At 39.0% G+C, this 144,179-nt stretch overlaps 2 protein-coding genes across 3 annotated transcripts; both read left to right on the forward strand.

Annotated features, from left to right (window-relative positions):
• Positions 1 to 1,728: 1,728 nt before the first annotated feature.
• On the forward strand, positions 1,729 to 87,815 carry MAP3K2 (mitogen-activated protein kinase kinase kinase 2). Its single transcript, XM_059166563.1, has 17 exons — positions 1,729 to 2,294; positions 47,030 to 47,098; positions 48,801 to 48,919; positions 49,567 to 49,607; positions 50,909 to 51,008; positions 56,843 to 56,956; positions 57,329 to 57,416; positions 61,194 to 61,324; positions 62,127 to 62,206; positions 63,721 to 63,788; positions 64,379 to 64,471; positions 65,279 to 65,485; positions 67,445 to 67,593; positions 67,971 to 68,102; positions 71,812 to 71,941; positions 77,707 to 77,884; positions 78,716 to 87,815. The coding sequence occupies exons 2-17, from the start codon at positions 47,095 to 47,097 to the stop codon at positions 78,939 to 78,941; spliced, it is 1,860 nt and encodes a 619-aa protein (XP_059022546.1). The 5' UTR covers positions 1,729 to 2,294; positions 47,030 to 47,094; the 3' UTR covers positions 78,942 to 87,815.
• Positions 87,816 to 95,462: 7,647 nt separating this feature from the next.
• ERCC3 (ERCC excision repair 3, TFIIH core complex helicase subunit) lies at positions 95,463 to 119,219 on the forward strand. Of its 2 annotated transcripts, XM_059166564.1 has the most exons (15): positions 95,463 to 95,579; positions 95,937 to 96,142; positions 96,773 to 97,009; positions 98,727 to 98,776; positions 99,185 to 99,320; positions 99,576 to 99,740; positions 100,012 to 100,216; positions 101,937 to 102,251; positions 107,627 to 107,811; positions 109,331 to 109,533; positions 110,294 to 110,390; positions 111,628 to 111,745; positions 115,001 to 115,119; positions 117,039 to 117,191; positions 118,759 to 119,219. In XM_059166564.1, exons 1-15 carry the CDS (start codon positions 95,552 to 95,554, stop codon positions 118,888 to 118,890), a joined length of 2,349 nt encoding a protein of 782 aa, XP_059022547.1. In that variant the 5' UTR covers positions 95,463 to 95,551; the 3' UTR covers positions 118,891 to 119,219. The 2 variants fall into 2 exon arrangements, 1 of the variants encoding a protein (XP_059022547.1); XR_009351801.1 differs by lacking the exon at positions 118,759 to 119,219 and having other exon boundaries at positions 111,628 to 111,743; positions 114,998 to 115,119; positions 117,039 to 117,177.
• The last annotated feature ends 24,960 nt before the right edge of the window (positions 119,220 to 144,179 follow it).

Here is a 144,179-nt window from a genome sequence, read left to right on the forward strand (position 1 = left end):
GCTGAGGTCCTGATGATACCGAACAGAGAACACAGCCATGATGCCATGCAAACTCTGATCTAGGGAGTTATGAACTACTAAGAACTCCTTTCTGTGGCATACCAGGCTTAGAATGTTAGAATCAAAACACTTAAAAACCTTGACTTTATGTGTACTTAAGCTTTAAATTCCCCTACTTTCTAAACAAATGGGGGCAAATTGACTTTCTGTTGAGCTCTGTATTTCTGAGGTCCTTTGGTATTGGCCCTTCTTTGTGTTGGCTGCCTAATTCTCTGCAGAGCAGATGAACCATTATTAGCTCAGGCTGATAGTCATTTAGGTTGTTTTGAGGCGCTCTCTCTTACAAACACTTGTCAAATAACAACTTCGCTCCTGTGTCTTTTACATCTCTGTGAAAGGGTCTGTAATGAGAATTTGAGGAAGGGGACCCAAATATTTTGTTATTACACAACACTCTCTCCCTCAGTTCCTGCCCCACGGATGCCAGCTCCCTTGAGGAGCTAGGACTCCCTGAGTTGGAGCAGTTGCTCACCTCCAGGCCTGGCAGGTGTGGCTCCCATCTCTCACAATTCAGTTGCTGGAATAAAAATGTGGTCTGGAATACACAGGAAGGGGTGAGATCCATAATGTACCGAGAAACCAAGTAGACGCTGAGCGAGGGAAAAAATGGTACAGGAAGTTGTAAGGGGGGTACTTGAGGAAATAATAGATGGGGCAGAAAAGATGTTTTCTGGGTCAGAGTAGCGTGGGCTAAAAACAATACAGGTCACTTCGTGGTGGGCCTCCAACGCCAACACGATTGAATTGTATTTTATCCTGAGGGCGATGGAGAGTGAAGGAAGGAATTAGTGAAAAGAGATTCCGGTTTCAGATTATGCTATTAGCTCGAGGGGTGGGGTGTCAACTCCTCTCTGAGCTGTTTCCACATGTGTTAAACTGGGAAAGTAGTACTTGCTGGACTGACCTCGAATGGTGATAGGAACTAAACAGAGAACAGCTGTAAAACTTAGAAGGCTGAACCTTGTGGGGGGGGGCGTGGTTTACTGTTAGTTGACAAGCTGACAATAATTTCTAAAGTCCTTCAGTAAAAAATTCTGGGGGTGCCTGGGTGGCTCAGTGTGTTAAGCCTCTGGAATCGGCTCGGGTCATGATCTCAGGGTCCTGGGATCGAGCCCCACATCGGGCTCTCTGCTCAGCAGGGAGCCTGCTTCCTCCTCTCTCTCTGCCGGCCTCTCTGCCTACTTGTGATCTCACTCTCTGTCAAATAAATAAATAAAAACTTAAAAGAAAAAAAAATCTGCAATGAAGTCCGAAAATCAACAGGCTTGTTGCCTGCAAACAACATGCTACGGACTCAGAGTCGCTCTCAGTCTTTCATTGCTCTGCTGCTCCGCGCCGGGCTCAAAGCCCAAGCAGGAGACGCTCCCCTGGGTTTGCTTGGAAGTCTCGGGCGCCGAGGACTCCCACAGAAGGTGGGGGTTATTGGCGCGCGTACGTGTGCCCGGCGCACTGGGACCCGAGCCGCGGCTGGGAGATAGGGGCGGGGCTCGCGCCGGGGCTGACCCGGGCTGGGAATCCCCGCACTGCCCAACGCCGGGGGAAGCAGAGCTTGTGTGGGCGCAGCCGGCCACTGCGCAGGCGCGGGCACGGTCCTCTCGGCCTGCGTGCGGCGTTGCAGGCTGGGCGCGCGCGCCCGTGGCGGGTTCCGCTCCCGGCGGGCGGAGGGCTGCGCGCGCACAGGCGAGCCGGCCGTGACGTGCGCCGCGCTACGCCCAACGTCACGGGTCCGTGTGTAGTGGCGGCCCGCTGCCCTCAGCGGCGGCGCCTGACGAAAGTGGTGCGGCCGCTGGGTGCGGTGTTCAGGGGTCGTGCGGCGTGCGGCGGCTACGAGGGCGAGGACGACGACCGGCAGGCCCGGCACCTCCAACCGCGGAGTCGCCGCTCTTGCCCCTTCTCCGGCCTCTGGCGGCGCCCGGCCCACGGCTTCCTCCTTTCCTGCTCAGCTTCGCGCGGGCCTCGGGGCCGCGGCGTCTAGAAGTACCGAGGGGAGCCGAGAGGGCCCGGTCGGCCGCGACCGTCCACGCGCACTCCACCCCGCCCGGCGCGGGCTCCATGTGAAGGAGGGATCCGGCCCGCGCCAGACTCCTCGCGCGCCCCTCCGGCCCCCGGGGGCCCGCGGCCTCCCCCGACAGGGGGGCGCGGTGACAGGCCGCGCGGGGGCGGAGGGGCGGGCTCGGAGGCAGCGGCTGCCCCTCCTCGGGCCCTCGGCTCCCTACGTCCCCGCGGAACGGCCGGTACGTGCCTGTGTTTGTGTGGGGCGGGGGCCGCGGCGGGCCTGTGCGCAGCTCCCCAGGCGGGGGTTTCGCTAGGTGGTTGTCCTCCGGGTGGAGAGATTTCGGGGGTCCCCGCATCTTGTCCTGAGCTTCAAGTCTGAGCGCAGTAGACTGCTGGGCTGTGTAGCTGTCAGACACGTACTTTGCATGGATTTTAGAAGGAAGATTGCAGCTGCCCCGGGAGAAGTGTTATATGCAGTAAGCGAAAAAGTGCTTGTCTTTGCACTGTCACATTGTGATAATCTACTGATTGGGAAGGGGAGGTGGTGATTCTTCAAGCCTTAGGATTTACCATTTGGCCGGCAGTTGTCTTGCTTTGTCTGACTTTGTCTTTTCAGCACAATGAGGTCGGTACGTGTCTCCCCATTTTACAGATGAAAAATTGAGTCTCGGAGAGATTAGGGAATTTGCCCAAGGTCATGCACCTGGTAATTCGGGAAGCCCTGTTTCCCATATATGTATTTTCTGTAGGACTGTATTTTTGAGTCTTGAAAAAAATGTGAGGAAAATGAGAATAGTTGGAGAGTTTCTTCCTGGGAGTAAATTCTAAAGTAGGTAGATGTAATTTTCTTGTACTTAGGCTGTTCAGTGTGTTTTGCTGCAGCTTAGCCAAATCATTTTCTTGGCTTTTTTTTTTTTTCTTTTAAAAAATTACTTTTAGGGACACCTGGGTGGCTCAGTGGGTTAAGCTGCTGACTTCGGCTCAGGTCAAGATCCCAGGGTCTTGGGATTGAGTCCCACATTGGGCTCTCTGCTCAGCAGGGAGCCTGCTTCTCTCTCCGCCTCTGCCTGTTTGTGCCTGTGTTCGTTCTCTCTCTCTCTCTGACAAATAAATAAGTAAAATCTTAAAAAAAAAAAAATTACTTTTAAAGGGTGGCGCTGGGCACCTTTACCCGTTTGCAGTAAAAAAAAAAAATTAACAGAAAAAAGAAATTAACTTTTATTAAAAAAGAAATGTAATAAAATTTAAAAAGGATGAAACAAAAAAGAAATATAATTGGTAAAATGCATATTTCCTGAAAAGTTAACTTTACTTGTGCAGTTTGTTCTTGACAAATACAGGGAACTCGCAGTTAGGTTATTAGCTTGAGATTTCCTTATTGCAAAACTTGTTGCTGACTTGTGTGGCAATGGCTGAACATACTTAGTAATTGGTGCAGTCTTATGCAATATTTCTGAGTTGTCAAAATTAGTGTGTAGAATATCATAGAAAGTTATCTTGTAATGGTGTGCTTTTTTTTTCCCTTTCATTGGTGTGTGGTGACTGATAAGTGCTTATAAACCAAAAATTGTCATTTTAACATTGGCTCGTATTATTTCTTTGCTTATAGTTAGGAAAAAGGATATTTATTTTTATAGAAGAAAATATTAATAGATTCTTTGAATAGCGGAGGCTTAATGTATAGTTAGAAATGTTTAAGGAATGTATCCAATTACAGTACTCTGATTTTCTGCAGTATATTATCAGGTTTAAGAAAATTTGTAGTTGAATATTTTTGTGTTGTCTGTGAAGAAAAGGTTAAATTATAGAGTTGACAAGTGGTTAGTTCATAGATTGATTTGTTTGGTTAAAATGTGAACTATTTTGAGTCCTGTTGATTTATATTGAGTGTGATTCCATTATAGAATGGTTATCTTGGCGTGATTTCCATGTGTCTCTTTTGAGAAAAGTAACTGTTAAAGGCTTATTTTTAAAAATTGGATTACATTAGGGACTGAGTCTATTAATGGTTCTTTCATTTTTAGTTCACCTTGCTGCTACCAGAGTGGTAAACTGTGCTTAATAGATGCTGTGTTAAAATGAAGCCACGTTAAGGTTCTGACAGCTTTGGTTTTGGGTTCATCATTTTTTCCTTTGTAGAATTGGAGTTCTCTGACCTCCTCAGTACCCTCCTCCAACTTTTTTTAAATATGAAATAATATCAAGCATATATAATTTCAAACATACTGCTAATAGAGTGAACATCCGTACCATGATCCTCTAGATTCAGTATTGACATCTTGTATTTGCTTTATCTGTAAATATGTGTGTATTATTTTTGGTTCAGCCATTTGAAACTAAGCTGTGAACATTATGACACTTTATCCCTAAATATGTCAGCATACATTTCCAAAGGTGGACATTTCCTAACTTAGTCAAAATACCATTATTGTTATTTTTTTTTAGTTCATATTTTCTGATCAGTAATTAGTTGATAAGTTTTTTTAAAAATAATTTATTTATTAAAAAAAATTTTTTTTATAAACATGTATCCCCAGGGGTACAGGTCTGTGAATCGCCAGGTTTACACACTTCACAGCACTCACCAAAGCACATACCCTCCCCAATGTCCATAACCCCACCCCCCCTTCTCCCAACCCCCCATAGTTTCTTAATGTAACCTAACATTCATACTTAAATCTCATATTTAAATCTCTCTATGTATACTGTTTGGTCATTTATGGTTTTTTCATACCCAGTCACACCAGACCAAGATACAAGATTTATTCACTGCATTTGGTGGTTAAATCTCTTTGATCTCTTTGAATCTAGAACAGTTTCACCTCCGCCTTTTAAAATGAAGTTGCTTTTTCTTTTCTTTTTTTAAAGATCAAACCAGTGGTCTTATAAAATGAGTAACATTTTCTATTTGTCTGATTCCGTACCACCCCCCCCATAGTATCATTTAGTGTGTTCCTCTGTTCCCCTGAATTAGTTAACTGTAAGCTAGCTTTAAAGGCTTGATTAATTTCAAATTAAATATTTTGGGCAAGAATAACCCTTAAGTGATACTGTGTAGTTCACATTGCTTCCCATCAGGTCATATACTGTCAAGTCCCATTATTTGTGATGCTGAGTTTGATCACTTGGTTATGGGGGTTAAGGTAAGGTTTATTTTCCCCACTGCTGTTAGCAATCTGTGGCATGATAAATTAGCACTGTAGTGCTAGCTGTTCTCCAATAATCTGTCACTGAACAGTTGTAGCATATATTGCTGACTCTTGTTAGGCTAACTTTTGAATTTCAGTGTTACTCTTTTGTTGGTATATATATATAGAAACAAAAATCACAGGAATTATAAAATATCCTATACAACTATATTAATCAGATTCTAATTTGGGGGGTTTTAAAAATTTTTAATCATTAAAATTTATAAATTAACATTTTTAGTTGTGAATTCAAGGTATCGCCTGTTATGAATTTTAAAAAACCAAACCTGGCTTCTGAAAAATGGGAAAAACTCAATGCCTCTCTTTTCCTGGACTCTCACTGAAGGAGTGTGTTTAAGTTTTTCTTAGCCAATATTTGTTGACAGACAAAAATAACTAGATATATAGTAAAGGAAGAATGGATTTACTAAAAACATTTTGAGAAAACTCTGAATTTTCTGGTTTAATGCAAGGAGCACTGGATTGAGAGTGAGAATATCTGCATTCTAATGGTAATTCTACCACTATGAAGTTTAAGAATTAAAATTTTTTTGACTTCACTCAGTGTTCTCACTCTGTAATGACCAAGTTAGTAAACATTTATGAATTGATTTTTATTGAAATATAATTGATACACAGTATCCTATTAGTTTTAGGTATATATCATAGTTATTTAATATTTTTTACATTACAGAATGATCTCCACAATAACTACAGATACCATTTGTCACTTTACAAAGTTATTATAATTTTATTGGTTATATTCTCTATGCTATATATTACATTCCTGTGAGTTATATATTTTATGAATACTATGATTTCTGATAACGAGTATGTTGGCTACATTTAGAGGTGAACCTCATTTTAATTAAGCCAGGTAGAAATAAATGAAATATATGTAATATAAAATTGAATTTATTTCCCAACTAATTAACTGACATTTAATAGGTTATTGGTTTAAAAATTTTTTTTTTTACGTTACTGCTTTAGAGAAGTTTTGTAGTAGGATTTACTTAAGTTACACATTCTTTTATTAAAAATATGATTTAGGGGCACCTGTGTGGCTCAGTTGGTTAGATGTCCCAACTCTTGATTTCCTCTCTGGTTGTCTGCTTGGGAGTCTCATCTCTCCCCCTCTGCCTCTTCCTTTCACCTCCCCCACAGCTGATGGGTGCTTGCAGGCACAAGTGCTCTCATCTCTCTCTCTAAAATAAATAATCTCTTTTAAAAATATGATTTAATTCATTAAACAGGTTACATGAAGTTTTTTCACACCTTTTTGTAAGTCAGGATGAACTTTATATATAGAAATGAAGAATCTTTCCCCTTATTCTCGAGTGTTGTGTGAGGTATAGCTTTCTATCTGTACACGTACTTATGTTTATAAGAAATGCGTCTGTATAGTTTTTTTGTTTTTTGCCTTTTACCCAATATTTATTGGGAATATTGGTTGACTGCATTTTTTATGATACTAATCATGGATTGGCTTTGTATTTTGTATTGTTGTCAGTTTATTGTTACTTAACTCTTAGATTGTTGTTTAATTTTTTGGTTACGCTTTGTCTTCCCAATTGCCAGGATAAGGTAGAATCTTTGGAATCTTTTCTCTGACTTGCACACTGCCTTTCTTCTAAGTGCTGAAGAGTGTTTTGTTTGAGATTCATAGTACCATTAATTTTATAAGCATTATGTGGTTTATAAACTTTGGGAGGTTTTTTTTTAAAGGTAATTTTTCCCATTTGTACAGTTAGTGATTTGTGTGGACTTTAATCAATAATTACTAATTTAAAAATAGGTTAAGATATGATTTTATCAGCATTCTTTGGTAATTACCAAATTAGGTCCCCTCATCACCACTACTTCTGAATACTCCTCAGGCACACTGCACCTGCCTCTACCATGGTACTCGCCACATTGTTCTATAATTATTTCCTTGTCCTCTACTAGGAAGTTAGCTCTAGGACAGAGGCAGTGTTTTGTTGATTTTGGTGCACCTAGATGACTGGAGCCAAATGTTTATTGAATAAATACAGAATTGACAGGCAGAAGGGACCTCTTTTCATAGTGTCCTAAGATTCTTGGAAGGTGGTGCCTACCTAATCACTGATCATTTACAAAAGGTTTCTTCTTAATTTGTTGGTTGTTTTCTTTGTTCTCCTTTGTGGTATTGTTTATTTAGCAAATATAAGCACTTTCTACATTCTAGGCACTGATTTAAAATAGTCACTTATTCCCCATTAACAACCCAGTGAATTAGTTACTGTTATTATACTCCTATTACAGATTAGGGAATTGAAACACAGAGATAGTAAGTAACTGGCCCATGTTCACACTTCTTGTGCTTGGTGGAGGTGGAGCTTGAATGCAGGCAGCCTAGCTCCACAATCTGTGCTCTTAACAATCGCACCTTGTTGCCTCTCTGCTTTATTAGGGCAACCAGAAAATTAGATTTGCTCGCCAGAGTACTGCCATTACCATTCATGGAGTGCCTGCTATGTACCAGGATGGGAGAGCATTTTAGAAGACCTTGAAGAGGAGACAGTACTTGAAATGAGTTAACATTAGTAAACTCTACAGATGACTGATGGTGATTATAATGTTTATTGAAAAAAATTAAATATAGAAAACATATGAAAAAATTAGTAATCAGTAAAGAGTTTGTACTTGGGAGTAAGATCTGAATGTAAGATCTGAATGTTTATCCTTTCTATGCCTCATTTATGTGTAAGATAGAGATAATGGTACTTATAGATTTGTCATGAGGTTTAAATGAGATAATATGTTTAGTATAGGGCCTTGCATATAAAAAGTGTTCAAAAAAATCTCCCATAGCTCACTTAGGTTATGTCTGTTTTAATGTATGTAGAAATCATTTTTTTTATGTGATTAGGAATGGTGATGGTTAGTTTAATTTTTTAAAAATATAAGGGGAATTAAAAATGACACATTTTACTTTAAATATTTTATTTAAAAAAACATGGATATGTAATGAAGTCTGAGTTATGTGATCCATCTAGAATTGTATGATTATTCCTTTTAGTCTTTTACAGTTTATTCACCTATTCTCACTTTAATAATAGTTTTTTTTTTTTTAAAGATTTTATTTATTTATTAATTTGACAGAGAGAAATCACAAGTAGATGGAGAGGCAGCCAGAGAGAGAGAGAGGGAAGCAGGCTCTCTGCTGAGCAGAGAGCCCGATGCGGGACTCGATCCCAGGACTCTGAGATCATGACCTGAGCCGAAGGCAGCGGCTTAACCCACTGAGCCACCCAGGCGCCCTAATAATAGTTTTTTTGAAACTAGCCTTTGAGTTTTTCTAAACACTCAACTTCATTTTCATGGAAACAAAAACTGTCTTCACAGTCACAATTTCATTGGTTTATATAATATCTAAACTGTATAATTATAACAAATACATAAACATATTTGATTCTTGGTATGTTGATGAGTGCAGAAATGTACTGGTTTGATAAAAAATAAGCTTAATTAATATTGAATGTTCCAATATTTTATCAGAAGACATTATAGAGAGGCAGAGAGTGTTGGTTAATTTGCCAAGTTGGTTTGTTAAGGAGGTTGGATAAGAAAATGTTGGTTCATTGCCTTCTATTTCTGAGTTCATGGATGTATGTATTATACAGATATTTAAGTGAATAAGAATGTAGATTGAAAGCTAATAGTCATTTTTTATCTCCGTTCTTCCCACTTTTTTCCTCCCCCTAATCTGTGTCTTTGTTTTTTCTTTGTATTATGGTTCTTTGGCAATGTATATAGTTTTCAGGTTTCCATTCTCCATCCTTCACGTTTGTCATAATTTCTCAGTATTTTCATCTCTATTATTTTACTTAGCATTCTAGGAGAGCTGCTTGTATTTGACACAGTGTGGTTGTATAACCACATTCACAGTTCTGCTCTTTTGCCCTCCAGTGTGTACTAAAAAATATTTTTCATCTAATGAGTATTTCTGTAGTTGAATTTCTATTATCTTGGTAATCCTTGGTCTTTCCCATTTTCCCCCCACTCACATCCTTGTTTTGGTTCTCAGCCTGGTCTTTGCTTTAGTTTTTGTTTATGTTTCATAAAGGCATGTCTTTTGGCATTGAGGATATCACACAATTTTCTACAAATTTCAGACTGTATCTTGAGAGGAAGAAGTAACATTTGAATGTCTGTTACATGTCAGAAGCCTTACACACATTAATTTTACAGTAGCCATGGTAGATCATATTCTGATTTTTACAGGCAAAGAAATTGAGGCTTAGAGGTGTTAAGAATCTTGTTCATAGTTGGGGATTTTGCTTTGCTCTTCTAGTTAGAGCAAGGGTTCCTTAGCCTTTCTCAGCCTCCACATTGTTTACATGAAGCATTCTCCTTGGAAGTAGCTTCACTGCAATTTTCTGGGGGTAGGGCCAACATAATTTTTGGAAAATACACTCAACTACAGATACTGTACTTAACCTCTCATCCTTTTTTTTTTTTTTTTTTAAGATTTTATGTATTTATTTGACAGGCAGAGATCACAAGTAGGCAGAGAGGCAGGCAGAGAGAGAGGGGGAAGCAGGCTCCCTGCCAAGCAGAGAGCCCGATATGGGGCTCGATCCCAGGACCCTGGGATCATGACCTGAGCTGAAGGCAGAGGCTTTAACCCACTGAGCCACCCAGGTGCCCCTTAACCTCTCATTCTTTATAATTGTTAAATCAGAGATTTCTGATAAATATTTGGGTAAATCTGAATGATTTCTTTGTATCAAGTGCGATTTTCAGTGAAATGAGTATGAACCGGTCCATTTTAAGCAAATGGTATAGGGAGTATGTTAATATTTCTGGTATCTAGGAGAAGTAATTTGAAAGAGTTTAATGTACTTGGTCAGAGAATTGAGAAATAGAATGAACATGAAGAATTTTCAGTCTAGTTTTTAAATTAAGTTTTAGATTATCATTCTGAATAGGCTATGAATAATAACCCTCAAAATCAGGAGCTTAAAACAAAGATTTATTTTTTTTAATTTTTTTATTTTAAAGATTTTATTTATTATTTGACTGATCACAAGTAGGCAGAGAGGCAGGCAGAGAGGGGGAAGCAGGCTTTCTGCTAAGCAGAGAGCCTGATGTGGGGCTCGATCCCAGGACCCTGAGATCATGACCCGAACCGAAGGCAGAGGCTTAACCCACTGAGCCACCCAGGCGTCCCCAAAGATTTATTTTTTGCTCATGGTGTGTGTTCACTAAGGGTCAGTTGGACTGCTTCTGCTCCATAGTGTAATCCTTACTTTGAATCCGACTGTGAATCCTTATTTTGGGGCCTCACTTGCTAGCAGCTATTATCTGGAACATATATGGTTGCTATAGGTAAAGGAAAAATACACTGTAGTGTGTTTTTCCTTTATATTGTGCTTCCTGGGAAGGAAATTTGTTTTTTTGTTTTTTGTTTTTTTTAATCCTTCTAGGTTCTTTGGTAAATTGCCATAAGACTGATGAACTGAATTGAGTATGTGAGCCACATGAGAATATGAAATCTACAGGTAGTCAGGCAGTTGAGGCTTATGCTGTCTTGAGCAGAGGAGAAGGGGTAGGGGTCTGATACTTCAAAGTGGGGGAGGAAGACAACAGTTTATGGGAAGATGGTAAGAGCAGATGTTTGGTAAACATTTTGCCATGCTTTGTGCAGACAGTGGGCCAGAGGGGAGGAATTTGATCTCCAGGTCCTGCTAGTTCCCTTGCAATTACCATGGCTCCCCATATTCTTTGCAGTTATCTCTGGTGATAGTTTAGATAGACTGGACCCTCTTTCTAAATTCTTTTAGGCAGTTAAGGGGAGGTAAAAAGCTCTTCCTGAATCTTTTGGGCCTGGATTGACTTCAGTTCGAACTAATCCACATGCCAAAGTGGTATATTTGGAGGGGGCTTGTTCTGAACCTCTTCACACTCAATACTTGGAACCTCTTGTAACCAGAAATGTGTATGTGGGAGGGGTTTCCACACCTTTAACAATTCTGTAATACCAGCCAAAGATACTGTCAGATTCTACAGGTTAAGACTGCCCTCCCTTCAGACCCAGTGGCAAGGCTAGGTAGTTGCCTGTGCTTCAGACCAATGGGCTGTAAATCAGAGGTTTCCATCTTTGGGATTTTTTGGGTTCAGTAAATTTGCAAGAGCAACTCACAGAATTCTGGAAAATACTAGATTACTGGTTTATTATAAAAGGGTATAACCCAGAAGCAAGCAGTTGGAAGAGATGTATAGGGCAATGTTTGGGGAAAGAAGGAGGCCATGGAGCTTCCATCTTTTCTTCTAGTACCACTCTTCCAACATCTCTGAGTGTCTGCCAACCCAGAACTTCTCCAAATCCCATTCTCTTTGTTTTTTAACAGAGGCTTCTTACCTAGGCATTTGTAGTTGACCTTAATCTTCTGCCCCCTTTCCCTCCCTGAAAGCCACAGCAAGGAGCTCAAAGTTCCAGTCCTCTAATCACATGGTTCCTCTTGGCAACCAGCTTCCATCACTAGGAGCTTTTCAAAAGTCATCTCATTAATATAAACTGAGGTGTGGCTTAAAGGTGTTATGAACAACAAAAGACAGATACATTATTCTAGCTACACCTCTGATGAGTATATCATAAAGTACAACCTGTTGAATCAATGTATTAGTCACCTGAAATTAAGGTAACATTGCAAGTCGACCTTACTTCAAAAAAAAAAAAAAAAAAAGACTTGGTTTTTCTGAGCTCTTTGCCAGAAATGGGGACAAAGACCAGATACATGTTTTTTTTTTTTTTTTTTTTAATTATAAATTACAATCTCCTATCAGGACAGAAGAAAAATAGAATGTGTGAAAAGCATACTCTGGCTTTTAAAGCTTTTACCTGGGAGAAACATTCACCACTTCCACTCACATGTATTGGCCAGAAGTTTCATGGCTGTATCTGAATTGAACAGGGTGGAAAAGTTCAATATTTCCAAATACCCAGAAGGAGAACATCAAGTATTTGTGAACATCTCTACCACAGAAGCAGTGCTGTGGAAAACTGTTAAAAAATTATTTTGGGGAGTTATTAACAGGAGCCGATGGAAAAAGTATGAATTGATTTTGTTATTTTATAAGTTTTTGGGAACAGATCTATAGCTTAAAATGAAGTCAGTTTATAACTGCTTCTGTGCTGTTGTTTAATAATTGCTAAATGTTCTCAAATCATATTCTATTTTAGATTTGATCTGAAGGTGCTTAATTATCATTATTTGGTAAGTTTGTGATTACTATAATTAAGTTTGACTGACTTGGCTGCATTTTAATGGTATTTGTGGAGGGTTTTTTTTTTTTTAAGATTTATTAATTTATTTTAGAGAGAGCATGTGCAGGAGGGGTTGTGGAGGGGCAGAGGAAGAGAGAGAATCTCAAGCAGTCTGAGCTGAGCATGGAGCCTGACATGGGGCTTGATCCCTGGAACCTGAGATCACTACCTAAGCCTAAAATCAAGAATGGGATGCTTAATTGACTGAGCCACTCAGGTGCTGCTCCCTTTTATTAAAAGTAGGCCCCATGACCAGCATGGAGGCCCATGTGAGGCTTGAACTCATGACCCTAAGATCAAGATCTGAGCTCAAATCAAGAGTCAGAGGCTTTGGGCGCCTGGGTGGCTCAGTGGGTTAAGCCTTTGCCTTTGGCTTGGGTCATGGTCTCAGGGTCCTGGGATCGAGCCCCGCATCAGGCTCTCTGCTCAGCAGGGACCCTTCTTCCCTCTCTCTCTGCCTATCAAATAAATAAAATCTTAAAAAAAAAAAAAAAAAAGTCAGAGGCTTAATTGACTGAGCCACCCATGCACCCCTTTGGAGTTTTAATACAAAAAATGTTTTTTTTGTTGTTGTTGGTTTTTTTTTTTGTTTTAATACAGCAGGAAATGAGACTAATGTTTCTGATTTAAGGAGAGATTAACATCATGATTCATGTGATGGCTTTAATTATTTTTAAATCAATTTGGGCATTTTAAAATAGCCTGTGGACTCCTTTTTAAAATTAGTAATATTTTGTTGTATAATATGACATATTTTATATATAGTTTGATGTACCCTTCTTAATATATAAATATATCATGATATAAGATATGATATAAGATCCTTTGATCCTTTGTTATAAGATATGATATATCTTATATATTAAGAAGGGTACATCAAACTATATATAAAATTCCTGAGTTGCTTAGAACTAAAAGGAAACAAAAGATGTAGAAGGTAGCCCAGCCTTAGTGTTGATAAAAATCTGCGTTGAGAGATGGTATGATGTTAACCATCTAGTCTGTAGGCAGTACATGGCTGCATTCTAACAACTTCACCCCTAAACCCACCTTGTTCCTGTTTATATAATCTTGTCTCATGATTTGGGAAAGGGTAGATTAGTTATGCATTCTGAGACCGTGTAATGTGTATTATTAATTAGTATTACAGAGTTTGCCTGTAGTCATGGATTGTTGCATATTGCCTTACTGTTGAGAGGTTTACTTAGGGACGTGCCAGAGGGATTTCTTTTCTTTTTTTTTTTTTTTTCTAATTTTTTTTTTTTAAAGATTTTATTTATTTATTTGACAGAGATCACAAGTAGGCAGAGGCAGGCAGAGAGAGAGGAGGAAGCAGGCTCCCTGCTGAGCAGAGAGCCTGATGCGGTACTTGATTCCAGGACCCTGAGATCATGACCTGAGCCGAAGGCAGCGACTTAACCCACTGAGCCACCCAGGCGCCCCGCCAGAGGGATTTCTTGCTAGAGTTTTCCTGAAGGGAGTACCACAAACTATATTCCATACTGTTTGTTGAACACTGATGGTGAATAGGAAAGCCCAAGTTCAGTGTCAAATCTGACATTAATTAGAAATAAACTGTGACAGAGGGCTTCAACATTTCTGAATTTGAAAAAGTTGCTCTAGGTGATTTCTTAAGGACCTGACTAGCCTGTGAAACCCGTAACATAATAGAAAATAGAGAATCAAGAGATTGAAGTTCTTCTGCTTGAGGCGGTTGTTAAGATGACAATTGTCCAGGGATGATTTGTTATAGGGCAGCATCTGGAGCATAAGGAGCTCTCTTTAAGTGTGACTAATTTGTCAGAATGAGATCTCTTAAAGTTATGTTATAGCTGGATACCTTGCGTTGGACTTGACGTGTAGTAGGTTTTCAGTAAAATGCTTGTTGAAAGAGTGAATGAATCTCTTCAGAACTAATGTGATAGAAATCAGAATCATCTGTGGCAGTTTAGTGATAAAATCCAGCGTAGCCTAGAAAATAACAAAGAACTAAATTATTTTCATGTTATGAATAGGAAACCAGGACTTTGGAAATACTGTAGCTGAAAAGGGAAGGAAGATCTTTTTGGAAAGGGGGCAGAAAAGTATGGGAAAAATTGTACATTCAGTCTTTAATGCCCACTAGACATTTTTAAATGATTTATGGATATATTGGGATAAGCCCAAAATGATTACAGAAAAGAAAAAAAAAGAAGAAGAAGCTTCCCTCCTTCCCAGTGGAAAAAACATTTGGGACAAACCACACATCAACAAATATTTTTCTTCTCAGAATCCTTCCATATCCTTGTTCTTTGTTTCTCCATCTTCACATCTCTGACCAGAGCATAGACGTACCTAAGTGTTCTTAGCTTATTTTGTTCCTAGTTAATAAATTGATACTAATATGTTAATCTGATACCCACTCTAGTGTTTTTTGTCATTTAAATCTTGCTTTTTTTGTAAATGGGAGGATCAAGTAGGGAGATATGGTTTCTTTTTCTTTTTTTAAAATATTTGAGAGTGAGTGAGAGAGCATGAGCCCTTGAGCATGGGGGTGGGGGTGCAGAGGGAAAGGGAGAAGCAGGCTCCCTGCTGAAGGGGGAGTCTTGACTCAGGGCTCAATCCCAGGACCCTGGGATCATGACCTGAGCTGAAGGCAGACACTTAACTAACTGGGCCACTCATGTGCCTTGTGATTTCTTTAGAATAAGGGACACTTCAGCTTGTTTGGAAGCAAGGATGGGCAGTGTAGAACTATAAAAATTTTGGTGCCTGGGCAGCTTAGTCTTTAGGCATCTGCCTTCTGCTTGGGTCATAATCCCAGGGTCCTGGGATTGAGCTCCGCTTTGGGCTCCCTGCTTAGTGGGAAGCCTGCTTCTCCTACCTCCTCTTGTGTTCCCTCTCTTCCTGTGTCTCTATCAAATAAATAAAATCTTAAAAAAAAAATAAGGCTTGATTAGAAGCTGTGAAAAGACCAAGTGACCTAGATTTGGTTATGCAGGAAGATTTCAAAAGGAAAGTTTGCAGAGATTTCTTGGTCATTGAATTGGGAGGAGGCTTGGGGCAGCTGATTGGCTCAGTTGGTAGAACATGTGATTCTTCTTTTAATTTAAATTCAATTAACATAGTGTATTATTAGTTTCAAAGGTAGAATTCAGTGATTCATCAGTCTTACATAATACATAGTGCTCATTACATCAAGCATGTGATTCATGATCTTAGGGTTGTGAGTTTGAGCCCCATGTTGGGTATAGATATTACTTAAAAATATCTAAATGGGAGGCGGTTCAAGTGCTTGCATTAGTTAGGGTTCAGTCAGGGAAGGAGAACTATTATTAGGGAATAAGAGATTTGTGAAAGGAGTAAAACCTTACACAGTTGTGGGAGAAACTCAGAAAGCAGAGTTTTTAAGGGGGAATTGGCAGATCAAAATCAGTCATCAGCTTTCTTAAGCAGTGGTACAATGGGTAAGTGAGAGTGTAGATAAATCTGAGGAGTCTGGTATGCCAGGTGATGGAGTAGAACCATATAGTAGAGCTGGTGGAAAGTCTGTGGAAAGCTGTTGCCTCTGTATAGCTACCTCTTCTGTGGTTTCCAGTCAGGTTTTTGGTGGTGGACCTGCGGGTGCTGTTTGGTCACAAGGTGCAATCAGGAAGAGCTGTATGCAGATCAGGGGAGAGCAAACATATGGTGAAATCTGCTGGCAACTCTGTACCTGTTTATCTAACCCTGATCTTCAGAGTAATTTCCTCCTCTGGCCAACTCTAACCTGGAGCCATATGGGAAGAGGATTCTGGGAAATGTAGTTTAAACTTAACCAGGTTGGCATAATACAAAGTGAGATACATACAAAGTGAGATACCTGCCACAGCAGGTGATTGTGGGGTGGGTGGGGAACTACAGTGAAGGCTGTGATATTTTATAGATCTAGGTTCATGCTGCTATAAGAGAGCAAGTTCTTTAAATTCTCCAAGCCTTTTTCCATCTCTCTGAAGTGGGGAGATAATATCTCTCTGAAGTGGGATGTTCTGAAGATTAAGTAAAATGTTTGAAAACATTTAGCAGAGTGTAGGCACAGTGCAAGCTACTATAACAGTAGCTTTTATTAAAGTAGTAATTAGTAGTGAGAAGGGAAGAGTATATTTTGAAAGGGGAGGGGAGAAGTACAGGGAAGAGAGATGGATGGTGAGAAGAATAAAGTAGAAGACATGGTTCCTGTATTTCAGCATGTTGTATGTAGTCTGGCTGCAGGGACACATGTACACACAGAGACGAGTTAGGAAGCTATAATAGGAAATAATATCCTTTAAGGAGGATGGTTCTTTGTCGTGGTGAGTGGAATGATAGCAAGTGCCATCATGCTAGTGTATTTAGGCTAAGTGGTAATGTATGTGAAATGCCTAACATACTTTAAAACAAAAAAAAAAAAAGAAGAAGAAGAAGAAATGCCTAGCATACTGTCAGTGCAGAGAGGATAATTATTTTCCACTTCTGTCATTTATAGAGGGAAGGATGACCAGGTGAGGGCGATAGGGAAGGCTTAAACTGAGTCTAAAAGATGGTTTGGACAGGTAGAAAAAAGGGAGGAAGCATTTCTGAAGATATAAAAAGCATCAATAAGACATGTAGCCCTTCATTAGCACAACTCAGTACCTGTTGATTCCTACTGTTTGCTTTTGGTAGTCTGTTAGTAATTTCTAGAGATTGTCTCTGCTTCTGCTTGAGTCAGTTCCTTACCTCTAGGCCATCAGTTCAGTGAGGGCTGTGGGACCACACTGTGCTAGTTTGCTGACACTTAGTAATTCAGTGGGTTATTGGAGGCAGGGATGGTCAAGGGGCAAATTTCCAAAAAAAGACTACTATGATGGGTGAATAACTTTAATCAGTCTCTTTGTTGTATTTCCTATTTCCCTGTTATAATTCTACTGGTTTTTTTTTTCTTTTCTTTTTTTTTTTTAAGAAAGACAACATGGGCAGGATGGGGTGGTTGTGGTGGGCAGGGAGGGGGAGAGAGAACCTTTTTTTTTTTTTAAATTTTTATTTATTTATTTGACAGACAGAGATCACAAGTAGGCAGAGAGGCAGGCAGAGAGAGAGGAAGGGAAACAGGCTCCCCACTGAGCAGAGAGCCCGATGCGGGATTTGATCCCAGAACCCTGGGATCATGACCTGAGCCGAAGGCAGAGGCTCTAACCCACTGAGCCACCCAGGTACCCCTGGGGGGGAGAGAGAATCTTAACACAGAGCTCATAGTGGGTCTTGAGCTCAGGACCCTGAGATCATGACCTGAGCCAAAACCAAGAGTCTGGACTCTTAACTGAGTTACCCAGGCGCCCAGTAATTCTACCTTGTCCTCTTCAGTTCCTCGAACTAAGCATTTTAATCTTGTTTCATACAATTAATATTTGTTTAGGTTTACCACATTTGCCAGGTTTTTAGTTTTTTTTGGTTTGTTTTTGCTAGCATTTGTTCTCTTGGAATCACTTTCTTTTTTCTTGAACTATATCCTTAAAAAGGATCTTTTGGTGGTAAATTATAATTGTTTGTTAGAAATCTTTAGCTCTTGTTCTTGAATGCTATTTTAGTTGTGCATGAAAATCAGAATTGGCAGTTATTTTTCCCTCAGCATTTTGAAGATACCATTCCATTTAGTTTCTGTCCTATATCAGACATAGAAGGCTGTATGGAGGTTTTATTAATGATAATGTATTTTATTGTGTCATTAGTATATACTTGACTTTTGAATGGAAATATTTGTGTTGGTTTTCTTTTTCTTACTGTTTTAATTTAAAAATTCATTGGGTAGTGGGGTGCCTGGATGGCTCAGTTTGTTGGGTGTCCAGGTCGTGGTTTTGGCTGAGGTCATGATCTTAGGGTCAGGGAATTGAGCCTGGTAATGGGCTCTAGGCTTGGTGGTGAGTTGGCTTGGGAGTCTTTTCCTCTGCTTCTCCCTTTGCCCCTTTCCTGCATGCATACTCTCTCAAATAAGTAAATACTTTTTTAAAAAAGATTTACTTATTTATTTGAGAGAGTGAATATGAGCATGAGAGCGAGGGTGGTGCAGAGAGAGAGGAGAGACAATCCCTAGCATACTCTGGCTAAGTGTGCAGCTTGACCCAGGGCTTGATTCTGCAGCTCACAAAATCACAACCTGAACGGACACCAGAGGAGGTTGCCCAGCTGACTGAACCACCCAGGTGCCCCTAAATAAATCTTTAAAAAAATAATTCACTGGGGCACCTGGGTGGCTTAATTGTTTGGGCGATTCCCTTCAGCTCAGGTCATGATCCTGGAGTCTGGGGATCAAGTGCTGCATCGGGCACCTTGTCCAGCGGGGAGTCTACTTCTCCCTCTGACTTTCCCTCTCTCATGCTCTCCTTCTCCCATTCTCTCTCAGATGAATAAATAAAATCTTTTTTTTTTTTTAAAGATTTTATTTATTTATTTGAGAGAGAGAGATCACACTAGACAGAGAGGCAGGCAGAGAGAGAGAGAGGGAAGTAGGCTCCCTGCTGAGCAGAGAGCCCGATGCAGGACTCGATCCCAGGACCCTGAGATCATGACCTGAGCCGAAGGCAGTGGCTTAACCCACTGAGCCACCCAGGTGCCCCGAATAAATAAAATCTTAAAAAAAAAAAATTCACTGAATATTTATTGAAAATCTTAGGAATGTCAAAGGGATGAGTATAATAAGCCTTTAAGCAATTTTTGTAAAAAAGATTTTATTTATTTGTTTGACAGACGCAGGAAAGGGAACACAAGTAGCTGGTGTGGGAAAGGGAGAAGCAGGCTTCCCACTGAGCAGGGAGCCTGTTCTGGGGCTTGATTCTAGGACCCTGAGATCATGACCTGAGCCAAAGGTAGAGGCTTAGGGAGCCACCCAGGTGCCCCACCTTTAAGCAATAATACAGTTTTAGTTGTTTACATGCACAATTTCTAAAATGTTTGCCTACCTTCTCTGTTTTAGCACTGAATATATATATATATAAACTGGTCATTATTTCTATAATTATGGAGCTTCATTTCAGTGAAAGTAAGGCAGACACTATAGGGTGACTATACAATTTATTATCCATACTGTGTGACTTTTGAGAGTGAAAGGAGACTGTTGTTAATTATCCTGGGGTGGGGCGCCTGGGTGGCTCAGTCATTAGGTGTCTGCCTTGGGCTGGGGTCATGGTCCTGGGGTCCTGGGATTGAGCCCTGCATCAGATTCCCTTGCTCAGCAGGCAGCCTGCTTCTCCCTCTGCTCATGCTCTGTCTGTCAAATAAATAAATAAATAAAATACTTAAAAAAAATATCCTGGGGCAACAAGTAAACTGGGATTTTCCTTAGCAAACTGGGATGTATGGTTTACCCTACCTATATGCAGATGAGTACATTATAGGCAATATGTACAAAATATCATGAGAATGTTATAAATAATAAAATAAAGAAAATTGAATACAAAAACATAAGTAGTAGTATATAAATATCCAAATACTGAAGTTATATTTAATTAATGATAGCAGTAACACTGTGTTCCTAGTAATGAAGCCTACCTTGATGTCAGCTTAGCCCAACTGAAAATATGACAAAAGCCACATTTGGCAAAAAATTTTAAGAAATCTCAAAATTGGATACATAGGAGACCATGCCCAGAAATGGAGGAAAATGGGGTGCAAATGCTCATAGTGGCAGTTAAGTTAACTAGAGAAGGTCTTCTGAATAAATTGTTCTGAGATGCATATTAGTAGGAACTCCTAAAGAGGAGGGAGAGATGGGCGTTCAGGGAACAGGCAGAAGCCAGGCACCAGGAGGTGGGATCTGTCAAGTCATTTGGGAAAGGCAGGTATTTGGATTGACTAAGGTGTGTGCTGTGTCATGTTGTAGTTTTAAGTAGAGTAAGATTTGAGGTTCGTTTATTTAAGGTCTTGTTAGTGGGCTTGCCATAAACAAAGTGCTTTTAGGTCCTGTGGGAGATAGGAAGATATGTGTGTAATGTTTCTTGTCCTCAAGGAGCTTATTGTAATGAAGACACAGCCAGGTGCCCACATACAGCCTTTTTACAAAGCATGAAACAAAAGGGATTATGGGAATTAATTTGATTTAAATATCTAGCCTTGGGGTTTTATGTAGGAGTTTGAGAGGTACTATGTTTGATATTATTTGGGAGTTTTGATTTATATGATAAGCAACAAAGTGTTTAGCTCCTATTAGCAGAACGAGAATGTTTGATATAATCCTATTTTGACCATAACCCTGGTCGTGATTTTATTGTACCATTGTTAAAGTATTTGCCTTTCTAAGCTTTGGAAAAATTTTAGAATTTTAAAAAGACATTTCATCATTTCCATAATTCAGGTGATCAGTGAAGGGAGCATACGCAGTAGGCATGTATTAAATGTTGGTTGAACAAATGAACAAATGAGAGACAATATAAGGTAGCATGTAAGAGTGAGTGCCTTCTGAACAAGATTGTCTGGGTTCCAGTGTTGAACTTTATGTTTTATTATTTTTGGGGTGTTTATTGTGCTTTGGTATTTTTCTGTTAAGTGCTTTACAAAAACTTGATTCAAAACTTAGAGTAATCATATGAAGTGGGTACAGTTACTTTCCCCATTTTACATTTAAGGAAATGGGCACCAAGAGCCATTATTATTATTATTATTATTATTATTTTGTCAGTGAACCATTGAGTAATGTTTTTGGAAAATCAGTTATCAGTCTTTTCTTTCTAGTGCCTGATAGAAATATCAGGGAATGACAGCCAGAATGCAAATTACCTTATCTACATCAGCCTGTAGTGATTTGAGAAAAGCTTGAATTCATTAGAGTATTGATTTAAGAGTTACCCTCTTCAAGATAATCTAATGCAGGAAAGAAATTAAGATTTGTATGTATTTAAAATAAACTTCCAGGTATTCTCAGTACGGTTTAGGAAGTAAGAGAAAAAAATTTAAGTATATCAAATTATTTTTAACAAGTGTTTATATAATTATTACCTTATGCCAGTCCCCTCTAAGCACTATATAAACATTAACTTGTTTAATTCCTATGGCAATCCAGTGATGGTATTATACCCAATATACCAATAAAAGTCTTTGTATTATAAATGAGGAAAGTAAGAGAGTATGAGTCATTTGCCTAATGTCACACAGCTAGTGAGTGGCAGATGCAGATTTCAAACCCAGGGAATTTGGGCTCTGCAGTTTGAGGTCTTAACCACTGTGCTTGCTGTCCCCCCCCCCCCTTCTTTCCTTTTTGTAGTTTTGTTTTTATTTATATTATAGTTAGTTAACATATAGTGTAGTATTAGTTTCAGGAGTAGAGTTTAAATGATGCAACACTCACTTACATACAACACCCAGTGCTAATCAAAACAAGCGTCCTTAGGGCACCTGGATGGTTCAGTCAGTTAAGCGTCTGCCTTGGGCTCAGGTCATGATCCCAGGGTTCTGGGGTCCTGGGATCCAGCCCCCCACGTAGGGCTCTCTGCTCAGGGTGGAGCCTGCTTCTTCTACCCCCCCACTCTGGTCTCTCTCAGCCTGCAAATAAATAAATGAAATCTTAAAAAAAAAAAAGTGTCCATAATTCCCATCAAACATTTAACCCATCCTCCTGTCTACCTTCCCTCCAGCATCTCTTAGTTTGTTTTCTGTAGTTAAGAGTCTCTTTTATGGTTTGCCTCTCTCTCCTTTTTTTTCTGTGTTCATCTGTTTTGTTTCTTAAATTCCACAGGAGTGAAATCATATGGTATTTGTCTTTCTTGTAGTTTGCTTAATGTAATACTCTCTAGCTCCATCCACATGATTTCATATGGCAAGTTCTTTTTATGGCTGAGTAATATTCCATTGTGTGTGTAATATATATATATATATATATATATATATATATATATATATATATATTATCACATCTTCTTTATTCATTGCCGAGTGGACATTTGGGGTCTTTCTATAATTTGGCTATTGTTGATAATGCTGTTTTAAGCATTGGGTTGCATATACCCCTTCTAATCTGTATTTTTGTATCCTTTGGGTAAATACCTAATAGTGCAGTTGCTGGATCCTAAGGCAGTTCTATTTTTAATTTTTTTGAGGAACCTCTGTAGTGTTTCCTAGGATGGCTGCATCAGTTTGCATTCCCACCAGCAGTGTAAGAGGGTTCCCCTTTCTCCGCATCCTTGCCAATACCTATTGTAACTGTGTTAATTTTAGCCATAGGTGTGAGGAGATACCTCATTGTAGTTTTGATTTGTATTTCCTGGATGATGAGTGATACTATGTATCTTCATGTGTCTGTTAGCCACCTGTATGTCTTCTTTGGCAGAATGTTCTTGGGGTGCCTGGGTGGCGCAATGGGTTAAGCCTCTGCCTTCAGCTCAGGTCATGATTTCAGGGTCCTGGGATCAAGCCCCACATCAGACTCTCTGCTCAGCAGGGAGCCTGCTTCCCTCCTCTCTCTGCCTGCCACTCTGCCTACTTGTGATCTTTCTCTCTGTTAAATAAATAGGTAAAATTAAAAAAAAAAAAAAGAAAAATATCCTTCTGCTCATTTTTAAATTGGATTATTTGCTTTTTGGGTGTTGACTTAGATCCATCTTTATAGATTTTGAATGCTAACCCTTTATCAGACATGTCATTCGCAAATATTTTCTCCCATTCCATAGTTGGCCTTTTAGTTTTGTTGCTTTATTCCCTGTGCTTTTTATGTTGATGTAGTCCCAATAGTTTATTTTTGCTTTTGTTTCCCTTGACTCAGGAGACATACCTAGTCAGAAGTTGCTACGGCTGATGGCAAAAAGGTTATTGCCTGTGCTCTCTAGGATTTTGATTGTTTCCTGTCTCACATTTAGGTCTTTAACCCATTTTGAATTTATTTTTGTGTATAGTATTTTTGTGTAGGACATAAGCATGCGGTCCAGTTTCATTCTTTTGTGTGTTGCCATCCAGTTTTCCCAACACCATTTGTTGAAAAGACTTTTTCCGTTGGGTATTCTTTCCTGCTTTGTTGAAGATTAGTGACGATAGGGTTGTGGGTCCACTTCTGGGTTTTCTATTCTGTTCCATTGATCTCTTCTGTTCTTATTTTTATAGGGAGCATGACCCACTGAGAGATAATATGTGTGTGAAGTAATGTTAGAGATAACAGATATATTCAGTTTTTGTATAACACTTTAAAAAGAAAAATCAGGGGTGCCTAGGTGACTAAGTCATTTAAACGTTTGACTTCAGCTGAGGTCATGTCTCAGGGTCCTGGGATTGAGCCCCATGAAAGGCTCTCCACTCAGCAGGGAATCTACTTGTTCCTCTCCCTCTGCCCCTCCTTCTACTTGTATATGTATTCTCTCTCTTTCAAATAAATAAAATCTTTTTAAAAATTTTTAAAAGGAGGGCGCCTGGGTGGCTCAGTGGGTTAAGCCGCTGCCTTCGGCTCAGGTCATGATCTCAGGGTCCTGGGATCGAGTCCCGCATCGGGCTCTCTGCTCAGCAGGGAGCCTGCTTTCTCCTCTCTCTCTCTCTGCCTGCCTCTCTGCCTACTTGTGATCTCTCTCTGTCAAATAAATAAATAAAATCTTTAAAAAAAATTTTTAAAAGGAGAAAAATCAGAATTACACATAAAGTTACTGCAAACATTTGTGTACTAGTATTGTGTAGACATATGCTTTCAGTTTTTCTTTTGAGTAAATACCATTTCTTGAATGGGTGGATTGTAGCATATTGCCAAACTCTTTTCTGAAGTGGCTGTACCATTTGACATTCTTACACCAAAGTGAACATTTTAGTTGCACAGCATCCTCATCAGCACTTTAGATTGCCTATTTCTTTGAATCTCACCATGGTTTTTCTCCCTGCCTTCTTTCCAAAGATGGAAAGGTGGGAATTTTTTTTTTTTTTTTTTTTTGGAGCAGTTTAGGTTTACAGTAAAATTGAGGGTAAAGTACAGGGTTCCCGTATACTCTCTCACCCCCTCCTAGTTCTCCTATTTATTAACATGTTGCATTAGTTATGTTATAATCAGTGGGCCTATATTGATAAAATTATTATTAACTAAAGTATAGTTTACATTAGGGTTTATTCCCTGTGTTGAATACTGTGTGGGTCTTCACAAATGTATCATGACACATACCTACCATTATTACAATATCATGCTGTAATGTGAACAGTTTCACTGCCCTATAAATCTGTGGTTCACCTATTCATTCCTGCCTCTTGTCTCCTGAACTCTGGTAGCCACTGACCCTTTTATTGTCTCTGTAGTTTTGCCTTTTCCAGGATGTAATATTCTTGGAATCAGTCATACAGTAGCCTTTTCACATTGGCTTCTTTCACTTAGCAGTACGCCTTTGAGGTTCCTCTATGTCTTTTTGTAGCTTGATAGCTCTTCTTTTTAAAAAATCACTAAATATTCCATCTTTTGGACATCCCATAGTTGGTTTCTCCATTCACCTATTGGGGAACATCTTATTGCTTGAAAGTTTTGGCTATGAATCAAGTTGCTGTAAATGTCCATGTGCAGGTTTTTGTGTGAACCTAGTTTTCATCTCCTTTGGGAAAATACCAGGAAGCATGCTCACTGGGTTGTAAGGTAAGAGTATGTTTACTTTCATAAGAAATTGCCAGACTGGGCGCCAGGGTGGCTCAGTTGCTTAAGCGTCTGCCTTTGGCTCTGGTCATGGTCCCAGGGTCCTGGTCCCTGAGTTGGGCTCCCTCCTTACTGTGGAGCCTGCTTCTCCCTCTTCCTCTGCTCCTCCCACCCTGCTGGTGCCCATGGTCTCTCTCTCAATTTAAATAAATAAAATCTAAATTAAACCTGTCAAACTGTATTTTAAAGGGACTTTACCATTTAACATGCCCAGTTTTTTTGAATCTCATTGTGGTTTTGATTTGCATTTCCATAATGACTAATGATGTTGAGCATCTTTCATGTGTTTATTTGCCATCTCTGTCTTTTTTGGTGAACTATGTGGCTGAATTTCCTATCCTTTTCTTCATTTGGTTGTTTGTATTTTTTAGTGGGTTTTAATAGTATTTTAATATTCTACTTACAAGTCCCTTGTTGGATACAGTTTTATACATACATTCTCTTTCTGGGGCTTGCATTTTCATTTTCTTCATAGCGTCTTTTGAAGAACAAAAGTTTCTAATTTTGATAAAAGTTCAATGCATTTTTTCCTTTAAAATTTATATTGTTGCTCTTCAAAGAAAATGAAATCTTGGGGCATCTGGGTGGCTTAGTTGGTTAAGCATCTGCCTTTAGCTTAGGTCATGATCCCAGAGTCCTGGGATCAAGCCCTACAAGGGGCTCTGTGCTAAGTGGGGACCCTGCTTTTCCCTCTCTGCCTGCCTGCCACTGCACTGCCTGTTCTCTCTCTTTGTCACTCTCTCTGTCAAATAAATAAAAAATATATATATAAAAAAAGAAATCCTTGCCAAACTCAAGGTTGCAAAATTTTTTTCTAGTGGTTTTGTAGTTTTAGTTCTTATATTCAGATGTATGATCTTTTCTGAATTAATTTTTATATATGTGAAAGGGCCGAGTTATCCAGTTGTTCTGCCACCATTTATTGCAAAGATTTTTCTTTCCCCATTGAATAGCTCTCTAGCACCTTGTCATTCAGCTATAATTCACATATACAGTTCACTCATTTGAAGTGTATAAAGTTCATTGTTTCTTTTTTTTGTTTTTTTAAAGATTTTATTTATTTGACAGACAGAGATCCCAGTAGGCAGAGTGAGAGAGGGGGAAGCAGGCTCCCTGCTGAGCAGAGAGCCCAGTGCAGGACTCGATCCCAGGACCCTGGGATCATGACCTGAGCCAAAGGCAGAGAGGCTTTAACCCACTGAGCCACCCAGGCGCCCAATTCATTGTTTTTTTAGTAATATTTACAGAGCTGTGCAACCAGAATTGCAATCAATTTTAGAGCATTTTCATCATAACAGAAAAATACTTTGTACTCTTTCACTGTTAACCCCAGTTCTCTCATCTTCCTAGCCCCGGGCAACTACTTTCTGTCTCTCTAGCTATGCATATTCTGGGCATTTCATTATAAGTGAAATTTTATGATTTGTGATCTTTCATGATTGTTTTTTTTTGACTTAGCATAATGTTTTCAGGGTTCATCTGTGTTGTCTGATGTATCAGTACTTCCATTTCTTTTTATGGCTGAATAATACTCCATTTTGTGGATGTAACACATGTTTATTCATTCATCAGTTGAGGGACATTTGGGTTGGAACATTTACTTACAAATTCTTGTATGGACATATGTTTTCAGTTCTCTGAGGTAGTAATTGCTGAACCCTATGTTTAATCTTTCTAGGAACTGTTGGGCTATTTTCCAAAGTAACTGCACCAATTTAAATTTCTGCCAGAAGTGTGTGAATGTTCCAGTTTTTGTACATCCTTGTCAACACTTATTGTTTTTTATTATAACCATCCTGGGATATGTGAAGTGGCATCTGATTGTATTTTGGTTTGCTCTGCCCTGATAGCTGGTGATGTAGAGCATATTTTCATATATTTATTGGCCATATCTGTAACGTCTTTGGGATTCTTTGAGCTTTAAAAAAGTGGGTCTTTTTTTCTTAGTGAATTATAAGTGTTCTTTATATATTCTAGATATAAGTCCTTTATTATGTATATGCTCTTTGCAATTTTTTTCCCCTTTCTGTGGATTTTCTTTTCACTAAAACAAAACAAAACACAAAAAACCTGTTTATTTTGGGTGTTTTGGAGGAAAGTTGTTTCCTAGTCTACATTTTCAGTAAGAGAAGTTTATTTAGAATATTAAGCTAGTTTTAATCAAATACATTTTAATTTTAATTATTTTAATTAATTTTAAGTATTTTAATCAAATACTCTACTGTAAAAGTTAAAATTTTATCAATATGTTAGATAAGCATTTTAAAAAGAGATGGTATAGCATTGTAATAAAGAATAAGCATATAGAGTCAAAACAAATGGGGTTTGATTTGAGCTTCCTTACTGATAGTTTCAGGACCCTGGGTACACACTATAAGTATTAAACATCTCTATTTTCTTTTTCTTTGTTTCTTTCTTGTTTTTTTATTGAGATATAATGGACATAAAACATTACATTTCAGGTGTACAACTTAAAGTTTTGATATTTGTATATATTGTGAAATGACAATAAATTTAGTTAACATCCATCAACACAATTTTTTTTTCTGGTGATAGGCACTTTTAAGATCTAGTCTCAGCAACTTTCAAATGTACAATGCAGTATTAGTAAATATGGTTGCCATGCTGTACATTATATCCCCAGGGTTTGTTTATTTTATAACAAATTTTGTATTTTTTGGCCACTCTTACTCATTTCACTCACCCTTTAACTTTCTAGCCTCCAGCATCCACCAGTCTGTTTTCTGTACCTGTGAGCTTGGTTTTTTTGTTTTTTCTTCCTTTGGATTTTGTAGATTCCACATATAGTTGAGATCATATGTATTTGTCTTTCTCTGACCTCAAGATAATGCCCTCAGGGTCTATCTGTGTTGTTGCAAATGGCAAGATTTGATTCTTTGAAATGACTGAGTAATAGTCCTGTGTGTGTATGTGTGTGTGTGTGTGATCTTCTTTACTCATTCAGCTATCAAGGGACACTTAGGTTGCTTCCGTATCTTGGCTATTACAAGTAAATAATGCTGTGATAGACACAGGGATGTATGTATCTTTTCAAGTTAATGTTTTTATTTTCTTCAGGTAAATCCCCAGAAGTAGAATTATTGGATCATATGGTATTTCTGTTTTTACATTTTTTTGAAGAACTTATATATTGTTTCCCATAGTGACTATACCAGTTTACATGTTTACATTCCCATCAAAAGTACACCAGGGTTCCCTTTTCTCCACATCCTTGCCAACACTTGTTATATTTTGTCTGTTTGATGATAGGTGTGAGTTGATATCTCATTGTGGTTTTGATTTGCATTTTCCTGCTGATTAGTAATGTTGAGGATCTTTCCCCGTGTCTGTTGGCCATCTGTATTTCTTCTTTGGAGCAATATTCATCTACATTTATGAGTTCCTTAGTCCTTTATCAATACATGATTTGTAAATCTTTTTCTCTTTTGGTAGGTTGCCTTTTCATTTTGTTGGTTTCCTTTGCTGTGCATCTTTTCATTTACTTGATGGTATCCATTGGAACACAAAAGTCTTTACTTTTTTGTTTTTTTTAAAGTCTTCTGATGAAATCTTATGTATTATTTTTTCATTTGTTGCTTGTACTTTTGGTGTCATGTCTAAGAAACTATTACTTAGCTCAAGGACATAGATTTACTGTTCTTTTTTTTCTGAGAATTATCCAGGTGTAGCTCTCACTACATTTATGTCTTTGATCCATTTTGAGTTAATTTTTGTACACGTCAAGGCAAGGGCTTAACTTCATTCTTTTGTAAGTGGCTATCTAGTTCTCCCAGTACCATTTGTTGAAAAGCCTAATCTTTTCTCATTGAGTCATTTAGACCCCTTTTTCATTTGTCTTGTTTTTGATCTTGAGGAAAACATTCAGTCTTCCATCAGTGAAACAGATGTTGGCTGTTTTTTTGGATGCCTTTATCAGGTTGAGGAAGGTTCTTTTTATTCATTGCTAGGAGGAATCTTTTTTTTTTTTTTTTTAAATCGGGAATGAGTGATCAGTTTTGTCAAATGCATTTTTTTTGTGTGTCTGTTGAGATGATGGTTTTTCTTTTCTTAGTTTGCTAATATAGTGAATTACATTGATTTATTTTCTGGTGTAAACCAACTCTGCATTCCTGGAATACTGTTTGTCTTGATATGTTATTATTTCAAATGTGCATGGATCCAGTTTGCTAAAACTTATATATTTTTGCATCTATGATAGTGAGGTATATTGGTGTCCCAGTTTTTTTTTTTTCATCTTTTATTTTATTTTTTAAAGATTTTATTTACTTATTGGAGAGAGAAAATGAGAGAGGGATCCAGGGGTAAGGGGAGGAGCAGAGGGAGAAGGACAAGCAGTCTCCACGCTGAGCACAGAGCCCAATGTGGGGCTTGATTCCATGACCTGGAGACCATGACCTGAGCTGAAATCAAGAGTTGGACACTCAACCAACTGAGCCATCCAGGCACCCCACATTTACCTTTTTAAAGAGACTTTTAAAATAGGAGAAACAGGGGGCGCCTGGGTGGCTCAGTGGGTTAAGCCGCTGCCTTCGGCTCAGGTCGTGATCTCAGGGTCCTGGGATCGAGTCCCACATCGGGCTCTCTGCTCGGCAGGGAGCCTGCTTCCCTCCCTCTCTCTCTCTCTGCCTGCCTCTCCATCTACTTGTGATTTCTCTCTGTCAAATAAATAAATAAAATCTTTAAAAAAATAAAATAAAATAGGAGAAACATTTCCACCCCCCCCATAGATTTTATTTATTCGAGAGGGAGAGAGTACAAGTAGGTAGAGCAGCAGGCAGAGGGAGAGGGAAAAGTAGGCTCTCTGCCAAGCGGGAAGCCCCCCGTGGATCTCGATCCCAGTATCTGGGATCATGACCTGAGCTGAAGGCAGCCACTTAATTGACTGAGCCTCCCAGGTGCCCATTTTTTTTTTTTTTTTTATCATGTTATGTTAGTCACCATATAGTACGTCATTAGTTTTTGATGTAGTGTTCCAAGATGCGCTATTTACATATAACACCCAGTACTCCATGGAGTATGTGCCTTCCTTAATACCCATCATTGGGCCAACCCATCCCCTCACATTTCTCCCCTCTAAAACCCTCAGTTTGTTTCTCAGAGTCCATAGTCTCTCATGGTTCATCTTCCCCTCCAATTTACCCCCCTTCGGTTTTACCTTCCTTTTTGTAATGTCCTTCATGCTATTCCTTATGTTCCACAAGTAAGTGAAACTACATGATAATTGACTTTCTCTGCTTGACTTATTTCACTCAGCATAATCTCCTCCAGTACCATCCCTGTTGATGCAAAAGTTGGGTATTCATCCTTTCTGATGGCTAAGTAATATTCCATTGTATATATGGACCACATCTTCTCTGTTGAAGGGTATCTTGGCTCTTTCCACAGTAGTGTAATTGCTGGGTCATAGGGTAGCTAGCTTTCTATTTTTTGAGGAACCTCCAAGGAAAAACTTTTTTTAAGACTTTATTTATTGATTTGTTTGACAGAGAGAGAGAGAGCACAAGTAGGCAGAGTGGCAGGCAGAGCTAGAGGGAGAAGCAGGCTCTCCGCTGAGCAGGGAGCCCAGTGTGGGACTCGATCCCAGGACCCTGGGATCATGACCTGAGCTGAAGGCAGAGGCCCTAAACCACTGAGCCACCCAGGCGCTGCTCCTTGTGTGTACTTAACATCTTTTCTCTCTTTAAACATGTGGTATGTAGCTATAACAATTATTTTAATGACTTTATCATCTCTGTTATTTCTGGATCTGTTTGTTTTGATTGGTTGAATCATGTTTTTCTCCTTTCCATACTTAATACTTTTTGATTTGATATTGCAAATTATGAATTTTACCTTCATGGGCCCTGCAGTTTTGTGTTCTTATAAATATTCTTTGTTCTGGGATTTAGGTAAGTTACTTAGAAACAGGTCCTTTTGTGGGTTTATTTTATTTTTTTTTTTTGGTTATTTATTTATTTATTTGACAGAGAGATCAGAAGTAGGCAGAGAGGCAGGCAGAGAGAGCAGGGGAAGCAGACTCCCCGCCAAGCAGAGACCCCAATGTGGGGCTCAATCCCAGAACCCTGGGATCATGACCTGAGCTGAAGGCAGAGGCTTAAGCCACTGAGCCACCCAGACACCCCTTGTTTTTAACTTCTAAGCTTGTTAGGTGGAACCAGAGCAGCAATTAGTTAGTTCATCACAAAATTTTTCCATTGTTGAGGCCAAACCCTTTAGAATACTTTGTCCAGTACCCTGTGAATTATAAGGTTTTTCAATGTGACGGTCTGACAGTTTTATGAGGGAATTCCTCATGTAAATGGTAAAATCAGGGAGTGATTGCCCAGAGCCCCCTCTTCTCAATATTTCAGTATATCAGGGAATATATTTGGCTTTGTGTAATAAATACAAAGCGTTACCAAATTAATTTTTTGATATGATCAGCCTGGGGACTGGGGGAAGTAATCAAAGCCCCTTTTAGCTTATTGCTTGCCATCCTTAGCATACGGCCCTGGGTTGAAATTTCAGATTATTTTCTGTAATTTTAAATGTGAAGGTGAGCTATAGATTGGAGATAAAGATTTGAGGGTTATTGATTAGCTTATAGGTAGTGGTTGTTGTAATCAAAGGAAAAGATGATGTTGCTCCAGTAGAGCCAATAGAATGAAAAGACCAATAGTGTGAGAATGGAACCTCAAATAACACTGATATTTAACATCCAGATATTTAACATGGAGGAAGGGATTCTAAAGAAGACAGGTGAAATATGGGGGATGGGGGATAGGAGATGGAGAATCAGAGTGTATTGCTGTGGATATATATGTTTTTAGCTACCAGCCTTTTTTTTTTTTTTTTTAAGATTTTATTTATTTATTTGACAGAGATCACAAGTAGGCAGAGAGGCAGGCAGAGAGAGAGGGAGAAGCAGGCTCCTTGCTGAGCAGAGAGCCCGATATGGGACTCAATCCCTGGACCCTGAGATCATGACCTGAGTCGAAGGCAGAGGCTTAACCCACTGAGCCACCCAGGCGCCTAAGATTTTTATTTTCTTATTTTGAGAGCAAGAGAGCGTGAGCAGAGGGGAGGAGCAGAGGAGCAGCAGACTCCCCACTGAGCAGGGAACCTGATGCAGGACTCCATCCCAGGATCCTGGGATCATGACCTGAGCCTAAGGCAGATGTTTAACCAACTGAGCCACACAGGCACCCTAGCCTTCTTCTTCTTCTTCTTTTTTAATTTATTTAAATGTATCTTTTTTTTTTTTTTAAGATTTTATTTATTTATTTGACAGAGAGAGATCACAAGTAGGCGGGGGGGGGGGGAGCAGGCTCCTTGCTGAGCAGAGAGCCCGATGTGGGGCTTGATCCCAGGGCCCTGGGATCATGACCTGAGCCAAAGGCAGAGGCTTAACCCACTGAGCCACCCAGGCGCCCCAAGCCTTCTTTTTTGAGAGGAATCATCCAGTAGTGTCATTTAATGTAACTTTTATTGTAGTAGAACATAATGACAAGAAGTAGGGAGTCAGTTACATCTCCATAAAACCAGGGTAGAGGTGGTACAGATTGGAAAGACAAGATTATGTATGGGCATGTAACCTCTGGCAAGGACTGTTGAGTTTATTAAAGATTTGATGAGAAACTACTGAAAAGTTCTGAGCAGAGAGAGAATTAACATGCTCTGATTTATTTTTTCCTTTGTTTCTTAGTTAAGACCTTTTGTTAGAGCAGTTTTAGTTCCACAGCCAAATTAAAGGGAAACTACAGAGATTTCACACATTCTTTCTGTCCCTGACCCTCTTATGCATAGTCTCTTCCATTATCAACATCTTCCACCAGTTTGGTACATTTGTTAAAATTGATGAACCTAGATTGATACCTCATAATCACTCAAGTTCGTAGTTTATATTAGGGATTGCTCCTAGTATTATACATTCTCTGGATTTGGACAAGTACATAATAACTTGTATCCATTTTTATGGTGGTTCTTACACATCTCTCTCGCTGCCCCTCTTCTTCCAACTCTGGGAATCACTAAAATTTTAGGTGTCCTACTGATTTTTTTTTTTTAAGATTTTATTTATTTATTTGACAGAGAAAGAGAGATCACAAGTAGGCAGAGAGTCAGGCAGAGAGAGAGGAGGAAGCAGGCTCCCTGCTGAGCAGAGAGCCCCATGCGGGGCTCAATCTCAGGACCCTGAGATCATGACCTGAGCCCAAGGCAGCAGCTTAATCCACTGACCCACCCAGGCGCCCCTACAATCACGTTTCTGAAGGAGCGTAAGAGAATTAAAAAACATTTTAGGGACGCCTGGGTGGCTCATTCGTTTAAGTGTCTGCCTTTGGTGCATGTCACGATTCCAGGATCCTGAGATTGAATTCGGCATCAGGCTCCCTTCTCAGTGGGGATCCTGCTTCTCCCTCTGGTTGCTGCTTCCCCTGCTTGTGTGCACTCTCTCTCTCTTTCCCTGACAAATAAATAAAATTTTAAAACAAAACAAAAAAATACAACCTGTAAACTTATCCTTGTATTTACCGTTTCTAGTGTTTTTCATTTTGTTTACTGGATTTGATATTAGGTGTGGGCTTTTCTTACATATATGATCTTTATTAAATTTAGGAAGTTTCCTCTTACTGCTTCTTTCTTGAGTGTTTTTTATCGTGAAAAGGTGTTGAATTTTGTCAGATGCTTTTACTGTATGACATGAGGATATCTTATGTTTTCTCCCCTGTATTATGTTAGTGACATATAAAATAGATTTTTTGTATGTTGAACTGTCCTTGCCTTTCAGTAATCAATCCCACTGGTTATGGTATATAATCCTCTTAATATGCTGCTAAATTTGGTCTGCTAGTATTTTGTTGAGGAATTTTTCATCAGTATTCATAAGGAGTAATTGGTCTGTAGTTTTCTTGTAATGTCTGTTTCGCTTTGGTATTAGGGTAATGTTGGCCTCATCCAGTGAGTAAGGAAGTGCTCCTTACTCTTCAGTTTTTTGGAAGAATGTTTCAGAATTTGGAAGAATTGTTTCAGAAGAAACAGTCTGTCAGTGTTTGATAAAATGCATTAGTGGAATCTGGTCCTTGGCTTTTCTTGTTGGGGGCTTTGTGATTACTGGTTTAATAGCTTTATTGATCATAGGTCTGTTCAGATTTTCTATTCATTATTCAGCCTTGGTAGATTTTATGTTTTTAGAAATTTGTCCATTTCACCTAGGTTATACAGTTTTCCATGTACAGTTCATACTGCTCCCACATGTTTTTTATTTCTGTTATGTTACCTTTTTCATTTCTGATTTTAGTTTATTTGAATCTTTTGTATTTTTCTTGGTCTTAGCTAAAGGTTTATCTTTTAAAGAGCTAACTCTTGGTTTTACTGATTTTTCTTTATTGTTTTTCTTTTCTCTAGTTTTATCTCTTGTCTAACCTTTATTATTTCTTTGCTTCTATAAGGTTTACATTTAGTTTGTTTTTATTTTACTAATTAAGATATACAATTAGGGTTTTTTTTAATTCAACTAGCCAACATATAGCACATCATTAGTTTCACATGTAGAGTTCAGTAGTCAATTGCATGTAACACCCAGTGCTCATCACATCATGCATCCTGCTTAATGCCTGTCACCCAGTTACTCCATCCGCTCATCCACCTCTCCTTCAGCAATCCTCAGTTTGTTTCCTGTAGCTACGAGACTCTCATGGTTTGTTTCCCTCTCTGATTTCTTCCCATTGAGGGGAACTATGATCCTCTGTGCTATTTCTTATATTCCACATATGAGTGAAACCATATAATTGTCTTTTGCTGGTTGACTTACTTGGCTTGGCATCATACCCTTCAGTTCTATCTACATCATACCCTTCAGTTCCATCTACGTTGGTAAGATTTCAGCCTTTTGATAGCTGAGTAATGCTCCTCTGTGTGTGTGTGTGTGTGTGTGTGTGTATGTGTGTGTTGTGTATACTATATCTTCTTTATCCATTCATCTGTCACTGGACATCTGGGAGAATTCATGCAGGAGTTCAGCAATGTTGGCAGGATTATAAAGTTAATGCACAGAAATCAGTTGCATTTGTATATACTAATGATGAGACAGAAGAAAGAAAAATTAAGGAATCAATGCCATTTAGAATTGCACCAGAAATCATAAGATACCTAGGAATAAACCTGATCAAAGAGGTGAAGGATTCATATTCTAAAAACTACAGAACACTTATGGAAGAAATTGAGGAATATACAAAGAAATGGAAAAACATTCCATGCTAATGGATTGGAAGAATATTGTTAAATGTTAAATATTGTTAAAATGTCTATGCTACCCAGAGCAATCTATACATTCAGTGCAACCCCTATTAAAATACCATCAACATTTTTCACAGAGCTGGAACAAATAATCCTAAAATTTGTGTGGAATCACAAAAGACCCCAATAGCCAGGGGAATGTTGAAAAAGAAAACCAAAGCTGGTGACATCACAATTCTGGACTTCAAGCACTATTACAAAGCTGTAATCATCAAGACAGTGTGGTACTGGCACAAAAACAGACACATAGATAGTGGAACAGAATAAAAAACCCAGAAATGGACCTTCAGCTCTGTGGGCAAACTAAGCTTTGACAAATCAGGGAAGAATATCCAATGGAAAAAAGACAGTCTCTACAACAAATAGTGTTGGGAAAATTGGACAGCCAGTGTGGAAGAATGGAACTGGACCATTTCTGTACACCATATACACAGATAAACTCAAAATGGGTGAAAGACCTAAATGTGAGACAGAAATCCATCAAAATCCTGGAGAACACAGGCAGCAACCTCTTTGACCTCAGCCATAGCAACTTCTTGTTGGACTTGTCTCCAAAGGCAAGGGAAACAAAAGCAAAAATGAACTGTTGGGACTTCATCAAGATAAAAAATTTGCACAGCCAAAGAAGCAGTCAACAAAACTAGTTAGGTTTTGAATTTCTTTTTTTTTTACTTCAGTATTTATAGCTCTAAGTTTCTCTTTTAGTATTGCTTTTGCTGCATCCTGTTAAGTTTTGGTATGGTATTTTCATTTTCATCTTTTTCAAGATATTTTCTAATTTCCCTGTTATTTCCTCTTTGAAACATTGGTTAAGAATTTGCTGTACAATTTCCACATCTTTGTGAATTTTCCAGTTTTCCTTTTGCTATTTGAAGTTTCATTCCACTATGATTGGAAAAGGTACTTTGATTTCAGTCTTACTAAGTTATTGACTTTTTTTGTGGTCTAACATATGGTCTATCCAGAAAAATGTTCCCTGTGGACTTGAGAAGAATATATATTCTGCTGTTTTTGAATGGAGTGTTCTGCATAGGTGTGTTAGGTCCAGTTGGTCTATAGTGTTGTTCGTGTCCTCTGTTTCCTTGTTGATCTGTGTGGTTGCTCTTATTATTGAAAGTGGAATATTGAGCTTTCAATTGTTAATGTGTAGGTATGTATTTCTCTTTAATTCTGTCCATGCTTGCTTAATATATTTTGGAGTTCTGCTGTTTGATGCATACATGTTTATAATTGTTACATTTTCATCATGAATTGACCATTTTATCAATATTTAATGCCCTTCTTTGTGTCTTGTAACAGTTTTGACTTATAGTTTATTTTGTCTGATATTAGTGTAGCCACTCCAGCTCTCCTGGCTACTGTTTGCATGGTATACCTTTTTCTGTCCTTTCACTTTCAACCTATTGTGTCATTTGATCTTATAGACAGCATATAATAGGATCATGCTTTTTCAATTCTTTATGCCATTTTGAAATGGTATTCAATATCATTAATTATCAGGTGATTGTAAATTAAAATGGTAGTGAGATACTATATAATCACCTGAATGACTAATAGGATCAGTGAGGACTGGGAAAAACTGGAGCTCTTTTACATTGCTAGTGGGAGTATATAGATTAACAGCTACTTTGAAAAAGCACTTGGCCAGATCTGTTAAAGTTAACTATATATGTCTTAGTGACCTAGCAATTTCTTCTGGGTGTATATCCAACAGAAATATGTGTTTGTGTTCACCAAAAGATATGTTCAAGGAGGTCTGTAGTATTTGTAATAGCCAAAAACTGAAAGCAATATTTATGTCCATCAGTAATAGAATGGGTAAAATTAATTGAGATATAGTCAAATAGTGGAATATTACACAGCAATGAAAATGAACAAAATACTCATCTGGGTAATGGGGAAGAATCTCAGAGCCATAACAGATATGGAGTGAAAATAAATACAAAAGAGTATGTCTTATGTGAATTAATTAATATGAAATTTATGAACAGACAAAACTAATCTATGGTAATAAATGTCAAAATTACAAACAGAAAAATAAGTTGTGGATAAGAACTTTCAGGTACAGATGTAATTCACCTTTGTTTAGTTTTTTTCTATTAACTTGCTGTGTACTTAATTTAGTTATTTTCATGGTTTTGCCAGTTTTAGCCTCAGAATATTGGTCAAAGTATCATAGTTGTTTAAAAGTGCAGCCTTGAGCTGATTTCTAGTAGATTTATGCCTCTTTGACTTAACTGTTGTGATTTGGGGAATTTTATTTTTTTTTCCTGAAAGGGATGTTTTGGAAAAAATTTTGTGTTCACAATACTTTATTTTTGAGGTTACTCAAAATTTGATTTAAACATTTTAAGTGAAAAACTAAAAAATTCATTTGAGAATTTGAGTTTTTAGAAAGACAATGTACCGAATAAACCCTCCTCAACCATTTTGTGACATTCTCTATGTACATATATGGGGTAGGAGAATTTCCCATGCTAGCGTTTTTGAAAGGTGAATTTGAGTTACATACACAATGTTATAGAAAGTTTATTTTAAAAGATTTTACTTATTTATTTGACAGAGATCACAAATAGGCAGAGGGGCAGGCAGGGGGGAGGTGATGATGGCGGTGGAAGCAAGCTCCCCCCACTGAGCAGAGAGCCTGACATAGAGCTCGATCCCAGGATCCTGAGATCATGACCTGAGCCGAAGGCAGAGGCTTGATAGACTGAGCCACCCAGGCGCCCCATGTAGAAAGTTTGAGTGAGAAATAAGAAATGAGCATTCAGGTCCTAACTTTGTGCAGCTTTATGACTTTGGGTAAATTATATTACCTTTTTGATCCTCAGATTTCTTATTTATTAAATAGGGGGTTTAGCCTATATCTTTGTTTCTCAGCTATTTAAAATTTAGCCTTCTACTTGCCTTAATTAAAATACCATAAAAACTGAGGTTGCATAGTAGTTGCCCTTAAGTATAGTATTGCCAAGGTGACATAAAGGGCATTTTTATGTTTTTTGTTATATTCCATGTGTTAATATATATTTAAAATTTTCTTTGACAATTCTTTACTGTTATTTGCATTTCAAAATAATATTAAAACTAAGAAGAAATTAAAGCAGTTGTAATGTTTAATTTTTTTCAAACTGTATGTTTGTATGCCACCCCCAATAGAGAATTACTAAAATAATGTCAGTGGTTGCAAAGTGGCAGCATAAAACACAAAAATACACACAATTTTAAAAAAAAATTTGAATTAGCTGCTAATACTTGAAAATGAGGATATCTCACTTTAAAATTTGGAGCTTTTTGAAAAATCAGCATATTTGATGATGACTGAGCATGAATTCGTGTAGACATCTGTTGACTGGAGCTGAGTACCTGTTGCTCTTCTAGGTGGGCAAATGATCTCTAGTTATTAACAGAATCTCCCACTTCTGTTATGGTTTCTTCCTCTCCCTTTCTGCCTCCCTCTCTCCCTTTCCTCTGTTCTGTTCTTCCAGGATATAATTCATATACCATGAAATACACTTTTTAAAAAGTATACATATAACTCCGTATTTTTAAATATATTCACAAAGTTGTATAACCATTACTACTAACTCCAGAACACATTATGACTTACGGTCATTTCCTATTTCCTATAACCCCATCCTGGGAAACCATTAATCTTTCTGTGTCTGTAGATTTGCCTATTCTGGACATTTCATATAAATGCAGTCATATATATGTGACATTTTATATTTGGCTTATTTAATTTAGCATGTTTTAGGATTCATCAATGTTGGAATAGGTATCAGTCCTTCTTTCCTTTCAATGACTTAATACTCTGTTGTATGGATATATATTACTTGTTTATTCATCCATCAATTGATGAACTTTTGAGTTTCTGCTTTTGGACTCTTTAATGCTTCATTGAATATTAGCGTACATGTTTTTATGTGGTTATATGTTTTTAGTATTCTTGGGTATATACCTGGGTATACTAGTCCCTTATCAAATATATGATTTGCAAATATTTTCTTTCAGTCTGTGGATAGTCTTTTTTTTTTTTTTTTTTTTAAGATTTTATTTGTTTGTTTGTTTTTTTTTTTTTGACAGAGAGAGAGCACAAGTAAGCAGAGCAGTAGGCAGAGGGAGAGAGAGAAGCAGGCTCTCCGCTGAGCGGGGAGCCAGCCTTATGTGGGGTTCGATCCCAGGACCCTGGAATCATGACCTGAGCCGAAGGCAGTTGCTTAACCAACTAAGCCACCCAGGTGCCCCTGGATAGTCTTTTTACTGTGTTGATATAGTGTCCTTTGATGCACAAAAATGTTTATCATTGATGAAAACCAGTTTATTCATTTGTTGCTTCTGCTTTTGGTGTCACATTTAAGAAACTGTTGCATAATCCAAGGTCATGAAGATTTATACCTCTATTCCCTTCTAAGAGTTTTATGAATTTAGTTTTTACATTTATGTCTTTGATCCATTTTTTTTTTTTTTTGCATTTTATATGAGGTAGGAGTCCATTTTCATGCTTTCGTATGTGAATATCCAGGTCAGTGACATTACTGAAGACTGTTCATGCACTGTTGTCTGGACAACTGTGTCAGAAATCATTTGACCATAGATGTTCGGGTTTATTTAGGACTCAGTTCTTTTCCATCACTCTCGATCCTTATGTCAGTACTCCCACTGTTTTGATTTTGTAGCTTTTTAATAAACTTTGAAATCTGGATATGTGAATCTTCCAACCTTTTCAATATTGTTTTGGCTCTTCACGGCCTCTGGTAGTTCCATATGAATTTAAGAATCAGCTTTCCCATTTCTGCCAAAAAAAAAAAAAAAAAAAAGCCAATGGGATTTTGATAGAGATTACATTGAATCTATAGATCACTTTGGAAATATTCCCATCTTAAAAATATTGTCTTCCATCCATGAATGTGGGATGCCTTTTTGTACATTTAGATCTTCAATTTTATTCAATAATGTTTTATAAACAGTGTATATAAGACTTGTGTTTCTAAAAGCATATTCCTAAGTAATTTATTCTTTTTGGTAAGTAGAACTTCACTTTTTATGTGATTTTAAAAAAATTCTTATTTCACTTTTATCATAGTTAACATACAGTGTTAAATTGGTTTCAGGTGTACGATGTAGTGATTTAGCAGTTCTGTATATTACTCAGTGGCCATCAGGATAATCCTCTTCACCTGTTTCACTCATCCCTCGGGCCCACCCACAACCTTTCCTCTGGTAACCATCTGTTTGTTCTCTGTAGTTAAGAATCTGTTTTTTGGGTTGTCTTTCTTTTTTTCCTTTGTTCCTTTGTCTTGTTTCTTAAATTCCACATATGAGTGAAATCATGTGGTATTTGTCTTTCTCTGACTGAGTTATTTCAGTTAGCATTATACTCTCTAGCTGCGTCCACATTGTTGCATATGGAAAAATTTCATCCTTTTAATGGCTGAATAATATTCAAATGGAAATTATTTTTAATTTCATTTTCATAAAGTCATTACTAGTATGTAAAAATACTAATGATTTTTAAAAAATCTGTTCCGTCTGCAGCTGTGCGGAACTTGTTCATTAGCTCCAATAATGTTTTTGTGAATTTATTATAATTTTTTTTATACAACATCATCGCCTGCAAATAGGAATGCTTTCACTTCTTATCGAGTCTGGATTCCACTTATTTCATTGTCTTGCCTCATCTTCTGAATAGAACCTGCAGTTCAGTATTAAAAAGGAGTGGCAAGACTAGCCATGCTTGTCTTGTTTCTAATCTCAGGGTCATGCCTCTAGTCTTTGACCATTAAGTATGATGTTAGCTGTGGCTTTTTCATAGGTGTTATTAATCAACTTGAGGAAAATTCCCTTCTGTTCTTAATCTTTTGAGTATTTAAGGCAGTTGGATTTTGGCAGATGCATTTTCTTTGTTGAGATGATCATTTGGTTTTTGTCCTATATTCTATTAATATTATTTGTTACATTGATATTTGTATGCTGAACCTGCTTTGCTTTTGTGGGATATATCCCACATATTCATAGTGTATAATCTCTTTTTTTTTCACCTTCTAGATTTGGTTTTTCTAGGTTTTGTTGAGGACTTTTATATTTATATTCACTTGAGTATCTAGTTTTCTTGTAATGTTTTTGTCTGGTTTAGTTATCAGAGTAATACTTGGTTTCGCTACTCTTTCTCTCTCATTTAATAACTAGTAGTAATTTTTCCTTAAATGTTTTAAGGCATCTGGTTTTGACTTCTATTTGCAGAAAGTTTTTCATTTCTAAATCAATCTCATTAGTTTTTATATTGAATTCTGATTTCTAAATTTCTTCTTGAGTTAATTTTGGTAGTTTCTAATAATTTGTCTATTTCATCCAGGTGATCTAATTCATTGGAAATATAGTTCATAGTATTTCCTTATTTTTATTTCTGTAAGGTTGATAGTAATGCTGTCTTTAATTCCTGAGCTTAGTTATTTGTATCTTTTCTCTTTTTTCCTTGCTTAATGTAGCTAAAAGTTTGTTAATTTTCTCTTTGTAGAAAACCAATGCTTTGTCTCATTGATTTTAAAAATTTATATTGTGTTTTTATTTCCTAGTTTATTTCCACTCTAATCCTTATTGTTTCCTTCCTTCTGCTTACTTTGGGTTTACAGTGCTCTTCTTTTTCCAGGGTCTTAAGGTAGGTGTTTAGATTACTGATTTAAGGTCCTTGATTGAAGGCTCCTGCTTGCATGGTATCTTTTTTCATCCTTTTACTTTCATTCTGTTTTGCCTTTGAATCTGAAGTGTGTGTCTGTTGTAGACAGCATATGGTTGGATCAGTGCTTTTTAGTCTGTTGTGCTAATCTCTATTCTTTAAGTGGTTTGTTCATTCCACTTATGTAATTATACATGGGTAGAATTACATCTACTTTATATTTGTGTTTTATGTGTGTTAGGTCTTTGTTTCTCATTTTTCTGTTATTGCTTTCTTTTGTGTTAGATATTTTCTTGTATGCTAATTTATTTCTTCTGTTCCTTTTGCATCTTTTTTCTAGAATTGACTTGGGATTAAAATTAATAACTTAAAACAGTGTAGTTTGGGTTGATACCAACTTAATTATAGTGGTATACATACACTTTTTAATGTAATTCCATTCTCCTTTTTGCTGTCGTTATACAAATTATATTATTACATATTATGTGCACAGCAAAACACTTTATATTATTGCTCTATGCAGTTTAAAAAAAAACCTGTGTATATCTTATTGTTGCTTGTGTAGAAGAGAATTAACATAGTGGGCCTCACTGTGTATCCTTAGAATGAACTGCTCTAAGAGGTCCACCCTTGGTTAGCATCTGAGAATTTACCAGGGTCCACAACTGCCTAAATGATAATAATGATTCACCGTGCCTAAGCTCCTTCTACAAACAATATAGTTTTTGCTGAACACCTGCTTTTCTTCTGGGAGTTAGGGATTTTGGTATGTGCTAGGCAGAGGATACCTATTGATCAGCTCCTAATAAGACCCTTGGTGCTGAGTCTCTAATCTTTCCTGATTGGTGATGTTTTACATGTGTTGTCATAACTCACGGCTGGGTGGAGGGCAAGAGGAATTGTGTCCTATGTGACTATTAAAAAAAGATCCTTAAGAGCTAGCCCTAACCTTCCCTGGACTTTGTCCCATGTGCTTTTTCCCTTTGCTGATTTTGCCCTCTATCTTTTTGGCATAATAAATTACAGCTTGTTAGTGTGAACTGTATTGCTGAGTCAGTTGAGTTCTCTGGCAAGTCATAGAAACTGGGTGTGGTCTTAAGTACTCGCTCCATACTCCTGTAACAGATTACCACAAATTTGGTGGCTTAAAACAACCTAAGTTTATTGTCTTAAATTTTTGGAAGTCAGAAGTCTGAAATGAGTCTCACTGGGCTAAAAATCAAGGTGTCAGCATTGCCAGACTCTGCCAGACTCCTTCTGGAGGCTAAAGGGGAAAAATCCATTTTTCTTGCCTTTCTCACTTTCTAGCAGTTGCCTGTATTCTTTAGCTCATGGCTATCCTGGTCCATCTTCAAAGCCAACAGTGACAGGTCAAGCCTTTACTATGCAGCATCACTCTGACATTCACTTTCCTGCTTATTCCTTTATTTATAAGGATCCTTGTGATTATGTTAGGTCTGACCCCAGTAATCCAGGATAATTCTCTCATCTTAAATTTGTTAAGGTATCATATTTTCAAAGATCCTTTTGCCATGTAAGGTAATATATTTGCAAAGGTTCTAGGAAATGGGATATGGACATCTTTGGGGTGGACCATTTTTGTACCTATTACATTCACATATAGAAGAAATGAAAAGAAACAAAAAACATTTTTGTGTTTTTGTTTTTTTTTAAGATTTTATTTATTTATTTGACAGAGATTACAAGTAGGCAGAGAGGCAGGCAGAGAGAGAGAGACAGCAGGCTCCCGGCTGAGCAGAGAGCCTGATGCGGGGCTCGATACCAGGACCCTGGGATCATGACGTGAGCCAAAGGCAGAGGCTTTAACCCACTGAGCCACCCAGGAGCCCCTTTGCGGTCTTTTTTTATCTTTAGATATATAATTAATTACCATTACTTTCTGCATGTGGATTGGATTTGCCATCCAGTGTCCTTTATATTTTAGCCTGACGAACTCTTTTTGTATTTCTTATAGTGCAGGTCTAGTTGTAATGAATTATCTGTGTTTGTTTGTGTAGGAATGTCTTAATTTTTTTTCTGTTTTGCAGGATGGTTTTGTTGGATATAGAATTTTTGATTGGTAGTTTTTTTTTTTTTCTTTCAGTACTCTGAATGTTACCCAGTGCTCTCTGCCTTCTTATGTTATCAACAAAAATCATTTAAGCATCCCTGGTAAATGATGAGTTCCTACTTTATTGCTGCTCTTAGATTCCTTATCTTTTAACGGTTTGAGTGTGATGCATCTAGGTGTAGATCACTTTGATTTTTATCCTTTTTATAGTTTGTTGGACTTCTTGGATGTGTAAGTTGTTTTTTATCATATTTAGAAAGTTTTTCACTTTTATAAAAATATTCTTTCTGCACCTTTCTCTTTCTCCTCTTTTGGGACTCCCATTATGCATAAGTTGGTGTGCGTAATGGTTTCAGATATTATGTTTTCCAACTGAAATTTCTGTCTGGTTTCTTTTTAAAGTTTTTAGGTTTTTATTGATATTCTTTGTGATGAGTCATCATTCTCATACATTCCTTAGTTCTTTGAACATATTTAAAATAGTTGATTTATTTATTTAATTAAAATTTTTAAAAAAAATTTTATTTATTTTTTAAATTTCTTTTCAGTGTTCCAGAATTCATTGTTTATGCACCACACCCAGTGCTCCATGCAATATGTGCCCTCCATAACACCCACCACCAGGTTCACCCAACCTCCCCTCCAAAACCCTCAGTTCCTCAGAGTCCACAGTCTCTCATGGTTTGTTTCCCCCTCCAATTTCCCCCAGCTCCCTTCTCCTCTTTCTCTCTGTGTTAAAATTTTTAAAACATTTTTAAAGATTTTATTTATTTATTTGACACAGAGAGAAAGATCACACAAGTAGGCAGAGAAGGGGAAGCAGGCTCCCTGCTGAGCAGAGAGCCCAATGCGGGGCTTAATCCCAGAATCCTGAGACCATGACCTGAGCGGAAGGCAGAGGCTTAACCCACTGAGCCACCCAGGCCCCCATAAAATATCTGATTTAATCTCTCTGTCTAGGTAGTTCAACATTTGGGCTCCCCTTACAGTCAATTTCTGCTCATCCCTCCCCCACTCCAGTGTATGGGTCATATTATATTTATATATCTCAGAATTTTTTCTGAAGAAAAAAAAAAGTATGCCACCTCTGGAAATCAGATTCTTCTCCAACTCCAGTATGTTTTAATTGTTCTTACTTTTTAGTGACTTTTGGGCACTAATTGTTTAACGTTTGTATTTTGTGTTGTATGTGGTCACTGAAGTTAGTTTAGTTGTTAGGTGGAAGCCTAGGGCCGTCTTTGGCCTTTCTTTATTTTGCAACAGTTCTGGGCATATATGTGACTTTGAGTCCCAGGAATCTGTTGGAGCTATTCAGAGCTCCTTTCTGAAATCTCATTCCTCAACTTGGCTAAAACCTATTGTTTGCCCCAACAGTTCTCCCCTCTCTCAGACCGTTTAGATATGCAGCAATTCTTTTTACATTTCATCAAAACCTCCAAGCTCTTTGCACTGGAAGAACTTTAGTCAAGTTAAATAAATTCTGCCTTTCAAGTTGGGTCTATTGAACAACCACTCGATAGGTTATATGGCATTTATTTTTGGAATCAGACTTTGAAGAAGTTCCAATTCCATTCTGCCCTCTCCAGTGGTAGTCAGGCTGCTTATTTTCACAATTACTGTAGACTGTTGGTTTACATTGCTATTTTTTTTTTAAAGATTTTATTTGTTTATTTGACAGAAATCACAAGTAGATGGAGAGGCAGGCAGAGAGAGAGAGAGAGGGAAGCAGGCTCCCTGCTGAGCAGAGAGCCCGATGGGGGACTCGATCCCAGGACCCTGAGATCATGACCTGAGCCGAAGGCAGCGGCTTAACCCACTGAGCCACCCAGGCGTCCCTACATTGCTATTTTTGAGCCAGGGGTAAGGGTGGGAGATACAAATAGGGACGGTTAGAGGCTCTCTTTTTACTAAGATTGTTAAATGCTGCTCAGATTGCTACAAGCCTTTTGGGTAGTTCCAGAGTTCTGAAAAAGTTGATTCTGACATTTTTTTTCTTTCTTGGAAGAGAATTTTTGTAGATATTTACTATATTTTTAATGTTCTCCTTTTTTGTCTTTAAAGGTAATGACCTTTTCTACTCATTTTATATCTGCCCTGTAGGAATTTATGGGGCTATTACTAAGATTTTTGACCTTGCTGGGATGCCTGAGTGGTTTAGTTGAGCGTCCAACTCTTGGTTTTGGCCCAGGTTGTCATCTCATGGGTTATGAGAGCAAGTCTCAAGTCGGGCTTTGCACTCAGCGCAGAGTCTGCCTGAGATTCTTTCCACCTCTTCCTCTTCTCCTCCCCTGCTCTTTCTCTCTCCCAAATAAATAAATAAAACCTTTTAATAAAAAATAAAAGATTTTCGACTTTGGGCAAGTGGAAGAAAAAAAGATTTTTGACTTTGAAAAATTCTGTTGTTTTTTCTAGCTTAGACAGGAGCCTGAAAAATATTGAGTTAAATTTAATATGGACTATGATAATGATCCTTAGTTCATTCTCAATAATTATCTTGCAAAAATAAAGCACCTTTCCCCAGTAAAATATATAAAGTATTAATACTGTATTTTTCTCGTTAGTGTTATTTATTCTGACTTTTTAAAAAAAAGATTTTTATCTACTTATTTGACAGACAGAGATCACAAGTAGGCAGAGAGGCAGGCAGAGAGAAGGGAAGGGAAGGAGGCTCCCTGCCAAGCAGAGAGCCGATGCGGGGCTCAATCCCAGGGCCCTGGGATCATGACCGGAGCTGAAGGCAGAGGCTTTAACCCACTGAGCCACCCAGGCACACCTTATTCTGATTATTTTGTGTGTGGCTGCCTCTTCTATTTCTATTACTAATGTGTTCATCCTTTTTCCTCCTCAGGAAGTAAAGAATGCTGATGGAAGAACCATTTTCTTAATTTTCAAATTGTTGAGCTGGTTGCCGTGATGGGTGAGTTCAAACCAAAAGCAACTTTTGTCTGTAATTAAGGGATAAAATGGGGAAGAAAAATTTTTCTCTGTGTGCATGAAGAACACTTTTATAAAGAAGTTTTATGATGTAGACTTGTATAATGTTTTGTATTTATTTACTTAATAGATTTTTGATTAAAACACTTTTTGAGTTAACTTACAAATTTGGAATGACCATGTCATGCAGGATATCCTAATAGGGACATTCAAAATAAACTGCTAAAATAGATTGGGACTTACTTAGATTCTGATGTCCAGAGAGAATACTAGATGAAGAAACCTGACTTTTTTTTTTTTTTTTAAGATTTATTTATTTATTTATTTGACAGATCACAAGTAGGCAGAGAGGCAGGCAGAGAGAGAGAGAGAGGAGGAGGAGGAAGCAGGCTCCCTGCTGAGCAGAGAGCCTGATATAGGGCTTGATCCCAGGACTCTGGGATCATGATCTGAGCTGAAGGCAGAGGCTTTAACCCACTGAGCCACCCAGGTGCCCCAGAAACCTGACTTTTAAATTGCCCTTCATTTGTATGTCATCTCACTAAGAAATTACTTTTATTCAAATGGTCCTCTTTACTCTTTTATTAACATCTATAATAGAAAAAATGTACTCATTTTTTTTTAAATAAGGAAATTAGCATATATAAATGTGATAAGAGATTTAAGCCAGGCATGAACTTTTCCAGAGTGCATGTAATTATTATTACTTGGAGATTCATGCTTAAGAAATTTATATATTTGGAAGAAATTTAAAGTTCATGGTTCATAATCCTTTCACTCAGTTTTAGGGGTTCACCACTTAAGGATTCACCACATTTTTTCTAAGGAATACATTTTTCTTACATTATTACCATTTATGTTGTTAATGGCTGAGATCATTAAATAATCTGTTAAATGTTTGTAGTCTTGTTGAACTTCATGGTGAGGAAATTCAGGAAAACACTTCCAAATATCATTAGGTCATTATCCACAGATAAAGCTTTTTGTTTCTCCCTTGAAGTACTGATGAAAAACTCTAAAAGGAATTTGTACTTTGAACATAAATGCCAAATAATGATGAAAGTCTTATTTTTCCCCCACCCAACTTGCTTTAATTAAAATTTTAGGTGTTCTACTTATTTGTTTTTTTTAAAGATTTTATTTATTTATTTGACAGACAGAGATCACAAGTAGGCAGAGAGGCAGGCAGAGAGAGAGGAGGAAGCAGGCTCCCTGCTGAGCAGAGCGCCTGATATGTGGCTCGATCCCAGGACCCTGGGATCATGACCCAAGCCGAAGGCAGCGGCCTTAACCCACTGAGCCACCCAGGCGACCCTCTACTGATGTTTTATTTAGGAGTCATAGAAAGTAATTTGTTATGATGGGACTGTTTTGACACTATACTCGGATGTTACATTGTTAGAAGAATCAGAATGGCTTTATCTTGCCTGTAAATGTCACACCTAGTGTGAAACTAGTACTTGAGTCTAGGGCAGTTTTAATGTTATTTGTCTTCAGTTTTTAAATTAAAATTTTATTTCACCAAAATATCAGTGTAGGCATTCAAAATGTCCTCGATGCATTTTTTTTTGTGTTAAATTAATGCATTTTGCATTAAATTTCATGATCAATTTTGTGTTTGATATCTATGATAAATAAATATTGAAATTACAATCCTGTGTATATATTACTTTTAAAATACTCAGATGATCAGCAAGCTTTGAACTCAATCATGCAAGATTTGGCTGTTCTTCATAAAGCCAGTCGACCAGCATTATCTTTACAGGAAACCAGAAAAACAAAAGCTTCATCACCAAAAAAGCAGGTATTTGTTTTAATATTTTAATAAATACATATTGTTGTTAAATGAGTTATTTGTCATGAATATCCCGGTCTTAGAGAGGGTTTGTTAAAGTGTCTTCTCGTTTACACTTTTAAGTCAAATATTTTGTTGTTTGTCATACATTTTTTTTTTCCAAATGGGTGTACTAGAGTATCATTTAACGTGGTAATTGCTCTCTAATGATGATATTTCATCCATTCTTAAAGCATTTAAGATAAGCAAATTGTTTTTATTTTAAAATAGTGTATTGTATTTATAAATGAGCATTATTTTGATTTTTATAAATAAAATTTGTTTGGGATGTTCAACACAAAAAGTGAGAGTATAGTATTCTATATTTCCCTTTAACAGACTAGCAAGTGTCTCATACCCTTGGTGCTAACACCAAGAGATTGTGGTATTCTTTGCTTTCAGCCCAGATTCAACAGCACCGTTCTCAGGTCGGCTCTTTTGTGGACACAATCAGTTAATTGGAGTTCACACTGAAAATGAAACATCCTTTCCCCCTCCTCTATTTTAAATGAGTGACAAAGGTGGGGGGCAGGAAAGGGGTGACTAAGAAAAAAAAATGACCTAGAAATTCTAGAAATATTATCTGATCTCAGAAATGACTTATCGTTTCATTATAGAATGATGTTCGAGTCAAATTTGAACATAGAGGGGAAAAAAGGTAAGGAAAGAAACATTACATCTTAGTTTATTGATTTAATCAAATGAGTCATAATTAAAGCCATTAAGGGTTTTTTTCTGGACTTTAGTGGAGGTTCATGGCTTACAAATTGAGAGTGGAATAGTCCTTGGTAATGTATAACATGCACTTAGACTTCAAATAGAATCTCTCAGAATTTAGGTTAAACATTAGAAATGATTAATGTTTTTATTTTAAGAAATAAAAAAGGTCATTGTATAATGCAGCCTTTAAATATTAGCATTCCTTTTATTTTTACTTGGAGGAAATTAAATATATTTCTCCTCATTGTAATTGTATAATTCCTTCAGATATATAGAATTTATGTACATGGAGTTAACATTCATAATTTTGTTTGAGAGACCTCAATCATATGATATGTATTTAATTAGTAACTTTGAGAAAGAGAGTTGGAATGATGGCTATAAATTAATCAGCAAAGGTATAAGCCTAGCCTTCTACTGGGTATCTCTATCTCAGTGTAGTGGTGGTGGGCGGTGGTGGTAATTGACAACAAAATTGCTAACAAAGTTTAATAGGAGTTAAAGAAGATGGGATTTCATTTCTGTTATTAGTGTCTCATTAAATTCATTTAATGAAAGAGCTATCCATTTTAAGGACTTTAAAAAGGCTCATAAGTCCTATAACCTGAAGAAGTAAATGTGCTTTACACAGAATTGTCTACAAAAATGGGTTATACCAGATATTCCATCCTGTTTCCCCCTATTTATTGTTCTTTTATGGATATTTCCTCAGTTCTTTTCCATTTACTGAGCACTGTTTATTAAGTATTCTAAGTACTGGTCCGTGAAGGAATAAAGACTAAAACAGACATGGTCCTTCCCCCTTACAGAGTTTACAGTCTGGTATAGAAATCTCTGAGCTTAGCTGCATGCCTCCTATGGGCAGTACAGGCCAGTCCTTTACTACATAGGAAGGAAATATTAGAATTTAAAATTTTTAAATACTTATTTGGGGGATATACTTACATGATATATAGGTGATCAAAAATGTTGAGTTGATAAGGATACAGAAATCAAAATTAAAATCCCTAAGGATAAACTTCATTCTTTTTAACCATTTCATTGCATTCCATTATGTAGAAGTCACATAGTTTAATTTTAATCATTTTCTTCATTGAACATTTTACAATTGCTTTTTTAATATTCATAAAGCAGTTTCAGACTTTATTTTGTATTTCTCTACCAAAGAGATAACTGTTTTAAATATGTTACTTAACTATGCCTAAGAAAATTAATTATCTTAAAATTCTGTCTGTATAGAATCCTTCAATTCCCCAGACCAGTTAAACTGGAAGATCTGAGATCTAAGGCTAAAATTGCCTTTGGACAGTCTATGGATCTCCATTATACCAATAATGAGGTAAACTTGTACAGTTTAACTTTCAGTTGCTCTTATTTTGGGAAGTAGTATGTTCATTTAAGAGACTTTTTTTTTTTTTAAGATTTTTTATGTATTTATTTGACAGAGATCACAAGTAGGCAGAGAGATGAGAGAGAGGAGGAAGCAGGCTCCCCACCGAGCAGTGAGCCTGATGCGGGGCTTGATCCCAGGACCCTGGGATCATGACCTGAGCTGAAGGCAGAGGCTTTAACCCACTGAGCCACCCAGGTGACCCTAAGAGACTGTGTTAGGAATATTTATTTAGGGACTGATAAGATTATGGGATGTTAGAGAAATAAAATATTATAAGTAAATTTGTGCATTTTAACTAATTGAATTTTTTTTTTTACATTGTGTAAGGCATTTAAAGATGCTACTCTGCAAGTAATTGAATGAGAATATATTGAAGCAGGAAACATATTTATTATTTAGAAGTTTGCTGCTGGGGCATCTGGGTGGCTCAGTTAGTTAAGTGCCCAACACTTGATTTTGGCTCAGGTTGTGATTTCAGGATTGTGAGATCAAGCCCCAAGTCTGGCTCTCTGTTTGGTGCGGAGTCTGCTAGAGATTCTCTCACTCTCTCTGCTCCTCCCCAGGTTTCTCTCTCAATAAATAATTAAAATCTTAAAAAAAAAAAGTTTACTGCTTATCTATGTTTTATTATCACTGTGTATACTTTTTGGTGAATTGTCTTTTTTTCTTATACTCTCCACTCGGCTATAGAGACAATAGAGCTTTAGTAGTCAGATAAGTTAAAACTTTAAAAGTATTATTTTTGTGTTAGTTAGGACATGATTAGATCATTATGTTTATGTTTGTGAGTCAATACATGTGATCTTAAGGGCTTGCTCTGGCATTGAGGAGCTCTGTGTTCTGGAAAATCCACTTTTGTACTTTCTATGAAACTCAGATTGGATTAGGTAATCTCTGAGGTTTCTTTCAGATTCTATGAGATCTCAAGATCTTGAATCTTAAAATTTTCAGGGACCCAATTTGGTTGATCGGTTAATTTGTTGTTTTCCTCAGAAAATATTTGTTGAATTTGACAGGCATAATACTATGATTTATGAATTGCAGCTCTTCATGGAGTTTATAGACTTGTGGTAGAAGCAGACAAATAATGAGTTATTCAAATACATGATATTCTTTGAAGGCCATTATAAAATACTGTGAACGTGAAAAAGAATAAAGGCAAGGCAAGTAGGTGTTCTGTTTAGATAGTACTAAGAACTGAGGTGGTAATATTTAATTACTGAGACTTGAGGTATGAAATGCCAAACTTGGAAATAGTTTGAGGGGAAGAACATTCCTGGTAGAAAGAGCAGCTGAGAAAATTGCCAACAGAGATCCCAAGATAGAAAAAACTACTATGTTTTAGGAATAGAAAAAGTGCCAATGGGAATGGAGTAATGGTAGAGAGCTTAGTAAAAATTAACTTGAGGAAACATGTGAAAGTGCTTTGCAAATGTTCAAGAATTGTGCAAATAAAATATTTTCTAATATTAGCTTTTTTTTTTTTTTAAAGATTTTTATTTATTTATTTGACAGACAGAGATCACAAGTAGGCAGAGAGGCAGGCAGAGAGAGAGGAAGGGAAGCAAGCTCCCTGCCGAGCAGAGAGCCCAATGTGGGGCTCGATCCCAGGACCCTGGGATCATGACCTGAGATGAAGGCAGAGGTTTTAACCCACTGAGCCACCCAGGTGCCCCTAATATTAGCTTTTCAAATGAGTTATTATTTAAAGCAAAAGTATGCTAATTGGTTTTCTAAAGAAACCACTTACAGATGAAAGCAGAAAATATATATTTTTTTAAGATTTTATTTATTTATTTGACAGACAGAGATCACAAGTAGGCAGAGAGGCAGGCAGAGAGAGAGGAGGAAGCATGCTCCCTGCAGAGCAGAGAGCCCGATGCGGGGCTCGATCCCAGGACCCTGGGATCATGACCTGAGCTGAAGGCAGAGGCTTCAACCCACTGAGCTACCCAGGCACCCCCAGAAAATATTTTGATAAAGTAAAAATCTATATTCAAACAAACAATATCCTTGAACAAAGTGATGAGTATCATATTACAGTAATACCTTAAAATTTCAATTTTCAAATACTTTTTGTGTTTTCAGTTAGCCATGAATACCTCTTGTTGCCTGGCCCTATGTTGGCACTTACTATTTCTGTGTGCTGGCCTTATTTCCAACTGCCAGCCCCTGAGACTGAAGGCTATTTAGAGATATAGCTGTAGGGTCTACGCAAAAGTACATGTTGGGGTGTTGGGGAGGTGATGGGAGAATGACACTCAAGAATGGGGTGAGGGGTGGGGATGGATGGGTTCCACTTAACCACAGTGGTAACTTGCTGGATAACACACCCTATATGGGCCTCCTTCCCTGACTTCCCCATTCCCCTATCAGTGTTTCCTAGAATATTTTACTGTGTAAACAGGCTTGAATTTGATTTCTTTATTTCATGGTATGATTTTAGGGGAACCAGATTATATTTTTCTTTTTGTTTGGTCTAAAATTATATCATGGGAAACTTTAAAATGTCAAGATATATTAAGACTATAATATTGTATTGATCTACCAGTCTAATAGGTTTATCAAGAAAAATGTGATTGGTTTGACATAATTTGTTCATATTGTATCTGTTCTAGCTCCTAGAATTGTTGTTTCTTTTTTTTCCTTCCAGTTTGTTTCAAATAATTTTTTCTTGAGTTTTATTGAGGATTGACATCAAGCTAATTAATCTGTAGTTTGAGGAGCCTTCTTCTATTTTCTAAAAAATTGGAAAATTTCTCCATTTTCAGTTTTTTTTTCTCATGCTTTCTGAAGAATTTCTGGTCAGTGGTTCTGCCATTCTGTATGAGTGGCCTCTTGGCAGAAATGTATTAGTAGAGACATTAGGGTAAGATTACGTTGTTTAAAAATTTCTTTCAATTAAGAGATTCTGTGAGACTGACTTCTGTAAGTTAACCATGACAAACTCCATGTATGTCTTTCAACGCTGAGGGACTTATAAAGTCTTGGTTTTGTGGACCTGTGAACAAGCAAAAAGCTCATTTATACTGCTTGTTATCCCAGTTCTGTAGCTGTTTTTTTCTAGTATAGCATAAATCCCTGTGTTCTGAAATAACTATTATTCTGTAAACTTGTAGCTTGCCAGAATTGAAACAGTGTGAAAATGTAAGCTGGGATTCGTTGGATTTGTTAGTTGGGCTTCTCTTTATTTAGTAGTGTCGAGGGAGAGAGAGAGAGAAAGAGTGAGTGTGAGTGTGTGTGTGGTGTTCGGGCAAGGTAATTGGATTTTCTAAGATCATTCCCATTTTATTTTATTTTTTAAAGATTTATTTATTTGACAGAGAGAAATCACAAGTAGACGGAGAGGCAGGCAGAGAGAGAGAGAGAGAGAGGGGGAACAGGCTCCCTGGGGAGCAGAGAGCCCGATGTGGGACTCAATCCCAGGACCCTGAGATCATGACTCGAGCCGAAGGCAGCAGCTTAACCCACTGAGCCACCCAGGCGTCCCGATCATTCCCATTTTAGATGGTTAGAGTTGAGGGAAACCTCTTTATGGGCTATTACCATGTTTCACTATGTAAAATCACATAAACAAATCTCTTCTTTCAAATTTAGGTTCTATTTAGTGGCTTTTGGGACTCAATTTTTAGTTTCCAGAAAGGGTTTATATTAACAGACAATATATCAATGTTAAGGTAGAGGGAAATAGATTTCAAGAATGGGGCTGGAATGAATTCACTAAGCAAGAAAACATGTGACTTATTTAATGTAATTTAGAGAAGCTGGGACTTGTTCGTAACTCTTAGTCCTCATTGTAAAATTGATAATAGGTGACCTTAGAACGTCTAAGGGATCACATCAGAACCATAGGTGGTAGTCCAAGAAACCAATCCGCATACTCCTCCAGATTGCCAAGATATCACATTAACAAACTGAAGAAGAACAGAATCGTTTATGTTACTGTGATTTAAACTAGTGTCTTTCCCGTAAGTAAAGTATCTTGGAAAAGTAAACAATCCAATTATTAATGAATATGTAGTTAAAGTAAATAGTCGGGTTTTCCCCTTAAATGAAAAACTGGGAAAAAAATCTTCATTGCTTTAAAATGTTTTCTAGTGCTTAAAATATAATTAAAAAGAATACTAAAGATGGGAACAGGGTATATTATTATGGTTCATAATTGATAGGAAAATGAAAGGATATTCTTTTTCCTTTTATGTTTACTCTGTGAACCAGTTATTATTTTTCTATTATTAATTATACATTATTATATTTTTATTATTATCTCTATTATTTTCTATTTGAGAAAAATTCTCAAAGAGGAAAAAAAGGCCTGGTTAGTGGGTAAATTGGAATAGTACAAAATGACTAAAGTAGCTAAAAAAAGAAATTGGGAATATAATTTCATGTACACATTAAGTAAATTTAAGTGGATTGCATAATAGAACTCACATTAGTCCAGAATTCACATTATTTGTATTTGACAGCCTTTATTAAAATAAGAGTTATTTTCCATAAAGAAATCAGCAGAGAATGCATACCGTGTCAGCTAATAGGTTTGATTACAGATGAAGCTTTTACCTTATGACATCCATTAAACAGAACAGTATTCACCAAGTGTTTGCTCTTTGCCATGTTCTGTGTCACTTATTAGTGTCCTTGTCCTAAAGGAATTTATACTGTTAAGGCCCCAAACTAACTAGGCCTTTACATTTGTGAAAGGCTTCTATACTGTACTTAAATAGAGCTGGGCAGCAGGTATGGTATATGTTCATTTTTATTCTGTCCATCCTTCAATGAGATGGAATATACAGTTGAAGATTATTGATAGTTGTCTTTAGGAACTAAGTTTACATTTTTAAAAAAAAAGTTTTAATTCTTAAGTTGTGTAAGCATGCTTTTTCATAGACTTCTCAGGTGCTTTTGTCCTTTATTTTAAAGATTTATTTATTTTAGTGAGAAAGTGAATATGTGTGCATGTGAGTGGGGGAAGGGGGGCAAAATGGGGAGAGGGAAAGAGAATCCCCAAGCAGATTCCCTGCTGAGTGTGGAACCTGACATGGGACTTGATCCCAGGACCCTGAGATCATTACCTGAGCTGAAATCAGGAGTCTGGTGCTTAACCCACTGAGCCACCTAGGCACCTTGCTTTTGTCCTTTATAACATCTGACCCATTAGAGAACTAGTGAAAGCACATACCCATATTTAGGGTTTACTTTGGATGGCTGACCCATTTAGCTTATCTGTTTAGAGTTTAATGGTCAAGTCACCAGGGTCAGATATGAGAGCCCCAAGTGGACTGTAGATTGCAGATACATTGATAGTGGCCCCCTCCATGGCAACCCTATAGATTCATTGTATTTGTGATGTTGATAAGTACTGTAATTGAGAATGCAAATTCATAGTTGCTATAGGGAGAAATGTGAGATTAATCAGTGCAGATGAAAGATAGTTCTTTTATTTTATATAGTTTTTCCTGCGTGTTCTTTAATGCTGTTTTGGAATGCAGCCTTATGGGAATATCATTAAAAATTAATCTTTAAATGTGTTTTCTAGAATTTAATTAATAAAGCAAAAAAAGTTTTTTTTGTCCTTATTCGGTCTATAATTTTAGTGGGATTTAGGATGGGAAGAGTGAAATAATCTAAATACCTTTATTCATTCAGAATTTCATTACACTGACAATTCACAGAGCCAGGGTATTTTGAAATTTGTAATTCCATGGTAACAGAGATGCTCCTGAAAGGACTTGACCTGGTGGGGTAGTTGTATGATAAATTATGTTCCTTTTGTTTAGTTGGTAATTCCATTAACTACCCAAGATGACTTGGACAAAGCTGTGGAACTGCTGGATCGTAGTATTCATATGAAGAGCCTCAAGATATTACTTGTAATAAACGGAAGTGCACAGGTATGAATTGATATTTCTTTCAGTAAGGATTATAGCATTAATGCCTGTGAAAGTCAGTTTATGAAACATAGTTACATTCTATAATCATTGATTCTTTTTAAGTATAATGAAATACTGAATTGCTATAGCTTATCCTTGCTCCTCAAAACCAAGTAGGCAGAATTATAAATACGTATAATATACGTCACATCTGGAACTAATAGAAATACTAAAAATTTAGGAAGGATTATGCTGGAATTAAAATTTCAGAGAATAGATTTGGTAAGACCTATAAATAATACAGAATATCTGGGTTGTATTTGGTAGGGGAAAGGATTCTGTTTGAAGCCCCAAAGGGGAAGAATAGCATTAATCATCCTTTTTCCTTTGTAGGCTACTAATTTAGAACCATTGCCATCACTAGAAGATTTAGATAACACAGTATTTGGAGCAGAGAGGAAAAAGCGACTTTCTATAATAGGTAAGAATGCTACTGTCTGAACCATAAAATGGGCAGTTTCTCAATTTCTTCTCCATCCTTTAATGTACGTAACACCTAAACATAACCATGATAAATAGCAGCTTACCTCTGTATTCTAATTTTTCTAAACTGTGTTCTAGTTTCTGATGTTCCTTGAAAAGTTATATCAAGTGTTACAAGATTAGCAGTCTCCAACTTAAATATTTGTTTTCTTTATGTACTTAGGGTATTTTAATATTTAAAAATCCAAGTAAAACCTCAAAGAGGTTTTATTTTTTTATTATTTTTTTTAAAGATTTTATCCATTCATTTGATAGAGAGAGATCACAAGTAGACGGAGAGGCAGGCAGAGAGAGAAAGAGAGAGAGGGAAGCAGGCTCCCTGCCGAGAGAGAGCCCGATGCGGGACTCGATCCCAGGACCCTGAGATCATGACCTTAGCCGAAGGCAGTGGCCTAACCCACTGAGCCACCCAGGCGCCCCTCAAAGAAGTTTTAATTACACAAATAAACTGGAGGGAAGAAATTAAAAGAAGTAATTCTAATATACTGAAATTAATGGATGGACCAAGTTCATAAGTCTTTCTCTAAGTTTTAGTCATTGCAGTCCTATCAGAATGAATTGCTGAGAATTTCCAGATTATTGCTTTATTAGTATTCAGTATTCATCATTAATAATAGATCGTTAAGATTAAGCATGTAGTATACAAAGAAACAATGGATTTTCTGTATTGTCAGTTTTGAAGGAGGTCTAGTAGAGAGGTGTGGTCAAGGCAGAGGAGCTCTAAACTCCCTAGTTCTGTGTATCTTCTTCAGTTAGTATAAAACCTTAATTATCTGCATTTTTTATGTTAAAAGTATTACATTGCTCAAAAACCACTGGTGTAAATGTTTTTTTAACAGATAGGGCAGTGAGTGTGATCATTTAAGACAGCATGAAAACAAATGTGTGGGATGGATTTGAAAGGGAAAAGTAGAAGAGGAGGTGAAACAGGTAAGAGGGAGAAAGCAGAAGAGGGGGCAGAATAAGAGATGTGGTTGGGAATCCAAGACTAGTAACAGAAGAGGATTGTTAATAACAAAAGAAAAGATTAAATTGGTGTGTGGGACCCTCCAAAATCCGTTATTCATCTTCTGTTCCTTTCTAATAGGTGTGAGGTGATATCTCATTGTGGCTTGATTTGCATTTCCCTGATGATGAGTGATGTTGAGCATCTTTTCTTGTGTCTTTTGGTAAAGAAAATGAAATGCGATGAAATTGGAAGAAAAGCTAATTTGAAAAGATATATGCATCCCTGTATTTATTTTAGCATTATATATAAGCCAAGATATGGATACAACCTAAGTGTCCATTGATAAATGAATAAAGATGTGGTGTGTGTATATATATATATACATATATATATATATGTATATATATATATACATGCTATATTACTGGGTCATAAAAAAATGAGACCATCCCATTTGTGGCAAAACAGATGGACCTAGCGGGTATTATGCCAAGTGAAATAAGTCAGAGAAACACATATACCATTTGATTTCACTTACATGTTGAGTCTAAAAAACAAAACAAATGAATTAACAAGCGAAAAACCAGACTATTAGACAGAGAGAACAAATGAGCATTTATCAGGGGAATGGAGAGTTGGGCAAAATAGGTGAAGGGGATTAAGAGGTACAAACTTCCAGTTATAAAATGAGTCACGGAGGTGAAAAGCACAATGTAGGAAATATAGTCAATACTATTGTAATAACATATGGTGATAGATGCCAACTACACTTAACCAGTGGCGAGCATTAAAATTGTCAGATCACTATGTTGTATACCTTAAAGCTGTTTTAACATTGTATATCAACTAGACTTGGGTAAAAATAAAATAAATAAATGAAAAGAAAGATGGGTTATCAAGTAAGGAGATGAAGAAACTTTCTTCACAGTTTTTCTTCCCTTTCTCCTTTTAGGAATGAGTATATTGATCTTCTTTTATAACCAAGGGTATATGGAAGGAATAAAAATACTAGGGACAGTGTGATCATAGGTGTTACAAGGCTTAAGTTAACCTCTGGCTCAGAGTTGAGTTCCTAATTTCAGAATCAAGTAGAAAGTTATGTTTTCTGTGCACATTCCTTGGCAATCATTTTGTTCTCCTTCTCCCTATCTCCTCCTCACTAACAAATCCTGACATATACTTACAGTGACCACTTTTTATAAGGCAAAGCCTTTTTGCTTTAAACCTGACCAAAACTTAAATGCTCATATAACTTTCTTGTATCTTTAGTAGTTTAATTTCAAAATATTCAGAGAAAAGGGGAGAGTTGTTAATAAACATAGTGTTATTTCTATAAAATCAGGTAAAAATAAAGTGGATTATTGTCTCATAAGAAATTATATGATTTGTTAGATGAATACATTAGATTTTCTCATGTTCAGAACTGTGAAGAAATTTAAATGCCAGGAATATGGCTTATCATAAAACTCAATTTTAAAGTATCCCAGAATAAAAGCCAGAATTCCAATTTGAAAATACTCTAACAGGGCCTAAGGAATTTAAGAGTAATCTCACTTTAGGTTTCTGTGGGTTTTTATTTTTTATTTTTTATTTTTTTTTTTTAAAGATTTTATTTATTTACTTGACAGAAATCACAAGTAGATGGAGAGGCAGGCAGAGAGAGAGAGAGAGAGAGAGGGAAGCAGGCTCCCTGCTGAGCAGAGAGCCCGATGTGGGACTCGATCCCAGGACCCTGAGATCATGACCTGAGCCGAAGGCAGCAGCTTAACCCACTGAGCCACCCAGGCGCCCTCTGTGGGTTTTTAAAAAAAAAATTTTTTTATTCTGTTCAGCTAACCAACATACAATACATCTTTAGTTTTTGATGTAGTGTTTAGTGATTCGTTAGTTGTTTATACACTTTAGATTTCTAAAGATTAAGGAAAGGGAACAGGAAGAGCATCATGGGCCAAATATGCAGAGCATATGTTCAGTATGAGTGATTTTACCACCATAATACCCTTGCAAAGGAGGATTTAGTCTTTTTTGTTTGTTTAACCGAAGTGCTGGCTTTATGTATTTTTTAATCTATTTTTTAAATTAAAGTATGATTAACATAAAGTGTTATGTTAGTTTCAGGTGTACAATTTAGTGATTCAACAGTTCTGTACATTTCTCAGTGCTCATCAAGATGAGCATACTCTTAATTCCCCTCACCTGTTTCACCTATCCCTACATCCACCTTCCCTTTGGCAACCACCAGTTTGTTCTGTAAGAGAACTTGTGTCTTTAGTCTTGTGTTGACAGCTGAGGAAATGGGTTGGTGGGGATTGGGCAACTTTACCAAAGACATACAGTTGGTGAATAACTAGAACTGAGATTTAAACAGGTCTAAAGCCCACATTTTTTCTACTACATTATGATGCTTTCCATAAATCCCGTTAAAGGGTAACATATATCTTGATACAAATGACCCTTGGAAGTTCAGAAGCAGTGGCATCTTTAAAATCTTTATTATAATATCAGCCCCGTTAGAGGAATATACCATCTAATAAGTATAAATAAATATTACAGTGAGGTTAATTATTATAGTAGGGTGGAAATTTTAAAAGGTATAAATACATTTGCAGATTTATAGAAATGTTTGGATAAGTTTTAATAAAAACTGAATTTTAGTGGCTAAAATTATTGGTACTGCAGTCCAGAAATCTTGTGTGCATATTTAATTGAAACAAAAATTAGTTCCCAGTTGATATTTATAAAACTGTATAATTTTTTTCCTTTGAGGTCCCACTAGTAGAGATAGAAGCTCCCCACCCCCAGGATACATTCCAGATGAATTACACCAGGTTGCCCGGAATGGGTCATTCACCAGTATCAACAGTGAAGGAGAGTTCATTCCAGAGAGTATGGACCAAGTAAGCAAAAGTTGGATGACATTTTTCATTTCACTTAAAGGGATGTTGTCAGGATTTGTGTGATTTGGTTGGTATTTTGTATGTGTGTGAGTGTGTGATCTTTTCTCCCATCCCATATCTTCCCTCTTAAGTGAACAAAATAGTAAAACACATAGGAAAATGCCAACTAAGTTACATGAGCCTGTGAGCATTCATGTATAAAAAAAGCTAGAATAAGGCTGGTTTTCTTACTCTACTCATCTATAAATAAATGAAAGCATTTGTTTGTAATTGTGGGGTTAACATTCAGATTTTTGACATTTGAAAGATCCAGTAAACTGCAGATATTTAATTTTGTGAAGCTTAGGTTTGTCAACTTTGTAAAACATTTTTAAGTATTATGTAGTAGTCATGGTGTCATTATTCTCAGTTTGAGTGGGGCTGTTCAGTGTTCAGTGAGTAAAGTTATGTGAAATCTTTTAGCTTTTAATTATTTAGCTAATAGTCTATAGAAAAAATATTTTTCTCTTAGGAAATTTTGCAGTTACCTACCTATAAGGGATCACTTTTTAAAACATTAAAAAATTAGTAACTCAGGGGGAGGTGACTGCTATTGGATAGGGGGTCTTTTGGGTACTGAAAGTGTTTTCAGATACTGGTGAGAGTTGCACAGCTCGCAGTATACTAAAAACCACTAAATTGTGCACTTTAAATGGGTGAATTTTATGTTATATGAATTATATCACAATAAAGCTGTTTAAAAGAAACTGGTAACTTCTGGTTATATCACTTTGAATCATGGAGGAACTCTTTATTTTTTTAGATGCTGGACCCATTGTCTTTAAGCAGTCCTGAAAATTCTGGCTCAGGAAGTTGTCCATCACTTGATAGTCCTTTGGATGGGTAATATTGATTGTAGTTTTTATTTTTTACTGTATACGGGTAAACGTGTATATATAATATGTGAGGAATGTTAATTGATACTTGTTCTATACTTAGGGCAAATGAATTTTTTCACAGTTTGGACAAATCCCTTAACCTTCTGGGACTCAGTATCTTTATTAGGTAAAATGAAAACTTGATTATAATGAGTATTTCTGCTTACCATAATTCTATGTTTGAAGCTAAATGCAAACTTAGAATTTATGGAGTTTACTTTTAAAAATCCGTTGGTGGGATGCCTGGGTGGTGCAGTTGGTTGAGCTTCCAATTCTTGATTTGGCTCAGGTTATCTGTTACCCACCCCCACCTTTTCCATGTGTGCATGTGCACATGTGCATACTCTCTCTCAAATAAATTAAAAAAAAATACTTTGAGTTTTGGAGGTTTCTTGAGTTGTTTCACCTGTTCATAATTTCATTCATTCTGGGACCAAATTAGTAGCTTACTTTCTTGGTAGTTGTGGCCCAGTATGTTGGCTGTCATTTAAAACTTAAGTACTTTGTGAAATAGCTGTTCAGAATTATAACCTGGGTGAAGTTACAACTATGAATTTTTTGTTACAGGTGTTCCTCCTCTCCTGGTATCAATAAACAGTGTTTACATGCAGCACACAGAGTCCATAAAAATCTTTACTTATTTGCTCTCCTCTGGGATTTCTTTTTGGAGCAAATTCTGAAAATATAACTAATATTTTATGGGAATACACATGTAATTTTCTTTCACCTGTGCATGTGAAACCTTTGTCTGTGCCCCTGTCTACCTCAAGATAGATACTGAAACATTTAAGAAATTCAGGAAAATAATGTAAAGCTGTATATTGAGCACTTAATATTTTAAAGACACTGTCCTTAGCACCATGCATCATACATACCCACTTGATGAGTTGGAAATTATTATCTTGTTTTTATAGATATGGTAAGTCTTAGTAAGTTGATAGGTATTCCAAGGCTGCAACTGCTAGTTAAGTGGTAGAACTAGTTTTGAAACACAGGTGTTTGCCAGCAACCATAATTCCAAAACTTATATTTTTACTGCTGTGCCCTATGGGTTAATTTTAAAAGCCAGGCTTTTGCCTCCATGCACCAAATAAGTGTTAAAAAAGAAGTCTCTTGGGACGCCTGGGTGGCTCAGTTGGTTAAGCAGCTGCCTTTGGCTCAGGTCATGATCCCAGCGTCCTGGGATCGAGTCCCACATCGGGCTCCTTGCTCAGCAGGGAGCCTGCTTCTCCCTCTGCCTCTGTCTGCCATTCTGTCTGCCTGTGCTCGCTCTCTCCCCCTCTCTCCCTCTGATAAATAAATAAAAAATCTTTAAAAAAAAAAAGTCTCTTTTTCTCAGTTAACATTTCAAACTGAGCTCCTTTATTCTTATGTGTATGTTTATAGGTATAATTTCCACACATACATACAGATACTGATATTTTAAATGTCTTATTTACATACTTTCTGTTCATTTAATGTGACATTTTTTATTTTTAGAGAGAGCTATCCAAAATCACGAATGCCTAGGGCACAGAGCTACCCAGATAATCATCAGGAATTTTCAGGTTAGACTATCCATATTCTGTGTGTTTAAATATTTATGTCATTAGGGGCGCCTGGGTGGCTCAGTGGGTTGGGCCTCTGCCTTGGGCTCAGGTCATGATCAAAGGTGCTGGGATCAAGCCCCGTGTCGGGCTCTCTGCTCAGTGGGGAGCCTGCTTCCTCCTCTCTCTCTGCCTGCCTCTCTGCCTCCTTGTGATCTCTCTCTGTCCAATAACAAATAAAATCTTTAAAAAATATATATGTTTATGTCATTAAACAATGCTTTGGCTGGGAGGAAGAGGGGAATTAAAAAAAAAAAATTAAAAATGTGTAAATGTGTTTTTTATTTAAAACTAGAGATACTGGGGGCACCTGGGTGGCTAAGTGGTGAAGCCTCTGCCTTTGGCTTGGGTCATGATCCCAGGGTCCTGGGATTGAGCCCCGAATTGGGCTCTCTCTCTGCTTGGGGGGGAGCCTGCTTCCCTTCTCTCTCTCTGCCTTCCTCTCTGCCTACTTGTGATCTCTGTCTGTCAAATAAATAAATAAAATCTTTAAAAAAATTAGAGATATTGGACTTTTTAAATTAACATATAACTTTCTTATGTTTCAATAGACTATGATAACCCTATCTTTGAGAAATTTGGAAAAGGAGGAACATACCCAAGAAGGTATCATGTTTCATATCACCATCAAGATTATAATGATGGTAAGTTTCTGGCAATTAGACCACAAGACTAATTGTGACTCAAAATAAAATTAAAGACTCAAAAATAATATTGAAATTTTAAAATACCATAAACCATTAGAAATAAATTTGTTCCTAAATCATTTAGTTTTCTGTTGAAAACAGTTTTTTAAAGGAATTAGGTAACTAAAACTATAATAACGTCTTAGGTTTAGGCCACCTTATCTCATAATACTTACCTTTCCCTTAAAAGAAAAGGTATAATTAAAAATGATATTAACTAGAAAATTACTCCTTGATGATGAAATTCATACTTGCTTTGTCCTTTCAAGGAAAAAAAATGCTACCTATAAATTTTCTCATTTTCTTACAATTGGAAATAAGAATAAAGTAGATTTTTTTCTTCTTTTTGTACAGAAGTAAGGGAGAGCAATGATTTTATGAATGCATGTGTATGTTTTAACAAAAGAGATTGTTTGAATTTATATTCAGATCCTGTTTTTCCCCACTTTTCATTTCTGCTTTTTTTTTGTTGTTGTTCCTTACCTTTTCTCTTCCTTATACCTTGTATTTTCATTTTTGACTTCATGATTCAGTGTTAAGGATATTTTCCTTGACCTTTAAAAGAAAAATACTACTCTTTCTCTTTTTTTTTTAATACTGTTCTTAAGTTTAAAACATGTAATCAAATAAGCATTGCTAGTTCTATTTCTTAGCCTTGTCAAGTCTAGTCACAAGACAGACATTTGTACCTTATTGTACAAATTTTAAATACATTCAGTTAGAACATGAGTAAAATTGTAAAATAATTATATTTTGATTTTGTAGGTCGTAAAACTTTTCCAAGAGCTAGAAGGACCCAGGGGACCAGCTTCCGGTCTCCTGTGAGTTTCAGTCCTACTGATCACTCTTTAAGTACTAGCAGTGGAAGCAGTATCTTTACCCCAGAGTATGATGATAGTCGAATAAGAAGAAGGGGAAGTGACATAGACAATCCTACTTTGACTGTAATGGACATCAGCCCACCCAGCCGCTGTAAGTAATAGAAATTGGCACAGTGAATGTTTAGTAGAACCTCCGCAGAACTTTATAGTATTAAAAACAATAAATACCAAATCAGTGTCAGGGTGAGGCACACTTCTCAAAAAAGATAAAAAGCATGTTTCTAAAGTTGGTTGGAATATCAGGTATAAAAGCACAGTATTACTGCTAATTACTTTAGCTGATTCTTTTCTCTTTTGTTAGTAAAATTGTTACCAACTTGTCATTTATTTAAATATGACCATTAAGATGTAATCTACTGGGGAGAATGGTGTGTAGAGAAATGATTATAGTACAGTATTTAATCTAGATCTTAAATGTGAGTAGGATTCACCAGTTCAGGAGGTAATATCTGCAGGAAGACATGCCATGTTCTGAGAATGGGGAATAGTTCATTTTTGGCTAAAGTGGAGAATATCTTACTTGAAACAATAGGAAAAGGACTACGATGGTAATTAAGGCCAGATTATGGAGTATTTGGACTTTATCATGTAAGTAGTGCATACCAAGATTTGTGCTCAAAGGTATTTATTGCAGCAATATTTGCATACTTCACATTCATCCCTTTTGTGCTAGTCTTGTCATATTTGACTTTTACATTTGTGACCTTGCTTTAGACAGCTATTTTTTGAAGTAATTAAAAATAAGAGGGGCGCCTGGGTGGCTCAGTAGGTTAAAGCCTCTGCCTTCAGCTCAGGTCATGATCTCAGGTTCCTGGAATTGAGCCCCGCATCGGGCTCTCTGCTCAGCAGGAAGCCTGCTTTCTCCTCTCTCTCTGTCTGCCTCTCTGTCTACTTGTGATTTCTGTCTGTCAAATATATAAATAAAATCTTTTAAATTAAAAAAAAAAATTAAGAGAAGAACATTATTTCTGTAAAGATGTGATGTAAAGATGTGATGTAAAGAACATCACTTTATTTCTGTAGACCCAGGAGTTTATAGATAATAAATTATGTAGATCCGGGATTTTACCAGGTATCAAATTCTTAAAAGAATTGCCTTTAACCTTTCTTGTGATTTGTGAATTGCCTTTAACCTTTCTCTGCTGGTAATGAATTCTTTCAGCTTTCATTTGTTTGAAAAAGGTCTTTTTCTCCTTTATTCCTGAAAGATTTTTTTTTTTTTTTCTGGGTATAGAATGCTGGGCAGGTTTTTTTTTTTCCTGTTAGCACTTTAAAGCTATTTCTCCATTTTCTTCTGGCTTGTATGCTTTTTGAGGAAAGGTCTGCTGTAATTCTTATCTTTATTCTTCTGTATTTATTTATAATTTATGTACGTATATTTATGTGTGTATGTATTTTTCTTTATTCTCCCCTCTGGCTGCTTTCAAGATTTTCTCTTGTTAGAATGAGAATGATACTTTTTCCAGCTTTCTGCATTGTAAGCAGATGGAAAAATAACTACAAACATTGCTGCAGTAAAGATTAGAAATAGTGCATCTGACAATCAGTGGTATTCTGGATTGAGTGAAAGATGCTATTACATTTTTTTTTTAAAGATTTTATTTATTTATTTGACAGAGATCACAAGTAGGCAGAGAGGCAGCCAGAGAAAGAGAGGAGGAAGCAGGCTCCCCGCGGAGCAGAGAGCCCAATGTGGGGCTGGATCCCAGGACCCTGGGATCCTGACCTGAGCCGAAGGCAGAGGCTTCAACCCACTGAGCCACCCAGGCACCCCTGCTATTACATTTTTAATTGTGGGAGGAATATAATCTCATTGGAAAAAATAAGACATGGGGATATATGAACTTGTTGGTGCTTCAAACTCTCAGAAAATTGACTAAGGCAAAAAATTTTCAAAGTGATGATCATTGTGAATTAGAATGATCATGATTTTCCCTTATTATGTCTAAGCTTATTCAGTTAAGGATATCAGTAATGCAGTTATTCATTTAGTCCTTAACCATTTGTGTGTCGTCTGGCTGTTTCATTTTAAGATGATGTTCTTTTTTAGCGCCTCGTGCTCCAACCAACTGGAGATTGGGCAAACTGCTTGGCCAGGGAGCCTTTGGCAGGGTCTACCTCTGTTATGATGTTGATACAGGGAGAGAATTGGCAGTTAAACAAGTTCAGTTTGACCCTGATAGCCCTGAGACCAGCAAGGTAAGAATCACTGCACAAGCTGCTTTGTCACATTTACAAGAAGCATTTTTACTAAATAAATATAACACAGTAGAATTTTTTATTTTTCTTCATACAGATTATTTGCAAAATAAATCAGTCTGTAATTAGATATATTTATTTACTTTGTACTGTGAATTGTTTTTCTCATTAAGTGCTCATATTCCTAATCTGATTTATTTTTGCTTTAATATACCATCAAGGACTGTTAAAAAAGTTACTGTTTAGAGACTTTAAAATGTTTATTCCTTGGGAAGTAAAAATTTCAGAATGAGATCACCTTGATGGTCCATGAAGTTCAAATGTTTTGCTTTTACTAGCAGTGCTTTAAAGACTTAACAGTGAGTTCTGTCTTTCAGGAAGTAAATGCACTTGAGTGTGAAATTCAGTTGTTGAAAAATTTGCTGCATGAGCGAATTGTTCAGTATTATGGCTGTTTGCGGGATCCCCAGGAAAAAACACTTTCCATATTTATGGAATATATGCCAGGGGTAAGTTAGTACATCATTTGAAAATAGACATCTTCTCTTTAAAGTCTTAGATGAGGAAAGAAAAACAAGAACTTTGATTATAAAATGTAAAACTGTAAGGACATTTTGGAAGTTTTGAATTACAGCTGGGTAATATAATTTTGTTCAGTATCTTCATTTATCTTTGTATTTTTAAACTCATTTTTATTTTTATGTATTTTTTTAATTCATTTAAAAAAATGCTGAGGTGTACTAAAATAGGTTACATCCTCAGATTTCTCTAAATGCTCTTAAAATAACCATAGTAGCTGTTTTAATGAAACCAGGATCCAGTCCAGGATCACACATTACCTTTAACTGTTATGTCCCTTACTTCTTTTTTAATCTAGAACATTTTTACATGACATATATTTGACAGACACTAGGCTAATTCTATTGACAATCTCATCTCATAGATTTCTCTGATTGCATCCTCATGGTGGTGTTTAATTTGTTCCTTTATCCTCTTATTTCCTATTAACTCCAAGTTAGATCTGATATCTAAATTAGATTAGGAGACATACAATTTCTGGTGGTTCACTATTAGTGATGCGAAGAATGAATGTTGTATTAGGATGATTGACATCTGGATTTCTCCAGTGTAAAGTTTTGTATTTTTCTGAAGACCAGAAAGTAATCTGAGCTATTAGTAATGGCATATAAGAATATCTAGTTCCTGGGGTTCCTTGGTGGCTCAGTTAAGTGTCCAACTCGTGGTTTCAGCTCAGGTCATGATCTCATGGGGTTGAGATTGAGCCTTGTGCCCCACATCCAGCTCCACTCTCAGTGGGCAGTGAGTCTGCTTGAAGATTCTCTCCCTCTGCCCCCCCCCCACTTGTGTGCTCATGTTTTCTCTCTCACCCCCATCTGTCTCCCTCTGTCGCTCAAATAAATAAATCTTTTTAAAAAAGAGTATCCAGTTCCATTTCAACCATTTATCTAAGGTTTTTTAATACAGATTGGTAATCATTGCCCGAGTCAGTAGTTTCAGTAGGAGTTGCAAAATGTGACTTGTCAACTGTCATTCCTTCTATGTTATTTTTAGTATTTGTAGGGTACATTTTAATAATTGATTTTCAAGATGGTGTTATACTTACCCCTTTAAAAATACATGTATTCATATAATTTAACAGGTAATATATTAGGAAAAGATTTGATTTATGGGTCTTTAAGTGGATTGTTTATTAGAATTATATGTTTCGGGGCACCTGGATGGCTCAGTGGGTTAAGCCTCTGCTTTTGGCTCAGGTCATGATCTCAGGGTCCTGGGATGGAGCCCCCACCTCAGGTTCTGTGCTCAGCTGGGAGCCTGCCTCTTCCCTCTCTGCCTGCCTCTCTGCCTACTTGTGACCTCTCTCTCTGTGTCAAATAAATAAATAAAGTCTTTAAAAAAAAAAAGAATTATATGTTTCCTGTATCAGGTTGCAGTTTAAGCTTATGGGTCAGTAAAAACTGTGGATCAGTATCTGGTAGTGGTGGTCATAATCATCCTGTTTCACAAGATCAGCAGTTAATTTCTTTCTTATCATCATGAATAATTAATTGTTTATTTCAAAGATCCTGTTGACAAAGTAAATTTGTTTTTTTAAATTCCTTTGGAAAACTGATGGGTGGGATGTATTAAATGCCATAGAAATTTTGAAGATTTTTGACCAATATATATTTAAATTAGAAACAAAAGGATAATTCTGAATAGGTGTGAATAGGGATCCAGATTGTTGAAGATAAGATTAAATGGTTAATTGGCTAGAACTGATTTACATCACAAATGGAGATGAGTAATCTTATAGATTTAGCAATCTTAAAACTAAGCTAGGACTATTCAGGAAGAGTTATTAGATCATGTTTCTCATTAGCTCTGCTTGGTTTTATAAGAGCAACTATCTCTTCAAAGTATAGGCTGTCACTGAAATAATTTTACTGAAATAATAGTTCATCAACAATCTTAAAATGAATTATACATATGCCAAGTTTCATATATGGGCCAGACCTACATGATCTTAGCCTTACTGAATTTCCAAGTTTGTGAATGATGCTACATATTTTCTCTCATTAAATTTAGTATGATGGATCTCTTTGTGCCCTAGATTTCATGCTTTGCTCAGATTGTTGTTCTATTTTTCAGTTTTCCCAAATGTAGCATTCTCTTCCTTAGTTTATCTAGAACTACTTTCAGAACAGAACCATAACTTTATTTTCTGTCCCTGGACTATCAGTTGATTTCTCGGATACGAGAGTTTTTTGCTGGCACAGTACTTGCAACGCATTCTGCTTGTCACACTGAAGAAGAGAACTCTTTTTTTGGTACATGGGAGTAAATAGCACCAGTGGAGCTGTTAGCAGCCAGAAGCCACTGCAACTGCCCAAGGCCCAGAAGAGCCTTAAGTCTGTCACTCATTTTGCAGCCTACAAGTATTTAGGGGCTTATTATTTGGACAACTCAGTTCTAGGCGTGTTATTTTTGTGTATTACTACAAGTAGAGACACAGTAAATAGACTGAACAAACAAGCCACATTGACTTACAGGTGCTTGGCTGCTTAAGGCTTTCCACACATGTGTTTGCAGGTGTGAGTCAGCAGAATTGCATCTTGCTGTCCCGTCCCTTCAGGGATTGCTCATGAATATTGGAAACAGCAAATGGTTAAACCTATAAAGTCTAGGGGATCTACTTTCATATAATATAGTACACCGCAGTCTAGAACTCAAGGAAAGGCAGAAACATTTGGATATATTCTCTGTTTAAAAGAAAAGATTCTGTCCTTCAGGAAGAATTTTATTCCCATCTTTTAAAATGGTGATTAGTCATCAGATTCTCACATTGGAATCTAGAGTAGGGAAGGTTTTTCAAAATTCAAGTGCCAGGGGCGCCTGGGTGGCTCAGTGGGTTGGGCTGCTGCCTTCGGCTCGGGTCATGATCTCGGGGTCCTGGGATCGAGTCCCGCATCGGGCTCCCTGCTGAGCGGAGAGCCTGCTTCCTCCTCTCTCTCTCTGCCTGCCTCTCTGCCTACTTGTGATCTCTCTCTGTCGAATAAATAAATAAAATCTTTAAAAAAAAAAAAAAAAAAAAAATTCAAGTGCCAGGGTCTCACCTCAGAGTGATTCAGCATTCTCAGAGATGGCACCTCATCCTGCCTTAAAAAACATGTAAGAAAATTTGAAGTTCTTCTTTAATACATTTTCACATGTTTTAAACTAGAATGTTGAGTATAAAAGAAAAACTTTAAAAATCTCATATGTGTTTTGACTATTTAATCATATCCATTCTTTCTCTTAAGAAGTAAAGTAGCAGATAGCAAACAAAATAAATAAGATTCAAGTAGGGAATATGGAAAAGAGCAAGCAGGAAAAACAAAAATACATTCGGGGCAAAAAAAGCAAGAATTTAAAAAACATGATTTCAAGGAACAAGAGATAGAACCAACATAATCATGGAAACAAGGTCATCAATCAAAAAAATAGTTTAAAAGGCTTCTTTCAACTATGACCATATTCTTCCACAGTTCTAGTCAGGGAATATAGTAGAGTTTTTATGTTGCATTAGGTGGCATATAATGTCCTTACTGAGAATTCCTGTACTCTTCAGCTAAAGCCTCCCACTCACAAACTGCGGATCCTTTAAAAAATAAAGATTTAATAGTAGTTTTTATTTCAAACCATACTATAGTTTTCTTTTGTTTTCTTTTATCTTAGGGTTCAATTAAGGACCAATTAAAAGCATATGGAGCTCTTACTGAGAATGTGACTAGGAAATATACCCGTCAGATTCTGGAGGGCGTACATTATTTGCACAGTAATATGATTGTTCATAGAGATATCAAAGGTAAGTAATGAGGTATTTTTTTATTTTACTTACACAGTTTTTTTGGTGACTCTGAATGAAACAAGTGATATGAGTGAGAAATTTAGCATTTAGATTACTACGTCTGCCTTTAAAACATCTTAGGAAGCAATTCTGCTTTCTCACTGACACAGTCAATGTTCCTACTTGTCCTGATGTTCACATCTCCACAAGTGGGTAGATCATCTCTGGGGGGTCCACAACATCAGTAAAGTTTAGATGATCATGAAAATGAGACTATGTTTTCATACATAGGACATAGCATTAGAATATAGTGGTTAAGAGTAGGGGCTCTGACATCAGCTGGCCTGATGCAGATTTGGACTTGATCCATCATTGTATAACCTTGGACAAGACACATAATCTCTCTATGCCTCAGTTCCTCATTTTTAAGGAAGATAATAATAGTGTCTAACTCCAGGTTTTGTATGAATTAAATGATTTAATGTATATAATATGCTTAAAACATTGTATTTAGAAAACACTCAAAAGTTAGCTATGCTGATGACATACTTTATGTTGAGATCATATTTTTAAAGCCATGGGAATGGACGTCATTACCTAGGGAGAGAATAAGAAGAGGGAAGGAGAGAGGCCAAGACTTGAGCTTTGATGAACTCAAGCTCAGTTAAACTCACTTTTTAAGACTCTAAAAACTCAACAGTTTTCAGGGAGCAGGTATGTAAGGAAGTGCATGATGTGAAAAAAAAGCAATTGGCTGAGGTGTTTCAAATTTGAGAGTGCTTAAAACTTTGTACCGCAGAGCATACCCAGAGGTCTGATTCTGTAAATATTGGGTTGTGACTCACATTTAAAGATCACTTTATGGGGCACCTGGGTGGCTCAGTGGGTTAAAGCCTCTGCCTTCGGCTCAAGTCATGATCCAGGGTCCTGGGGATCAAGCCCCAGATTGGGCTCTCTGCTCAGCAGGGAGCCTGCTTCCTCCTCTCTCTCTCTGCCTGCTTGTGATCTCTGTCTGTCAAATAAATAAATAAAATCTTAAAAAAAAATAAAGATCACTTTATTTAATCAGTCAGTAAGAATAAATACGCACACACATGCAGCTGACCCTTGAACAACACAGGTTTGAACTATGTGGGTCCTCCTATTTGTGGATTTTTTTTTCATATAAACTGTAGTACCATAAACATATTACTTCTTTATGACTTTAACATTTTCTTCTCTCTAACTTACTTTACTATAAGAATATAGTAGATAATACATACAATATACAAAATACATGTTAAATGTATGTTATCAGTAAGGTTTCCAGTCAGCAGTAGGCTGTTAGTAGTGTCACATCATAAATATGGTCATATTCAGACCAAAGAGACATTTCTACCCAGTTTCTGGTGACAAAGTAAAATCTGCTGCAGAATGCCTGAGCCAAATTGCTTGTATGGGATGGAGCTTGCTAGTGAGTCTGAGAGAACAAGGACATGGCTCATGTTCTAAAAGAAATAGGAACCTTTCACCTCAAGTTCTGTCCAGCATAGACCTTACGAGTCAAGTGATAGTTTAAAGAACCACAAAGGGAAATTGTTTGAGTGAATTATTCTATTAGGAATAGGCTCTATTCAAGCCAGTTTCTCTTGCTTTCATAATGAGAAAAGGTACAGGAACTGAGGACAGCAACCCCTCAGGGGATCCTCATCTAACCTTGCCAGAAAGAGTGATAAACTATTCTGGTAAATGAGGTTGGAAGCAAGCAGATTTATAAGAGAAAAACTAGATATAAAATTGGATACGCAATATGATCTCAAGCTTGCAAAATTAAAGTATGACCTAGGAAAAGAATTTCCATATAATTAAGTGATTATTTCGAAATAGCAGGATGAGTGATGATTGTTTTCATTTGTGTGCTTTTTACTTTTTCTGTATTTCCCAAATTTTTATAATGTGCAACTTTTTTTTAGTAATTTTTAAAAAAAATTTATTTGACAGATCACAAGTAGGCAGAGAGGCAGGCAGAGAGAGGAGGAAGCAGGCTCCCTGCTGAGCAGAGAACCTGATGTGATGTGGGGCTCAAAGTGATGCAGGGCTCAATCCCAGAACCTGGGGTCATTACCTGAGCTGAAGGCAGAGGCTTTAACCCACTGAGCCACCCAGGTGCCCCATAATGTGCAATTTTTATTTATTTTTAGTTTTGATTTTTTTTTCTCATTGCACAATTTTTTTTTTTTTTTAGATTTTTAAAAAATAATTTATTTGACAGAAATCACAAGTAGGCACAGAGGCAGGCAGAGGGAGAGAAGGGGAAACAGGCTCTCTGCTGAGCAGTGAGCCTGATGCGGGGCTCCATCCGAGGACCCTGGGATCATGACCTGAGCTGAAGGCAGAGGCTTTAACCCACTGAGCCACCCAGCTGCCCCTCATTGCACAATTTTTATATGGTGAGGGAAAGGGAAAGATAGTTGGTTTCTTTTAAAGTTTAAACCCACAGGGGCGCCTGGTCTTGGAATCAAGTGCTCCATCAGGCTCCCTGCTGGGCAGGAAGCTTGCTTCTCCCTCTCACACTCCCCCTGCTTGTGTTTCCTCTCTTGCGGTGTCTCTCTGTCAAATAAATAAATACATAAAATCTTTAAAATAAATAAACCCATGAATTCATAATGAAACTTAAAAACTATTGATTATTGTTGCTAGAGAACCAATTTGTTATTCCATAATAAGGTTCCTTTACTTTGCTTTTGTGTTACAGACTACTACAGAGGACTAAATCCTAGGTGAAAGGAAACTTACCTTTATAGAAGCATATTGGCTAACAAATGAAAAAGGAATAATAGCGTAGTGCCATTTTGCAACCACTAAGGAATTACTAGATATAAGTACTAAATATGAACAATTGTTGACATCACTAAAATGTTGCTGGAGATAGTCCAGCATTATGTACTTCTTATTTGTAGAATAATAACATCATGTACGTAAACATTTTTGCCAAAGAAATTGGACCTGAATCTGATCAAGCGTGTAGATTCAGCTACTGAGTTTTAGAACATATATAGGACAGAGGAACATGTTAAATGACTCCTTAGGATGGAGTCAGCAAGATCTAGACCATAAGAAAGCTGTAGGAAATAACTTAGATTCATCATAAATTATGAAGAAAAAAGACATTAGAGGGAACGTTAGATTAGGAAAGACTTAAAAGGTAATTCAGTGAGTCTCAGTGTATGGACTTTATTTGGATTCTGATTTTTTTTAAATGTTAAAAATAGTATATGCTTAATAATATTAAGTTATTTTCCATTCTTTTAGGTGTGATAAGTTTATATTTTAAAGACCTACAGTAAACTATTTGTTGATTGTAATGTGTTGAATTTGCTTCTGATAATGAGAAGGAGGAGGGAGTGGCTAGCAGTATGTGTGGTGGGGGAAGATTGCCCTGGTGGTTGTTGGGGCTGGATCATGGGTACATATACTATCTTGTCTGCTTTTATATGTTTGAAAAGTCTCCTTAAAAGCTTACTTTTTTTTTTTTTAAGATTTTTATTTATTTATTTGACAGAGAGAGATCACAAGTAGACAGAGAGGCAGGCAGAGAGAGACAGAGAGGAGGGAAGCAGGCTCCCTGCTGAGCAGAAAGCCCGATGTGGGGCTCGATCCCAGGACCCTGGGATCATGACCTGAGCTGAAAGCAGAGGCTTTAACCCACTGAGCCACCCAGGCGCCCTAAAAGCTTACTTTTAATGTAGTTAAAATGAGCTTTAAAAAATTAGTAAGTTATTTTGGGAGCTTGGCTACACACTTTCTCTTCAGCCCTTCATATGAGTTTACTCATTGGTTTACTACTGCTGATTATTTCATGGCTCTCCCAGTCTGTGACCTGCTCAGGACTGCTCCTTCCCAGCTCACAGACTGAAAAAACTGGTTTGTTTGTTGCCCTTCCTTTGGCTAAATACTTTATAGGCAGTGGCTTTTTTTTTGGCAGTGGCTTTTTTTGACAGAATCTTTCTGTAAGTTTTAGATGATAGGAGATACTAAATAGGCAGTACTTTTGTTGAAGGTCTGGTACCATGGCATGCTTAGGCTTATGGTATGCAGAGAATGGATCCAGCATTCTCTCTGGGAGAGAGGCTTTGGGGAGCCATGTTAACTAGCCGTGTTAACTAGCCTGTTAACTAGGCTGGGGAATTTTCTGGGAGAACAGAAAGACAAGTACAGAAGTCCATGGTGGGGATGAACAGTCTGTATTCTCTCTGTTTTATAATGCAGATTTTTCTCTACTATTCACTCTGTGTTTTAGAGGCCATTAAAAAAGGATAAAGGGACAAATAAGGAGTTCTTTTAAAAAAACATGGTTAAGCTTATATAAGACTTAAAATAAGAATAAAAATAATTTATGTAAGATGGAAACCAGCTTTATAATCCTAGAAGATTGAGTTCAAAAAATGATAGAAGGGAAAAAAAATAATGATAGAAGGGAGAAACAAGAATAAAAAGTAAATGAATCCAGCATCCAGATCTTGATTTCTGATACCATTCGCCACTAAAAGGAACCAGGGCTTCTTGGAGGAATGACAGATTCTAGGACGGGTGGAGGAAATACACAGGTTGAAGCCAGAGCATCCTTAAGCACCAAAAAGTAAGAAAATGCTTAAAAACAACAAAAAACCCAAACCAAATAAGAATGCAATGATTCAGGGTATGGCAGAGGGACACAGAATCCAATTCAAAGAGCTCCCAATGGCCAAAGCTGGAACAACTTGAGCCAAAAAATAAAGTCATATTTGATTATGACTCAGAGTATAAAATATCTATGTGGTCATACTGATATAAATGAAAGGTTGAATGAATAAATGCAAGAAAGGAGACAAATATACCATACAGAGTAATTACAAATAATTTATGTAGCCACTCAGCCTGGAGCATAAATCCTCACACCTTGATTGTGGGCTGTGCGTTGTGAACTTCTTCCAAAGAGTGCTGTATGGAAAGAGGGGAAGGGTAAATCACCGTGGGGAGTTCAGCAAACTCTATCTCACACCCTGTGATCAAGGTCCATTTATAGTAAATAGATAAAATATTTATAGTAAATAAAAGTAAATAAAATTAAAATAAAATTTCATAAAACTAAACAAAATTTTAAAACAGAAAGGTCAAAGCTTACTTAGAAGAGAGATTAAATATAGAGACATTGAGAAACAAAATTAGTATAAAACAAAATCCAATACTAAGAAAAACTGGAATGTAAGATAAGTAACATTAAATTACAGTAGAGGGCCCTGGGGCTAATAATAAATTATATGTTTATTAAAAAAAGATATAAAAAAATTACAGTAGAGGGGAAGGTGCTAGAAGTTGTTGATTATGAAGGTTCCATAGGAAGTTCCTGAGGAGAGCTAGCTTCTCAGGGAAATGAGCTGCAAAATGGGCTTTGTCACAGAGAAACTGGGGCTGAGAGCCTTTGTTGCTTTCTGTATCCTCCTCTGAGCTTCACATTCTTAGCCCTTTTCTCCTTTTTCTTCTTTGTCATCCTTACCTCCTACTGGCCCCAGCCCTTATCACTTATGAGCCTTCTTAGGTGCTAAAGCATACACAGCTGACTCTAAAAATTTAGTTTGTGCAGTAAATTCTTAATGAGCCCTGGTTGTATGACTGGCATTATACCAGGTACTGTTGGGAAGACAAAAAGCAGCCTAATTTTGGAGACAGACTGATGAGTCTACTAAGTAATTATTTGCCATTTTTTTTTTAAATTGCAAACGGCCAAAAAAAGTAATGAATTGAGGATGTTTTCATATTTTTAGGTGCAAATATTCTGCGAGATTCAACAGGCAACGTCAAACTAGGAGATTTTGGGGCCAGCAAACGGCTTCAAACCATCTGTCTTTCAGGGACAGGGATGAAGTCTGTCACAGGCACACCATACTGGATGAGCCCTGAAGTAATTAGTGGAGAAGGCTATGGCAGAAAAGCAGACATCTGGTAGGTTTTGATGTTAGGTTTGCCTATGTGCTATGGTGAGTGCTGTGAATTGGGTAAGACGGATGAATCACAGACCTGTACCCCTGAAACAAATAACACATTATATGTTAATTAAAAAAACAAAAACCAAAAACACTTGCCTTCGCACATAATTTCACCCAAAATGGAAGTTACTGAGCCAGATTTAAATGATCTTTGGTAGTTTTGAAGTAGGATGCCAGGAATACTTTTGTTTTAATTTTTTTCTCTTTTTGGCTTAATAATTAGCTAAGTAAATGGAGTTCTTGAGCCTGTCTTCCTTTCTTTGGGGAGGGTTTCATCTAAAGCAGATTCCAGCATTAGAAAACTGTCTTTGTTTTCTATCCCTGAGGAACTTTAAGAGTTACTAATCTTTTTTGTTAGTATCATGTAATTCAGTTATCTTTAATTAATAATTTTAAGTTAAAAAATAAAGCGGCTGTTTCCTGCTTCCCACCCAGAATTGTGTTTAATAGATATTCATTTTAGGCACCTAATGGCTGAAAGAATTTCTAGTGTTTGTGTTCTTTGTAATAAGATAAACACAAAAAACTATGTTTAATGTCAATTTAGAAAATTATATAAGGCAAAAATTATAAAATGAATAATGTTCTTTGCCTAACCATTTGAGTTAGTCTCCCATTGATTTTATGTTTAAATTATAGTTTTATATAATTACAACCTTTTAATGAAACTTTAAACTTGAAATGAAGTTGTATTTAAATGTAAATGGATGTTAGTTGTGTTTCTCATGTTGTAGTTAAGTGACTTTCCTTCATGATGATACTATCTGTGTAATTTTTCCCTCCCTAGGAGTGTGGGCTGTACTGTGGTGGAGATGCTAACTGAAAAGCCTCCTTGGGCAGAATTTGAAGCTATGGCTGCCATCTTTAAAATTGCCACTCAGCCAACCAACCCAAAGCTGCCACCTCATGTCTCAGACTATACTCGAGATTTCCTCAAACGGATCTTTATAGAGGCCAAACTGAGACCTTCAGCTGATGAACTGTTAAGGCACATGTTCGTGCATTATCACTAGCAGCCAGTAACCTCTCCTGTGCCTCTACCCAGCTCCCATCAATTCATTCACCTTCTCTCTGACTGCACTTTTCTTTTTTATAAAAAAAGAGAGATGGGGAGAAAAAAGACAAGAGGGAAAGTATTTCTCTTGATTCTTGGTTTAAATTGTTTAATAATAATAGTAATCTAAATTTTTTATATTTAATCTTTTTTTCCCTTACAAGAACTTGAAACTCCTTTTTTTTAAAAATTTTTTTATAATGTACTGATGTGGTTCAGAGAGATAAAGCACTTTAGTACATAGTTGCTCTTTTTAGTACAAACAAATCATTTAGAATACCTAAGGATTAGAGAGTCTTTCCCCATGTCACTGACAGATTGGTGTTGATGGGGAGACATGGAAAACAAGGAGAAGAAAATGATGTATGATTTGTAGTTTTTAGTGATTAGTATTTAAAATAGATCCTCATTTATGGGGTTGAGCCCTAAACTTGAGTTTAGGGTAGGTACTCAACTTAAAGAATATAGGTTCCTTCTTATATCTGTATTCTTTAGATCCTAACCTCTGTCTACCAGGCTTTTTGCTCAGTAGGAGTCTTGATAGAAAATATGAATCTCTAAGAGGTATGTTTATTTGTTAATCCTAACCAGTATAATAAGCAAATACACTATAATAGATCTATGTTACTGGAATCTGTATACCTTGAGGGATAGCTTTCAGCTTTAAAAAAAAAAAAAGAGAGAGAGAGAGAGAGAGAGAGAGAGAGAGAGAAAGATACTATATTAGAGTAAAGCAGATATGAGAAGTCAGCAAATCCAAATTAAAAGGCAAAAAGAGATTGGTGTGATTCAGTGTGTGGGCAGAAGAATCCACATTTAACAGTTAATAGAAATAATGAAAAGAAGAACTAAATGTTTAGTGTATTTTAAACTATGGTCTTTACTGGAGGGAGAAAGTCCCAAGATTAAGGGAAAAGAGAAATAACCAAATCATGTATCTTCCTATTTCTAGCTCCAGATTCCCCATAGATAACATTCTTTGGGAACTAAGAATTTAACTTGGGGCATCCACATGTTAAAGCTAGTCTCATGAGATAAAAATCCTTGTTCTTGGGATCACAGAATACTAAAGCACCTCACAAAATAAGCTACCGTGTAAAACAGTGGTTCTCAAATGTTGGGTGGGAATAATTTTGCCTTGCATTTGGCAGTGCCTGGAGAGTTTTTCATGTCACAACTAGAAGGATCATAGTGGCATTGGGTGGTCTGAGGCCAGGGATGCTGCCAAAAAAAACTACACTATACAATACAGCATCCCCATCTGCTAACAAAGAATTATCCTGACCAAAATGTCAAAAAGTGCTGAAGTTGAGAACCTGATGTAAAGACCAGCCCCAGTTATAAACTAAAAATAGCCATTTACAGAGTAGGTTCCTTGCAAAAAGTATATTTCAGAGAGAAAGAGATGCAATGCAGAAAAAGGGTTTTATAAGAGCCGATACCACTTCTTCCAAGTCAAGGGTGAACAATTTCAACAAACATCAAATAGCAGTCCTTTCCTTTACCAGCTGTGTATTAAAACCAGATCAGTAACTTCCATTGTAGAAACAAAATGAATTTAAACATGGAACCTATTAAACCCAGCCATCTGTATATATTCTTTCCTCAAAAGTCAGTTCATAATTGTGGGAAAAGAAAAGCATATCAAAACAAAGTATTAACTACTTTATAAGAATGTTTAAAACTGCCAGGTATTACTAGTATAACATACCCACCAAGAGCAACGACATCCAGTGGAAAGAAGCATCTGGGAAACTCCCACTATCTCTGATGGACTTGTGCTACTGAAAAATATGAGTAATAGCGGTAATTTAGATACTTGCAGTTTGTTTCAGCATATTAAAGCAAGTGCTAAGTACTTTATTTTTAAAGGTTAGGAAATAGTAGTCTTTCTGGAGGCCCTAAATGTGAAGCCTTTCGTGGGATTCATAAGGGACTCGAGTATTTTATTTTCTGCTAAAAGATATGTTCTTCTAGGGGCTGTTTTAAAATACTTTGTTTATGAAGTTGGGTAGATCTTGGTTTCCTGGATCAAGGTCCTATCTGGCATTATCTCTAGGAATATTTGAAATTCTACTAGCTAGTCTGAGAAAAAGTCAAAGCACAAATGCAGTTGTCAAGGCTTCTCCCATACATTTATAATTAAAGGAAGCAGCTTGCAAGGAAGAATATGAATTAGTGGCCTCTTCCCCCTTGAAAATCAACTGCCAAATCTTGTGCTATAAACGTAGTCCCCAAGGATGTGGATCTATTATAATTTCTTTAGCTTTTATGAGTGAAGGCATCTCTTCTGCTTGAGCAAGATTGTGGTATCTGGACCAGTGGGCTTTTCCTTCATTCCTTCGTCTTGTGTGGTTTTGATTTCCTTGTAGCTCATTTTTGGTTTGCCAGGGTAACTAGCAGTGCAGAATATGAGAGAAATGCTCTTTAGAGAGAAATCTTGGGGGGCTGTGAAGCCCAAGGCAAAATTGTTTGCTTTTTCCTTCTCTAAATGCTATGGAAGATAAAATCACCTGAAAAGAAACTACTACTTTAACACTGCTGCAGAAGACCTTTGTTTTATAAGAAAAATATGGAAAAGTATTGTTCTTTATGTAAAGACTTAAAAATAGACTAATAGTTTACAGAATTATTATATAAAATGTGATGTGAATTTATTTCAAACAAGTTATAAAGGTACCAAAAATGACAATAAAAGTTAATATATATAAAAACTACCAGAACAAAAAAGCTTAAGGTGGGATGAGGTATGAAAGACTAAAGGTAAATTTTAGAAAAAATTTTGAAAGGAAACCCATTAGGGGCAGTTAAATATGACACTCCAGTTTTTTTTTTTTTTCTAATAATGGTATGGATCAGAAATGAAATTTGAACTTTTAAATATGACTCTAAATATACTTGTTTTTTAAATGCAGAACTGATTCTTCTATACTGTAATGTTTCTTTGCTGAGGTTGGAAAATGGCCAGACTGCTGACCTTGTGCCTTTAAAATGCATTCTGCTTTGATAGTGGCAGACTTTTTGGTGCTGGAGAAGATTCACTAGCAGTCTTATATGTGCTTTTCAGGAAATATCTTTCTACTTAGGCCTTGAGAGATTCAAAATGGCATGAGTTAGGCTTGGACCAAATATAAGATCTTTTACATTGCAAACAAACTGTATTGAATAAAAGGGTTGAAAAATAACATAATGACTAATGGAAATTTTGATGGTTGGTAATTCTTTAAAATGTACTTAAAAGTATACAGACTTTGAAGTTTTCAGTATGCCTATCTTGAAAATTTTTCAATTTTTCTCTTTTACAAAACATGTTTCTAACTTGAAAATGATTAAAGATGATTGCCTTAGAAAGTTCTCAAAGGCAGTCAACCTTACATAATTTATATGAGATTGAAATGTTAATGCACAGTCTGAAATGTAAAAGAAAAATTAAAACTTATTTCCGAGTAAGTTGAATTGGCTTTCAGTTGAGAGAGCCTTTATCTTATTTCCAATAGAAAGTACAGTAAAAAGGTGGATTTTTTTTTTTTACAAGAGTTTTCTGCTACTAGAGCTCTTATATATATCAGGTCTGGTCTGTAGTACTTCTGAGATGGTGTTGTAAGATATGTGAAGTCACTAAGAAAAGTAAAATCTGGATAGTTTATAGGGACGACCAAGCTTGGGTGCAAAAGCCAAGATACTTGTCAGATGCAGACTCTGAACCACAGCAGAGCTCTGTGCCAGTGGTTTTGAGGTCTAGAGACCAGTAACTTGATCCAGAATACCTGGTGTCAGTTGAGTATAGAAATCTATCAATTTCTTTTAAAGAGAGTGAATCTTTTTTACTTGCTTATTCAATAATTGTGGCTTATTATGTCAGGTACTAGATTAACTTATCCTTAAGTAGGTCACGGTCTAGGAGGAAATTAGGCAAACAAATACACTTATTTCATGGTATACCCTAACTCTGAAAGTTTAGCAGTGATGTTTTTAAACATCACTGTTTTTTATGAAGTGAGAGGAAAGCAATTTTGGGCAATCATTGGCTGTTGTAAACTAAAATGCCATTAACAGGGAAAAAGTATCCCCAAATTGGAGGGACCACATAGGTCAGGTGGCCTCTGTCTCAGGACTTCCTCTATATAAAAAAGTCCATCCCCTACTCAATTCTAATGGTGAGGGGCATATATCCCAAAACATGGGTTTTTTTCCTGCTTTTTCTTTTAAAGGGAAAACAGTTTTTAAAGTCTAAATTTTTAAATGTCCAAACCATTTGATAGAAGTTGTATTCTGTCAACAGTGTTACATATGCTAGGATCAGGACAATTTCTTGAGCCCTTATTGTTGTATTAAGTTTGGTCTTTTTACAAATGTAATGCTCATATTTATTTGAATTTTAAGATTGATTAAGTGTTAATGAAAAGCAATTTAATTGTTCATTTTTGGTAGTGCCTTTTTCTCTGTATGCCTTAATTTTATTTTATATCAATAATATTTCAAGTTACCCACCACAGGAAGGTTTTTCCAAAATCAGTAGGCTTCAAGAGTTCATTTGGCCTTAGGACTGTGTGTTGGCCCATAAACCTTTCTTAATGCCTGCTTCCTCCTCCTACCTTTTTCTACCTCTTTTATTTTACATATATATATTCTCCATATTTTACATATATATGTTCAAAGAGAAACATTAGCATTAGTCTGTAATAGACACACTGCAGTCTCCACTAGACGTGAATGCCTACAATAAGGATAGAAAGAGGTATTCTAATTCTAAGAGACGTAGAGAATTGTTTTCCAGCTTGGTGACTTGACTTTCAATCACATTGGCACTGTCCAAATTCTTTGTATATCATGGTTCAGTTATGATTTTCATAGCAGAGCTAGAATGGTTAATTTTGCCCTAAAGAGGTCATTTAAATGGTTTATAGTGTTAAGGCAATGAAACTTAGGGCCATGTGCAAGGAATCCAGGGATAGCAGTTCTGATCCTTACTTTTAACTAACATTTTGACTAAAGCTCTAGCTTACTTTTCTGTGAAAAGAGAAAGTGAGTGTGTGTGTGTGTGTGTGTGTGTGTGTGTGTGCGTGTGCGTGCACGTGCGTGTGGGTGTGAGAGAGGGAGAGAGAGTGATTTGGGGCAGAGGTGGGAAGGAAGGAAAAGTATGAGTGTTCAATTAGATTAGTCTCTGTACTAGAAGAACAACTGAAATGTGTATGACCTACTGATGATGGATGAGTGTAATCGTCTTCAGATAGGAACGCCAGCACATTTTCCACAAGTAGCTAGTACAAGTGATTGTTTAATAAAGGTATTTATTGTAAATTGCCAAGCTCTTGGTTGGTAAAAGTAGATTAAAATTGAATTTGTATGTGTGTATAATAGTGAGCTTATATATAATTCTGAAATAGAAAATAATTGATTTTGCATAGTTCTTCATGAGCTCTTTGAAATAGAAATTCTTCCAGACATTATGAAAACAAGCTTCCTTAGCTTACCAAGTGTTCAAAAGGAAATTGTCTTATACCTCTTTTTGGTTGGCTAGGGAAGGCGTGCTGTGAAGCCACTGTTCCTACTTCATAGTTGTCTGTAGCTTTGCTTTGACTTCTGCCACAGTCTGGACAGGATGCCATAATAGGTATGGGAAGTGTCAGGGGCAGCCATCTCTCCATACTCACCTTTCAGAGCTGTAGATGATGATGAGCTTTTAGGGGAGTCTAGAGAATCTTCTCAGTGATAGAGCAGACCTGGTTCAGTTTCAGAGAGTTGAGGGTGGAGTCCTAGTTAAAGAGAATGAATTTTTATTTGTTGCCTGTATACAGCCTCATGTAATTCTTCATATTTTTCATAATTATGCATTTTCATTGTAATATATTTTTGTTAATAACAGCAAAGGTATTGAGTCAGTGAGTACTGTTCTTCCCTATGCCTGATGACTCCTTGTTTGTATTTGCAATCTGTATTATCAGAATCACTTTAAACCAAAGCTTTTATATTCCCTGCACACATAGCCAAAATGATTATCACTGTTACTTCTGCCCATCTGTAAGCTAACAGTAAAAGCATGTTAAAGCAGGTACTTATAGAATTTGTATCTCAACCTATCCTTCAAGTAAAAAGACAGGTGCTCAGTGTTTGCATTTAGACATACAGAACTACATAAACATTACAAATTTGAGCTTGTACATGTGCCAATTTTACTATCATTTGACCATAGATGCATATACATATACGTTGACATATGATGCCTCAGGTTGGTGGCATAGTTTCTTCCTAGTGTCTTAACATTTATGAACTTGCGTTTTACTTGAGAGGCATTTTAGGAAAGCTGTGAAGAAAAATAGGTTTTGGGCTGATGTCTGCTCTGTGCCATAGACATTTTGGAACATAGGGGAGAGCCTGCTGTCTAGTATACATGCAGAATTTGTTCCCAGATAAGGATTTCTGAGTCCCCCTCATGCCAGTTGAGAACGGTAAAGTTTGTGACTATACTAAAAAGCACTTTTGTGTTCATTTATTTACATATTTTTATAATTAAAGAAACCCAACATGTAACTAGTGGTGATTTTAGCATAAGCATTACTTGGAGGGGAGAGGTAGGTCACATTTTAAACTCTGTTAGCTACTTGGGCTCCAAAATGGATTTGACATATTCTCATTTTTCCAAAGACTTTTTTCCACCTGGGAAAAGAAGAATGACTAGTGGAAACATTTGAGTTGGGAAGGCTTATGGGCAAAGGAAAGTAGGCCAGACCCTTGCAGTACACCCTGTTCAAGTGCAAGTACAGTGTCTATGGATAAGAATACTTCTTTAAAAACAAACGATTGTTTGTAATACAATCTTAATTAGTAAATAAAAAGTTTACATTTTTTCTATTGGTTTTAAAATTTGCTACCCTGCATTCTGAAATATTATAAGAGTTAATACCAAAAATACTTTTAATGTCTGACATCTCTTACATTTCACATGGTTCTTTTTATTCAAATATCATTGTAAATAAAAGTAAACTTGGATAAATTTGAAAATAAACTTGTAATTGTTGCAAACTATGATTATCAATTTGTAAATTTACCCTTTGACCTAATGTATATTTTTTAATGTAGCCATTAAATTGTCTGTATTTAATCTATTAGTTTCTCTCTGTAAACGTTTTTAATCTCAGTTGAATGCTGGGCAGTTTATAATTATGTACAAAGGTATTTTTTTCATATCAAAGTTGACTTTTGCACATTTCTGGAAATGTTTAATTTGTACACTGATTTACTACTCTGACTAATAATTGTTGATGGGTGTATGAGTATCATGAATGCGTGCATTGAACTACTGTCTGTGTCTTTATATTTTAACTTCTTTCAAGATGTAGCCATCAGTAACTGCACTGCTATTACTGACTTAAATGGACCTTCTTGCTTTTACAAAGTATACTTATCTATGGTTCTATCTTTGTTGAAGAACTCAGGAGTTCAGCATCACTTTCTGATTTTATATGTATTCTAAAATCCACGACTAAGTTGAAAGTATGCTTGTAACTCTGGGTATCAGGGGATGTGTGTGTGGAGATGTCTTTGTCTGTAGGCACATGTATATATCCCAATAATTTCTTATTTTCATTTCATTTCTACATTTTTATGAACTTGTTTTATAAGGGTACTGTTTAGTTAGAATAATTAAATATATATAAAAGCTTTCTGAGAGATTATTTACTATATGAATATATTTTCAGCTGGCTGATCAAAAATATTTTTTTAATTTTGTTTTTAACCATTTGAAATGTATTTGTATCTCCAGAATTGGATGCAAATTTACTTAGATATCAACTAAAATATTCTTGCAAGGAAGGGCATTGAATTCTCTTTTGAGAATTCTGTGAAATGCGAATTAAGAGGAAAAATGGGTTTTAAAGCAGTAGCAAAAACATACTGCCCATTAAAATGGCCTTTGAATTCTCAAAGCTATGAAAAAATGTGAGAAACTAAATTGTCTTGAAGAGATGTCAAGATTTTTTTATATCTCCAGTTGCTGTTGGCCTGTCCTGTTGTTTTTGAACATTTCCTATATCCGACCCTAAAGATTTCAACTTTTAGTTTTTCTCTTTCTGGGCAAAGTCAAACCGCATTATAAAACAGTACATTGACATATTGTGATCCTCTGTAATTGACTATAAATTGGTTTAGGAATATTTGAACATACATTGTTGTGTCTTTAGACTGTACTGTGTATTTTAAGTACTGGCAGAGAAAGAATTGGAAATTAAATTTCCAATCTGACAATGTTATTGTACTAAAGGAAAACCTTGTTTTTAATATGCGGTACCACATAAAAATTATTTGTATTAGGAATAAAGTCCACTGTTGAAGTTGAATGTCACTAAGTGTATTATGTTACAAGGAGCCGGTATGATTAGAAAAACCTACCAGAAGCCAGATACAGTGTGGTATGTGCCACATTTCATGCACATTTTGACTTTGTGTTGTTCATTCAAAATTGTGCTTGTAAAAATGTATAAAATTTCTGAGTTTTACAATATTTTGTACTTATTTTTTCTTGTTGGTAAATAGCTTTTTTTTTTTTTAAAATCTAATGTGAAAGAAACCATGTTTATATTTTGTTAGTGATCAATGACTTTGTTTATATGGAAATTTGTATATTGTTGGCTCACATCTTTGTTTAGATTTATCGTGCATGAAGGCCTGCAATAATTAGCACAATGAAATTGCTTTTTCTTACATGTTAGTTCATCTTTTTTGAAAGACTGTGGTGCAAAGGCTTACTCTGAGTAACCTTCTGGACTTTGGAATGAATATAAATGAATGGCACTTTGAGTGTTAATAAAGCTGATATTTATTTCCACTGTGATTGATTTGTTACAATCTGTTCTTGGACACAGTGTGTTCTCCTGTTCCCTACTTTGCCTGAGTTGATCACCTTCTAGGAGACCAAGCACAGACTGACCTGGGAAACATTGCAACCGAATCTTCCTAGGGTATGTCTGTAATAATCCTACCCAACATGCTCTGCATATGGGCATGCAGAGCATAAAAGATATGCTCATGCATATCTTTTAATGGACACTTCAATTATCCAGATCAGAAATGAACAGTGATTAAAAACAGAAACAAAGCCTACTATAAGAGTATAAGCAATGGATGCTCCCACAGTATTATAGATCGTTTAAATTAATACCTTCATATAGATGGCATTTTAGTGGTGCAAGTCAAAAACCTCAAACTCTTATATATCCTCTAAGAATTAATCCTGTAGAAATGATTGGAGATGTGCTAAGGTTTATCTATAAAAGCCCCAAATTGAGGCTCTGTATGTCCCAACAATAAATGCTATTATAACAAAGTATTACAAAGTGGCCGGCTTATAACAAATTTACTGTCTCTGCTCTGGAGGCTAGAAGTCTGGCATCAGGGTGTTAGTAGGACTAGGTTCCTTCTGAAACCTGTAAGGGAATCCTTCCTTGCCTCTTCTAGCTTCTGGTAGCCCCAAGCATTCCTTGGCTTATGGCAGCATCAGTAGTATCTCCATGTGGTGGTGTCCCTCTGTGTGTGTTTCCCTTTTTTATAAGGACACCAGTCAATGGATTAGGGCCTACCCTAATGCCCTTATTTTAACTTGTAAAGACCCTATTTCCATCAAGGTCACATTCTGAAGTTCTGGAGATTAGGACCTCAAAATACTTTTTTGGGGGAAACCCATTACAGTCTCACCTGTGGCCCCTGAAAATTTATATCCTTCCCACATGGAAAATACATCCAGCCAATCCCAACATCCCCAGTCTTCCATAATTCTAGCATCACCTTTGAAGCCAGTATTTCATCTACACCTCACCAACTCATTTAAATGTCATCTGTATCTGTTACGGGGAAGACCCAGGGTGAGTTTCATGCTGGAGCAAGATTCCTTTCCCTCTGGGAACCTCTGAAACCAGACTAGTGATCTGCTTCCAGAACACAATGGTGGGATGGCAGAGGATGAACATTTCCATTCCAGAAGGGAGAGGTCAGAAGGAAAAAGGGAGAATGGGTCCCAAGCAAGTATAAAACATAGCAGGGCAAGTTCCACTAGATTTTAAGACTTGAGAATAATCTTCACGATCTCCATGTGTTCTGAGGAGCCTGCTGGCATGGTGACATTGCCCCTCACAACCAAGGAGTGGCCCAAAGACTTAGTCACTTATGTCCAGGGCTTGTCCCCTCTGGGGGGTCTCAGGGCTGCCCTCAAATCATTCTTCCCTCTTCTTGAAGGACAACATGTCCACAGCCAAATAGTTCTATCAGTTCTTCTCCTGCCTACAGAATCACAAATCACAGCCAGCCTTTCATTTCATTTCTGTCCCCTTGCAAACCATCAGCATTTCTGCTGAGATAATTTACTGGGTCCATGGATCACAAACCTAATACCTTCAGCAAATGGTTGTCCAGCCACAGCCTTTGTTGTTTTCTCCAGAGCATACTTTCTCATTATTTGTGATATTGATAAGCTGAGGCTTTTCCAAATCTTCAAATTCTAGTTCCTTTTTGCTTCATAATTCCTTCTTCAATTTATCTTTTTCCTCTCACATTTTACTATTATCAGGTCACACCTTCCACCTTTGCTAAATATCCAACTTCATTGCTTTCAAGTTCTACCTTCTACCCAAAAGAACACAATGCAGCCAACTTCTCTGCCACTTTATAACAAGGATCATCTTTTCTAGTAGTTTCCAATTCATCTTCCTCATTTCCCTCTGAACCCCACCAGAATCACATTGAATGTTTGTGTTTCTATCAAATCTAGGCTTTTTCTTATCCTGCATCTCAAAATTCCCCCATCCTCTACCCATTACCCAATTCTAAAGCCACTCCCACATTTTAAAAAGATTTTATTTTTATTTATCTGACACAGAGAGATCACAAGTAGGCAGAGAGGCAGGTAGAGAGAGAGAGAGGAGGAAGCAGGCTCCCCACTGAGAAGAGAGCCCGACTCGGGACTCGATCCAAGGACCCTGTGATCATGACCTGAGCTGATGGCAGAGGCCCAACTCACTGAGCCACCCAGGAGGCCCCACTCCCACATTTTTATTTAAAAATATTTAAAATCGAAATGTAGTTGACAGAAAATAATATGTTTCATGTGTGCAACATAGTGATTCAACAATTCTATACATTATGTTTACCATGATAAGTATAGTTACCATCTGTCAACATACAGAATTATTACAATGTTATTGACTATATTCCCTATTGACCTTGCATTCTTGGGACTTATTTTATAGCTGAAAATTTGTACATCTTAATCCCCTTCACCTATGTTGCCCCCCACATCCTCTGCTCTGCCAATCACTAGTTTTCTGTATTTGTGGGTTTGTTTCTGTTTTTGTTGGTTTATTTGTTTTTTTAGATTCTGCATATAAGTAAAATCATAAGGGGTTTGTCTTTTCCTGTCTGACTTATTTTACTTAACATAACACCCTCTAGGTCCCATATTTAGGTATGGGCAGCACCCCACTTCCCTTTACCAAAATCAGTATTAGAGTTCTCCAGAGAGGCAAAATTTCTGTGTTGCAGAATTCCTTTTCCCTTGGGAAACGCGTCTTTGCTCTTGGGGTCTTCAGCTGAATGTATGTATACAGCCCACCCACATTATTGAAGATATTTTGCTTTACTTAAAGTCTACTGCTTATAAATGTTAATTTTATCTAAAAACTAAATAGGAGCATCTAAGCTGTTGTTTGACAAAAAAAAAAAAAAAAACCCAAAACTGGACACCATAATCTAGCCAGGTTGACACCAAAATGAATCATCACAGGGATTGAGCAAATAAACTAATATGTCCATACAATGGAACTCTTCACCATGTATTAATGACTAAAAGAAAGCAAGTTACATGAGATGTATAGTATAATCCCACTTTTTGCTTAAAAATAGAAAAAATATCGGGAGAATATATATGTCACTCAAGTGGTGGAGTTATGAGTGGTTATTATTTTTGCTTATATGTAATATTTAAACTTTTATGATAAATGTGGTGTTTTTGCCTATAACAAAATATCTCCCTGCCAGCTTTATTGAGATATAATGAACATATAACATTGTGTGAGCTTGAGATACACAATCTGTTGACCTGATACACTTATATATTGCAATATGATTACCACCATAGCATTATCCATTATATCATATGACTTCCATTTCTTTATTTTGATAAAAACAATAAGATCGACTCTTTTAGAAACTTTCAAGCCTATAATACAGTATTATCACCTATAATCACTATCCTATAGATTAGCTCCCTAGAACTTATTTATTTTCTAACTGGAAATATTATTCCTTGGCCAGCAACTCCCTATTTCCTCCACCCCCCTCAGCCCCTGGTAACCACCACTACCCTATTTCTATGAGTCCAGATATTTTTTAGATTTCACTTGTGATATATTATTTGTCTTTCTTCATCCGACTTCCCTTAGCACAATGTCCTCAGTCCATCCATTTTGTTGCAAATGTCAGGATTTTACTCTTTCTCATTGCTATTTCATTGTGTATATATATGCACCACATCTTCTTTATCTATTCATACATTGACAAACACTTAGGTTGTTTTCATATCTTGGCTATAGTGAATAATGCTGCAATAAACATGGGAATGCAGATATTTGAGATCCTGTTTTCATTTCCTTAGAATGATACCCAGAAATGAGATAGCTGGATCATATGGTAGTTCTATTTTTATTTTTTTGAGGAACCTCCATACTGTTTTCCACAGTGTCTCCATCAATTCATGTTCTCACCAACAGTGCACCAAGGTTCCCTTTTCTCCACATCCATACCAAAATCTGGTATATCTTATACCCATTCTAACAGGTGTGGGGTGATAGCTCATCAGGGTTTTAATTTGCATTTCCTTGATGCTTAGTGATTTTGAGCATCTTTTTATGTGTTAGTTGACCATTTGTATGTCTTCTTTGAAAAATATTGAGGTCTTCTGCCCATTTTTTAATTGGATTGTTTATTTTTATGCTATAGAGTTGAGTTAATGCTATCAAATTTTTAAAATCTACTTTGGGATATTAACCATTTATCAGATATATAGTTTGAAATATTTCCTCCCATTTCATAGATTGCCTTTTCATTTTGTGATTGTTTCTTTTGCTATGGAGAAACTTTTTAGTTTATTGTAGTCCCATGTATTTATTTTTGCCTTTGTTGCATGTGCTTTTGGTATCACATCCGAAAATTGTTGCCAAGAGCAACGTCAAGGAGTTTTTCCACTATGTTTTCTTTTAGGAGTTGTATATGGTCTCAGATCTTACATTTAAGTCTTTAATCCATTTACAGTTGATTTTTGTGAGTAGTAAGGGGTCCAATTTCATTCTTCTGCATGTGATTATCCAGTTTCTCTAACACCATTTATTGAAGAGATTACACTCTCCCCATTGAGTATTCTTATCAAATATTAGTTCACAAAATATTTTCTTAATTATGAAAACATTATATTAGTCATTTTTCTTCATCACCTCCTTCACTAAATTAAGCAGGCTTGGCAGTAAGAACTTTTAAAAAGGCCATATGTTTAACCTAGTATTTTTATTTCTCAGAACTTACTTGGGAAAATAATTCAAGATACATTTAAAGATTTATACACGATGTTAGTCATCACAGAACTACTTCTATAACAGGACAAATTGTAACTATGCCAGTCCCCCCCAAATTTGGGTTTGGCTAAATGAATCATGATACTATGATACCATGAAAAATTAAAGTCATTAAATACTCATTCTAACAAAGGGTGAAAAAAGCTTAAGTTAGGGGGATTATAAAATCATATGTCCAAGTAACATCTTGGTGTAAAAACAGCTACTTACAGAAGAAAAAGCCTGGAAGAAAATAGACCAAAATGTAAATACCTAAGGGTGGTATATGTATGATTTAAATAGCCTTCACAGTGCTTTTCTGTTTTCCAAGACTTTTACATAGCATGTAGTATTTAATCAGATGGAAGATAGAAAAGTGGAAAATCGAGTTTTAAAGCTATGGTTCCTCCACTTCTTGCGTGAAATTCATTTAGAACAGGGACCAAAAAACCTTCAATTTACTGAAAGTCATTTAGCTGAGAACTGATCTCCGCGTTGCAAATTCTGTGGCTGAATTTCAGCTGTTCAAGTGATCAGCAGTGTTTAACACAGAGGATCACTTCCTCTACCTTGAAATGCCATCATATGAAAGCAGTACTTCTAGGTCTCCTTATTTCCCTACCTCTCTAACTGCTCCTTGACTGGTGTTGCCCCAATTCTCCACCTTCGAGCCTCCTCATTGTAAAACGTATCCCAAACTTATCTTTACCTACATTCATTCCCTAGGTACCCTCCAACAGTTCTATAGCTTCAGTACGATACATAGGTTGACAATTCCCAAACTTACATTTCTAGGTCCCTGTAATTCAGGCTTACACCCAACTGCCTTCTTGACATTCATTTTATTTAATTGTCTATTAGCACACTCCTATGTTTTCCCCAAAACCCATATGTTTGAAGCCCTAACCGAAATTGTGAACTGTATTTGGAGACAGAACCTGTAAGGAAGTGATAAAATTTAAACGGAGTCATAAGGGTGGGACCCTATTCTGGAAGGGCTGGTGTCCTTAGGTGAAAAGGAAGAGACACAGTTCTTGCCCTTCTCTCAACCCCACAATGAGGACACAGCAAGAAAGCAAGAAGGTGGTAATCTGTAAGCCAGGAAGAGAGCAGGACTTGATCTTCAACTTCCAACCTCCAGAGCTGTAGGGAGATAAATTTCTGTTGGTTAAGTCACACATAACAACATGTGGCATGTTATTATTGCACTCAAGTGGACTAAGATAGCCACTCACATTCAGTGTGTATAGAACCCACCCTTGAAACCTGTACCTTCTTTAAGGTACATCATTTTTACAGTTGCAGAAGCCAAAAATCTTGGAGTTATTCCTCTCTCTCTTTCCATAACCACTCAGTCAGCAACTCCCACTCTACCTTCGAAATACATTCAGACTGGAACCACTGTTCATCACCTTTACCCCACCACGCTGATAAAGCCAGCATTTCTCAACTGGAGTGCTGCAATGGCTGCCCTTGACCTTTTAAAGGTTATCTTTAACACAGCAGCTAGTGTAGAGTGACATTTTAATATTGAATCAGATTGTCATTTCTCTGCTCAAATATCTCCAGCAGTTTTCTATTTCATAATAAAATTCAAAGTTTTTGCAATAGCTTACAAGGCTCTACATCAGTGGTTCTCAAACCTGACCATCAGCATCTTGCGGAGGACAAGACTGTTGTGTCCCTAAGTTTTGATTCAGGTCTGCGGTGGAGCCTCATACTTCCCATTTGTGCCTCTCTAATCAGTTTGAACGTTTCCGTCTGATGTTGATGCAGGCAGGGGACCCTATTTGAGAACCACTAATCTACATGTATAGTAGTAGGTACCGGGTCTTCTCCCCCACTTCTTGCAGCCACATGGCTCCCCTCTCAGCTTCCTGTTAGAGACCAAATCTGTGTGGTCGAGTCCTAGGCTCACACTGCTTCTCCTTTGGGATTTACATAGGACACTGCTTCACTTTTTCAGAACTTTTGCTCCAATAACACCGGCTGAGAGAGACATTCTTTTTTTTCCTGTAAACTCTCCCGATTTTTTTTATTTTTTAAAAATTTAAAGTCGGGTCGCCTGGGTGGCTCACTGGGTTAAGCCGCTGCCTTCGGCTCAGGTCGTTATCTCAGGGTCCTGGGATCGAGTCCCGCATGGGCCTCTCTGCTCAGCAGGGAGCCTGCTTCCTCCTCTCTCTCTCTTTCTCTGCCTGCCTCTCCATCTACTTGTGATCTTGGTCTGGCAAATAAATAAAATCTTTTTAAAAATTTTAAATTCAGGGGCGCCTGGGTGGCTCAGTGGGTTAAGCCACTGCCTTCGGCTCAGGTCATGATCTCAGGGTCCTGGGATCGAGCCCCGCATCGGGCTCTCTGCTCAGCAGGGAGCCTGCTTCCTTCTCTCTCTCTCTGCCTGCCTCTCTGCCTACTTGTGATCTCTCTCTGTCAAATAAATAAATAAAATCTTTTAAAAAAAAAATTTTAAATTCAATTAACATATCATGTTTCATCGGTCTTCTATAATTCCCAGTGCTCATTACAACACATATGCTCCCCAATGTCCACCACGAAGTTACCCCAGAGAGAGGCAGGCGTTCTGAGGTCACTCTGTTTTATTTCTTCTCGGAGCTCTTAACGCCATTAACTCTTCACGCCCACATCTCTTTCAGAATTTACGTTCCAGCCGCCAGGGCCTTACTTTGTTCACTGTCCTACCCCGGCGGCTAAAAACAGTGCCTGGACTCTCATAAACATGCCCAATAAATATTTCACTAACTACAGGAAGGAATGGAAGGGGGAAAGGGCCTGCGGCAGAAGAACCCAACGGAGAAAACGCAGTCGCGAAGTTCTCCCGAACACTCCGCGACCCGCAGCTCAGAGGCGGGACTTCCTGTGCGTTTGCCGAAGGAGCTTCCGGTGTGGAGGGGAAGCTCCCTTGAGAACATCCGCCGCAGGGACCCGGAGGCACCGGCTGTTAGGTGCTGTCGTTGCCATGGGCAAAAGAGACCGGGGGGATCGCGGTGAGACGTGGCGCGGGCGCCCGGGCCTGCTTGCGTTCGCTGTCCACATTGTCTTGTGTCGTAGCTGCTCTGGGCTTCGCAGCGGCTGCCGACCCCCCAGTGTCTCGGACTGTACATGCGGTCGGGACAGGCCGCTGGGGCTGGGGAGATCCTTGACCTTTGGGCGCCTTGTGTCGTGGCCTGGGTGGGAGGCGTTTGAGGGAGAGGACGCCAGCAACACGCAGGTGGCTCTTGGGTAGGAGTGTGTGGCGTTTGTGAAATATGGCAGCTACCAGGCTTCCTCGAAATGCCTCTAGGCAGTGCGGAGAGATCCCTCGCTTCCTCCTGCTGGGCTCACTTCTGTGTCCGTACCTGCAGATAAGAAGAAATCCAAGAAGCGGCACTACGAGGATGAGGAAGAAGATGAAGACGACGTCCCTGGGAACGACTCCCAGGAAGCGGTCCCCTCGGCGGCCGGGAAGCAGGTGGATGAGTCCGGCACCAAAGTGGATGAATATGGAGCCAAGGACTACAGACTGCAGATGCCGCTGAAGGACGACCACACCTCGAGGCCTCTCTGGGTGGTAAGCATACCCTCACCTAGGGCAGGACCGAGAGTTTGTAAACCCAAAATAGAAATGCAGAGTACTACTCTCCAGAGCTGGCCGGGAGAGAGCTTTCATACGTAATGTTGGAGTATATAGGAATGCGCAGGTGTGGCACACATGTGCTGGCTACGCTTGGGCTCCCTTCATCTCCAGCCCTCCTCTGACTCACCTTCCCTCTATTTCTACCGCATGCGTCGAAATACTTTTTTATTACCAAATAAATGCCATGTACTGTGTAATATGTTAGTTCCTCATTTAAAAAAATTAATGGAAATTATATACATGCTAGGCAGCTCTTTTGCTTAACTTGAAGTAATTAATACTCTACATTCATTCAGAACCTGGCCAAAAGTTACCTTGAGGATAGCCAATGAGGTGGGCTTTCCCTGTGAAGAACACTGGGAAGCAGCTACTGACTTTGGAAACCTGTTCTAGTCCCTTCATTCCTTGTATCTGATTAAAGTAGGTCTTTACAAAAACATCCCGGGAGTTAAAGATCACTTTGTGGGCAGCTTCTCTTTTCTGGATAATGATCTGGGAAGGAGTCTGATACTCTCTGCAACTCATTAATTTCTGTGTCTGTTGTGTCCATTTGGTGTTTCTTAGGCTCCTGATGGCCACATCTTCTTAGAAGCCTTCTCTCCAGTTTACAGATATGCTCAAGACTTCCTGGTGGCCATTGCAGAGCCAGTGTGCCGACCAACCCACGTGCATGAGTACAAATTAACTGCCTACTCCCTGTATGCAGCTGTCAGTGTTGGGTTACAAACTAGTGACATCACCGAGTACCTCAGGAAGCTCAGCAAGACGGGAGTCCCTGATGGAATTATTCAATTTATTAAGGCAAGTGGAGGCTAAGGCTGGCTCTTTTGCCTTCCTTGCTAATGTAATAATAGTGGGGACAGATACTACACATTGTGAGCCTGTGGCAGTCATGAAAATGCCATTCAGATCTCATGTGGGGAGCACGCATAACTGATTACCCCAGCTTCTACTCTTCTGGATCCAGTGTGGTGGTAATGCTGAGGCCACACTCTCCATGAACTTTTCTGATACAATGGGTACTAATACACTGGGGATACTAATTCAGCCCTTTTGGCCAGGGTTATTTGGGAATGAAGCCTAAAGTGAATGGTGTTTTCGGCTGAAAACTTCAAAACTCCTTCAAAACTCATATGCTGAAGTCGTAACTCCTATAATGTGGATTATATTTGGAATAAGGAAGTAATTAAGGTTGCATGAGGTCACAGAAGTGGGGCCCTGATCCAATAAGATTAGCATCCTTTTAAGAAGAGTCAACCAGAAAGTTTATGTGCTCTCTTTCTCTTTGTATGTGCACAAGGAAAAGGTCAAACAAGCACATACCTGAAAAGGTAGTCAGGAAGCCTTAACTAGAAACTAATCACTGGCAACTTGATTGTCGACTTCTGGAAATGTTTCTTTTGGTAAATCACCCAGTCTGTAGTGTTCTGTAATGCAGCTGAGTAGACTAGTTATAACTGGTAAACTTTCTAGGCTGAATACTGCATGGGACCAGTGGTCAACAAATTCTGTTTGGGAACATCAAAAAGAACTTCCAAGTGTTGAAGTGGCTAGGGTTCCATATGAAGAACAGTTGAACATGCTTGGGTTTGTCCTAAGAGATAGATGAATGCCATTCAGTAGAGATGGACAGTGACGTTTGTTGTCCTTGGCTGTTCTAAAGGGAGTTGGATTTAGACCCCCAAATCTGGAGTGGCAGGTGAGTGCCACAGGCATCCAGTACAGTAAAGCATCCAATCTCAGAGAAGCCGACAGGGGCTCTGGTGAGAGTTTTCTCTTCTCCTAATGTGGAAAGGTGTGTAGGGAGAAGGGCTTGCACCTTGCTGGAATGAACCCTGTATCAGCGCACTGTCTCTGCTCAGTCTTGGTTGGGAGCTGCCTGCAGGAATGTAGGTGTTGGTACAACACAGTGGTAGATCCAGAAGGGCAGCAACAGGGGCAGGTCACAGCCTGAGTGTCAAATTTCCATGGCCACCACACAACCTCTCCTGCGTTCCATTCTGAAGATGGTTGGGAACCTGGAAGATTTTTTAGCTATATTCTCTTCCGTCAAAAAGCTTACATTCTAGTTGGGGAAATAGGAACATTGGTGAGGAAGTTGGGAGGCTTTGCATTTAATTTATGCAGCCATTACTGAACCCTCACTCTGCCAGCTTTGTGCTGGCTGCTGTAATAATGCTGGTGTGGCTGGATGAACTGTTGGGTTAGGGTGGGGCCTGTGGGAATGGAGAAGAAAGGGGAAAAGAAAATAAAAGAAAGATTTTGTATAGCATTTTATAAATCAAGGGATGTGTATCAGAAAGAGCCAGGCAAGAGCAAGGTTTTACTCTCAAAAGTAGAGGTTAATAAGAAAAAGCTCAGTTTAGGTAGGACTAACATCTTTAGTATTGCACATTGGGCTTTCCTAAAGTAAAATGAATTCTTTGCTTGGTAAAGTAGTAAGACATGCCCATTAGTGAATGTGTCCTGAATGAGTTTCGTGTTGCTAATTGTGCCTGTTTGATGTCACTCCTTGCAGTTGTGTACTGTCAGCTATGGAAAAGTCAAGCTGGTCCTGAAGCACAACAGGTAAAGGATTCTGTGAGAGGCCCACCCGTGGCACATTCACTCTGCTCATAGAAGGGGGCAAGGAGCACATGTCTGTGAACCGTCTGTCTTCACTAGCACCTACTCTCATGAGCAAGGGGATAAAAGGAATAAGCAAAGTGAAGTGACTATTTACTGGCTACTTTGTTCCCCCTGGCAGTGGAGCTGGAACTCAGACCCCTCCTTATTTGACTTTAAAGCAGGGTTTTGCTTCTTATTTGCTATATCTTGGCCAGTAGCTCATAGCTCAGATTTGGCCAAGGCTGTGGGAGAGTAAGAGCAGAGAAAGGCACACAGCCACTATTTCCAGACCATCTGATCAAATAAGCAACAGAACGTTCTGGAAATGGTGTACTGGTCACTAGTTACCTCCTTTATCGCTTCTTGCAGGTATTTTGTTGAAAGTTCCCACCCTGATGTCATCCAGCATCTTCTCCAGGATCCAGTGATCCGGGAATGCCGTCTACGGAACTCTGAGGGGGAGGCTACAGAGCTCATCACAGAGACCTTCACCAGCAAGTCTGCCGTATGTGGCCTCCTGGGTCACCCTCTGGGGTGGGAGCATTTGGGATGTCAGCTCTCTCAAGGATGGTTAGTGTAGCATTTGCAACCTTGGGACCCTATAGTCTTCTTACAGCTACGGTTCCCCTTGCAACTTTGGCTCTTGCCTGGTAGCAGGAGGGCTTATTGTCATACAGAGGTCTGGATCCCGCCTTGCTCTTAGAGACGAGATCGGACGTGTTCAGGGTGGTATGGCCGTAGACCCGCCTTGCTCTTACAGATTGCCAAGACTGCTGAAGGCAGTGGTGGGCCTTCCACTTCCCGGTTGACAGATCCACAGAGTAAATCCGACATCCCCACGGACCTGTTTGATTTTTATGAACAAATGGACAAGGATGAGGAAGAAGAAGAAGAGACCCAGACAGTGTCTTTTGAAGTTAAGCAGGTTAGTGAATGTATCCCTGCCTAAGCTGACCCAGCCCTGCATGGTCTCTGCAGTGTGTAGGAGACCAGGTCCCCATCTCTTCTTGTATTGCTTTCTCCTTTTTGACATCTGTGGGTTGTAGCCTCCTAATTGACTTAGTCCTGAGTGTCCTTTCCTCAGGCTGGTGTGGCAGTCATAGAGAGATGTAGGAAATGGCCCCTTGGATTATGTACAGTTTATCAGCTTGGTTTGGATTTAAGATTATAAAACCTCTTTCATGCTCACTCCCCAGGAAATGATTGAGGAACTCCAGAAACGTTGCATCCATCTGGAGTACCCTTTGTTGGCAGAATATGACTTCCGGAATGATTCTGTTAACCCTGACATCAACATTGACCTGAAACCCACAGCTGTCCTTAGACCTTATCAGGAGAAGAGCCTGCGGAAGATGTTTGGGAATGGACGTGCCCGTTCTGGGGTCATTGTGCTTCCTTGTGGTGAGTGGCACCTGCGTGAAGAAGGAGGTCAGGCTCTTCTGTCTTGGTCTGCCAGCTTCCCTTCACTCTCCTGTGTGTGCCTTTCTCTAAATCACACCTGGACAGGGAGCAGTGAAGGTCAGATGGCTCCCTGATTCATTACTTAACAAAAGTTTGAGTGCCTGTGGTATGCAGAGTGCTGACCTCAGCGGTGAAGATATATTGGTGGATAGAATAGCACTTCTGATCTCATGGAGCTTGTTTTGGTGGTAGAGAGAGACGGAGGATAAACAAATCAATTAAGCCAAGTGTCAGACCTTGGGCACTGGAGAAGAGGGAAGGATCAGCAGTTAGTGAGGTGGAGAAGGTGCTGTTTTAAACACTGGGGCTAGGGTCTTGTTCCTTGTAATCAGTCTTGTGAGTCGTGTGTATATAGAGACCTCCTAGCACAGAAACTTTGCTTGCCTGTTCCTGGATGGCTTATTACAGTGGACATGTCTAAGAAGGGGCAGTACAGTCCCCTTGTTATCTGTCTGATATCATTTGTCCTAAGTCATGTCAGGTCCTGACCAGTGTTCTTGGCCAGAGGTCACAACAGATTCACCTGGGGGCCCTTCTTCAGACTTAAGGAGGTTAGAATTTCCAGGGGAGAGGCCGGTGCGTTTAGGTTCTTCTTTTTTTTTGTTGTTTAAATCAGCCTGGGAGATTTTGATGGACATACCTGGTAAGAAAAGAATTTCTGTTTAAAGGAAGAGCTTGATTTTTATCTTGATCTTCAAATGGTGGGTGATAGTAAACTTGGAAGCCCTGGAATTTCACTTCTGTCTGTGTCAGTAATGTCCGCCTTTCCTGTATTCCTGAGCTTTCAGTCCAGCATGCCCTCTGGTCGCAGCTGCCTTTTACAGAGCCCTCAAATGTGTAGTCCGTGTGCCCCAGCAGCGCCACCTCCCCATGGCTTGGGCACATTATCCTCAGCTTTCCTTTTCTCACGTTCAAAATGGCAACAATAAGAGTGTCACTCACCTCTGGTTTGTTTTGAGATTTCAACATTTGAACTGAATTCATGGAAAATGTTAGAGTAGGGCCTAGGGCTTGTCTCTTTTAATTCTCATGTTCGGCATGAGCTGGGCATATCTCCTTTTTATAAGAAATAAAACAGGTGGGACGCCTGGGTGGCTCAGTTGGTTAAGCAGCTGCCTTCGGCTCAGGTCATGATCCCAGCGTCCTGGGATCGAGTCCCACATCGGGCTACTTGCTCTGCAGGGAGCCTGCTTCTCCCTCTGACTCTGCCTTCCACTCTGTCTGCCTGTGCTCGCTCTCACTCTCTCTCTCTCTTACAAATAAATAAATAAAATCTTAAAAAAAAAAAAAAAAAGAAAGAAAGAAAACAGGTTTGGGGCGCCTGGGTGGCTCAGTGGGTTAAAGCCTCTGCCTTCGGCTCAGGTCGTGATTCCAGGGTCCTGGGATCAAGCCCCGCATCGGGCTCTCTGTTCAGCAGGGAGCCCGCTTCCTCCTCTCTCTCTGCCTGCTTCTCTGCCTGCTTGTGATCTCTGTCTGTCAAATAAATAAACAAAATCTTTAAAAAAAAAAAAAAGAAAGAAAGAAAACAGGCTCTGGAGCAGTAAGTTCCCCCAGAATATCAGCTGTGAGGATTATTACAGGTAATTCGCCCAGATTCATGTGTTGATGGGTCATTCTGTCTGTCTGTATCCATTGCTACCTGGCCTTTGGTTTCTCATAGGTGCTGGGAAGTCCCTGGTTGGCGTGACAGCTGCATGCACTGTGAGAAAGCGCTGTCTGGTGCTGGGCAACTCCGCTGTGTCTGTGGAGCAGTGGAAAGCCCAATTCAAAATGTGGTCCACCATTGACGACAGCCAGATCTGCCGCTTCACCTCCGACGCCAAGGACAAGCCCATAGGCTGCTCCATTGCCATTAGCACCTACTCCATGCTGGGCCATACCACCAAAAGGTCCTGGGAGGCTGAGCGAGTCATGGAGTGGCTCAAAACTCAGGAATGGGGCCTCATGATCCTGGATGAAGTCCATACCATACCAGGTAAGGAGACTGAGAGCTGAGCTGCCTGCTCATTGCAGGGACAGAAATTGATTTCCACTTGTTGGGTTGAGGGAAGGACTGCTGTGTAGTATAACTGTCTTGCTAGAAAGCTTTGCTGCTTCGAGTTTTAAAATAAATCATAAGCTTATGGGGATGGGCGTGAGGGTGGGAGGTGGATGGGTGTATCCCTTCATGGCTTCCTCAGTCATGGGCCCAGAGTAATCATTCAGAAAATGGTATTTCCCTCTTTCCTCCATCTTACTGTTGCAGCTCAGTTTACCCTAAACCCACTGGTTTGTGGTGCCATGAAAACTGCACCAGGAGCACTGAAGTCCTTGCTGTAATGGTGTTCGTTTTATTTGAAGCCTGAAGTATTGATTCTTAATATATTATAGAAGCTTTACTTCTCCAAGTGTTGCAGGCAATCTTTTTTTTTTTTTTTTTAAGATTTTTATTTATTTATTTGACAGAGAGAGATCACAAGTAGGCAGAGAGACAGGCAGAGCGAGAGAGAGGAGGAAGCAGGCTCCCTGCTGAGCAGAGAGCCCGATGTGGGACTCGATCTCGGGACCCCGAGATCATGACCCGAGCCGAAGGCAGCGGCTTTTTTTTTTTTTTTTAAAGAATAGCTATATTGATACTGATCCACTGATAAAATCCACCCTTTATAAGCATACAATTCGATTCTTAGTTAATTTGTGGACTTGTGCAGCTGTCACCGTGATCCAGATTTAGAACCTCTGTCTCATACTCAGTTTGGTCAGTGCTTTCACCCCCAGCCCCAAGGACCATTGAGGTACTTCCTGTCTCTGTGGATTTGCCTTTTCTGGAAATACCCTATTAATAGAATCATATAGTACGTATTTTCTTATGTGTACCTGGTCTTACTTTGCATGATGATTTATCCCTATTACATGTATTGATAGTGTCTTCCCTTTTATTGCTGAGTAGTAATCAAGACAAATAATTTTTGATGAAACAAGTGAAGGGGGAAAGCCCTGATAAGTTAAGAAGTATAAATTAGAGATTTCTCTTAATAAATGAAATCAGAGGCATTTTCACATAGAATATTCAAAATATGGCCAAAGTGGCCCTAGCATCCATTCTTTTCAGTGCAGTGAGAGCCTCTCCGGTGCTCTTGGATGTCTGAACATAACTAGAGGTGTTCACAGCAAGCCGGGTAGGGATCAGAGGTCTTTTGGGTTGAAGGAACAGGGCATTAGTCCTGAGGTGGGAGAGTACTTGGCATGGTCCAATCCATGGTCCACCATGGCAAGGTGACCATGTGGTGGGAGGGATATAGACAAGAAGAGTCCAAGCTAAGGTTAGAGAGAGGCAGACAGGATGGAGTGAGGGCCAAATGCCATAGGACCACATAGGTCACTCTAGGGTCTTTGGCTTGTACTATGGTGGGAAGCCATTTGAGGGATTTGAGCAGAGGATGACATGATCTCATTTATGTCTATAAAAATACTGTTCTGGCTGCTCTACTGAAAATAGACTTAAAGAGGCATGGTCTAGTAGAAGCAGCTAGATGGATCCCCACAAGAGTAAGAATAAAGGTAATCTACTTCTGGATGTGTTGTGAGGGTGAAGCTGACAGGCTGGATGTGGGATCTGAGAGAAAGAAAAATCAAGGACAATAGTAAGGTTTTGGGCTTGAGTAATTGGAAGGAAGGAGTGGCCATTAATTGAGATGTTGAAAGCCATAGAAGGAACAGGTTTGAAGAGTGCTGAGTGGGAGTTAGGCTTTAGACATAATCATTTGATTGCCAGTTAGACATTCTGACAGCAGCAAAGATGTTAGAAAATGGACAAGGGAGAAGAATAGACATTTTACTAGACAGAGTGTACAGATGCCAGGAAGCATTGGAAGAGATGTTCCACATCATTAGCCCTGAGGGAAATGCAGATTAATACCATGAGATGAGATGCCACTTCACACACATAACAGTGGCTACAGTGAAAAAATACTGACAATAATGAATACCGATGAGAGACCAGAGCAGCTGGCATGTATCACTAGAGGAATCTCAGAATGTAGTCACTGGGAAAGTTGGGCATTTTCTTAGAAAATTGGCATATGACTCAGCAGGCCCACCCCTGGGCATACATCCTAGAGAGTGAAAGCTTAGGTTCACACAAAAACTTGCTCCTGAATGTTTATAGTGGCTCTAGTCAGAGTCTCCAAAACCTGGAGTTTTGAAGAATGCCCAGCAGTGGGTGACCAGACAGACAAACGGGTCCATCCCTCCCTTGGAACGCTACCTCAGCCATGAAACAGGACACATGGTTGCTGCGTGCAACAGCTTAGATAAATCTCCAGAGGTATGTGCTGAGTGAAATTAACCCATCTCAGGAGGTTATATAGTGTATGGTGCCTTTAGAAAGCCTAAAGGATAGTGATGGAGAGCAGATCAGTGGGTGCCAGGGGTTGAGGAGGGTGTGACAGTAAAGGGAGAGCACAAGGGAATGTTGGGGTAATGTGTTGGCCCATATCCTGATTATAGTGGTGGTCACACAAATCCGTATGTGTGTTAAAATTTATAGAACCAATCCTACCCACCCACTTACCAGTTTTACTGTGTGCTAATTAAAAAACTAAAAAAGTTTGGAAACAGGGGACATTGGGTCTGATTCGATTGGAATTTGGTGACCTAGAGAATTACATCCTACAGATGAATTTGAAATTGCCATGTAGCGGTTTAGGTGGAGGCTATGTTTGAAGTTTGGGAAAACTTGAAGCTTTCTGCTTGAGTGTGTATTTAGTTTATGTTTATGTTCCTCTTCAGCCTGTGTCTCAGGTCCCAGAGGGTGGCTATCAGGCCACAAAATTTCACTCTTGCCGTGGGTGTCTATGTGTGTCTCTTTCTTCCCTGGTTCAATGGGTCAGTTTGTCTCTGGCTGGGTAGGAGAGTAAAACCAATAGCTGTAAAGAATTCTGACTTCAATCTTGTGAGCCCCTTGGCTTGGCCACACTTGCTGGACCAGAGAGCCGATGTTAAATAAGGGAATTCTAGTAAATCACAGTAAGTTTTGTGATTGTTAAACGTCTATCACATTGGATTAGGTAGAAAGATAAATCTTTGAGATCTATCTCAAAAGGTAGTTTGCTGGGATGCCTGGGTGGCTCAGTTGGTTAAGCAGCTGCCTTCGGCTCTGGTCGTGAGCCCAGCGTCCTGGGATCAAGTACCGCATCAGGCTCTTTGCTTAGCAGGGAGCCTGCTTCTCCCTCTGCCTCTACCTGCCACTCTGTCTGCCTGTGCTCACTCTCTCTGACAAATAAATAAATAAAATCTTAAAAAAAAAAAAGTTAGTTTGCTGTGTTGTTTTATACATCTTCCAAAAAGAGTCCTCTTGGGTCACTGTATTAATATGAAATTTACAACTGCAGGATTTACATATATTAAGTGCTTACTGCATGCAAGACACCGTGCCAATTTCATTATTTTAGCAAGTAATTATTAAGAACCCACTAAGTGTCAGGCACTGTGCTTGGACTGGAGATGAAGTGGGAGGGACAAAAATACTACACAAATAATGTTAAATAACAACTGTGACATAACATACAGTGAAATAAGTCATACCTACAAAGTGTGTATTGTGATTCTGTTTATACAAAGTTTGGGTGACTGAAGTTGGATCGTGGTTGCATTGAGGGAGAGTGCTGGTATTGACAGGAGGGGTCAGAGGAGAGACTTATCTTGACCTGGGTGATTTCACAGGCACGTACCTGTGTAAAGATTTGTCAAGCCATGCACTATATCATATGTGAGTTCTTCTTCCTGATAGCCATATGACTGTTAGAGAATGTGGTAGTGGGACATGACCTGTTTGCAGGGCAGATTCCACAGGAAAGCCTTCTTTCTGGCTGCAGAGTGTCCAGGCAGGGTCAAGACTCGTGCTTCCTTTGGGCTGATAGAATCTCTGGGCTGTCTGGTGCTGCCTCCCTGGCTCTAGCATTAGGTCGGTGTCTCCATTGCCTTGGCTGCCATGCCCTTATGACATGAGAAACCTGGTCTGGGGTCCTAGGCTACCCTTTTCTGGACAGCACAGTCCTCAGACATAACTGCGCATCTGGTCTTCATCTTCCAAGTGTATGTGCAAACTATGTTAGGCTTGGAAGACCTGGTACTTGGGGGTTAGGCAATCGTCTGCTGTTTTGCTATTAGGACATTTTTGGCTTGTGTTCTGGTGCAGTCTGAACCCTCTTTCCTCAAATAGTTAACATCTGTTTCTGTGGTATCACTAACCTCACCTTTAATTGCATTAGAAGATAAGCATGACTCAGGTATTTTAACATTCTTTCAGAGTATTAGAATTTCAATTAATTAATTAATTAATTTTTGATAGTTGTCAATCTTTCTTCTATTTTATTCAGCATGAATAAACAATTCCCTCCTAGATTATATAATGTGGAAGGATTTGGGGGAGTTTGGAGTAGAGTCACAGACAAAACACACAAAAAGGGTGGGAACAATGGGTAGAGTAAATAGTCAAGCAGGCTTTCCTTCCTTTGTAACCACACTAGAGGGAGACGCAGAATGGTTTCCTTGGGTGACAAACTCATTTCCCAAATACGAACTTACTGTGCTATATTGGTAATGATTTTGAATCACTGGCTCTAGTTTTTCTGATTCTTGCCTTAAATAAGAGGAAATATCTAGCTAGTAATGACTACCCCATTTATAAGGATTTTTAAAAGATGAGCTCATGGAAACCCACGGTCGGGTTTTTTGAAATTAATGTCTCATACCCACTTTTGTGTGAAGAATTATAACATTCCAAAGAGAGAAAGACAGGATTGCTGGTTGGGATTAATCTAATTGGAAAAGTATGAAGGGGGTTTCCAAGGCAGGTCAGGGTGCCTGGGGTTTCATGTCTCCCTGTTTTCTCCTTGGTCTCTGGGAAGGTGGTGGGAAGCCAAGCAGATCCAGCTCCTACATTCCTTTGATCCCCCATTTCCCCAGCCATCTTCCTGTAATCTGGGTACAAGTTTTAGGATGAGCAAATTCCTTGCATCCTTTAGATCTCAGTGGTGTTTTAAGTGTTGTAGGTCATGTTTCAAATTGCCATTTGTGCTCCTGCTGGTAGCTTAACTGCTTCAAGGAAGGATCCTGGGGTTCCCTAACTTGGAGCTTCCCTAAAGCTATTTCTCCCTTATGTTCTCTTTTTCTTCCTTCTTTTGAACAGGTCTGAAAGTGATGATTAAGCGTTCTTGACTAGTCAGTCTTGTCTAGAGCCAGATTCCTGTGATTCAGAAACCTGGGGGTTAGCCCTTGTAGTGTCCCAAGCCAGTGTGAAGTTGCAAGGCTGGGTATGGTCCTTGAGCATTTAAAAAAATGACAGTGTGAATGCACGGATTGTCTTCCTAGCCAAGATGTTCCGACGGGTGCTCACCATCGTACAGGCCCACTGCAAGCTGGGTTTGACCGCAACCCTTGTCCGGGAAGATGACAAAATCGTCGATTTGAATTTTCTGATTGGGCCCAAACTCTATGAAGCCAACTGGATGGAGCTGCAGAACAACGGCTACATCGCCAAAGTCCAGTGCGCTGAGGTAGCTGGCTCCTTCCCAGGACTGTCTCCAAGGGAGGGACTCCCCCAGGGTTCAGGAAAAGGGATCAGGTCCGCTCCCCATGGGCAGATACACAGGTCAGGACTTGTGGAAAAGTGCTGCCACCTCATCCTCTTGCCTTATCCCCACTGTGTGGTGGGCAGTGTTCTTCCCACTCTGCAGACTCGGGAAGCAGAATCACATTGATGCAGGCTCAAGTCGGGGTGGTAATTCAGACTGGTTTGACTCCAGACTCCATGGTTGTCCTCTTCTCTGGGAGTGAGCACCTCAGACTGTTCCCACCCATCCCCCCTTGAGGGATTTTTGGGTGGTGCTGTATGGGCAACTGTCCAGACCCACCCTAGTGTCTAAGCCTCTTGGTTTTGATGCCCCTAGAAGGCACCTGTGACTTAGATCATTTATTTCTGAACACACTGGGAAATTCACTGTCCCAGTCTTATTCTGTAGTGAATACCTGCACAGGTGAAATGCCTGAAGTAAATGTTCAGAGGTAAGTCTTCTCACAGGAACAACAGCACTCTGAAGTGACTGTCACTCACTGGCTAGGGTAGGGTGGCCTCTGTCCTGAAAGGGCAGAAGGGGTCCCCTTAGGTAGTGGTAAGTGTGAAGAACCTGTGCAGGTGGACTTGCTCTGCTGAAAACTTCCCTACCCTGTAGTTTCATCTTCATAATCGGCACCCATTTTATGACGCAGAGCATTGCTGATATGTGTGAGCCCCCCTGTTCCTCTCCAGTTGCTTCTCTCCTCCCCCTGCTTGTGGAACTTGGGTTTGTCACTCTTTCGCTTCCCTTTATTATTTTATTTCCTGTGTAAATTTCTCTCATCTTTTTGTTTAGCTTTGCCTTAAAAATAAGTCTTTAGGGATGCTTGGGTGGCTCAATTAGTTAAGTGTCTGCCTTCAGCTCATGTCACTTGAGATGGAGCCCTGCTAGGTTGACTCAATAGATGGAGTTGGGCAGTATGAGTGCGTTTCTCCATAGCAGTGCTGTGCATAGACTTGTGTGTGAAGGGGTGGTCTACACAGGAGGGATTACTTGGACCCCTAGTTAAGAACCTGATTTCCCTTGCTTGGAGCTGTTGTAAAAGTAATTCCCTGGATATCAATGCATTTAAAAATCTATGTGTTAAGAGATAAATATGAGAGTGTCCTGGTTCACCATTAGGTATTTGATTTGTGTGTGTGTGTTTACATATATATAGATGGATGGATGGATGGATGAGAGAGGGAGGGAGGAAGGAAGGAAGTGGGGAGGGGCAGAGGGAAAGGGAGGGAGAGGGAATCTTAAGCAGGCTCCAAGCCCAGCTTAGAGCCTGATGTGAGGCTTGATCTCACAACCTGAGCCGAAATAAAGAGTCTAATGCTTAACCGACTAGAGCCACCCAGGTATCCTTTTTTAATTTATTTTAAAGCTAGTGCTGCTAAATGAATGGTCTTCAAAAGTTTCTAGTCATGTGATGTTTCAGCGTGGAAACTGACCCTTGGTTCTTACTGTGCCACAGGTTTGGTGCCCAATGTCTCCTGAATTTTACCGGGAGTATGTGGCAATCAAAACCAAGAAACGAATCTTGCTGTACACCATGAACCCCAACAAATTCAGAGCTTGCCAGTTTCTGATCAAGTTTCATGAAAGGAGGAATGACAAGATTATTGTCTTTGCTGACAATGTGTTTGCCCTGAAGGAATATGCCATTAGGCTGAACAAGTAAGAATTGAAAAGTTGGAGTTATTGCCAGGCAGCTTATTTTTCTCAAGCCAGAGAACAGAAGTGCTCCGTTTTTGTTGTTTGTTTGTTTCCTCTTCCTCTCCTGAAGCTCTCAGGAACTTCTTAGGATCTAAAGGTCTGGTTCTGTGGCCCCAGTCCTAGGAACCAGGTAAGCCAGTCAGACTTAGTGGTCATACTCAGAGGTCAGAACATATAGAAAGGGAGCCCGGTCACCCTCAGCCCAGGGATTAGGGGCTAGATTTGTACTGCTTTGGTGGGACACCATCTTTGAGCTGGGCTCCAAAGGTGGGCAGAAGTTGGCATCTGGAGTGGCAGGACAAGTAAGCATCCTGGTAGAGCTAAGGTCAGACTGTATGGGCCAGGGGCCAGGAAAGCCAAGCTGACTCGGCCAGCATCCCAACTATGGCCCTGCATCTAGAAAGAGCTTCTCAGGAATCACCAGCAGTGTCTTCACTGGCCACAGTCCCTCTGGATTCTGTGTTAGCACTACTTGTGTAGACATGAAACTTAGATCGAGGGATGCTGACTCAGGAGAAAGCATAAACAAAGAAAAAAGGAAAAAGTAAGGGAGGGAATCCTAAAGAGAATGATGACCAGAATGTTGGCTGAGGGTCTGTGGCCACTCATTTTTATGGGCCTCCTCTTGATATTCTTGAGGCTTCCTATCCCCTGATGTGCTTTCAGGATAATTGAGGGGGTGATTCTGTGGCCTTCCTAATACAGCTTCATTCTTCTCTAGACCCTATATCTATGGTCCTACATCCCAAGGAGAGAGGATGCAGATACTCCAGAATTTCAAGCACAACCCCAAAATCAACACCATCTTCATATCCAAGGTCTGTGTGGCATGCAGGGTGTCCCCCAGGCTAGGGGGACACTGGGGGATTTCTAGACATTGAATTCATGTTTATTGAAGGGACATTATGGGTCAGTTTTCATTCCCATGTTTCTGTGTCTGGGGACAGAGGAATGCTTCCTGATGGGTAGGAGGAGCTGATGCAGGCCTCAGTATACTGTGGATAATCTGTAAAGTCTCTTTGCTTGACTGACATTTTTCCTGCTTCTTTTGGGGATATGGGGATTTAAAATTATATTTTATTTATCTAAGGGGGGAAACTTTCATTACCTATTCTGGCCAAAGTAGGCATTTAGATGAGGTTCTCTTTGTGGCTCCTAGTGTGTCCTGATGGTGGGTGATGAATATAAGCATGATAGAAACTCATGATACAAACTCATCACCCAGCTTGGTGATGCTCTTAGAAGCTGTGGCCCAACAGTGGAGAGTGGTCATTCAGATTAGAACAGAACCAAAGCTCAAAATAAATGAGATTTACTAATAAGGTGACCATGGCTGGGTCAGTAATGCCAAACTGTGATATGTCCTTGGGAATCTTGGTGGTAGGAACCCTCAAGTGGAACCTGTTACCTGGAGCCAGACCCATCCCTGTGTGGACAGTGACCCCTACCAGGTCATGTGTCCTGCACATGCCAGTGGTTTCATTGACCTCCAGCTGATAGCGTGGATGGTTTTTTTTTTCCCCCTAAAGATTTTATTTATTTATTTGACAGAGATCACAAGTAGGCAGAGAGGCAGGCAAGTAGGCTCCCTGCTGAGCAGAGTGCCCGATGTGGGGTTCGATCCCAGGACCCTGAGATCATGACCTGAGTCGAAGACAGAGGCTTTAACCCACTGAGCCACCGAGGTGCCCCGGAGAGTATGGATGGCTTTGTGCAGACATATTTCTGTAGCAAAAAAGGAGAGGGGTCATTTATAGATAATGTTGATAGGGCCTTCTTATCTCCGGGCCCCAGGGGCCCATACTGGCAATGTTGCTGAGACAGCTCATGGGGTCTGTGGGTCTTGACAGCTTCTTTAGGAAAGCTCTCGGGAGAATTCACACTAGGTCCTAGAGGACCGCCTGCATCTGCAGGACTCTGGTACTGTGAGAAGAGGATGGTGATTATCTTTCTTAATTACTGGAAAGTTTAAATTCAGAGCCAGTTGATTTTTTTTTTTATCTTTGTCCCAAATAAAAAACCTTCCCAGACTTACAGCTGTTTTCATTTCTGTAGGTGGGTGACACATCGTTTGATCTGCCAGAAGCAAATGTTCTCATTCAGATCTCATCTCATGGTGGCTCCCGGCGGCAGGAGGCCCAGAGGTTGGGGCGAGTGCTCCGAGCCAAAAAAGGTAAAGGTGGTCCTACCTCTTCTGCTCCAGGAAGTCTTTCCTTTTGAACCACTTTGGTTAGGAAGAGGGTAGGGCTAAGCTGCCTATGTGTTCATGGTGGCAAGGTTGTGCCCCTGGGCCTAGTAGATTCTGCAGGGAGGGATCCCAGAGTAAGGACCAAGATCTGCTTGGTTCTTATTATTTCTTGTGCCTTGGGGTTGCTATGTGGATATTTTCCCTGGAAGCTGCTTGGTTCACATGGATATCCTCTCAGCTGGATGCTTGCTTTGGTAGATAGTAAGAGGAGCCAGGAGCAAAGTGTATAATGGTGTAGACATAGAGGGAGAAAGTAGAGCTGGGCCACCAGTGTGGTCTAGGAGCTGGAGCTGTACCCTGGACCTTGAGTCAGGAGTAAGGGGAAGGCTTGGGCACCCACGGATGGCTTCTTTACACACCACCTGGGAAGAGCCCCACCCTGGGCGGCAGCTTGCAGCAGGGCTGGTACATGTTCAGCACTTGAGGACTCTGGAGGTTGGAGTCTGTGCCTGATTATTGTGGTAGAAGGACCCAGACCCTAACAGTGGGCATGGCAGGCACTGAAGATGCTGCTTAGAGATGGCCACGGCTCTCCTTAGGCAGGCCCTGAGACAGGGACACAGGCCTTGTCCTCAGGCCTTGCTTTCCTTTTCTAGGAGACAGCCGGACTGCTAGGGTGTTAGTGGAAACAAGGTTAGTGGGTGTATGTTGGAATTGTACTGTATTAGAATATGTGTAAGAGGGGCTAACTGTATTTAATATGGAGGCAGGGCACGTTAGTAGAAAGAACATGCATGTGGACACCAGGCCAACCTTGTAACCTTGGGCAGGTAGTTTGCCCCTCTGAGCCTTGCATTTATATCCAGAGTGGGAGTGACATCCTGTCTTACCCAGCATTTGAGGAGTGAGCCTTATGTAACAGAATATAGGAAGCTGTTGGGTAAATTGCAGCTTTTATAAGCTGAAAGGAATATAATCTGAAAGGAATATAATTCCTGACTTATGCCTTACTCACCACCTCCCAAAAAAGAAACAAATCTAACCTGAAAACCACTTTGAATTTGAGTAGAATTTTTTTTTTTTTAAATACTCGTTGAGAAAAGGTATTTGGCTGCTTTCTTTGCATCTCTGAGCTCTTGTAAGACTAAGAAACAGTTGAATTCAGAGGCAGTACATAGATACAGAATGTGCTGACAGTTGAACTGTGAAGCAAAAATCTGCAGATAGTCCAGAGGCATCAGCTTTTATAGGGTACAGTATTCTCTGTCCTAATTTCTGTGATAATTCTGTCCTAGGTTTTCTCTTTGAGCTGTTTTTTTTTCTTAATAACTTTATTGAGATAGAGTTCACATACCATACAATTGATCCATTGGAAGGGTCTAATTCAGTGGTTTTTCCCTTCGCTTTCCTTTTCTGTTCCCTTCCCTTTTCTTTCTTTCTTTCTTTCTTTCTTTCTTCCTTTCTTCCTTTCTTCCTTTCTTTCTTTCTTTACTTTCTTTCTTTACTTTCTTTCTAGCATGAGTGTGCAGTCGGGTCCGGAGGGGCAGAGGGAGAGGGAGGAATTGTAAGGAGGCTCTACACCCAGTGTGGAGCCTGACTTGGGGCTCCATCTCAAGATGCCGACTGAGATCATGACCTGAGCCAAATTGAACCCTTAACCAACTGAGCCACCCAGGTGCCGCCAGTGGTTTTTAATATAATTGCAAAGTGTGTAACCATTACCATAGGTTGTGTTTAGAATATTCTCATCACTGCAGAGAAGAAGCCCTTTCCCACTGCCAGTCACGCCTTTCTCCTTGTCTCCTAGCCCCAACTGCAGGCAATCATGACTCTGTTTTTACCTTGATAAACGTGCCCATTATAGACATGGCATACATGCAGAATCATGCAGTCCGGGTCCTCTGCGACTGACTTCTTTCACTACCGTGATGTTTTCAAAAGGGTCCTCTATAGTAGCATGTAGTTTTTAAGATTTTTTTTATTTATATGAGAGAGAGAGAGAGTGCGCACACACAAATGGGGAGAGGGGTCAGAGGGAGAGGAAGATGCAGACTCTCCTTTGAGCAGGGAACCCAATCCTGGAACCCCAGGATTGACCTGAGCTGAAGGCAGCTGCTTAACTGGCTGAGCCACCCAGGTGCCCCAGTACTTCCCTCTTTTTATTGCTGAATAATCCTCCATTGAGCAGACATACCACACATCTTGTTTGTTTGTTCTTCTTTTGATGGACACTTGTGTTGTTTCTACTTTTCAGTTCTTAGGAATACTGCTGCTGTGAAATTCATATGCAAATTTTTGTGAATATATGTTTTTAGTTCTGTTGGGTATATATCCAGGAGTAGATTATTGGGTCAGCTGTGGTAGCTCTCTGTTTAACATTTTAATTATCTGCCAGACTATCTTCCAAAACAGCTGTACCATTTTACACTCTATCAGCAGTGTATGAGGAATCCAGTTTCTCTACATCCTTGACAATTGGTGTAATTATCTCTTTTGTTTCAGGCCATCTGAGGGAGGGCTAGGGTGTACCTCACTGTGATTATGGTTTGCATTTCCCAAATGATGACTGATGATGTTGGGCACTTTCCATGGGCTTATTGGCCATTTGTAGATTTTCTTTGGAGAAATGTCTGTTCAGATCCTTTGCCCTTTTTATAATTAGGTCATTTGCTTTTTCATTGTTGATTTGTAATGTGATTTATATATAGTCCAAATACAAATCCCCTATCAGGTACATGCTTTGTAAATATCTTCTCCCATTCTGTGGGTTGTCTTTTTACTTTCATGGTGGTGTCCTTTAAGCACAAATGTTTTTAATTTTGATGAAGTGCCCAAACAAAGTCAGGGCTGTTTGCCCCTTGCCTGCAAAGCTTTCCCACTACATTACAGTTGGCCCTTGAATAACATGGGTTTGGACTGTGAGGGATTTTTTTGATAACTGTAGTGCAGTAAGTGTATTTTCTTTTCTTTACAGTTTTCTTAATAATGTTTTCTCTAGCTTATTTTATACTAAAAATAGTATGTAACACATACAAGTCAATCAACTGTTTATGTTATTGGTAAGCAGGCCTGTCAGCAGTAGGCTCTGAGTAGTTAAGTTTTGGGGGAGTCAGAAGTTACATGTGGTGCCCCTAACTCTCATGTTGTTCAGAGGTTGGCTGTACTTACTTTCGAGCCCTGGACCCTTGGTTCCTGGCACTGTAACAGCTAATGTTGTCCTTTCTCCTTTCTTCTCTTAAGGGATGGTTGCTGAGGAGTACAATGCCTTCTTCTACTCATTGGTGTCCCAGGACACACAGGAAATGGCTTATTCAACCAAGAGGCAGAGGTTTTTGGTAGATCAGGGTTATAGCTTTAAGGTATGTATTCAATTGATCTCTGGTCAGAATAGAACTAAGGCTCTTTAGTACCCATGCCTCCAGGAGAAGTAGGAACTGCTATTGGCACCGGTGTGGGACAAAGCTCAGACAGACACAGAACATTAGGGCATTGGAAGCCCTGCCTCAGGTTCCCTTTATCTCGGCATGAGTTGCCAGGGACTTTGAGGGAAAATATTGTTCGGGGTCCCTTCCTGCACCCAGCTTCCCACAGTGAATGGTCAAAGAGTGGCGCCTCGGAAGCAAGGGGCTTGGATTGTGTACTTGTTAACATTTAGAGTTGTCTTACAAAAAGAATGTTAGTTGTCAGTGGGAAAAGTGCTAGCCTCGCAGGACTAGAGATGCCATGGAGCTATGGCCATCACTGTGCCGCCATGAGCCCCTTGGGGTTACTTTCCTGTACTGGCAATGGTTGTCAGCCAAAGCTTTAGGATATCCTGTTGTTCACAGACCTGATTTGTAGTATGAGGAAGGCTGCGATGGGGTTCCCCTCCAGGTACCTCGGAGAGCCCTTCCTTTAGTCAGCTGGTGAGCTAGGGCCTCAGTGGGCCTCACGCTGGAGCTGTCCGCATGCGACGAACTGGTGGTTATACAGCTTCAGAGATGCTGAAGCTTTGGCTGACCTCCATCAGCAGAGGTGTTTGCTCTCCTTCCTGTTTATGTCAGGACTTAGTGTCCCTAAAGATTTTTATTTGTGGGAGTGAATGGGGGTACTGGAGGCAGGTAACTAAAGGACGCCCCTAGAACATGCAGGTTCCCAGGTTCTTGGTTTACAAAAGACTACAGGCTGCCTTTTCAGATGCTTTTGATTATGTGTTTTTATATGTGTTGGTAAGTTCCCATTATTAGCCATAGACCAGAGGTCAGGGCTGACTAGCCCCTCCTTTCTTAGCCAGAAGCAGTGACAGTTTCAGACCTCTCCTGCTGAGCTGGAGAATAGGATATTTGGCCATATTTTAAAGGATTTGCATGATGCCTTTTTATGTACCTATAAAAAATATGCGATGGTGGCAGCATTCATATCTCCTTATCCCTTGAGAGTTAAGGATGACACAAGCACCAAATCCAGGAGTGTTCTAGGTTGTTTGAAAGGTGAGCTGGACAGAAAGGCACCTTGGGCATGTGATTGTCTGTGTTTTTTTGGGCTGCCCTTGCCTTCCTTGCCTTCAACACTGCTTACCGAGAGCTGCCAGGTTAGAGTTCCTAGAATCAGTACCCTGCAGTTCCCAGAGTGACTGGGCCAGGGTAGACATGGCAGGTATCTGTACTCCAGGTCTGTGGCAACTTGAAGGGCTCAGCCACATCCCTACTTCTGGGACTTTTCTTTTAATTAAAATGACGAGAAGAACTTAAGGGAGGAAAATAATTCCTCTACACCAATCAGTCCAGGCTTTCTTCAGGGATATGTAGGCAGTGTAGTAAGTAACCCCCAAGAAAGGTAAACCAAATCTCCACCATGCTGTTCTCTTGCTCTCTTAGAAAAAATTTTGTAAATCCACCTCAACAGGCTCCCATTTCTAAGTGTTCCCTCCCACTGGAAGCCCTGGCTGCCAAGCCCAGGAGGCGGAAGACCCCTGACAGGCTGTGCCTGTCAGTCTTTGGTCCCTTCCTTTATCTGGTGCAAGATGGAAAACTGCCAGAAGGGACATTTTAGAGTTGCTGAGGCTCCTGTTGATCTGTTGTAAGTGATCATGTATCTGCTGTTTGAAGAGTAGTTTTCTCTGGAATTTCCTTCCCTCTTCTGCCCTACAGTTAGTAGTTAAGCTCATTGTCTCAGATGGCTCCGAAGCTGGTCTCTGGAGTGCCAGGGAGGAGCTCTCCGTTGTTAGTCACCTGCTCAGCTGGGCCTAACAGAGGGAAAACAAAAGGGGACATGGGGCCTGTGGCTTTCGGCTCTACAGGTGATCACAAAGCTTGCTGGCATGGAGGACGAGGAGCTGGCATTTTCCACGAGAGAAGAGCAGCAGCAGCTCTTACAGAAAGTCCTGGCAGCCACTGACCTGGATGCTGAGGAAGAGGTGGTGGCAGGAGAATTTGGCTCCAGATCCAGCCAGGTGAGTGAATGGGTGAGGTTGCAGGTGTCAGTACTCCCAAAGGACAGGAGTCTTATGTACACGCATGTACTTAGTTGTGTGTGAGTGCACGTGCACCTGTGTGACCTTTGTAAAAACTTGGAAAACCCAGGAAGCTGCAGAGAAGAGAGTAACAGAAACAGCCCCCATTAGCGTTTTGGTGCGAATCCTTCCTTCCTTAACATATTGTTTAACATGGCCAAGTCCACGGTGGCTGTAGCTGGCCTCCTGCTCCGTTCCCCTCACAGTCTGGTCTGAGTTTTGTTAATTCCTTGAGGTTGCAACCCAGAATATCACAGGTGGCCCCAGGCTTACACCAGGGTGGCTGTGGGAGGAGGTGTTGCAGCCTGGGCCCGTCATCTGGGGCCTTGGGCAGGTCACTTCAGCTCTAGCTCCCAGTTATAGAGCTGAGCCTTCCAGCCTGTAAGGTGGGTCTGAGGATGAGCTCACATTGTAGTTTGTTTATCTTGAAACCTTTAGAGTTCTCTGAAGATAGTGAATTATCCATTTATTCTGCAAATACTGACTGAATGCCTGCCATGTGCCAGGCCAATATAATGTGGTATAATTAATGAAAGTACCATTATGGCAGTTCCGATTAGCCCTTCCAAGAGAAAAGTACAGTTTAGTCAGTTCTTTGGAAACAAATTAAATTGATATTAGATCCAAAAGGTGAGCAATGGTTGGGACAAAGAAAGAAAATCAGCGTCCCCCGGGGAAGTGCTGCTCTTCTTCCAGCCAGAGGCCATTCTCCCAAATGTGGGGGCTGGACCCCGCTCTGGGCACTTTCCGTGGATGGATGCTTCAGGGAAATTTCTTGCCTCTATGTGCTAAAGCCATTCCTACCAACCAGTGAGTCACCTAATGTCAGGCTGTTGAAGGAATTAATCAGTGCCTGTCAGCATACTTGGCTTGTAATCTGGTACAAGTAGTGTGCCAGGCTCTGGGTCAGACCATTGCCTGTGTGATATCTGTTCACACCACTTATATCAAGATGGGTGAGGCTATCTCCATCTTATAGATGAGTTCACTGAGGCTCAGACACTCAGTGTTTGTCCAAAGTCATCCAGCAAGAGATAGAGCCAAGATTCATGCCCAGGGCTTTCTGGATTTCCACATGATTCAGAGCCTAATGGTAGAGCCTTAAGGTGTTGGGGGACTGATGCCCTCGTTGAAAAATTCTTTTTATAAATTGGCATTAAGAGAGGCAGAGTAGCATTGTGGTTAAGAATAGGGAATCTGAAGCCAGCTGCCTGGGTTCAAGTCGCATCTCTTAAAGAGCTGTGTGAGCTTGGACAAGTTACTTCATCTCTTAGTGCCTCAGTTTCCTCATCTGTAAGATGGGGATTACAATAATTGTGAGGATTGGATGAATTAACACATGTAAATATGTATACAATGCCTGAGACACAATAGGGGTCAATAAATGTTCTTAAAAAATTAGTATTTATTAGACTTAAAAACATTACAGAACTTATTAGGATTATAAATGTTATAAAAGGAGTGTCTTTTCCCTTGGAAGCTAACTGTGGGCTGGGTTCCCCTGCAGGTATCTCGGCGCTTTGGCACCATGAGCTCCATGTCTGGGGCTGACGACACCGTGTACATGGAGTACCATTCGGCTCGGAGCAAGGCTTCCACGAAACACGTGCACCCGCTTTTCAAGCGCTTCAGGAAATGACATCCGTAGGGTCACATGGATGAGGGCTGGGTCCTTGGTACCAACATCAGATAGGGATTTTCCACATCCTTATTCTTTGCTCTAGCATTGGCCATAGTGATCTAGAGGCAATGTTTGTTAACTGTGTTGAGGAAAATGGATCAAGACCTTGGTTCTGTCTTCATGGGTCATCCAGGGCTTAAAGAAAGTTGGGAAACTCTATTTTTGTTTTTTTTTTCCCCCAGACCTCTTTTCAATCATGGGCAGTGGTCATTCCTGTATATAAGTATTTGTAATATTTAAGATGTATTTATCTTAATATTCTAAATAAATAGAAGTGGAGAATTTGACCACTCTTGCTTACAGGTGTTCTGCCTTGTCACAGGCCCTTTTGGTAGCAGGGATTGAGGTATAAGATGGGGCCCATCTCTGAGGAGCTCTACTGGGGAGACACACCCCAAGATAAAGAAGATTTGCTTCTTGGTGTTGAGGCATGGACAGGGCCAAGGCTCAGAGAGAGGGAAGAGCTAGAGCTTCCTATTCACTGTTTAGCCTCTGTGCCTTCCATGCTAGGCACCTCTGTGTGCAGGTCCTCTCGGTCACCTGAAAGCCATCCACGCCTAGGAAGCTACCGTGCACATAGGTCCTACAGTTGGGCTTCTCCGAGAGAGTGACCTCTTACTTCTTCCCCAGATTCATTTTTGATATTGTTGGGAGGCTGGGTTCCTTTTCGAATAGCAGTGTGATGTTCTTGGGTCTTTAATAGCTAGTTCCTTTATTCTGAGAAACATCTTTTTCTCTCTTGTTCTGGGCATGAAAGAAAAGAGGGAAAGAAAAGGCAGGAATGTTTCATAAAAGAGAGACACACAGGCATATATAGGTCACAAAGAATAACTTGTTATTTTGAGGAGGAGGCTTATCCTAATAGGCCATGGTACTTGCACCTGGGGAGTGTTGAAAGCCTGTGCTAAGTAAATAAGGCCTCTAAATTTGGAGTCCCTGCCCACCTTCCCACCACCCCCATGGGGCTTCGCAGCAGCAGCAGCATTCTGTTTCCTGTCATCAGACACACCTCGACGGCTGTTCTGTGAAGCAGCTGCAGACCAGGCATGGGAAGACAGTACCTATTTGATCAGGAGTGCTTTGCAGCAAGAGCCACCTTACCCAAATTCTACTTCTCTGAGCTGACTTTTGGGGCCAAACACTCATAGTCTGGCCAGCAGCTAGCTGCTCTTTGCAAACCCCAGAAATGGCCCGGAGCAGCCAGATCTGAGGTCTGCGCTCAGGCACGTATGCACTAAGGCCTGTAGGGCTGCTCATTACTCACCCTAATGAGCTGGTACCCAAATGTCTGAGCCTTGATCACAACCAGTATTATTTCCAGATTCTTATCTCCTGTTACACCTTTCTGCTTGAGATACTCAATACCAAATACTTCTTGTATCTTCACATTTCTGCCCTTGGTTCTCACTGTTTTCTTGTTCTGTAATCTGTCTACTGATAATGTGGACTTTTACCCAAGCCCTGTGATCTAGAAAATGGACTGTAAAAGAAATCCTCCATTTTTTTGTGTTCTGGAAAAGTGCTTACTATAGAGAGCAGCCTTCTCACATATGACTTGGACAAGACTTGAAGATGCCCCCTTTGTTTGCCTGTGACAAGGCCAGACACAGATCTTCCACGTTCCCATTTTTTGCCTCTGCTGTGCTATGTCCTTTATGGTGTTGGTTTTCTTCATTTTTTATATTTGTACCTATTAGTCTGAGTTCTGTCTGTACCTTAGGAGCTGGTGTATAGTAGGTGCCTAGTGACTATTGAATTGGATTCTTAAAAGAGTTTATGGACTTAAGAAAAATTAAAGAAAAATCTTTAAACACTTCTTAAAAACGTAAAGTTTGCGGACTTAAAAGGAGCACTATGACCCCTGTCTGCTTATTGAGTGAAACCCCTACTGGTAACCATCCACCCCACTAACCCTTCCTCCTGCTTTGGCCCTGAGCCAGCCCTCACACACATGGCAAACAGCATCAGCAGGATAAAGTACCAAAGAGGAGAGTTACACGAAGAACTACAGAGATTTCCTTATGGTCCCCTGAGTCTCACACCAAGCACTGGTCAGCACGGGCATATAAGAAGCCACGTGAGGGGCACCTGGGTGGCTCAGTGGGTGAAAGTCTCTGCCTTTGGCTCAGGTCATGATCCCGGGGTCCAGGGATCGAGCCCGGCATCGGGCTCGCTGCTCAGCAGGAAGCCTTCTTCATCCTCTCTCTCTGCCTGCCTCTCCGCGTACTTGTAATCTCTTGTCAAATAAATAAATGAAATCTTAAAAAAAAAAAAAAAAAAGCCACGTGGAAGGATTGGGGGAGCTTATGCGGGGCCTGGTTGGTTCTGTTCCTGTCAGCCAGAGTGAGAAACCTCATCATTCACAGGGCATCTAGTAGAACGTGCAGCAAGGCTCTGTGTCAGCAGTGTGTGAAGTGAGAACTAAAGTAAGGCTGCCTCAGTTCTAAGAAAGTTTAAAAGCCAGACCCAAAAGGACCAAACTGTTCGCACGTAACTTACTGTGTCCCAGAACAAAGCTAACTGCTGCAATAAGAAAATATCCCGCAACCAATAAGGTAAAATTCCTGATGCCTAATATCCAATCAGAAATCACCAGGCAGTTGGGGAGCCTGTTGGCTCAATCGATGAAGCATCCAACTCTTGATTTCAGCTCAGGTCATGGTCTCAGGGTGGTGAGATGTAGACTGTATCAGGCTCTGTGCTGCTTCGTGCTGGGTGTGGAGTCTACTTAAGAATCTTTCCCTCTCTCTGCCCCTCCCTTTCCCCTCCCCTCTCTGCTGGCTCATGTATGCTTGCTCTCTCTTTAAAAAAAGAAAGAAAGAAAGAAAGAAATTACCAGGCAAATAAGGAGCCAGTAAAACAACACATAAAGAAAAGGGAAATAAAATGGATCCAGAAATAACCCAGTTGATACAATTAGTACACAGGCTATTAAAAGTTGTAACCATGTTTCAGATGCTTACAAAGCCAGAAAAATTTAACATGTTGACACAGAAGATAAGAAAACCCATGTCAGACTTCTAGAGATTAAAACTACAATGTCTAAAATGAAAAATCTACTTTATGGGTATCTTGGGCAGCTTCTGAAATGGCTCCCAAATATCCTACCTCTGGCATTCAGGTTCTGGTATAATCTCGTCCCTTAAAGGTGATCTAGAAGTACAGACTTGCTTCTAATGGATAAAATCTATCAAAAGAGATGGCTATCCCTTCCAGGATCAGGTTACAAAAGTCTTTGACTTCTGTCTTGTTTCTGTAATCTCTCTGACACCTCTCCTTTGCTTGCTTTGATCAAGCACACTGCCCTGTGGAGAGTCCCACACAACAAGGAACGGAGTGGGTGTGGTGGGGGGGCCAGCTTGACAGCCCAGGAGGGACTGAATCCTGCCAATGGCCCCATGAGGAAGCTTGGAAACGGATCATCCTCAGTTGAGCCTTAAGATGGCTGTACCCCTAACCTAGCCCTGATTCCAGCCTGTGAAAAACCCTGAGGCAGAGGATCCCGGTGAGGCCCTAGACTCCTGGATTCCTGAGGCACAGAAACTATGAGATAGTAAATGTCATTTTAAGCCACTGAATTTTAAATTTAAAAACTTTCCTATTATTTATGTCTTTTTTTTTTTTTTAAGCAGAATTAATTGCTAGGTTCTGGGGATGGATAGTGGTCCTGGCTGCGTATAGTTAACAGGTCAACATGGCAATGGAATGGTTACCAAGGGTGGTACACAGGGTGAGATGCTGCTGTAGCAGATACCCAGGAGTGGTGGATGTAGCTTTGAAACTAGGAAGTGGGCAGAGGCTGCTGGGCTTTGGAGGTACATGTTAGAGCACACCTAAATTGCCTTCAACAGACTATTAGTAAAAATCTGGACTATACCAGTGAGTGCTCAAAAGAAAGTGAGGGGGATGCCTGGGTGGTTCAGTTGGTTAAGCGGCTGCCTTTGGCTCAGGTCACAATTCTAGCATCCTGGGATCGAGTCCCACATTGGGCTCCTCGCTCGGTGGGGAGCCTGCTTCTCCCTCTGCCTCTGCCTGCCACTCTGCCTGTGCTCACTCTCTCTGACAAATAAATAAAATCTTCCAAAAAAAAAAAAAAAAAGTGAGGGACATGGTATTGGAAACAACAGGGATCTCTTATACAGTAGCAAAAAACTTACTGGCTATTGTCTGTGGTTCTGTGGAGAGCAGAACATTTTAATGAACTTTGTGATCTAGGTTTGCAAGATTTGCAAACAGTGTTCAAGGTGCCTCCTGATTTGCTCTTGCTCCTTAAGTAGTAAGATGCATAGGGAGGACAGAACTGTTTTAAAGAGGAGCCATTTCTTGATGGTTTAAAAAATTCTCAGCTGGGGCGCCTGGGTGGCTCAGTGGGTTAAAGCCTCTGCCTTCAGCTCAGGTCATGATCCCGGGGTCCTGGAATCAAGCCCCGTATCGGGCTCTTTGCTCAGCGGGGAGCCTGCTTCCTCCTCTCTCTCTATGCTTGCCTCTCTGCCTTCTTGTGATCTCTGTCTGTCAAATAAATAAAATCTTAAAAAAAAAAAAATTCTCAGCCTCTCCCAACAGCAACTGATAGCTGAAACAGTGTGATTATTGGAGATCAGATATTGTGAAGGAAAGATTTGTGAACTTGAAAATACACCAACTTAAGTGCCCAAAATGAAACAGGAAAAAGACTAAAACAAATGAGCAGAGCATCTGTGAGCCATGAGGCAACTTCAGGTACATCTATTCAGAATCCTGGCAGCAGAAGAGGGAGAAGAGAAGACAGAATAAAGGGTTCTTGAATATACATAATGGCTGAAGTTTTTCTAAACTTGAGGCAAAATGTAAGCCCCTAGTAACAAGAAACAAAATGAACTCCAAGCACCCAGGATACAAAAGGAAACAACACCCAGAATACATCAAAATCAAATTGCTTAAAACCAGTAATAAAAAAAATCTTAGAAAGAAGCCAGAAAGAGGATATGTTATTATTTACGGGGAACACAGATAAAGATGACTGCAGAAAGAATTCATCACTAGCAAACCTACACTACAAGTTGTGTTTAAGGAAGTTCTTCCAAAGAAAGGAAAATAATATTAGTTGGAAATCTGTGTCTGTGCAAAAGAAGGAAGAGCACTGCAAACATTAGTGAATATGAAAGATTTTCTTACTCTTTACATCTCTAAAGAATTTATTGCAGAGTTCTGGAGACATAGATAGTGGTCATTGTTGTGCAACAATATGACTATAATTAATGCCACTGAACTATGCACTTAAAAGTGGTTCAAGGGGCACCTGCGTGGCTCAGTTGGTTAAGCATCTACCTTCAGGTCAGGTCTTGATCTCAGGGTCCTGAGATAGAGCCCGGCATTGGGCTCTCTGCTCAGCAGGAAGTCTACTTCTCTCTCTCCTCTGCCCCTCCCCACCACTCATTCTTGCTCCCAAATAAATAAGTAAAATCTAAAAAAAAAAAAGAAAAAAAAAGCAGTTAAAATGGCAAGTTTTATGTTACATATATTTCATTGCAATAAAAATAACTTAAAAAGCAACAATAATGTGGAGTTTATAAAAATAAAATATATAACCATAGCACAGAAGCCAAGGGGATGGAAATGGAAGTATACTATTGTAAAGTTCTTGTATTATATATAAAGCAGCACAATATTACTTGGAAGTAGTCTGTGATAAGTTAAAGCAACCTCTGAAGTAGCCACTAAAATAGCACAGCAAAGAATTATGGCTGATAAGCCAACATAGGAGCTACAATGGATTCATGAAAAATACTGAACCCTAAGAAAGGTGAACAATAAGAGGCAGATGCGAATAATCGAGAATAAATAGGAAATGGTCTGAACAGCCTCAATTAAAAGGTAGTGAGTATCCGATTCTGAGAACGAGAACCAAATTATGCTGCCTAGAGGATGAAATATTAGGATGCAAATAGGTTTGAAGTAAAAGAATGGAAAAACAGGGGCACCTGGGTGGCTCAGTGGGTTAAGCTGCTGCCTTCGGCTCAGGTCATGATCTCACCCGTATCGGGCTCTCTGCTCAGCAGGGAGCCTGCTTCTCTCTCTCTCTCTCTCTGCCTGCCTCTCCGACTACTTGTGATTTCTCTCTGTCAAATAAATAAATAAAATCTTTAAAAAAAAAAAAAAAGAATGGAAAAACATATACTGCCTTAACACTAAGCAAAAGCAAGCTGGGGTACTATACTAATACTGGGTGAAGTAGACTTCAGAGCATAGACTATTACCCAGATAAAAAGCATCATTTTATAATGATAAATAATTCAATTCATAAAGAGGGAATAACTCTAAATATTTTTGTCCTCAGTAACAGTTCAAAAATACATGAAGCAAAAGTTGGTAGTCCTGCAAGAAGGAATAGGACAAGTTTACATTTATATTCAGAGATTTTAATACCTTTCTTTCAATAATTGGTAGAGTAAGTAGACCAAAAATCAGTTGAGACACAGAAGACAACACTATTCACCAACTTGACCTAATTGACACTTCCAGAATATCACCCACCAACAGCAGAATATATATTCTTTTCAAGTTAAGACAGATCATTTGCTAAGACAGATTTCATCTGGGCCATACAGCAGTTCTCAATAAACTCAAAAGGATTCAAGTCATACTGACTATGTTCTGTGATCACATTGGAATTAAATTAAAAATCAATAAAAGAAAGATCTCTGGGAAACACCCCAAATATTTGGAAACCAATAGTGCGATTATAAATTAAAAACCTCAAAAGGGAGATTAGTATTTTTGAACTGAGTGAAAATGAAAACCATGTTGTTCATATTTTTGTATTTCTGTATATTACAATGTTTGGTATCTTAACCTTTCTGGCTGGGAATTGACTGGTCCTCCTGGGGACGAGCCAGTTCTGGGGACAGCAAAGGGTCCAGCCAGGAGCATGTCTTTGATCTGCTGACTAACAAATCCAGAGCCATCCCTCCTCTATCTGGCCCAGACACCTGAAGAGGTAATATTAATCATACCAGAGCCAGATGTGGACAACTAGGGACTATCTCTCTAATTTAGAGCCCACTGAGATTATTCAAATTAGCCAGCCCTGAAGTGTTTATCCTGCCTTGCCTTACCTGTTTCACAGAAACTCTAGAAAAGATTCTAGCCCCAGCCCCACCCCCCAATTCCTGCTATCTGTCTCGTGACCACCCTGAGGCTTCCCCAGGGGGTCCTGTGTGGCATGGTGTACCATGCCTTGCGTTTCTATGACCTGTGAGTATAATAAACCTGTCCTGTGTCTTCTCTTGTAGCTATACCTGGCTGACCATGACATAACTGAACCCAGGATATCAAAAGTTGGGACATACAGCCAATCCAGTTCTTAGAGGGAAATGTATAGCATCATTGAACTATAATAGAAATGAAGAAAGATCTTAAATCAATGAACTCAGCTTCCATTTTAAGAAACTGGAAAAGAAAGAGCAAACAAAACACAAAGGAAACAAAAGAATTTTTTTTTTTTTTTTCAAAGCAGAGGGGTACCTGGGTGGCTTGGTCGTTAGGCATCTGCCTTTGGCTCAGGTCATGATCCCCGGGTCCTGGGATCCATCCCACATTGGGCTCCCTGCTCAGCAGGAGGCCTGCTTCTCCCCCTCCTTCCCTTCCTTGTGTTCCCTCTCTCGCTGTGTCTCTCTCAGTCAAATACATAAATAAAATCTTAAAGAAAAAAGGCAGAAATTCAATGAGATGAGAAACAATGCAGAAAAACAACAAAACTAAAAACTTGTTCTTAATCAGGACTTCCATGGAAGTTTACAGACTAATTGTAAAATGTCAAAAAATAAAGAAACAAAATATTAAAGATAATTTGCAAGAAGAATGCTGTAGGCACAGGAATGGAAAAATACACCAATGGAATGGAACAGACAACCTAGTTAAAACTAAACTCATCATGGAGAACCTGATTCATGATAAAATAGCATTATATGAGTGGATATACACTCTTATACATCTATATCCATTTCAGTGGTGTCTAATATCTATCTCTCCCCTTTCCTTCCCCCTCCGTCTTCCCCTCCTCCTCCTATCCTTTCTTTCCTTCCTTCCTTCCACCTACCTACTTATCTCCCTATGAATTCACATTGATACCTATATAAAATTCCAGTTCAACACACAGAGTTTATTTTAGCTTTCTTATTTACAACTCCCTTCTCTGACGGTGAGAAAACAGATTCCCATCTTACATAATTTATTTTCCTATTTTCTCAGTCCTAGAATGTACATAAGTTAGTTTCAGAGATGTTAATTTTTACCTCTGTAGAAGAGAACCCTATTATTATTATTATTATTATTATTCATTGTCTGTTCAGGGATATTTGAAGGCTTTGACCTGAGAGTATACATCTTAATACTGTGTTTAAGCATAATTTGGGTTCTTTCCCTAATCTCCCTTCAGTGTGGTTATATTATTCATTGGATATGCCGTTTGGCTCATTTGGAGTTTTTTTTTATTAGTGCTGTTAAGTTTTAATTTGTATTAAATTTTCCCCCTCTTTGTAGATTTTACTTATTTTCTTTTTTTGATATGTGAAACACTAACATAATTCCCAAAGTCTGGGCTTTGTAAAAAATTACATTCTGAAAAGTGTCTTTCTCACTCCCCTGCCCCCTTAATTTCCTTTGGCTTTTCCATCCATTTCCTGACATGCCCACTAGCCATCCATCTAAACTTAAAGTTTATCTAGCATGTGCTTCCTTCTCAAATGAGTAAATACATGTATATTTTCTTTTTATCCTTTTTTTCTTATTATTTCTTCTTTATTACACAATAGTAGATCTACACTGTAGATCATCCTTTGCATTTTGCTTTTTAAAATTTTTATTTAAGTAACTCTACACCCAATGTGAGGCTTGAAGTTACAACCCTGAGATCAAGAATCATATGCTCTAAAAAAAAAAAGAATCATATGATCTCTTGACTGAGCCAGCCAGGCACCCCTGATTTTTTTCTTTTTTTAACTTAATAAATTCTGGACAATCATATCAATTCATGGAGATCGTCCTCTGTCGTCATCGTCTTCTTCTTCTTCTTCTTTTAACAACTGACAGTAGGTCCACCCCGGACTTCGGGTCGGCTTGGCCCTCCCTTCTTTCAGAACTGAGCCACTGTCTATGGTATTTCATTATAATAGCCAGAGCAGATGAAGACAACTGTCTCTTATTTGGCATTTAGATTACTGAAAATATTCTGAAATTTCAAGTAATGCTTCAATAATAAACATTGGGCAATATATTTTCTTATTGTTGGAAGCATATCTTCAGGAAAAATTCTTAGAAATGGGATGGCTAATTCAAAAGGTAAAGGCAAAGTAGTTTTGTTGGATACTCCCAAATTACCCTTTGTGATGGATGTACGAATTCACATTCCCTCCAGCAAAGTATGAGATGCTTGTTTATCCACTGCCTTATCATCAGGATGAATTATAATTTTAAAATTTCGCCACTGTGGTAGGTGAGATATGGAATTTTAATGAACCTTTAATTTGTTTTTCTCTTATGAGTGTGGTTGAAAATCTTTTCACGTATAAATTTTCCAATAAAAAATTTATTTATTTATTTATTTATTTATTTTTTATTTGACAGAGAGAGAGAGAGAGATCTCAAGTAAGCAAAGAGGCAGGCAGAGAGAGAGTGGGAAGCAGGCTTTCCACTGAGCAGAGAGCCCGATGCAGGGCTTGATCCCAGGACCCTGAGATCATGACCTGAGCCGAAGGCAGAGGCCCAACCCACTGAGCCACCCAGGCGTCCCCACATAAAAATTTTAAATTGCCAGTTCCCATCTTCTGCCAGTTTTTCCTTATTTTTTCCCCCTCCTTCTTTTCCCTCAATTTTAAGTTACTTACACATTGGCATATTGGTCCTTGCTCTGTAATAATATATGTTGCAAATATTTTCTCCCAGGGTGCTGATGGTCTTATGACTTTGTTTATGGTGATGTTTGCCATGCAAAACCACAGTTTTTGCTTTAATAAAATATATCAATCATTTAGTGCATTTAGTGAATCTGGATTTTGAATCCTAGTTAGAAAGACTTTTTTTTATATGCAGGCTATTCATCTAGTTTTCTCCTAATACTTATATGGATTCAGTTTATATTTAGATCTTGATCATTTGGAGTTTATTCTTTTTTAAAACTTTATTGTGCTCGCTTCAGCAGCACATACTAAAATTGGAGTTTATTCTTTTTAAAATTTTATTTAATTAATATATAATGTATTATTTGCTTCAGGGATACAGGTCTGTGAATCAATTTTATACAGTTCACAATACTCACCATAGCACATATCCTACCCAATGTCCAACCCCCAGCAAACCTCAGTTTGTTTCCTGAAATTGAGTCTTTTATGGTTTGTCTCCCTCCCGATCCCATCTTGTTTCATTTTTTCCCTCCCTACCCCCCACGACCCCCTGCCCTGCTTCTCAAATTCCTCATATCAGAGACATCATATGATAATTGTCCTTCTCTGACTTGTTTTGCTTAGCATAATACTCTCTAGTTCCATTCATGTTGTTGCAAATGGCAAGATTTCATTGTTGTTATTTTTTTTTTGAGGGCTGCAATGTATTTATATATAGAGAGATCTATCTATCTATCTATATCACATCTTCATATATATATATATATATATATATATATATATATATATCACATCTTCTTTATCCATTCATCTGTTGATGGACATCTAGGTTCTTTCCATTGTTTGGCTATTGTGGACATTGCTACTATAAACATTAGGGTGTGAAGTTTATTCTTGAATAGTTTGGGGTAAGGCTCAATATTATTTTTTCCCAAATGGCTAACCATTTATTACAACATCATTTATTAAAAAGTCAATTTTTGTCCCAATGATTTGAGTTGCTACCTATATCATATACTAAAGCTTAATATGTACTTGAAATTATTTCTGGTTATTCCGTGCTAGACTTGATAAGCAATGATAGACTTGCTTGTCTATTCCTGTGTTAGCACCACACTTACTAATTATAGAAATTTTATCGCATGCTTTAATGATTTATAGGGCTAGTCTCCTTATATCACTTTCTATTAGTGTTTTCCTTGGTATTCTTGATTTACATGTTTATTTTTCCATATGAAATTCAGCATCAACTTGTATATTCCATTTAAAAAAACTTGTTAGTGTCTTTCTTGGGCTTTTATTAAATTTATAAACTAATTTAGGGAGACCTGATGTTTTTATAATACTGAGTCATTATACTCAAGAACAATAAATGTTTCTCCATTTGTTCAAGTCTACTCTTATATTTTTAAAAATTTCCTCATGTAGTTTTTAAATATTTATTATGTTTACTCCTAAGTCATTTATTTTCTTGTCATATAAGTGGGATTTTCTATATTATATGTTCTTATTGCTTATTGTTTGTATAGGTTGGAAGCTATTGATTTCTTTTTTTTTTTTAAGATTTTAATTTATTTATTTGACAGAGAGAGAGAGAGACAGAGAGCAAGCATATAAGCAGGGGGAGCACAGACAGAGGGAGAGGGAGAAGCAAGCTCTCTACTGAGCAGGGAGCTGGATGCAGGGCTTGATCCCAGGACCTTGAGATCATGACCAGAGCAAAAGACAGACACTTAAGGAATGAGCCAGCCAGGTGCCCCACTGGCTGAAGATTTCTATATGCTAATTTGATAGCCTGCTAATTTTTGAAGTGGTAGTTTTATCGCTAATACCCTGGGGGTTTCTAGATACATTCCTATTATCTACAAAGTAGAGATAGTTCTACTTTTCTTTAACAAATTTCATGTCTATAATTGAGTCTCTTGTCTTTACTGGCAAGTGTTGCCAGTATAATGTTGAAAAGCAGTGGAGATGGTGGGCAAACTTGCCTTGTTCCTGATCTTAGTGGAAAGTTCCTAGTGTTTCCCCATTAAATCAGATGCTGGTTGTAGCACAAAAGTTTGTGTGTGTGTGTGTTTGCCATGCACATGTGTCTATTTACATATTAAGAAAGTATCCACCAGTTTCTATTTTCTTGGGTGTTTTTAATGAGTTTTGGGTGATAAATTTTGTCAAAAGCTTTTCCAGCATTTGTGGAAATAAATTTAATTCTTCTTCTTAAATCTATAAATACATTGTATTCATTTATTAATATTTAATCAACCTTGTATTCCTGGAATAAATCCCACCTGGTTATGTTGTATCATTTTTATAATGTCATGTTGGATTCTATTCACTAGTATTTTATTTAGAATGTTTTCATCAATATTCATAAATGATATTTATAATCTTTTTTTTTACTGTCTTAATCAGGTTTTGGTAGTATTCCTCTTTTATAAAAAGAGTTTAAAAAAAAGTTAAGAAATTTTCCTTCATTTTCAATGTTCTGAAAAATGTGTAAAGCACTGTGACTCTCTAGTCTTTAAAGATTTGGTAGAATAATCCTGTGAAAACTTGAAGACTTGGTTCTTTTTTAATGTGGAAGTTCCTTGATAATTTTTTCTACTTCTAGGAAATTAGTCTGTTTGAACTTTCTACATCTCTAATGGGATCAGTTTTGACAAACTGTATTTTCATAAGAAGTTATCCACTTCATATAGGTTTTCAGTATTTTCATAGAGGCCTGAGAAAATATCCTTTAGGATTTTAAAAATATCTTCTGTTTCAATGGTTATTTCCCCACTTAGTATTTCCTATTTTGCACATTTATACTTTCTCCCTTTTTTTCTTGAGTAAATGTAAGTAGCAGTTTGTCTGTTTTGTTCATTTTCCCCCCAAGAAACCTGGATTTCAATTTACTAATGAATCTATTGTTTCTTGATTCTTTGCTGTATTAATTTCTCTTTGAGCTGAGAACTGAAGTTCTTTCATTTGTTCAAGTTTCTTCTGATCACTACTTTAAATGAATTTGATATATTATACTATTAGTTTTCATTATTATTTTTTCTTAAAAATTCATAATTTTGGCTTGAATTTTCCTGTTTGCACAAGGAGGTTTTTTTTTTGTTTTTGTTTTTGTTTTTTTTTAAGATTTTATTTCACGGAAAGAGAGAGAGAACACAAGTAGGCAGAGCAGCAGGCAGAGGGAGAGGGAGAACCAGACTCTCTGCTGAGCAGGGGGCCCAACACAGGGCTCAATCCCATCAGGACCTGAGCTGAAGGCAGATTTTAGCCTACTGAGCCAGGCAGATACCATGCTCAAGGAATTTGATAGAAGGTTATTTAATTTCCAGATGGAGAGGCCTTTTTAAAAATTGTTATTAATAATTTCTTATTCTTATGTTCTAGCACTATTTGTTGAAAGACTTTCTCCATCATATTCCCTTTGCTCCTTTTGTCAAAGGTCAGTGGATATTGTGAGGATCTATCTCTGGGTTCTCTATTCTGTTTCATCAAAATGCTTTTTTATTCTTTCACCAATATCACATTGTCTTTATTATTGTAGCTTTATGTAGGTCTTGAAGTTGGGTAGTGTCAGTCCTCCAACTTTGTTCTTTTCTGTTATATTGGCTATTATGGGTCTTTTTGCATCTCCATATACACGTTAGAATCAGTTTGTCAATAGCCACAAAATAATGTCCTAGGATTTTGATTGGAACTGAATCTATAGATGATATTGGGAAGAACTGGAATATTGACAATATTGTGTTTTCCTATCCATGTAATATCACTCCATTTATTTAGATCTTTGATTTCTTTCATCAGCATTTTTTAGTATTCTTCATACAGATCTTGTACATATTTTACTAGATGTATACTTAATATTTCATTTGCTAATGTAAATGGTATTGGGTTTTTAATTTCAATTTCCAACTGTTCATTGTTAGTATTTAGGAAAACAACTGACATATATTAATCTTGTATCTTTTCTTTTAAAGATTTTTATTTATTTATTTGACACAGAGAGAGAGCACACAAGCAGGGGGAGCTGTAGGCAGGGGAAGAGGGAGAAGAGGGCTCCCCACTGAGCAGGGAGCCCGACGTGGGGCTTGATCCCAAGATCCTGGGATCGTGACCTGAGTGGAAGGCAGATACTTTAACCCACTGAGCCACCCAGGCACTCTAGTATTTTGTATCTTTAATCTTGCATCTTTCAACCTTGTCATTGCTTATTCATTCTAGGAGTTAGTTAGTTGATCCTTTGGGATTTTCCACATGGATAATCATGTCATCTGCAAATAAAAATAGTTTTATTTCTTCCTTCCTAATCTGTATACTTTATTTCCTTTTCTTACCATATTGTCCCAAGTTGGGTGTAGAGATTACTTTGAAAAAATTAGAGCAGAAATTAATACAATTAATTCTACCAAACATTAAGAGGATGATTTTATCCCAACTTCTGTTCAACATCATATGTGAAATCCATGCTAATATGATATGGTAGGCGCCCCTCTCTTTCACTTCTTAAGAATAATTCTTCTAGGGTGCTTGGGTGGCTCAGTGGGTTAAAGCCTCTGCTTCAGCTCAGGTCATGATCCTGGGTTCCTTGGATTGAGCCCCACATTGGGCTCTCTGCTCAGTGGTGAGCCTGCTTCCTCCTCTCTCTCTCTGCCTGCTTCTCTGCCTACTTGTGATCTCTGTCTGTCAAATAAATAAATAAAATCTTCAGGGGTATAGCTCAGTGGTAGAGCGTTTGACTGCAAATAAATAAAATCATCGGAAAAAAAAAGGAATAATTATTCTAGTACAGAATTCTAGGTTGGTGGGTTTTCTTTTCTTTTCTTTTCAATGCTTTAAATTTTTCACACTATTCTCCTTTTGCTTACATGGTTTCTGAAGAGAGGTCCAGTATAATACTTAATCTTTCTCTTATATAGGTAAAGTGCTTTTTCCCTGTATCTCCTTTAAGATTCTCTCTTTGTCTTTGATTTTTAACAGTTTGAATAAGATATGTGTAGGTATAGATTTTTTTTGTGTGTATTTATTTTTGTGTGATGTTTTCTGAGCCTTGATGCTATCTGAGCTTGATGTTTTCAGATCAGTAGTTTGGTCACTAATGGGAATTAGCTGTCACTAATTTTGGAAAATTCTCAGTCATTATTACTTCAAATATTTCTTCTTTCCTTTATTTTTTTCTTGTATTTCCATTATGTGTATATTACACCTTTTAAAATTGTTCCACCATTCTTAGATATTCTGTTCTTTTCATCACCTGTATTTCTCTTTTTATATTTCCGTTTTAGAAGTGTCTATTGACATTTCTTCAAGCTCACTGATTCTTTCCTGGGCTGTGATCAGTCTGTTGATAAGCCTGATATTCTTCAATTCTTTACAGTGTTTTTTATTTCTAGCATTAACTTCCAATTTTTCTTTTTTAAAAAAATATTTTACTTACTTATTTCACAGAGACACAGTGAGAGAGAGAACACAAGCAGGGGGAGTGGGAGAGCAAGAAGCAGGCTTCCTGCTGAGCAGGGAGCCCAATGCAGGGCTCGATCCCAGGACCCTGGGATCATGACCTGAGCCGAAGACAGATGCTTAATGACTGAGCCACCCAGTTGCCCCAACTTCCAATTCTTTTTTAGAATCTCCATCTCTCTGCTTACATTGCTCATCTATTCTTTCATGTTGTCTTCTTTTTTCCATTACATCCCTTAGCATATTAATCATAGTTATTTTAAATTCATAGTCTGATAATTCCCACATCTCTGCCATACCTGAGTCTGGTCTGATGTTTGCTCTGTCTCTTCAAAGTGTTTTTTGTCTTTTTGGATTTCCTTGTGATTTTCTGTTGAAAGCCTGACATGATGTAGTGGATAAAAGGAACTGAGTTAAGAAGGCCATTAGTGTGAGGCTTTATATTTAAAAAGAGTTAGACTTTGTTCAATGTTTGTTGTGGCTGTGTCAGAGGCTAAACTTCCCCTGATTTTCTTTTTTTTTTTTTTTTTTTTTTTTTTTGGTTTTGCCTCCCTTTATCACACAGGAGCCCTACTGATGTCCTTGTAAGATGTGTGGGAAGGGGAACATTCTCTCAACTCATGATTAGGTCTTGGTCTTTCAGTGAGCCTGTGCTGTGACTGTTTCAAGTGCTTCTCGGATCCACTGTCCCCTCAGGTGGGACAGGAAGGATAGAGTGGGCTGCAGTTGAGTATTCCACTTCCCTCAGGTTGGCTAGGCTCCAGTAAAACCTCAGCTGTGTAGGCTCTGGTAAAATAGATTTTTTTTTTTTTGAAAGCTGGTCTTATTAAAAACTGAGTGTTCTAATGTATTTCCCTTTGTTAATTTACAGCTTCTTTGAGAGCTTCCTGGGTGAAATCTGAAACCAGCCCCCAATACATGGGGGGCAGGGAAAGAGCAAAGTGAGAGGCAGAGCCCTGCAGATTGGTAGGTGGCAGGTTTCACATGCAAGAAAACCTACTTACAGGGCTTGTCTTGGGCAGCCACAAAATGAGTAGATTTCTGCACTTGCTCTACCAGAATCTTAAAGTTTTTACAGATGCCTTAACTGGGTGCAGTTGTGCATACCATCCAGGTAGTCTCAACAGTGCATTTCTTTCTCTGGGCTGTATCCTTCCTTGGGGCAGCTTCTGGGAACACAGAAAGCAAGTGGAACACACATTCCAAAGGACAGGGGATGGGTGGGAATCTTCAAGTGCCCAGTTCCACTTTAGGTTGATTGGTGGTCACATCTCAATGACTTCCCCCAACACTCCTCCCAGTTCTGGAAGTATGGTGGGATTTTCCTCTGATCTTCCTGGTAGGGCTCTTGGAGGTAAAACTCACAAAAGTTTGAGGTCTTCCCTAAGAGTGGACACCTGGTGTTTTAGTTTCAAACTTGCCCACACTAAGCCTCCAGCAATTCATCCATTACAGTTTCAGTTTCTCTGCTCTGGTGCTGCTTTCTGCAGAGCTTCCGTGCTTGGGCTTCGTCTTTGGTATGTGGCGATTCTCTGTACTCAGGTGTTGGTCTCACCAGTGTATGGAGTAGCAGCCTGCCCCCTGTGACCACAGTTCTCTCTTGGATCTAAGAAACGTAGTTTTCAGTTTCTTGTTGTTAGTGCAAGAGTGATGAGTTCCAGGTGCCTTATGTGTCAGACCAGAAACTGGAAATCTGGGTTGCCATTTTACTTTTCTTTACTTTCTCTGGAGCACAACGATTTTAAATTTTGATGAACTGCAACTTACTTTTTTTTTTTTTTTTAAAGTAAGCTCTATACCCAGTGTGGGGCTTGAACTCACCACCCCAAGATCAAGAGTTACATGCTCTACCACTGAGCCAGGCAGTTTTCCCTTATTTTTCTTTTGTTGTTTGTGCTTTAGCTGTCTTACCTAGGAGACCATTGCCTAATCAAAGGTCATAAACATTATATCTATGTTTCCTTTTTTTTTTTTTTTTTTAAGATTTTATTTATTTATTTGACAGAGATCACAAGTAGGCAGAGAGGCAGGTGGGGGTTGGGGGGAAGCAGGCTCACTGCTGAGCAAGGAGCCCCATGTGGGGCTCGATCCCAGGACCCTGGGATCATGACCTGAGCCAAAGGCAGAGGCTTTAACCCACTGAGCCACCCAGGCGCCCCACACCTATGTTTCCTTTTAAGGGTTTTATAGTTTGGGATCTGTTATGTTTAAATATTTGGCCTATATTTGAGTTGCTTTTTGCAGATGGCAAGAGGTAGGAGTCAAACACTATTCTTTTGCATGTGAATATCCAGTTGTCCCAGTACCATCTGTTGAATAGGCTTCTTTCCCCACTTAATTGTATTGGCACACTTTTTGAAAATAAATTGTCCATAGTTGTATGGGCAATTCTATCTCATTGAAGAAGTGTCTATCATTATGCCAATACAGTATCACCTTGATTATGTAGTAATCTTGATTATGTAGTAAGTTTTGAGGAGAAGGGAGACAGTGAGAGCTCAGTGGCTAAGAGTGGATTTTCTTCACCCTACAGGTGACTTTGGGAATCATCCATTCACATAATTTGCCTATGTCCCCCCAGACCCTCCTACCCCAAGACAGAGGCAAGTTTTGTGTATGGCCTGTCTCTCTACTTTTTTTGTCAGTGGCACTGGCAACATCAGTGCCATCTGAGACGGGTTCTGTCCACTGTCTCTGTCTTGTCTCCTGAGGCTGGAGAGTCCCAGGTAAGAACGCCTGCTGGGAAAACAATGTGCTGGGTGCAAAGAAATGACCTTTTACTTTTTGCTTGTTCTTTTTCCAGTTTCTTATCTGGAATTTTTGTTTTCCCTTAAAAGATTTCCATAGTGGATCTTCACTAATAATAAACTCTACTTCTCCCTGACAAATTTCTCATCTTAAAGAAGGTTTTCTGAGATATATTAAGATTTCAGTTTAGAATTCAGCTATTTCTCCAGGCCATCCTTTGTTCTCATCTAATAAATGAGATAGACCTATCTGACACAGAGGTAAGAGGTTTGGGTGAATTCCTCAAGGTCAAGTAATAAGACACAGGCTTGGTCAAAACTTAGATCTGGGTCGGGCGCCTGGGTGGCTCAGTGGGTTAAGCCTCTGCCTTCAGCTCGGGTCATGATCTCAGGGTCCTGGGATCGGGCTCTCTGCTCAGCGGAGAGCCTGCTTCCTCCTCTCTCTCTGCCTGCGTCTCTGCCTACTTGTGATCTCTGTCTGTCAAATAAATAAATAAAATCTTAAAAAAAAAAAAAACTTAGATCTGGGTCAGTGTGGGACATTAGATGTCTACAGTGCTGTTTTTCCATACAATATTGCTTCACACATGCTAGGGCATTTTCTGGAGACCCTTTGCTGCTGTTGCTTTGCCCTCTGATGCTGTGGTATGGAGGCTTAGCTGAGAGGGTACAGTGCTTGGCTAAATTTGTGGGCATAGAGCCCAAGGCCTGGTTTGAATCTTGATTACATTGTTTACTGCTGGGTGGCCATGGGCTTATTGAACTTCTGTAAATTGTTTTTTTTTTTCATGTATAAAATGGAGATTTTTATGAGAATTGAGAGGCTGCATGAGGATCTCTGTGTAATGCCTGGCATGTAGTAAATGCTCAATAAATTACAATTATTAACATTATTCCTTCCACTGGTGAAAGGGAGACAATTTGATTCTGAGTAGGTCTGTCTTGCACAGAACGCCTTGCTGGTGGTCCGCTTTCATCAGGGTCTATGTCAGTGCCTGCGCTCCTTGTATTTCAGAGCCTTCTTTAACACTGAGAAGACTTGCATGGACAGTGGAAACCCGTGCACTCTTCTCACTGGCCTAACAATGGCCTCAGGCCTCCATGAAGTTAAGGTGATTTTGTGGCAAAATACTGATTCTTAGTCTAGGAAGAACTGTGGATCTTTAAAAAGGATTAGAAGTAAAATAGCAATAATGCAGTGACAGACCCAAGGCCTCACTGAGCTGAGAGTCAACCTTCCTGTTTCCAGTGGGTGTCCTGTCCTAGGAGCCTTCACCACCCTCCCTACATGCTGAGGTTCCCAGGCTACCCCTTTGTTCCTCTGGAGGCCCTGTCCATGGGCACATGAGAAAGGGAAGGCCAGGGTGACAGGAGGCTGCCTCCTACACCTATCAGTCACCACGGGGCACCCCCTGCCCATGCCTAGAACATCACTTAGCCTTTGTTCACTCTCTGGCTTGGAAGGCCGGAGAGCACAGGTCAGGAGTTAGCTGAAAAGCTGACTGGCTCTGCTGCCTGGGTGCACAGGGCCAGGCCCCTCCATTCTAAGACCTGTTGCATGCAGTATAGCGTTGTGCAGCATAGCATTGGGAGCCCAGCCTGGCCCCCTCACACACACATAATGCCAAGTTCTCATTCCCAGTTGTGTGATGGGGGCAAGTAGTTTCTCTTTTGAAGAAGAGGGGACAATGAAGTGTTGATGGGGACCTTCAGGTGTATGGGGGTGTGTGACCAGAAATTTTACCTTATTCTTAGTCACATAGTTTCCCTGTGCCTCAGTTTCCATATCTGTAAAATGGAGATCAACCCCACGGAGATTTCAGAGACTATTTATAGTAGAAGTCAGCAGCCAATCTAAAGTCATCAGAGGCAGGATGCTGTGGTAGAAAACAGATACAAAGTGGCATGGAAAGAGGGAAGGTTTTGTGCTGTGAGGTGGCCAGTGGAATTCCTGGGGAATGGAACTTGAGCTGGTTCTTGTAATGGAGAAAGTGATTCCAAGGTAGAGGAAACCAGATATCAGTCGTGGGCTGAGGGACAATGCGGGAAGGCAGGGAAGGAGGAAAAGCTCTGCTAGAAGTAGCACACCCTGTCCTGGGACTTTCCAGGTGTAACTCCCTTTGCTGGAAAACCATGTAATCTACTGTGAGTTCTATGCTGACCAATTATTTGCCTAATACGAAGAAACAAAAACATGATATAATCAGTCCTAAAAAGGGAAGAAGACCTTCGAGGGCATAAAAAAGCATCGTGAATCCCACATACTCATTCCTATGTATTTATTCACAAAAAAACCTGTTCATAAATGTTCAGAGTGAGTTGGTTCATAATCCCTGAGTCTAGAAACAACCCACAAGTCTTCAAGTGATCAGAATGACTAACAGAGCTATACTGGAAGACGACTTAGCAACAGACGACTTAGGAACAGACGACTGGTAGTGGAACAATGTGGGTGAATCCTAAAGGCATTGTGCAAAGTGAAAGAAGGCTGACTCAGCCAGCTGTCTTCTGTACAACTCCATTTATATGATATTTTGGAAAAGGCAGAACTGGAGGGGTCTACCCCCAACCTAACTGGTTGACTGTCGAAGAACATGAGGGCATTTCTTTGAGGTGATGAGATCAGTATCTCGGCTGCAGTGATAGTTACACAACTGTGTGCTTATCAGACTGTATCCCAAAGAGTGTCCACTTGAAATTGTGCCTCAGTGGACGAAGGACACTGGAGTTGGTGCCCAGGCAGAGAGGCTCCCATTTTTGTCAGCTTGTCTTGGCACCCCCCACAGCTCCTTGCCTGCTGGCTTCCACAAACAGGAACTCAACAACTGGGGATCACCACAAGTGAACTTCGGTCTCATCAAATTCTGGTGATGATGGAATACAGCAGTGTGATATTTTCGGACCTAACTGTGGTGGCTATCAGAGCGTGTGTGGGAAGAGACCAGGCAGGTAGGCAGAGAGAAGTTGGCCTCCAAATTGGGAAAACCAGAATTCTCCTGGCCACTGGCCAGGAGTGTCTCTGGGTGCGCCACTTGACTCGTCTCCGATGACCCGTCACTGACCCGTCACTGAGCTGTCTAGACCAAGAGTCGTGGAGAGGGTCAACTGAAAATAAGGTGTGTTCAGATATTAGTATTATTTTTATTATTATCTTCATTCATTTATTAATTCAAATACTTCAAAAAAGAAATTAAAATCTTTGGGCAAGACTTTAAAGCATGCAAATGAATGCTACCAAATATGTTTGCAAAGCTATGTAACATGAACACTATCCCAGGCAAATGTTGAACCCAGTTAGTAGTATTATTGTAATTTCAAATAGGGAGTGTAAGTATCAGGATTTAAGGGAAATATCCAAGATAAGAATCCTAAAGGGGTGCCTGGCTCCACTGGCAGAGCACGTGACTCTTGCTTCAGGGTCCTGAGTTCAAATCCCATGTTAGGCATAGACCTCACTTAAAAAAATTCCTAATGTGAAACTCCTTCCTAAACACTTCTCAAGTTAAATGAAAAGTTGGTGCTCTCAAAATAAAATGAAAAAACAAGCCTGGAAGAGTTATTTTAGGCAATTTAGAAGGCATCATGACATGAAGTTGCAAGCTACTTAATCCATACACACTTCTTTTCCTATTTGTTACAAGGGAATTTATATGAAGTCCCTGTGTCCTGTGCCCCATGGCTGGTGCGGGGTTTCAGCACCCATGGAGGGTGGAGTGGAGGCAAGGTCCACAGAGCTCCTGGGGACTGGGGCAACTGCCTGGTGTCCCAGAGGACTGTAGAGGGAAGTGCCAAAGCCAACTGTTCTATAATAAGTCTCCTCAGTGGACAGTGGGCTCAGGAATTCATATAGCTACTGGAGGTTCATTTGTCTAATGTCAAAGTCATGTTTTGCCATTACAGGGAAAGTTTCCACTTAAGCAAGAAGTTGCTTTGTGGTTTGTATCTCAGTAGGGACTGGATTCTTCATTTTGCTAACTGAAACAGAAATTGGTTTTGACATTTGTGTTACTGTGGGCCAGCTCTGTGTTAGGCTTGGGGGTATGCAGCCACAATCCCAGCCCTTAGGACGTTTATAGTTATAGACTCAGGCTGGGAAACTGTTACATACACATGCCCAATCAAGGGTTAAAAGGGATCTATGGCAGACAGGAGGACTGGGCCCTCCTCACCAGGCAAAGTTCTGAAAGTTTAGTTTTCAGTGTCCACAGGGACAAAATAGGCTGGTAAGGTCAGTGGAAATGTTTGTTACTTAGAGAGTTCTCCCTCTTATTGTGAAGTAATCATTTAATTGGAAGTGCCCATTCCTTTGGGCAGGTATTCTCATAAATGGGGCTCTAATATTCTAGTAAGGAGGACTCTCTGAACCTACAAGACGAAGACCTCACCTCAAGCGGTGATTCATTCACCGAGTAAAAGCCACTTCGTAAAGGAACATGAAAGAATGTGTGACTCACCTACCTGAGAAATCAGGTAGATGTCTTCTGGGCACAGTTGGATCCGGTGTCTCCAAGGAGGGTGTCAAGGCTGCCTGTTGTGTGCAAGGCCCTCAGTCAGGTGCTATCTGTGTATGATGGGATGGATGGCTCACAGGGCCTTCCAGATTGCAGTCCCCAAACAAGAGGGCACCTGGGCTGATGCTCTAGCAGAGTTCCTTGAGGACTCTGACCAGCCTGGAGCAAGGGGCTCTGGGAAGCTGGCCCTATCCAAGCCACTTGGACCATACAGAGCATACTGGAAATGAGGAGAGGGTGGCTATCCAAGAAAGGTAGAGTGGGCATACAATTCTCATCTCCTATGGATCTTCTGGAGACTATGGGGGAGACTTCTGCCTCTGCCTTTCTTTCTGAACTCACTCACAGTCATTCACAGTCATTCCTTGTGAATCTCTCATATCAGTAGTGTCTAAGAAATGGCAAGTGCTGTGAAGCCTGCCTCCTGCTGATGTGAGGAGAACTGGCCTGAATCCTCTTCACTTCCACTAAAGCAGGTATAGGGAAAACAAATGTAGAAGCAGATTGGGATTCAAGACTCAGCTCTTTGGAGCAAGTCTCTGAAGCCGGTTTCCTCAAAGAAAATGAAGACAGTGTGCCTGTGTAGGGTAGCAGTGAGAATGGAATGGGTGAAAGGGTGCCTAGGTTAGAGCCTGGTGCTTGATACATGTTTGTGAACAGGCAAACCCGGATTTCATAAAGCTAGTTAGTGCAATCAACAGGTTTTCATTCTGGGAAGTTAAAACTATTTTGGCAGTTAGACAACTGCCTCTAAAGCTTTGCTGGCTAACCAAGCCCACTGGAGAATTCCCACAGAGCTGTGAGGAAGAGGGGAATTATTCTCTTTGCCTCAGCTGAGGGATTGTTGGGGCTACATGTCAGTGGTGGCTTAAAGAACCCCAGCTTACTCACAGAAAGAAGATTTGAGATCTACCAGTTCTGTCTTCCAGGATATCTTCGTTTCATTTCCTTTCTCTTTTGTCTTTTAATTGATGGGTGTGGGGAAGTAGAAAGATCATACCATTAATTTTTTTCGAGGTTTCATTAATTTTTCAGATGGAAAATGAAACCAGTCAGGGAAGGAATCAGAGCACAGGAAGCCAGCATGGGGGACAGATATTCCCCCAGATCATGGGAAGCTTGGGAAACAATTCTTGCCCCACTGTGACTGGCAAGTTTGGGTTTTGGAATGGAAAGCCTTGCTTCCTAGAACGTCCTGTACACTAGTTCTCTTTTCTGAGATTGATCATCCCTGTTCTATTCCACGAATATACTTCATGAAGCTTTGGTTACCTATCAGCCCCCACATTCCAGTTTTGCATCCTAGAGATTCATCTGAGGTGACCTTGATTTGAGTTCTGGGAGCTTTTAAAGACTATAACTTGATTTTACACCCATAGATGGCTAGTTAATGTCTGTAGAGGTTATTGGTCCAGCTTCTAAAGGGTAACTTTATTTCCCCCGCTATTTTGCTTTTGGGTAAGGGCACCTCATTGTTTCCCTATGTACTGCCAATAAGCTGGTTTTATTGAGGGAAAACAGCTGTGCAAAGTCTCCTGGTTTCAGGTCAGATGGGGACAGATAGTGCTGTCCTGTCTACTTGAAATCAAAGTCTCATTTTTGTTTCTCTTGCTCACTGGGGGAGAAAGGAACAAACACATGAACAGTATTTTCCTATTTGGAAAATGTTTTTTTCATTTTTTACTCATGTTTCAGATTCTTATAACATTCCATCCTTTATTTTCTCCCATTAAACTTCCCTGTAACTATGAGAATCATTTATTTCAAATAAACTATATTTTATTATAAAAGTAATATTCATTGAAAAAAACTGCACCAAAACCAAAGTAACAGTTACTTAGTAATATTTATTTATTTATTTAAAGATTTTATTTATTTATTTGACAAAGAGAGATCACAAGTAGGCAGAGAGGTAGGCAGAGAGAGAGAGAGAGGGAGGAAGCAGGCTCCCTGCTGAGCTGAGAGCCCGATGCGGGGCTTGATCCCAGGTCCCTGAGATCATGACTTGAGCCGAAGGCAGAGGCCTAACCACTGAGCCACCCAGGCGCCCCAATATTTATTTATTTATTTATGAATGAAAGAAATTCTTCCAGTCAGAATGATTTATTCTATTCCTGGATTCATACACGTTTTCCACTAATAGTAATAATTAGCCACAAACGAGTAATAAGAAAACAGGAAAAAAAAAAGTAAATGATATACTGTTCTACTGCAGAATTTCAGATTGATAATTTATACCACCATACTGAGATTCTAAAATAGCCTTCAGCTTAGTTTCATTAGGGTTTGAGGCAAATATGAAGAACTGATAACTTTACCTGCATCCACAGTTATGGAATGAGCTTTAGACATCACCAGAGATGACACCCTGAGACACAGGAGTGCAAAGGTGCTCCCTGAAAATCCGTTTCTGTGTGTGATTAAATCTTTCTTCCTCCTTATCTTTCTCTATATTCTTCTTATTATTATTTTTTATTTTTCTTAAGAATTTATTTATTTACTTGATAGAGATATCGCAATTAGGCAGGGAGGCAGGCAGAGAGAGAGAGGAAAGGAAGCAAGATCCCCGCCAAGCAGAGAGCTCGATCCCAGGACCCCGAGATCATGACCTGAGCTGAAGGCAGAGGCCTTAACCCACTGAGCCACCCAGGCGC

Source organism: Mustela lutreola, chromosome 3 (genome assembly GCF_030435805.1).
Source record: "Mustela lutreola isolate mMusLut2 chromosome 3, mMusLut2.pri, whole genome shotgun sequence".
In the NCBI taxonomy this organism is placed as follows: Eukaryota; Metazoa; Chordata; class Mammalia; order Carnivora; family Mustelidae; genus Mustela; species Mustela lutreola.

Coding starts and splice junctions, on each gene's coding strand:
- MAP3K2 (XM_059166563.1), top strand. Junction 57,417..61,193: donor AAAGCGACTTTCTATAATAG/GTAAGAATGCTA, acceptor TTTTCCTTTGAG/GTCCCACTAGTAGAGATAGA. Junction 62,207..63,720: donor CTTGATAGTCCTTTGGATGG/GTAATATTGATT, acceptor TTTTATTTTTAG/AGAGAGCTATCCAAAATCAC.
- ERCC3 (XM_059166564.1), top strand. CDS start 95,552: ATGGGCAAAAGAGACCGGGGGGATCGCG. Junction 99,741..100,011: donor TGTCTTTTGAAGTTAAGCAG/GTTAGTGAATGT, acceptor CTCACTCCCCAG/GAAATGATTGAGGAACTCCA. Junction 107,812..109,330: donor CCAAAGTCCAGTGCGCTGAG/GTAGCTGGCTCC, acceptor ACTGTGCCACAG/GTTTGGTGCCCAATGTCTCC.